Here is a 121,896-nt window from a genome sequence, read left to right on the forward strand (position 1 = left end):
TTTTCTTAAAAAACAACACCTCCCGACAAGGTTTCTCTGTCCTTGCTTGTGTAAAAAAGCCTGACATTTCTATATCTGTCTCTAGTCTTGTATCTGATTTCCCTAATAATAAATATTCCAGAATAGCCTTTGGCGAAATTCTCATGTTTGATGTGCAGTGCTGCATGCTGCCGTGGTGGGGAAATTCCCCAATGGTGCCTGCACGAACTAACGCTTCCAGTAGGTTCAGCGCTGTTGTTTTTTCAGCCAGTTACCTAACCTAGGTTGTTCATTATTGAAAGTTAGGCTATCATTTAGCCCTAGGCAGTGAGTACTGGAGAGAGTTGAACAGTGCAGGGTACAGAACACAGTCTCGCAGCAGGCTGCACTGACAACAGTTGCTAGAAAATGCTGTTCTGTGGAGGGACTCCTGCCTATCTGCCTTCCCTCTCGCCCTTGAGCATCCTTTGCCAAGTGCTGAATGCCTTGTGCCAAGATTGGATTGGAGGAGGCTGGCCACTTCTGCATCACCAAAAAAAAAAAGAAAAAAAAAAAAGAGGAAGTGTGTTACATCCCTGCAAAGGACAAAAGAGCTGTGTTAATTTATAGGTGCCTATGCAAACTTATAGGAAGGGACGCGGGTGGCACTGTGGGTTAAACCACAGAGCCTAGGACTTGCCATTCAGAAGGTCAGTGGTTCGAATCCCCGCAACGGGGTGAGCGCCCATTGCTCGGTCCCTGCTCCTGCCAACCAAGCAGTTCGAAAGCACGTCAAAGTGCAAGTAGATAAATAGGTACCACTCTGGCGGGAAGGTAAACGGCATTTCCGTGAGCTGCCCTGGTTCTCCAGAAGTGGCTTAGTCATGCTGGCCACATGACTCGGAGGTATACGCCGGCTTCCTCGGCCAATAAAGCGAGATGAGCGCTGCAACCCCAGAGTCGGTCACGACTGGACCTTCATGCAAACTTATAAATAAATAAATAAATAGAGTAACTGAACCAGATGTATATTGTGCATCTCAGCTTTGTGGGCAGCGTGTTTCAATGAGGTTACCTGTCTACCTCCTCAGTCTGATCTCTAGGTGCTGATTGTTAGTAGGCCATTTCAAAGGCCCTGCTCTCATTTCACCTTTCAGTTCAGCTTCTAAAACTTTCTTAAAATGAATCATTTCTTAATTCCCCAAGCACTTGGGGAGCATCTGGGGCTGTCAGGAAGATTTTCCCTTATTACCCAGTGAGAGTCTCTGTGGTGCAGTAGATTGTTGGTAAAGGTAAAGGGACCCCTGACCGTTAGGTCCAGTCATGGACGACTCTGGGGTTGTGGCGCTCATCTCACTTTACTGGCCCAGCAGGCCGGCGTACAGCTTCCGGGTCATGTGGCCAGCATGACTAAGCCGCTTCTGGCGAACCAGAGCAGTGCATGGAAACGCCGTTTACCTTCCCACCAGAGCAGTACCTATTTACCTACTTGCACTTTGACGTGCTTTCGAACTGCAGGACCTCAAAGACCAGGATTCAAATCCTCACTCGGCCATGAAGCTCACTGAGCGACCTTGGGCCAGTCGCTGCCTAGCCTACTGCACAGGGTTGTTGTGGGGATTAAATGAGGGAGAGAACCATCTACGCCACCTTGAGCTCTTAGGAGAAAAAGGTGGGATATAAATGCAAAACAAACAAACAAACAAACAAACAAACAAACAAACAGATAAACTGGAGTCACCCTTGGGCCTCTCAGAAGCAGGAAGAGTTAAATCAGAAGTGAGGAAAATACTCTGAATGCCTTAGGTATGTACATTAGCGCTGTCACTTTCCTGGCTCTGTGGATTTTCTCTTTGTAGGCTTGTAAATGCTATGAGATGGGACCTGAAGCAATAAATCAGGTTCATGAACTAAATGGATCTGTCCTGTAGCAGGTGGAGTCATTGAGGTGAGATTCAGAAGGTCAGAGAGGAAGTCATCTTGTTCTGCTTGGGCAGTTGGGGGCTGAATAATATTTCTGGGTGCTTAACACTTTGAATAAGTTAAATTGAAATTATGCATATAGATGGTTAATTAGCAAGGGGACTGGGGAACTAATTTATCTACATCTGGTATTATTTGCTATCATTCCATTGTGAGTGCAAGGCAAATTATCAGTTTGGCTTTTTCTGTGGTTGTGCTGTGGCACTAAAACTGCAAGCATATGAGTGACCTAGCACCTTGGTGGGTTATAGGAAAGTTCATACTGGCTGAAATACAAACTTGACAAGCAAGAATTGTCTACATTTTCTCTTTGGATTCAGCATTCCATTTTTCACACACTAAACTAATTTTCTATGCACTTACCTGTTTGTGGGCAAGTGCTCTATTCTGTATATGCACCCACAAGGAGAGCGCATGGGTGCACTGCCACAGTGGGGTCTCATCATAAGAAGAGCCTGACAGATCAGGTCAGTGGCCCATCTAGTCCAGCATCTTGTTCTCACAGTAGCCAACTAGATGCCTGTGAAAAACCCACAAGCAGGATGTGAGCCCAGGGCACTCTCCCCTCCTGTGGTTTCCAGCAACTGGTGTTCAGAAACATTGGCGCCTCCAGAGAGCCAATGTGGTGTAGTGGTTAAGAGTGCTAGACTCGTAATCTGGTGAACCGGGTTCGCTTCTCCACTCCTCCACATGCAGCTGCTGGGTGACCTTGGGCCAGTCACACTTCTTTGAAGTCTCTCAGCCCCACTCACCTCACAGAGTGTTGATTGTGAGGGAGGAAGGGAAAGGAGAATGTTAGCCGCTTTGAGGCTCCTTCGGGTAGTGATAAAGTGGGATATCAAATCCAAACTCCTCCTCCTCCTCCTCTTCTTCTTCTTCCAGCTGTGGAGGCAGAGCATAATGAAGTTCTAAATCTTTGTTAGGATAGCCCCTATCAAACTCCTAACCCTTACCAACTAGCTAGCACCAGAATATTCCCTGATGCAGAAGGCATGTGAATCTTTGGAGGTTTTTGGAGCTGGGAGGAAATATATTTCAGACCGCCTCCCTATCTTCCTGCAAGGATAGGGGGCTCTGTTGAGGTGAGAGAATGGTGTCTAGGGACAGGGTCTTTTTGGACATGTCCACCCCATCTTAAATTATCTCCCCAGGTTAGGTTGCCTAGCACTAAGTCTTAAAAGTCTTTATGGCATCAGACAAAGACCTTTTCATTTGTCCAAACCTATGGAATTTGCTTTTAATGTGATTTGGTTACTTCACTGTTTCAGTATTATTACATTGCCTTTGCTGCTTTTGTATTTGATTTCATTTGTTTTCTTGTTAAGTCCCCCCAGAGTTCTTAAGAACTGAAGGCCAGGTTATGAAATTTGCTAAATAAATGCAAGTACAGCAAGGACTAGGCTATATGAGGATAGCTTAAAACAGATTAACATTGGACACCCAGCAAAATGTCACAAGCCATTTTTCAAGTACCTCTTGTGCAATAAGCCGTAACGTGTTTCTAATATATTTACAGAGGATTTTCCTGTGAAATAGGCAGATAACGTTTGAACAATGTTTTCAGTCATTGAAAGCAAGTGTCAGCAAAACACCTTAAACCAGGAAGATTATGAAAGTGAGTGATTTGTTCCTGTTCTTGCAGCTAATATCTCTGGCTATAACTGGTGTGGTGGATTTTAAAGAGGCATGACAATAGAAGGTACACCTTCTTTGAGAGTTGAAAATCAACATTTAAGATGCTTGTATGGAGTTCTGTCCACAGTTCACACAGCCTTTTTAAAATTTTGGGGTCTCTTGTTTATGATGATCAGACCAGACCTTTTGGGGTCATTCTCCTTTTTGGATTTTTCCTGGTTCTCTTCTACCATCGGCTTATCACACTTGGCATCAAAGGGGGGGGTCAATGGTACTCTATTTTCAAAGAATCTTATATATTGCTATCCTTTCCTTTAAGAATAGATGTCTTGATCTGTGGATAAAAAGGTAAAGGGTAAAGGGACCCCTGATCATTAGGTCCAGTCGTGACAGACTCTGGGGTTGTGGTGCTTATCTTGCTTTACTGGCCAAGGGAGCCGGTGTACAGCTTCCAGGTCATGTGGCCAGCATGACTAAGCCGCTTCTGGCGAACCAGAGCAGTGCACGGAAACACCGTTTACCTTCCCGCCAGAGTGGTACCTATTTATCTACTTGCACTTTGACGTGCTTTCGAACTGCTAGGTTGGCAGGAGCAGGAACCGAGCAATGGGAGCTCACCCTGTCGCGGGGATTCGAACCACTGACCTTCTGAATGGCAAGGCCTAGGCTCTGTGGTTTAACCCACAGCGCCACCCGCGTCCCTTTGATCTGTGGATAAGTTTGGCCAAATTTTGATCTTGAAAGGTGATCATTGCTCGTACCGAGTAACCATCATAATGTAAGTACTCTATAGAAACAATATCGTTTGGCTTTACTACTCCTGGCAACATATCATTCAGGTTGTTCAGGAAATGCATTAAGCGATCTATCCATGAGAGGAAGCCCTTTATTGTAAACAGTAATCAGCGACTAGGACAAGCTCTTGTTTGTCTCAGTCAGAATTCTTCCTGTGCACTTCACTTGGAGTTGAATTGTAGAGTCAGGCATGAATTGTCTGACACGTTCCATTGCCCATCCCTTTCCTTATCAAAACCCCCTGAAGTTTTAGGGCAGTGCCTTGGTTGTACAGGACCTCCAAATCAGCTTTAACCGGGCAACATGAATCCCACCTGAAAACAGCAACAGTCTTGAAGCACCCAAGGTCTCTGGACTTCACCTTGAGAATACCACTCCCATGGAGCACAGATTTAACTGGTGGCAAATAAATAAGTAATTCTGAATGCTCTGCTGGTGTCTGTATGCCAAGTACCACCTGACCTCTATTTAGGGATTCGCTGGAAATCACCTCTGAGCGGAAGAGCTAAAAAGCCAGCTGTATGCAGTGAATTATGCCTGAAACCTGACAGCATTTCAGGGACTTGGAGCATTTCTTGACAGGTTAGCAAAGTTCATTTCTGAGACATGGCTGTCAAGAACCTCTGGCTGCCCGTTTCCCCCCTGACACCCGCACTGAAAGAGGTGCAGGGATTCAGGGCAGGGAAGGGGAGGGGAATGGAGAAGTAGGCTCTTTTATAAATAGCTCTGTTCCTGTTGTATGTGTAAATTCTGTGCTTTTCCTGCGAATGACATCATCCTCTTCCCCATGGCAACTTCCTACGAGGTCAAAATTACCAGGCAACATTTAGGAAATGCAGTGCTCTCAAGCGAACGAGTTGATTCATGATTTAATTGAGAAATAAAACTGCGGGGGCTTGGGGTGTGGGAGGAGCCCTGGCAAAATGGGCTGCTGTCAGCTCTGGAAAGGTTGCTTCTATTATTGCAGCTTTTTAAAATTCATCTTTCCCCGATCTCTCAAACCCTCTTCGTTTCTCTCCCCCCTTTTTAATAACTAACCTTGTCAAAACGAAGAAGTGGGTGGGCATTGGCAGGGCATCTGCGCTCACTCTGGTGAGCTGGAGAGAAGATGTACAGGTGACTAAGCAGAAGACTCAAGGATGAGTCACTCAGGAGTTATTTCTTTCGCTCCGCTTCCTGTACTTCTTCATCTCTTAAGTTTTGGACTGGCCGTTCATCCCCCCTTCAGACCCGGATGAGTGTGCTGTACTGTTCCACTCAGAGAAATGTAAGACATGCTTGCTAGCCCAGGTAAAAGTATTTCATGAGCAACATTGCTTATGTCTGGCAGTGTCCCTCTCTTAGAATTTGCACTTAGTTCTTCATTACTTGAACTTATTATGAAGTGCTGATGTTTACAGAATTGTTATCTAAGTTTTGTCTAACTGCATGCTTAGCAGCAGACATTACAGTGGTACCTCTGGTTACGTACTGAATTTGTTCCAGAGGTCCGTTCTTAACCTGAAACTGTTCTTAACCTGAAGCACCACTTTAGCTAATGGGGCCTCCCACTGCCGCTGCGCCACCGCCACACGATTTCTGTTCTCATCCTGAAGCAAAGTTCTTAACCCTAGGTACTATTTCTGGGTTAGCGGAGTCTGTAACCTGAAGCGTATGTAACCTGAAGCGCATGTAACCCAAGGTACCACTGTACAATGTGAATAGGGCCTTATTAATAGTTTCTTACTGCTCATGAGAATATGTACTTGCGGGCACACAGGTGAGGTTGTCAAATGGAAAACCCAGTTTTCCCTTCTGAATTTATTCCAGAAAAGTACAAGGTGTCTGACAGATTGCTAAACTGCCTTTGTTGTAAATATACCTAGGGAGGAGGCCAGGAAAAGAGGAAATACTTCTTTGGCAGTTCTATTGGTTTTAACTTGAATGGGAGAGGAAATTATTCTGATGCAAGGCTTTTATTTTATTTTTTAGTTTCCTGTTTTACCTGGGGCCTTGCTGAGAACTTGGATCTTGTCGGAAGGCAATACCATGACAGAAATATTCTTAATTGAAATGTATCGCAGCATCAGCTGTGACTGTGTGAGATGTGGCTGGCTTCTCAGACTCCAAATAAGAAGCGCTATCTTTTGAAACTCTTCTTTCTCCTTTAGATTTGTTATCTGAGTTTGAATTAGCTGTGTAAACACTATACATTTAAAGCACAATTGAAGCACATCCCCCCAAAAAAACAATTTTGCTAAGAGATGCTGAGGACTGTAACTCTGTGAAGGGTGAAGTACAGGGCCCAGAATTCCTTGAGGGAAAGAATGTGCTTCAAATGTACCTTAAAGGTACACAGCCTCAGAGGTGCGGACTCCTCCTCGAGGTCATCTGCCAATCTAAAAATTGCAGGGCAGGCTTTGCCATGAAACAAGTTGAAGGAGTTGCTTCAGGCAGGAGATTCCAAAGAGGGGTGTGATTTTTTTCCTGTCTCTAATCTCAAAATCTGCGTATGCCAGTCAAAGGAGCAGGGGAGGATTTCCACCAGACGCTTTCCTTCAGATATGGAAATGCTGAAGACAGCCTTGCTGAGGAGAACTGGTGTGAAAGAGCTACGTGACAGTTGACTGCTATCATCATCACCATATTTATTTAGTGACAATACAGATGTGACACAGGTCCCTGCCCAGGAGGATTTTGTCCCTTGCTAGATGGAAAAGTGCACAGGAGCATTTCGGGGTGATAAGGCTTCCTCTTATCTTGGGTCACAAGCCACACGGGTTGTTTGCTCATGGCAGCAATCCCTTTGCAATGTTGTTGACGTTTGAAATTTGTTTGGCAGATGACCCTCTTGTTTCCAATTTTGGAGACCTGGAGGAATTGTACTTATTGTTTCAACTCAGGGTGGTCTGCAAACCACCAACGTTGCCCTGTCAAGATTCACTTGTAAAAGTAGTAGTGGGTGCACAACACAAACTGTCCCTTTCATCTTGCTTCCAGAATACCTGTTCAGGGCGAGAGGCTGGGAGGAGAAAGCAAAGATCCCAGGTGAGAAATGAGAGGGATTACTACCTTCTGTGGGTGGTAAGGGCTAAGAACTACCTTTAAGAGAGGACTCTGTATTCTAGTTGAACTTTCTGAAGCTTAAAAAAAATTATTTACATCAGTTTTATATACAGTGGTACCTCGGGTTACATACGCTTCAGGTTACAGACTCCGCTAACCCAGAAATAATACCTTGGGTTAAGAATTTTGCTTCAGGATGAGAACAGAAATCGTGTGGCGGCGGCGCGGCGGCAGTGGGAGGCCCCATTAGCTAAAGTGGTGCTTCAGGTTAAGAACAGTTTCAGGTTAAGAATGGACCTCCGGAACGAATTAAGTACGTAACCAGAGGTCCCACTGTATCTTATTGTATCAAGAAAAGCTTTAATAAAAATCTTAACCTGGAATACAAGTTCTCTTTCAGGATCTAATCCAATCTTCTCTCTGCTGAGATTACAGGATTGGCTCAAAACTGGAATTGGGGGCGTGAACTTGCCTTCATTGGGGGTTTTTAAACAGAGGTTGGGTAGCAAGCTGCCAGGGATTCTTCATTTGTGATCCTGCACAGCGGAGGCTTGGACTAGATGACCCTTTGAGTCCCTTCCAACTCTTCAGTTCTCTGATTTGCCACAATATCATGCCTAAGTGAGATTTTAAAAAATTGCTTGTGAGGTGTGTCGGGTATGAGCCGCTCATCGCAGCAAACTCTGGCCTGATTCTTTCCAAAAGCGTATAAGGAAGAGGCTTCCTTGTGAGTCCCGCTTTTTCAACACCTGCCTGGGCAAAGGGGGGCGTTTGGCATTTTCATATCTGCTCCTTCACAGCAGCTGGCAAGCTGGCACAAGGAGAGTGTCGGTGAGGAAGCAGCTGCGAGGAGGATGTATTTCTGTGCATGTGTAATGTTGAACCAGAATCTTTCTGAAGCTCAAGAGATGGAATTGTGGGGAATTTTTGCCTGAAGCGAGGGATGTTTCCCTCCTCCTGAGACAAGCAGCAGCCTGCAGTCAGAGATGGGCAGGGACTAAGCTGAATCTTCTGAAGAGCAGAAGCACACAGGGCAGGAGCCGATCTTCAAGGTAAGACCCCGGTTCCACTTCTAGTAAAGGACCAGGGTCCGGGTGAACTTCCCCTTCATGTAACAAGAGTATTTATGTAGAAGTGTGTGTGTGGGGGGGGGGGTTGGTGGTGGTGGGGTGTGCCTGGGAAAAGTGGAAGCTGTCATGTTCCAGACCTGTCTGCGCTATTAGCTGCCGCTCCCTTCTCAGACTTAACAATTTAAATCAGCCAATGGGAGCCATCTTTTCAAACCTAAAACCACCAACAAGTGGAGGGAAGACTTTTAACCCTAGAAAGGCTGCCTTTAGCTATAGCCAAACCACAGCAGACAGGATCTGGTTGGTTTACATCCCTTATCCAAAGGGTCGGGGACTTTATTGAAGAATACTAAAAGCAGATAAGAATGGTTGAGCCTGAAATTCTGTAAGCTGAACACACCACCATAGGAGATCGAAGTGTTTGTGTGTGTTGGGGGAGGGAGCGGGGCTCTGCTTTTATTTATTTCTTTTTTAAAAAAGCTAATAATTTTAAGCTGCTAATGGGTCCCTTTTATGTACTTAAGATGTGGGCTTAAGATGGTCGTCCTTGAGAACTGGATAGCTCCTGTTCTTTTGCAGTTTGATCCCATATAATAGGAACAAGATTGGGACGCAGGTGGCGCTGTGGGTTAAAGCCTCAGTGCCTAGGGCTTGCCGATCGAAAGGTCGGCGGTTCGAATCCCTGCGGCGGGGTGCGCTCCCGCTGCTCGGTCCCAGCGCCTGCCAACCTAGCAGTTCGAAAGCACCTCCGGGTGCAAGTAGATAAATAGGGACCGCTTACCAGCGGGAAGGTAAACGGCGTTTCCGTGTGCGGCTCTGGCTCTGGCCAGAGCAGCGATGTCACGCTGGCCACGTGACCCGGAAGTGTCTCCGGACAGCGCTGGCCCCTGGCCTCTTAAGTGAGATGGGCGCACAACCCCAGAGTCTGTCAAGACTGGCCCGTACGGGCAGGGGTACCTTTACCTTTTACCTTTAATAGGAACAAGAGATTAGGAACCTCCAACAGAGCCAAACCAGTAGCCTAAACAAGCAGCTCTCTCTAGATTATTCAAGGTTACTGACAGCCATTATTTTGAGTTTAAGGGGTATAAATAATGTTGGTTTTTAATAATGGGTTTTTTGAATGCTCTGCATATACTTGTCTGAGCAGAGGGGAGGGGAGGTGTTTTTTCTTTCTAAAAAGAAATTAGTCAGAACATCTTCAAATGATTTTTTAAAAGAGTAAAATACTGGGAATGGTTTCCAGAGCAATAGCCATGGTAGATTGGTGCAGCGAAGATAACAACGAACCCTGTGGCACCTTAAAAGATAACAAATGTTCTTATAGTGTATGCTTTTGTGGACAAACTCTAGTCCATGAACGCTTATGCTGTAATAACATTTGTTAATCTTTGAGATGCCACAAGACTCTTGCTGATTTTTAAAAAATAACTGGGAATATGTTCCAGATTAATTCTTATTTCTGTATCGTTCTTCCATTAAACATATACTAATACAGTATATTCACTGGCTGTTAGAACAGACATGCTCACTGGTCTGGGCAGAACAGATTATAGATATGTTCCATGCTGTTTCCCTCCCTCACTTTCATTTGCTTGATCCCTGCACATACTTTTGAGATGCTGGTGCTTAGAAATGTTTTCCATTTCTCTCTCTGACTAGTCTGTAAACTGTGTGTGCTCTCGTAAGTGAAATCTACTTAGATGTAGGGAAACTGGTCTGCTCAGTGCAGGTGCAGAGACACACAGTGGAAGTGTCCGGAATAATTTATATCCTGCCAGCGAGAGATCCTTCACCCATCAATTTAGGTTCTGTTCTCTGTGAATCTTTGGCTATGGTGACAGGCCACAGTACGTACTTGGTGGGCACAATACTTACCTCTCTGTTTTGGGATTGCCCTGCTTTGTAGGTTCATATGCAATATCTGAAAAGTCTGACAGTTTTAGTATTGAGAAGCCTTCCTCAACCTGGGGCCTTTTTATTGTGCATTCATGATGATGTAGGGTCAGGTCATGCACCTTTTTCCCTGCAAAGGTTTCAGGACGGACTGTGTGGTGTAGTGGTTAAGAGCGGTGGACTCGTAATCTGGTGAACCGGGTTTGATTCCCCGCTCCTCCACATGCAGCTGCTGGGTGACCTTGGGCTAGTCACACTTCTCTGAAGTCTCTCAGCCCCACTCACCTCACAGAGTGTTTGTTGTGGGGAAGGAAGGGAAAGGAGAATGTTAGCTGCTTTGAGACTCCTTCAGGTAGTGATAAAGCGGGCTATCAAATCCACTGAACCTTCCCACTGAAAGCCTGTAACTTTTTATATCGCAGTGTTCCAGGTTTCTTCTGTTTTGCTTTATAACTCAAGAGTGCTGCTTCAGATGGCAATAATGCAGTCACACTGGCAGAGACCGACTTAGGGGAATGAGACCAGTTTGGGTGCACTGGGTGCAGAGCCTAAGGGGTGCTGGAGGGGGCACCACAACTATGATGTGGAATGGAAGGCAAGAGGCGGAGAGGGGGGCACTGAATTTCAGCGTTGCACAGGGCACCACTGAAATTTGAGACCCCAGGGTCCTCCACTGGGGAAGCATCTGTTGACATCCCTCTGTCTTGGGAGACAATGGGGAGATTATTGGGTTGTCTTTGTTTTTATTTTATTTTATTTTATTGATTGAATTTATATACCGCCCAGTGCTGGATTTATGTATAAGCTAAAAAATTTAAAGGAAGAAAACAACCCTGGATGTACATTTTCAAACTATAAGATAAAAACAACAACAACAAATAAAATAAAACCTACATACAGCAACAGTGGCAAATGGCTTTAGATACCTATAAGGTCCTTACATTACCATATATTCAACATAAAAAACAGCGACAATTTGTTGTTGACAAAGGACAGCTGAATATATAAAGGGCCCCATTACCTTCAGTAACTTACGGCCTCATCAAACCTAAATCCGCCCCTGATCCGCCCTGTACCTGCAGGTCTCAGGGCAGTTCACAGAAAAGATCATAATATACAATATCAAAATAAGAACAATAACCCAATAACACCCCCTCCCCCAAAAGCCACATTTTAAAAAGGCATAGGATGTCAATCAGATCAACCAAAGGCCTGGTTAAAAAGGAGAGCATTCCACAGACGGGGAGCCACTGCAGAGAAGGCCAGTTCTCATATTTCCACCCTCCGGACCTCTTGAGGAGGGGGCACACGAAGGAGGGCTTCAGAAGATGATCTCAGGGTCCGGGTAGGTTCATATGGAAAGAGGCGGTCCTTGAGGTATTGTGGTCCTGATCCATATGTATTTTGTATTGTGATTTTATGTTGTGAACTGCCCTGTGATCTATGGGTATAGGGCAGTATCCAAATTTAGGAAGGGGAAGGGGAAGGGGAAGGGAAAGGGAAAGGAAGATGTGGAGCACCTCTGGGCCTTCAGATGCTGTTGGACTCAGTAACACCTGGAGTGTGAACAGTGCAAAGGAGAAGAGGGCTGTGTAGAAGAGGGGATGTTGAAAGCTGGAGCTTTTCATGCATGGAAGAAAAATTAGCATCTGTTGAAATTTCTATTTTGGTTATAAACATTTGAGGTAGAGCAGCCCTCTGCGTCTTTCTCTGCAACTTGGCTGCCTCACTACAAAGGTCACAATTCTTTATTCCAGCCATTTCCATGCTTTCTCCTTTGGTTCACTTTGTGGACCTAGATTTTTGCTATCTAGGGAGAGCGGGATAATTAAGAGGAACAGTGTTAATGTTCCTTTGGGATGCAACAGCTTGGAAGGCCAGGACCACGTGCTCTTAATTAATATTGATTGCTGCTCTCTGCTAAAGATACTGGTGAAATCCAGGGAATTAGAGTGCAGGTTATTAAAGGCCATTTGTATCTGTGAGTAATTGTTAGCAACACCTCTTGAACCAGCCACGAATAAGACCTCTCAAGGGGATGTGTGAGAGACGGTTGCATAGATGTCACAAACAGCATGAGAGGTGGATAGGGTGTGTGTGTGGATTACGTGGTGGAAAAATCAGAGAGTGAACTCTCATGGCGCAAAGTTCAAATACAGTTCAAAGTGGAAGTGGCTGAATTTTGCGAAGACATTTCAGCTGGTCTCTGCTGATCTCCTTTCATTTCCTACTGAACCATTCAGTTTGCAGGCAGGGCTGTCACTGATGCTGCAGTGCTGTCATTATCAAACTGAAGAATCAGGATATTAACCAGGTGTCCAGGTAGATATTAAAGTAATTCCAAAGGTCTTTCTAGGACAATCTGCTGATTCCCAGTGTTGTGTTCTATCTCGGTTGGATTGGAAAGTCTGAGAATGGAGATGGGTTTATGGCGTGCTCCCTAACTCTGACTCTCTTGCTAAGGTAAAGGGACCCCTGACCAGTGGCGTAGCGTGGGGGGTGCAGGGGGGGCCGGCCGCACCGGGCGCAACATCTGGGGGTTAGGGTTAGGGATAGGGTTAGGGGGCGCAAATCCACGGGTTAGGGGGCGCAAATTACTTGCCTTGCCCCGGGTGCTGACAACCCACGCTACGCCACTGCCCCTGACCATTAGGTCCAGTCATGACCGACTCTGGGGTTGCGGCGCTCATCTCACTTTATTGGCTGAGGGAGCCGGCATACAGCTTCCAGGTCATGTGGCCAGCATGACTAAGCCACTTCTGGCAAACCAGAGCAGCGCATGGAAACGCCGTTTACCTTCCTGCCGGAGCAGTACCTATTTATCTACTTGTACTTTGACCTGCTTTCGAACTGCTAGCAACAGGAGCTCATACCGTCGCGGGGATTTGAACCGCCGAGCTTCTGATTGGCAAGTCCTAGGCTCTGTGGTTTAACCCACAGCGCCACCCGCATCTTACTCTCTTGCTAGGATAGAACTAATTTTAATGCAGCAACAAAGAAATGGTGGTCCTTCTGATGTTGCTGAGCTACATCCTGCAACGTTCCTCCTGGCTCTTGGCTGTACTGGCTGGGGCTAATGTGAATTGGAGAGGTCCAACAACATTTGGATGGTTCCCTGTCTCTATTTTAAACAATATTCAGTCATGCAGTAAGACCAAGTAGGATTTCCTGTTGAAGTTGCTCCCTGAGAATAGTGCCAATCTCCTCCCTCTGCCACTATCATTTAAATGTAGCAGTCTTGATTTTGAAATTATTATTATTATTATTATTATTATTATTATTATTATTATTATTATTTTCATCCTCATCATCAATATACTGCCCGTCATCTGAAGACCACAGGGCAGTTTACAACATAAAAATACAAAATGAAAACACAAAATACATAATTTTAAAAACCACCAATAAAACCCCACAATTATATGTTTGGTTCATTTTATAGCTTTTTATCCCTTGGTCTATTTCAGTAAAATCAAAAGCACCAAGAGAGGATGTTAATACTGTACTCCCTCCCCTGTTCCTCTGCCAGCCTCTTTGCTTACATTCCCCTTGTAGTAACCAGCAGGTTTCTAGGTTGCTGTTGTTGTTTACACATGGCAGATGTGAGAGGAACGTAGGTGGGGCAGAATAATCTCCGTAGTCTATCTGGAGGACATGCTCTGGGAAGTCTCACCTGTAGCCTTCCAGATGTCGTTGGACTCTTAACTTCCATCATTCCTCACTACTGGCTATGTTGGCTGGAGCTGATGGGCACTGGAGTCCAGAGTATTTAGAGGTTCACAGGTCCGCCACCCCTGGTTTAAAATGCCAGGGATAAACTCTGTGGATGAAGATTTGGCAACCTTAAATCAAAGCAGGCATCTTCTAAGGATGTAGATCTAGAACAAAGCATCCTAAAAGAAAGTCTTGTTTTGCTGAGAACCAGTTCAGACATTAGGTAAATTAGGTAAAGTGGGTGTCTTGTAGTTCTGCGGCAATTTGTGGAGAGATCAGGATCTCTCCCTTGGTGAGATCTGTGAGCTCTGGAGCTCTGCTTTGTTGCTTTTCTTATATCTAAACTGGCTATTAAGAAGGTGGTTGTTTTTCAGCACAGAATGCCAATAGCATGGCACAACTGATGGCAGCAGGCTTGGTTTAGCTGTCTGCTTCCTTCCTTGTGCCACCCAAGTGCCCACCGACTGTTACTAAACTTGATGGTGTTTGCTAAGAGGCAGCCAACAACCAGAGGATTCCATTGATTTCATGGGACTAAGAAGGTACAGAGCTTGAAACTGTCCCTTTAGCATAGTTTCGAAGATTACTTGCAGATTCCCTGTTCCACTTCTTATATCTGCTAGAAGCTAGTAGTTGTACCACCTGCCCACTCCCTGCACATCTCACATTTACATACCCTCCAACATTTCTCTGATGAAAATAGGGACATTAATAATAATAATAATAATAATAATAATAATAATAATTTTACTATTTATACCCTGCCCATCTAACTAGTTTGCCCCAGCCACCTTGATCAACATTTGATGAGCGCCGCAACCCCAGAGTCAGTCACGACTGGACCTAATGGTCAGGGGTCCCTTCACCTTTACCTTTTTATCTCCATTTAAGTATCAGTTTTTGAACCGACATGAAGGGATGATAAAATTGTCCGTAGTGAATCGTTCTTCCAGATGTCAACCAATGTTGGAAATGCATGTCCCAAGTCTTAAGCTTTGTTCGGAACCCTGGGAGACTCTGTTCATTAAGACTGGCTTTTGAAGCCAGAGAGTCTGAACCAACATATTGGGGAGAGAAGAGCTCACATTTTCTGAGATTTTAAATTTGCAGCTTAATTGCAATTTTAATGGGATAGTTTTATGTTTGTTTTTTAATTTCATTTTATTTTTACTCACCCCGAGCCTTTGGGAATTAGTGATCTATATTATCAACTAAATATTTTGAGCAATTTTATTCCTCGAGGCTTCTATGGTGATTTTATTAAGGTTGAATTAGAGGCAGAGGCCTCTGTGTTCTTATAAGTTAATAATGGCAGCTTGATTACTGTAGGCTCAGTAAGATTCCCCCAGAGATTCTGCCTCATTAAGTAGCATCTGTGTTGTCTTATTGACAGTCTTCTAGTATTCATTATGTCCCGTGAATGCTTTAAAAGAGACAGGTTCTTGCTTTGATTGCTCTCTTTTCAATTCAGAAAGTACAAATTCCATGTAATTTAATCTGTGCCCCACACTAAATTACAGCGTATAGTGTTATGAATTAAGCTTGCTATTCAGTGATAGTCATACTTAGGGCAGGCTTAAGTGCATTGATTTCAGTAGGTCTACTCTAAATATGGCTTAGGTACATAGTACCTTAACAGATTCAATATTACTACAATCTCTAATCACAGTCTTCCTTAACAATTCTAGATACATAGGGGGGGAAAGCTCAAATGGGGAAATATGCCCCTTTGTAGCAGATGTAATATTCTAAGGCAAAACGAAGTAAGTTCTTCACCCATGATGCGAACACATTCTAAGTTTTTATTCCCAGAGAGTGGTAGGGGACGTTTTATCCCATGTTGATGGCCTTTCAGCTGATTCCCTGGTGGCCCGCTGGAATGTGGAGTTAACCAGGGCTATCAACTGTCTGGCTCCGAAGTGCCCTCTCCGATTGCATGGAGCCTGGACAGCCCCGTGGTTTTCCCTAGAGCTGAGGGCGATGAAACAATTGCTGAGACGGCTAGAGCGCCGGTGGAGGAAAACTCATTCTAAATCGGACCGGACACAGGTTAGAGCTCAGCGTCGAGCCTACCAAGTGGTGATAGCGATGGTGAAGAGGACCTTCTTCACCGCCTCTATTGCATCTGCAGAAAACAGCAGCAGGAGACTCTTTCAGACTGTTCGCAATTTAATGGAACCACCTGCACCATCGGGGCCTGGTAAGGACCCCAAAATCTCCTGCACTGATTTTGCAAGATGGGCAGGGTATAAATAATAAATTATTGTTACTATATTATTATTATTATTATTATTATTATTATTATTATTATTAATGGCATTTTTGGTCCTATTTCCATTAAAATAAATCTTAGACAGGGGAACAACACCAAAGCGCAAATACATCATCATCACCATCCAGTCTTAAAACAAACAAAAACAATAAATATAAATCAAGTCACAATCCAGTTCAACGAAGGTGAAACCGCTTCCCAATAAATCATCCAAATGCCCGAGTAAATAGAAATGTCTTCAAAAGAAGCATAAAACCTATTACGGTCAGCAGCGGCTGCACCTGTTGAGGGTTGGCATTGCGTAACTGGGATACCCTATTGTCAGGGAACTGCCATCGGAGAGTCAGGTGGTGGAAGGGCTCCAGGAGGCTAGGAGACCCTCGGATGCTGAGGAAGGAACCAGCAGGGGGAGAGAGAGAGTTCCCGCAGAAACTCAGTCGGAGGGAGGGCTCCAAGATACTTCCAGTGAGAACAGCGGAGAGGTTTCAGAACCTCCGCTGGGGACGCCTACTCCGCGCAGGAAACTGTCACGCAGAGAATCCAGAAGGAGAGTTTCCGTTAAGGAACTCTTATGTTGGCGTAAATTCCAGAAGCGCCCACTGACGGATTCTGCCAGCGATTGAGGTAGCCATGCATCCATGGCTCCGCGGACTGGGAGAGTTTAGAAACTGATTGCATGAGTTGAGAACTCAACCATTTACGCACAAGCAGCCCCTTAACCCATTACACCTATGGAGAATGTCCTCACACAAATAGCACTCTCAGTAAACGTGGTGCAGTTTAAAGGGTGTTGCCACCTGATCTTAATGTATATAGGCTGCTATATCTGGAGCAAGCAAGCTAGTAAGTATCAAGGTATTAAGCTGCGTAGGACTTTATATGTCAATACAAGCACTTTGAACTTTATAACTTGTAATGAGACATCACCATGTGAAATACTAGATCAGGGAGCTGTTTTCCATGCCAAGGATGCATGTTTGCTCTCAAACCTGCTTCACCTGCCTGCATTTTAAAGTTCAACACATATCCGAATTCATGGGATTTTGTATGAAATTAAAATGCTGAAACCCACTCCTAAACATGTTGCTCGGAAATTTAGAGCACTGAGATCAATAGGACTTGCTTCCACATCGTGTGTTGTGAAGATTAGGGTAGTCTAAAATGCAATGGTAATAAAGATAACTCATTCCTGACAACTAATGTGTCATCCAAAAATGATCTGCTATGCTAAGTTGGCAACTACTGGCGTCTGGAAACACTTCCTTTATTTTTTAAATTTTTCTCCTTTTGGAACACCACAGAGCCCCACGTCATCATGGCTTCTTGGGGGGGCTTAGTGAGCATCTCAATGCTACGATTGTCTAATGGTCAGCTTGACTGGCAACTTAGGGTACCAATATGGACTTGGGTATATGAGCCACCCGGACATAGGTACCAACTCCCTGGGGCCCTGGGTGCCCAAGCACCCACAAAACTCCCCATGAAGGGGCCAGGGCCATGCACGCCGCATGGCACCCACGGTACCAGGCACCCGCAGTAGCGGGGCCAACCTGGCACTCCTGCACCCAGATATATTCTTCAGGCACCCCTGACATTGTTGACTTTCAAAGTGAAATCTCAAGCCAATAATAACTGGAAGGAAATTGTTGATACCGGATTCAGTGGGAAATGGGATTACACAAATTGGAATGCTTCTGTGATGGGAGTTGCTCTCTGCTTATTCAACAACCTGCATGGCTTATTTATTTTAGCAACATGTTGAAAGAGAGTATAGAATTGGCCTTTGACCAAACTTGGACAATATTATCTACAGAAAACATTGCTCAAATGTTTGGATAGTTACTACTGTAATAGCTTCTGTCTCAACGCCTTGCCAAAAACAGGACACTAAATGCTTTATGTGCAGTCATTTTCTTGCAAGGTTTTCTAGTGTGGTTGGGTCCTTAAGCAATTTTGTCTTAAGTATTTTGCTCTTCTGTATATTGTCACATTCCTTCAGTGACAATCCTGAACGCTAACATCTCTCACTGGCACCCACGTAAATGAAAATCAGGTTTCCCCATGTCAAAGATGTGGAATGAGGATGCCTTTTGTTACCCCCCCAACCCCCCCCACAGTCAAGCTTTTAGAGTGATGACAGAACATGTAGCCATTATTTTGATAGTGATCTCTGTGACTATTGCAGTACAGACAATAGATAATAATATGGAAGGCTGCTCTGTAAAGACTATACTGTAATACCAAAGATGGCACAGCCATTCTCTCTACTGTAAATTGACTTCTTGCAGCAATTTTGTGCTTACGTGTGCTCCTGGAAGCCTAATTTTTGAGGGTTACTTTAACTTACAGTGGCCTAACAAATCCAGGCCAGCTTGCTGAGTCCTTTCCATGGCCCAGTTTTATGTGCATAACTACTACAAAGCACCAATTAAAAATTATACTTGCAGAACTGAATTAGTATTGGAAATCAGTATTTTTAATAAATGCATAAATAAAATGCAGTGCAACTTGAGCCTCATCCCTGGGTGCCTCTAGATAACCTGTTTATTTAAGCATTCATCCTGATTGGCTTGCAGAAAGCTTACATGGAGGTTATGAGGCATCTAATCATAGCCTGCATTTTTATTAAGGCTTGATCAGGGCCTGTATTTTATAATAATAATAATAATAATAATAATAATAATAATAATAATAATTTATTATTTATACCCCGCCCATCTGGCTGGGCCTCCCCAGCCACTCTGGGCGGCTTCCAAAAGAATATTAAAATACTATGATACATCAAACATTAAAAGCATCCCTGAACAGGGCTGCCTTCAGATGTCTTCTAAAAGTCTGGTAGTTGTTGTTCTCTTTGACATCTGGTGGGAGGGCATTCCACAAGGAGGGCGCCACTACCGAAAAGGCCCTCTGCCTGGTTCCCTGTAACTTGGCTTCTCGCAGTGAGGGAACCGCCAGAAGGCCCTTGGTGCTGGACCTCAGTGTCCGGGTAGAACGATGGGGGTGGAGACGCTCCTTCAGGTATACTGGACCGAGGCCGTTTAGGGCTTTAAAGGTCAGCACCAACACTTTGAATTGTGCTCGGAAACGTACTGGGAGCCAATGTAGGTCTTTCAAGACCGGTGTTATATGGTCTCGGTGGCCGCTCCCTGTCACCAGTCTGGCTGCTGCGTTCTGGATTAGTTGTAGTTTCCGGGTCACCTTCAAAGGTAGCCCCACGTAGAGTGCATTGCAGTAATCCAAGCGGGAGATAACCAGAGCATGCACCACTCTGGCGAGGCAGTCCACAGGCAGATAGGGTCTCAGCCTGCGTACCAGATGGAGCTGGTACACAGCTGCCCTGGACACGGATTTAACCTGTGCCTCCATGGACAGCTGTGAGTCCAAAATGACTCCCAGGCTGCGCACCTGGTCCTTCAGGGGCACAGTTACCCCATTCAGGACCAGGGAGTCCTCCACACCTGCCCGCCTCCTGTCCCCCAGAAACAGTACTTCTGTCTTGTCAGGATTCAATCTCAATCTGTTAGCCACCATCCATCCTCCAACCGCCTCCAGACACTCACACAGGACCTTCACCGCCTTCACTGGTTCTGATTTGAAAGAGAGGTAGAGCTGGGTATCATCCGCATACTGATGAACACCCAGCCCAAACCCCCTGATGATCTCTCCCAGCGGCTGCATGTAAATGTTGAAAAGCATGGGGGAGAGGACAGAACCCTGAGGCACCCCACAAGTGAGAGCCCAGGGGTCTGAACACTCATCCCCCACCACCACTTTCTGAACACGGCCCAGGAGGAAGGAGCGGAACCACTGTAGGACAGTGCCCCCAGCTCCCAGCCCCTCAAGACGGTCCAGAAGGATGTTATGGTCGATGGTATCAAACGCCGCTGAGAGATCCAGCAGAACTAGGAAACAGCTCTCACCTTTGTCCCTAGCCCGCCGGAGATCATCAACCAGTGCGACCAAGGCAGTTTCAGTCCCATGATGAGGCCTGAATCCCGACTGGAAGGGATCCAAATGGACCGCTTCTTCCAGGCGTGCCTGGAGTTGTTCAGCAACCACTCGCTCAATCACCTTGCCCAAGAATGGAAGATTTGAGACTGGGTGATAGCTGGCCATCGTGGCCGCATCTAAAGATGGTTTTTTAAGAAGTGGTTTGATAACCGCCTCTTTCAGCGGGTCTGGGAAGGCTCCCTCACGGAGGGAAGCATTCACCACCCCACGAAGCCCATCGCCCAGTCCTTCCCGGCTAGCTTTTATAAGCCAGGATGGGCAAGGATCAAGGAGACAGGTGGTTGGTTTCACTCGTCCAAGCAGCCTGTCCACATCCTCGGAGGTAACAGATTGGAATTGATCCCATGCAATTTGACTAGACAGGACTCTAGCACTCTCCCGCCCCGGCCCTGCTCCCACGGTGGCGTCTACCTCTTCCCGAATCTGAGCGACTTTATCTGCAAAAAACTTTGCAAAATCATTGCAGGAGATCATGTGGCCCGTACTGGGCCCTGATGTAGCAGGTGGTTCCGCTAAATTGCGGACCACCTGAAAAAGTCTCCTGCTGCTGTTTTCTGCAGATGCAATAGAGGCGGTGAAGAAAGTCTTCTTCGCCGTCGCTACCGCCACTTGGTAGGCTCGACATTGAGCTCTAACCTGTGTCCGGTCAGCTTCAGAATGAGTTATCCGCCACCGGCGCTCTAGCCGTCTCAACGATTGTTTCATTGCCCTCAGATCCGTGGAAAACCACGGGGCTCTCCGGGCTCCATGCAACCGGAGAGGGCGCTTCGGAGCCAAACAGTCAATAGCCCTGGTTAACTCCACATTCCAGCGGGCCACCAGGGAATCAGCTGAAAGGCCATCAACATGGGATAAAGCATCCCCTACCACTCTCTGGAAACCATTTGGATCCATTAAGTGGCGGGGGCGGACCATCCGAATCGGTCCCACCTCCCTGCAGAGGGGAAGGGTCGCGGAGAAGTCCAGTTGCACCAGGAAGTGATCTGACCATGGCACTTCTTTTGTTTCACTTTTAGTTAGTGTCAGGTCACCAACATCCATAGAGGTAAACACCAGGTCCAAGGCATGTCCGCGGCTATGGGTTGGGCCAAACTTATTCAGGGACAGCCCCATGGAGGCCATGCTTTCCATGAAGTCCCGAGCGGCCCCTTGTAAGGTCGTGTCGGCATGGATATTAAAATCCCCTAGGACAACCAAACTAGGTGTCTCCAGGAGAACATCCGCCACGACCTGAAGCAGCTCGGGCAGGGAATCCTTGGTGCAGCGGGGAGGTCGGTACACCAAAAGGAATCCTGTACTGCCCCTATTGCCCAACTTCCAGAACATGCACTCAGAGAACTGGGTCTTCCCAATAGGACGCCTGGTGCAAACTAATGACTTCCTAAAAATCACTGCAACCCCCCCTCCCCGCCCACAAGGCCTGGGTTAAAATGAGCTTAAAGATTTTCAAATGTTCATGCCAGGCAGAAGACCAGCTGCCTAAGAACCTTGGCAAGATGTTTATTCTCCTGGACAAGGGGGCCCCCTAATTTATAGCAGAAAACAATTCTCAAAGTCAAAGGGAATTACAGGCTGACAGCCAAGGTTACACTGACCCTACATATTACAGAAGATAAAAAAGAGATAAACATAATTAAGAGTTGATAAATAGTAAAATAAAACCATGTGCCTCCCATTAAACTTGAGCCATATTTTCCTAAGGTTGAAAGGTCAAGAGCAGTGAAAAAGGCAACTGGCTGGCAGAAAGGAAGAGAGTATTTTGGGAAGTCTTTTTCTAAAGTTGTTTCTTTCTTAAACTGAGATCCTTTTAAGATTTATTTTCCTTTTAAAAGGTTATTTATGTTATGTATTAAATATATTGGCTTAAATGTAATTATGCAAAGGAATTAGAAACTAAGAAATGTTAAATCCTTATGCTAGATTCTTATTTCATATAGTTGGAAGAGATCACAGGGGCCATCAGCCACCAGCCAAGCCCCCCTTGCCAAGCAGGAAACATCATTAGAGCACACATATGGTTGTCAGGCCTTTGTTTAAAGACCTTCAAGAGAAGGAGATCTTTCAATAATGATGTGAACTCAAGATCCTTGACATCTGTTTAAGATAAAAATTTAAGATTAAACCATTTGTTTTGGAGGGCAATAGGGCGAGGTGAGCTGGTAATTAAGGTTCCTTGTTGAGACACATGTAAGATATATTACTACTTATTTGTCATTTATAGATAGAAGAATATATAGCTTTTTGTTTCCCATATAAGGGCAAGAGGAAATGGGTGTATCTTTTGTGATTGGTTCTAGCAAACAGCCAATAGGAATTTCAACCAGGCTGATTGGACAGAGGCAGCCACAGGAGGAGCAAGGGGGCTGGATTAAGGAAATATAAGTGCTGGCCATAACGGCAGGAGGCCAGGCCAGAGCTTGGTAACCATATACCACTGTGCCTCATATTTATTTGTCTGACAAATAAATTATTATTTTAATTTCTCTATTGCTGCGTTGAATATTTCATTCCAGCTAAGCGTTAACCACAAGCAGGGTGCTACAGTTAGATTAACACTGGTCTTTTTAAAGCATCAATATCACCAGTATCATCAGCATCTTCCCAGCTCCATATGGCTCATGCTTCATGTTAGTGTACTAAGAGCCTGAATATTTGTGCACTGAATAGTTTGTACAGAGGCAGATGGGCTCAAGTGACTTTCCCAAGGACACTTGGTAAAGAGCAGTGTCTGGAAAGAAGCCAAGCCCTGTACTTTCCTAAAAACAAGGCCGAAAAGCATGACTCTCCGTTTTCTTAAAAAGCTGGATGGAGTTAACTGAGCAGAGTGAATGTGCTGTTCTTGTGAGACCTTAGATCAATAGACAAGATACTATGTGTAACTTGAGGCGTTCTATCTGAGGTCTTTGGACCTAAGTGCTTTTGTGTGCAGTGTCCATTGTTTGCATTAGATCCTTGCAAATAAACCAAGCCTCTCTTATTTGCCGATGGCTTTGGATGACGTGAACTCTGAACTTTTATCTACTTCAGGCGCATTTCCAGTATCTTCTGTGTACTTGGTTTGCTGGGGCTGGGTGCATTTCTAGGAGCCTACACAGACTCTCAAGAGACTCTCAGAGCATTTAAACCAGATCGTGTGTTGTGTGGATTTGCAAGGCATTAATTATTATTCCTCCTCCTAATATATATTTATATCAACAAGCAAGACTGCTTCTGCTTGGCAATAGCTAGGAAATTCAGGGCTGGTCTTGAAATTTGCAAGCCGGGTGACATGGTGAAGAAATGTCAAGATTCATTAGGGATAGCGAAGGCTCGAAGGCCCTGAGGCTCTGGGGATTGGGAGAGAGAAGAGCTAATGATCTCAGCAAAGTTTTAGTAGGTCAGTCAGCTAAGAAGGTCTGTGCACAGCAGTGCAGGGATTTTGGATCCTGAACTTACCTGCCATGCAGCGGGTGATGGGTGGGGAAAGAGTCTCTCTTTAGACGGCAATGTGAATGTACAAAGTACAATAAGCCAGCCCTGTTGCCCTAGGGAGCCCTCCTGCTTATTCTGCTCTGTAGCGGGTTCCCAGACATCTGCCCCCCAGCTCTCCCCAATGGCACCACCGGGTGTGCAACCACATCAGAGTACCCACTCACAAATCTCAGACACTCCAAGTCTCCCTTTTTTCCAGGGACAGTCTTGGATTTACAGAAACATTCCTGGTTTCTGATTTGATCCCGGAATGCCCTGCTTTTCTTTAGGACATCCCTATTTTCGTCGGAGAAATGTTGGAGGCATTATCCAACCCCCGAGCCATCTGAAGACAGTCCTGTATAGGAAAGGTGTGGTTTTTTTATTATAAAATGCTTAATGTTTTATTATGTTTTTATATATGTTGGAAGCCGCCCAGGGTGGATGGGGCAACCTAGTCAGATGGGCAGGGTATAAATAGTAATTATTATTACAGTGGTAACTCAGGTTACAGACGCTTCAGGTTACAGACTCCGCTAACCCAGAAATAGTACCTCGGGTTAAGAACTTTGCTTCAGGATGAGAGCAGAAATTGCGCGGCGGCTGCAGGAAGCCCCATTAGCTAAAGTGGTGCTTCAGGTTAAGAACAGTTTCAGGTTAAGAACAGACCTCCAGAACGAATTAAGTTCTTAATCAGAGGTACCACTGTATTATTATTATTATTATTATTATTATTATTATTATTATTATTGAATAGGCTGTCCCTATTTTCATCAGAGTAATGTTGGAGGGTATGAAATCTCAGCACCTTAGCCAGGGATTCTCAACCTGTCACTTTGGCTGCAAACCCTGATGTGGACACTGGAGTGGAAAACCCAGGCCCTGCAAACCCCAATGTCAGCATTATCCGGTTCGTTAAAATTCAAATCCGTGCCTTTGCAACGCGCTCCTGTGTGCTTGCAGGGCCACGCCCCGAAGTCAAACTCCTCGCTAGGTGAACAGGAACCCTGCACAAACACGCCAGGCAGGCCTCCGCCCCCTTCTCCTCCACTCTTCTGCTCCCCTTCTGTCATTCTCTCCTAAGTTTTCTTTTGGAGCGTCAGCAAGGAACTCTGTGTGAACTTGAGTTCCTACTTTGCTCTCAGGTGGCAGCGGCAGCCCTGGAGTAAAGGAGCCTTCCTCCTGCTGGGGAGCAGCACAGCCAGGTTTGCTTATTTATGAGACTGACTTCTGATTGCTGCTCTCACATCCTATTTGCTGGCTGCTTACGGAGGACTGGATTTGTCAGTTTCAACTAACATCTTCGCTTTCCAGTTGCTTTGCTGCTGAGGATTAACTCTTCGTACGCAGAGCTGCATTAAAAAAAAAGAGAGATAAAAGAAAAAAACAACAGAGTGCCAAGGAGGAATATGCTGAGCATTGATGTGCTTGCACGGTGAGGGCGGGGAGCAGTTTGCAAGGCTTCTGCAGCTTCTCCCCCTTCAGAGATTATTCTTGGGTGGGTGGGGGGAAGAAAACTGAAAGCTGAACTCCTTTGGGAAGGCCTTTACTCCATCTTCACTCCTGTAACCCGGCAACAACCATCCACCAATCAGCTTTGCTCAATGGCAGAAGTAGAGTTTGCTAGCAGTCTTTTATTCCTTCTCCCTTGGAACAGTCCTCACCAGCATCATTCCTGATGCACCCTGATCTCCTTTCGCACCCTGTCATTTCCAGGACCTGTGGGAGGTGGACCTGCAAGTATATCTGTTAACGCCGTTTACGGGGGTGGGGTGGGGATGTGGTGTCCGTCTGGTGGGTGGGGTAGGATTGGGGGTGGGGGCCGACTCTGTAAACTGTCAGAATACGTGGAAGGAAAATTGCATGGATGAAACTGACAAGGAGAGGAGAAGGGGTTAAAAGATGCCCCAACTGATGCTTCTGAAATCAGTCAGTATGCAAGAAACGTGTCTGCCTGCTGCCTCTATGTATGCAAGACATAATCATCTGTCTTCCGAGGACTTTCTGCCTGGGGGGAGACCCCACACCCACCTATTTCAAATTTACTAAGAAAGCCCCTGCCTATATGCCTGGCATACACTTGTCGTATCTCCTGGAATCGTGCACAATCCAGATTTAATTTTAAACTATCAAGGAAAATTGACAAAACGTGGTTGAAACTCTTTTGTATGATTTTAGAGGAGATGCCAACACACATCTCCCGTGATCCAAAGGTAATTGCCACATGTTGTGGTGTCTGTGTGTATATAAATACTTGTCCCACATGAGAATTGTTTGGTAACATTTGCTGACTGCTGTGTATTCTTCTTTGCCAGGGTATTAAGGATTTAGTCTGATCTGAGGCCGAACAGAGAAGAGACAGCGGACTGTTCACCTGGTGAGTGAAAACTTCTAAATGTCATGGAGCTGGGAAAGTTGAGCAGGATAAGGATAAGGAGACAGGCGTTTAAAACGTAGGACCTATTTTGTGTGTGCTGTGTACCTCTCGCTGCCATACACATAAGATAAGGTCTGATACAAAGGATCAGAGAGGTGTGTGTGTGTTTTGGGGGGAAAGGTTGTCCATAGGAGTTGGCCCAAGACATTTTGCTGAATACCAATTGCTGGAAATCGCATGTAGGCAGAGCACTGTTATGCTCATGCCCGGTGTGCAGGTCTCACACAGGCATCTGGTTGGCCACTGTGAGAACAGGATGCTGGCCTAGATTGGCCATTGGCCTGATCCAGCAGCTTCTCCTTATGTTCTTATGATAGCATCCTCCACTGTACATTGCAGGCTAGCATGAGTGGTGAGATCTTTCCTTCAGCACCTTGCTGCCGCTCTCCACCTCCTAATGGAAAGGCCAGCGCTGTGTAAAGCTAGCGAAACAAAAGCTCAACTGTTCTGCAAACACATCAATGGACCTTGGAGGGCAGTTGAACTACCAAGAGGGCTGATCTTAACACCTAAGAGGGTCTGTTGGGAAGGAAGCGGTCTTTCAGATATTTGGGGCCTAGGTCATTTAGGGCTTCATAAATCTATGTGAACACTTTGAATTGGGCCTGGAAATGAAGTGCTGACCAACGCAGGTGTGTTAACACAGGGGTTATACATGTTCAAAATGGAACCCCCAACCAGTAATCTGGCTGCTGCATTTTGGAACAGCTGAGGCTGTCTTCCAGGGCAGCCCCATGTATAGCACATTGCAATAATCCAATCTGGAAGCTATCCAAGCATGGAGTACAGTGGGCAAGTCATCTCTATTCAAAAAGGAGGCCATAGTTGGAAAACCAGGTATAGCTGGAGATAGGCACTCCAAGCCCACCAGAGTCTCCTGTGACAATGTTGGACCCAGGGGTAACCCCCCCCCCAAGCATTTAGTGAGAGGCATTGGTACAATGTATGTGTAGGAGATTGGCAATCATTAGCAATGGCTGGTTGTAAAATATAGTGTCAGACATATTGGCAAACAGTTTGCTGGGTTACAACATCTGCACCAGTTCAAGGCTTCTCTGCATTCTGCTTCTGTGTGTTGCCCATTCTAACTACATGCAACATGTGAGATCTGTAATTTGTTCTGCCAATATTTAAGAGCATCCATGGGACTCTCCAAAACTGATCGGAGCAGTTATACTTGCCATCAGCCCTGTGGAATTGAGGGAAACTGTGGGGCTAAAGCTTTGGGGGAAAGAGCCACGGCTCAGGGGTACAGCACATGGTGTTGTATGCAAAAAGTCGCAGGCTCAAACCCAGGAACGTCCCCTGCTTAAGGGTCTTAGTTGACCATAGGCTTAGCATGATTAACAGTGTGATGCAGCAGAAAGAAAGCTAATGCTATTTTAGGCTGCGTAAACATAAGTATTGTGTCCAGATCAATGGAAGTAGTAGTACCACTCTATTCTGCCTTGGTCAGACCACACCTGGAGTACCGAGTCCAGTTCTGGGCATCACAATTTAAGAAGGATGTTAGAAGAGGGAGAGAACAGGAGACTGAGAGGTGATATGGTAGCCATCTTCAAAATCTGAAGAGCTGTCACATGGAAGATGGAGCAAGCTTGCTTTCTACTGTTCTAGAGGGTAGGACCTGAACCAATGGATTCAAAGAAAGCAGATTCTGACTAAACTTTAGCAAGAACTTTCTGATGGTAAAAGCTGCTGGACAGTTGGACTGCTAGACTCCTTCACTGGAAGATTTAGCAGTGATTTCTGCATTTCAAGGAGCAGAACTGGATGAACCATGGGTTCCATTCCAACTCTGCAATTCTATGGTTCTTCCACCACCACCTTTCCAAAGCAAACAGTTATTCCTTAAAGTTCCAACTCGGCTCTATTCCAAGGCAAACTGAGGTGAACTTGGGAGAGGTTGCCCATCCCTAGATCACAGCAAGGCCACATTCAAAAAGGTCACTTTCAGAATATTCCAGTCATTTCATTTGTGCACACCCTAAGATTTTATCTACAGAAACGCACAGGCTCACTAAATGGAATTTGCCATTCATATTATTAAGAGCCAATATACCCCCTAGCCATTCATTTAAAAATGAGAAAAGAACAAAACAACAACAATGCAGTTTAGGCTTTCATTTATATATATTTTTTTACCCTTTCAGCCCTCTTGGTATAATTTTTCACAAGACACTGCACTCTTGCAGTTTCTTTCTCATCTGTCCCCAAATACACCCAGCAATATAGCAAATAGTTTTTCTTTCTCACTCACTCTCTGTCTCCCTCTTAAGCTTGTTTCTAATGGAATGGTAATCTGTGTCCACAAAAGGATTTAGAGCATTCCATCATCAGTTTGCAGTGCCATTGGCATCTTTAAAATGCCAGGAGCAGAGTGTCGTTATTGGGGAGAAAGCAATAAAATGCAACATACGAACAAAAAGTGACTGTACATTGTGACGGAGGTGGGTGAAGGATTTTCCCCCCAGTAAGGAGGCAAACAAAATGTACAACATCCTGGCTCTTCAATGGAGTAAGGCAGAGATGGAGTACCTGCAGTCCTGTGGATCATAATATCCAGCCATTGGTTGGGGCGATAGGAACTGTAGTTCAGGAACATCTCTGGAGGGCTACAAGGTCCCCCAGCTCTGGACTAAGGAATTCAGTCATCCGAGCTGCCTCCACATGTACTGTAGGAACCTCCCCTCGAATGCCAAACCATGGCTTCCATCTTCCCTGCCTCCCCACCTCCCAATTTTAGATTGCAAGGTAAAATCTGATTTACATTATTACACCCCTTTGGGAAAGGGCCCATCATTTTTGCTTGTCTGCCAGGTGCTACAAATATCTGTGTTTAGGTATAAATAATGATAATACCGAATGATTTCTGTGAGTCTGCAAGGCTGGGTATAGTGTAATATACAGTGGTACCTCGGGTTAAGAACTTAATTCGTTCTGGAGGTCCGTTCTTAACCTGAAACTGTTCTTAACCTGAGGTACCACTTTAGCTAATGGGACCTCCTGTTGCTGCCGCCGGGGCACGATTTCTGTTCTCATCCTGAAGCAAAGTTCTTAACCCAAGGTACTATTTCTGGGTTAGCGGAGTCTGTAACCTGAAGCATCTGTAACCCGAGGTACCAATGTATTGGGTATACAAATACAGGTGTACAGGAGAATTTCCTGCTTTCTGTTTAGCAGCTCTGGCCTGCATAGTAATACAATAACATTCATCAGCCTTCTAATGAGATGTTGGTCTTAATAGCTGGAAATCTGGAGCATCTCTATAGCTATGAGGATCAAGGGAAATATCTGAAATCATTTCTGCTGAATAATTAGCAACCAGAGGAAAGTAATCTCTCCAGTAATGAGCAGAAGGGTCCTTTTTTCATTTGGCACAAGTCTTTAGTTTTCTTCTGTTCCCCCTCAATATATACCCCACTAAGGAACAAAAGTACACATGACTTAAATTTGACTTTGCATCTAACATGTGAAGTTCTGTTGTTGTTGTTTTTTTTAAAGCAAACTGTATTCATTGGGGAGAGCTGGAAATTAATGAGAGCAAGGCTGGCACAGAGAGGAAATGTAACCCTTTCTTCCTCTGCAGCAGTCGAGGAAAATCCCACGTATGATGCTTGTATTTGCTTTGAGGGCAAACACTCCATTGGTGGCAGTGTGGGATTTCCTCCCAACACAAATACTAGTTTGAGAGGATAGTTCATCCTCCAGGAATACAAAAGGGGAAGAAGGGTTAAATTCCCTCTCCACAGCTGCTAGGATCTTATTAGTTATCAGCTCCCCTCTCTCAGCTGATGCAATTTGGATGCTGACCTGCCCCACCCCACACTGGCGGGGTGGGAGATGCATTTAACCTCACCTCATATCTAGCTTGTTCCTAATACTTCACACCTGCTGCCTTCAGATTGGTGATATTACTATGCTTGTTCTTCGGCCTGTAACAAAGAAATTAGAACAAATAATTAAAAGTATTGTCAAAAGAAGAAATGATAAACAACAACAACAACAACAACAGTTACCTCCAGTTCCTTTTTGTTATAGTAGTAAAAAAAAAGGAAGAAATGCCAGTACTCATATCTTGGTCAAAAAATCTGTAGGTGCCAGCACGAAATGGCTGCCATGGGCAGTTGTAGGGCAAGAGGTGAAAGCAGAGAGGTCACAAAAAAGCCACTGGTTACTGCACCTATGGCTTTAGAGATCAACATAGGCAAAGAAAGGGGGAGATCCCTGCCCCATAGAACTTACAAACAAAATTTCAGTAGCAGGAAAGACAGCAGAAGGAGGGGAGGGAGAAAAAAAGAGAGAGGAAAAGTTAATAAGCCTGGGGAGGGGAGAAACTAGGACTCTGATGCACGTTCAGTCTGTGCAAGCATTTCAGTTTGCCAGATGGAACAATCCGCCCCTCTCTTCTGGCATCCAGCTCTGGGGTTTTCCTGACACCCCGCCCCCCCAGCCAATTTTTTTGGGGGGTGCGGCGGCGGGGGAGGCAGAGAATGACCCCTTACGTAAGCAGAATCCCTAATGAAGCTGATGGGCTCCATTAGGTGAACCCCACTCAGGGGCGTTATCCGATGATCGCCCTGCTCAGAGTAGACCCATTGAAATGAACGAAGCTGTTAGTCACGCCCATTCTTTTCCACGGGTCTGCTTTCACACAGCTCACAAATGCACCATGCGGCCAGGGGGCTATCGCAAACGTGACGCTAGATCCCCGCTATTAACATGCACAGCGAGCCCGTGCCAAGAGCGAATAGTTGGACATCTTTTCTGGCAGGCTGGCCATTTCCCGGGCCCCACACTCCCAGCCCCCGACCCTTTCCTTCTCCCTCTCCCCACTCCCCTCTCCCTGACGGTTCCTGACCCCCTTTTTTCCTCCCCTCTTGCCTCGCCCCTCCTTCCCAGCTGGTCCCTCCTCCCTCTTGCTCTGAATCTGCCGGCTGTGCTTTTCCTCGCAGTCACTGGGAGATGTGACAGCCTTTGGGATTGTATTATCTATGAAAAAGCTATATCCGGAGTTGAAAAAATCTTGACGTGGCTCCCGGGCAGCAGGGATGGATCGTGGAGAGAATCTCAGTCTCGAGCGCCTTTTCCTTTATGGCAGGGACTGATTATTTCCGCTGGTGGCTGTTCTCTCAGTACAGATGTGAGCACTAAACGGGGGGGGGGGGGCGGGAATAGGTCGGGGTGGGGGGCAGCAGAGACTAAAGACTAGCATGTTACTGAAATGTCAGTGTCTTGGAGGTACAGGCTGTATGTCAAAAAGGGACCTTCTCTAATTGCTTAAGCCTCAGGTATGCATTTTACATTTACTTACCAGGTCCAAATCCAGTTGTGAATTAAAATTGCTCTTGTGTGTTCTTTCTCTACCAGCTCAAAAAGTGTTTGATTTAGGCTTTTTGTATAATTTTTTTTTTATATTAAATGGGTGGGGGTGGGGGTGAGAAATGCAAATACGCTCCATTAGTGCTGGAAGCAGAACTGTAATGCACGAGAACAGTGTGGCTTCAGCAAAATGCAAAATGTAAGCAGGTTATTAAAACTGAAACAGGAGGATTTCTCTCTCTCTTTAAAATCAGTTTTTGTGCATGGTGGGTCTCTCCCCCTCCCAGCAATCTTGCTAGTCTGACCTTTTAAACCATGTCCACCTCTCTGGTATGAGGCTGTGGTCTAAGATAGCTGAGATAGCTGGTGGAAATAAAACACAAATGCTGCTAGGAAACCCGAGGTGTTATGAATGCAAAATTGGATGCAGTTTTCAACATCCTCACTACTTGTGAGCAAATATGTGTCTGCTATTGAAGGTGCCCATGTGTCTCTCTGAGCCAGGTAACTGTTGCATCTGCAGGTGTAACTGCCTTCCTTGGGTGTTTTTTTGGGGGAAATTGTGGTTGGATTCTGGCAGTCTTTGTGGGTGTGTGCTTGAGAGCTGGCCAAGAGTTCCAGACCACAACTGCAGTGTAAAAGTGTTTAGACCATAACTCAAGAAGACTTTGAGTCATAGAAGAACACAGTTGTTAATAGCTGCTCACCACAGCCATGGTTCCTTCGTTCTTTTCTTTTCAAAGCATCTGAAATTACTGAAGTATTGTTTTGGGGGTGTCGGGAAGGAAGGAAGAAATGGTCCAGGATCCAAAGAACCTTAAAATTAGTTGGAGCCGAAGGGAACCTGGAGGAATATTAGCATGTTGGTCACTGGTTGATCTTTTGTCTTGAGAATGAAGGAAGTTTCAAATGCATATTTTGAATGAGGCATGGCAGCAAGTTGGAGGAAAAGTTATTGAAATTCACTAGGTTGGTGCAGGTGGATGAGCCAAATGTAAGATAGGAACATCAGAATAGTCTTGCTGGATCAGACCAGTGGCCCATCTGGGCCAGCATTCTGCTCTCACAGTGGCCAAGCAGATGCCTATGGAGAGCTGCTGCCAACCCGTGTTGAAAATACTGAGCTAAATGGGTCAATGGTCTAGGCTCAGTATAAGGCAACTTCCTGTGTTCTGGCCATAGTGACCATTAGATTCTAGCAATGGTTGCTATTGCTGGAATCCAGAGCCATTGAGATTGCAATGTTATACCCACTTACCAGGGAGTAAGGCTCTTTCGACTCATTGGACTTCTGAGTAAATATGCATAGGGGTAGTACTGTTAGTCTCATGTCTGTGGGCTGCCTTGAATGTGTCACGCAAGAGACATTTGCAAGCTGTTGGGAAATCATAACGTGGCAAAAAGGCTGACTGTGACTTGACTACATGTCACACAATTTCCCACGCTAAGGTGGCATTAGTGTGGTTCATTTCACCTTCTGTGCACAGGCCCTTGGTATGGGAGTGGCTCCATGGGAATAACCAGTGAGGAGAAAAAGGAAGAGCAAAGTCTAAAGTAGCAAGATCACAAAATTACTGAGTCTGTTAATTATGTTGTTTGTTGTTGTTCTTTTGTGCTGAGGTGGGGCTTTCTGTTGGATGTTGAAGGGCACATTTGGTTGGCTTGCCACTCTGCTTTCAATGCCCAAGGTAATAGGAGGTGGTGGTTTTGTGTGTGTGTGGTTTTTTTTTACAATTATGGCTATATTGAAAATAGCTTGGGGGACCACAGCTGACTGGACTTTGGGGACAATAGTGTAGATGACAATGTTTTAGATGACATTACTTCCTACATCAGACTATTTGTCAAGATAATGATAGGTATTACTCATACTCTCTTGACAGCTGAGACATTTGTTTAATATCAAGGGCACAACTTCCTGAACTCTTCTTATGACTCCTGGCTAACTCACTTTCATTTAGTAGCTCATTTATATTGATGGAAGCTTCATGATGCCTTGGCATCTTTCTGTTGCTACCAGCAACATTGCTAGGCATAAATCATTCTTAGACATAGGAGTGGGCACTCATTTTTTTGTTTAGAGGGTCGACACTATAAGCTTAGCCTTCAATCTTTCCTGCCCACAGTGAACCAATTGCCAGCTTTAGTTCAGTAGAAGCTGTTGACAGTAGTCAAAAGTACTCTTTTGAAACAATCTCTACCTCATGGATTGCCTCACTAACTGGGAGTATATCTGAGGGAACTACAGTGACACCCCTGCTGATGGGAGTAATAAGTAATCAGTGAGCATATCCAAAATGCATATTGCTATTTATACCAAATTCGTCCTCTGTTTGTTGTCATGAAGCACCAAATTCAGGCAGTTATTTGAAAGGAGAAGTGTTAACAGAAGAATGAGTGACAGCAGGTGTGTTTGTGTGTGATGGAATGGCGAGTGGAGTCAGAGTGAGTGACAGATACTCTCCATCTCTCGAGAAGGGCAGTTAGGAGACAGTTGGGCAGAGAGAAAGAAAGAGAGAGAGAGAGAGAGAGAGAGAGAGAGAGAGAGAGAGAGAGAGGAGCTGTTGAGTGGGAACAGAAAAAGAGAGAGAGGACTGCTTCAAAGGCTGGTAGTCGGAATAGTTTTTCCAGGGGGGAGTCAGCGTTTTAGGCTAAACAGAACCATTGTTCCTTGTTTTGTATTTGTTCTTCTGGGTGTTGTTTTCTATAAATAAATATGTTTAATCGCTTTACATTTCTGAATGTCTTTTGGTTTGGGGGAATATAGGGTAGCATATCTCACCCCATGCAATGGCTTTGGCTTATATAGTGAATTGTATAAAAGAATAATCTCCCTGCGGTGTATCTGAAGAAGTGTGCATCCACACAAAAGCTCATACCAACTTAGTTGGTCTCTAAGGTGCTACTGGAAGGATTTGTTTTATTTTGTTGCGGTGTAACAGTTAGAGTACTGGACCCAGGAGGCCAGAGTTAAAATCCTGACTCATGCATGAAGCCCATAGGATAACTTTGGGTCTGTCACTATCTCTCGGCCTAACCTGCCTCAGAGGGTGATTGTGCAGATAAAATAAAGAGAAAGAGAAGTATTTATGTCACTTTGAGTCACTTTCCTGGGAGAAAAAGTGAGGTATGAATGTAATCCTGAATAAAAGTAGAGCTTAACTCAATAGGTGGAGGCCGCTGTGTATTTGTGGGGGGCAGGACTTAAGGGGAAGTCTGGACTTGGTGGACAGGTAGGAGCCAGGGCCTTTTAGGGAACCCCTGGGACATCACACCATTTTTGTTTGTATTTTGCAGAGAGCTAAAGAATAGACAGGAATCTCTGGGGAACTTTGGAGAAGTGGAAGCATGAGTGACCTATAGCAAAAAGGAAGAAGCCAAAAGTGTTATGAACTGCTCTCTGCTTGACCATTCCAACTGGTCATTAGAAGAATTAATAACTAAGAATTGGTACCTACCTTTTCTTATATCCTCCTCCCTCCATCTTCCTTTTATGTTGTATCTTTTAGATTGCAAACCTGAGGACAGGGACTGTCTTATTACTGATCTTTGTAAATGTTGTTGTTGTTATTTTATTTTATTGACTTATATATCGCCTTATACCCGGAGGTCTCAGGGCAGTTAACTACTCTGGGAGCCGTTTTTCAACAGAAGAACAGGGCATATGTTCTTGTGTGTATATCTATGTGTACAGTATGTGTGCAGTATGGTACTACAATGTACTGCTTTACAGGGGGACAGTGTAAAGTAGGATAACCCAGTAGTGCCAGCACTGTGTCTGGACACTCTGAAATCTAGATGAATGCAAACCTGTGCAGGTGTGTGTCATTGTGTAAGTTTGATATACATTGGACAGGTACATAGATGAGCTAGAATTTATCAACCAGTTTGCTGATCAGAGTGGCCAGCTCATCTCACACAGTTTGCTAGTTCAGCAGTTTTCCTTTTAAGGTAATCTGGTAAAGGCTCGGTTTGCATGTGACTGAGTGGTTATATGGTTTGACTAAGTGTAAATGTGTGGATTTCTAGAGAGATTGTGGCTCCTGTGCTTCTCCCCCTGTAAAGCACCGTGGTACAGCTTGTGGACTACCTTGGTTACAGCTGGCAGAAGCAGATTTAGGTTAGCGTGGTTGGTTCGGTCGCACTGGGAGAATGGAGCATGGGAGGCAGGTGTGTGTATCTGAATGTTGGTGTCACACAGGGGGCTGCTGAAATTTTAGACCCCACAGTCTGCCACTGCAGCTGGAGCAAGAGAAAGCCAGAAACCCAGGTTTGGATGTCACACTAAGCCAAACCATGGATTACCTTGGGCAGCATGGCAGCTGCAGATCTGGGGGAGGAACTCAGCTGCTGTGATCTCCTCTGCAGGAACCTGTGTGTTCACACTAAACCATGGTTTAGTGCAAGATGGAGCTGTTCCGCCAGGTCTTTGGCCAGGGTTCAGTCTGACTCCCTCTCCCCTTTCATAAGAACTTGAATGAAAGTGGCCTCCCAGTTTTTCTCACAGGTGCATATAAGTTCAGCACAAACAGTTGGGCCTGGTGAGCATTTAAGGTTCCCAGCCCTAATCTGCAGGTTGCCATCTGATTGGGTTTTATTCTGATCCTGATCTGATTATAGGATGTATTTTAATTGATTGCCTGATTTTATGTTAATGTGTTATACATTTGATGTTAGCCGCTCTGAGCCCGGTTTTGGCCGGGGAGGGCAGGGTATAAATAATAATAATAATAATAATAAGTGTTATGTGAAAATCAGGTTACCTTTAATCATCAACCCCTTTGTCTTTACCATTTAGATGCTCGTGTTTTGGGTTCCCAACTGTCTTCAGAGAAGGAATGACTGCTCTACATATTTCATGAGCAACATTTGAATCTTGTCCATTTTAAAACCTGTTCATTAAATCTAGGCTCTTTTGTGGGCACCGTGATGTAGTTTGCAGACAAAATGAACTTCCCTCTGAAGTCAGCATGTCACAGTAGTGCAGTATTATAATCATCCAGCTATTACGGACTGCGCTGACCCCAGAAAATAGGGCAGGATGGCAAAGAATACATTCAGAATATGTGGTACATATTTTTGCTTGGAGCTATGGTATTAGCTGTGACGACTGCGATGAACAATATGGAATGTGATCACGTTAGTAAGCGTGACACTGAAGTGTGATGCATAATGCAAATATTGCCAGAAAAGTCTGTGGCTGCTACAGTAGACATTATTCCTACTGAATTCATGCTCTGCCTCTGACCCAAATTCAGAGCAAAAATATCCCAACTGTGGTAGTGAGCAGGCTCAGGAGAGCTCCTTGTGAAGTTGAAGAGCTGTGCAGGCAACTGAAATCTGAAAAGAGAGAAAGCTCTGCATGGGGAATGTGGGTCTCCAGCTGAGCCTTACAGTTGGAACGTGCGACCAGCTTCTTGTATTGTGGTCCAAAAATAAATAAATCAGCTTATTTTATCTTTCTCATCCAGGCACGATGTTCCGCAAGAAAAAGAAGAAACGCCCCGAGATCTCTGCTCCACAGAACTTTGAGCACCGTGTGCACACCTCGTTTGATCCAAAGGAGGGGAAATTTATTGGCCTGCCTCTGCAATGGCAGAATATCCTGGACACTCTGAGGCGGCCCAAACCTGTCGTAGACCCTTCAAGGATCACCCGGGTGCAGCTTCAGCCTATGAAGGTGAGGGTGAAATATCTGAACTCTCCCCAGTCATCTGGAATCTGAATTAAATAGTCCCTCCTTTACATTTCAGCTTGTCAGATATGGAGGGGATGCAGCAACTCCCTTATAAAGAATGGTTGCAAGGTGTTGGGATTTTGTAGTTCAGAGACAAGGCAAATAAGAGGTGACATGATAGAAGTTTATAAAATTATGCATGGCATGGAGTAAGTGACTAGAAAAGTCCTTCCTTTTTCTCTTATACAAAACTTGTAGACCCCAAATGAAGCTGAGTGTTAGAAGATTCAGGACAAATTCTTTTATTTTTCATGCAATGCATAGTTGAACTATGGAACCGGCTCCCACAAGAGGAGGTGATGGCCACCAACTTGGAGGGCTTTTTAAAAGAATGAGACAAATTCATGGAGGAGAGGGCTACCAGTGACTCCTACCCATGATGGCTTTGCTCTGCCTTCACAGTTGGAGGCAGCAATGCTTCTGAATGCCAGTTGCTGGACACTACAGTAGGGGAGAGGGCTCTTGCTGGTCAGATCCTGCTTGCTGGTTTCCCACAGGCAACTGTTCAGCTACTGTGAGAACGGGGAGCTGGACTCAATGGCCTATTTAGCGACTGTCCCTTGTCTGTGGAACACGCTTCCTGTTGAGATAGAACAGGCACCCACTATCCACACTTTCCGGAAACAATTGAAGACGTCTTTGCTCCAGCAGGCTTTCCCAGCTGGATGTTTGCCATGGGTGTCTATTTTATATGGTTTTAGATGTTGGCTTTTTAAAACAGGTTTTTTGTAATTAATACATTAGCAACAACTTTCAATGGTATAGGAGTTCTTTTCTCTTTCCCGTCTGGGCGCTCTTCATCTCACTTTGGAATTGATGTTGTCCTTTATTTGTCTTTAACTGCCTAGATATAATCTCATTCCATCTTGGGAAAGCTGTGTGAAGCAAACTGTCTCGAAGCCCATTCTGTTGCCGTAACCCAGAAATTATGAGTATGGGAGATACTCTCAAACAATAGAGAGAGACTGAAGAGGCCAAGCAGTCCCTGTTAAGTGGGCTCCTTGACCTGAGCATTTGTTTCAGCCATTTCCTCCCCACCCACCCCGCAACTCTTTTTTTATTAAATTATCATCACATACAGAGCAAAAAGCCCAACCCATCTGCCAGGGCCCGTCTCCTGAGCCAGCTGGGTGGCTGACAGAGCAAGTCAGACTGTTGACAAAAAGCAAAAGAGCACATATGCGTGTCTGCACAAGTAGATGGATGCATTTCCATGGCAGAAGTGGAGAGAAGGAACATCCCAGTCCTAGTGCAGATCCCCATGTTCCTGATAGGGCAGCATATTTGTTCGAGCTTTTCTCTGCCTATTTTAGAATCACTACCACCGGCCAGAATAGGTAGAGAGAGAGGAAAGAGGTAGTTATGGTTGGGTCATAGGATTGGCTTAAACCCGGGTGGATGGATCAGGCCTTCCTGACCGATTACGGAGTAGCACATACGCTTATGTGAATGCTCTCTGGTAGTCCTCTACCATATTTATATCTTACAGTGAACTGCATCCTTGCATGAGTAAGGGAGTCAGTAGTCAGAAGAAGCTACTGTTTTGACTGCTGCAGTTAATTCAGCCTGTGTTTTATGAAGGCACTGCAGAGATGTTAGCAAAGGGAAGAAATTCTCTTCTCACTCCAGGGGAAGTTTCCCCCCCATACGGATTGGGAATGGTGCCAGGAGAAGGCATGGGTATTGTATCGTGCCTCCCTGTAGTGAAATAGATGGTGTTAGTTAATAGATTCTTAAGCTTCTTACTTCCTAAGTAAATGAGTTGGCTAAGCTGCAAGGTAGATAAGGTGTGGGAGGGGCAGGCGTCTGGGATGGAGATACGTGTGTGCTATACAGTGGTACCTTGGGTTACATACGCTTCAGGTTACAGATTCCGCTAACCCAGAAATATTACCTCGGGTTAAGAACTTTGCTTCAGGATGAGAACAGAAATCATGCTCCGGCGGCGTGGCAGCAGCAGGAGGCCCCATTAGCTAAAGTGGTGCTTCAAGTTAAGAACAGTTTCAGGTTAAGAACGGACCTCCCGAATGAATTAAGTACTTAACCCGAGGTACCACTGTATTACGTTCCAGAATCAACATTATTTGCACATGGTCACAATATGATTTGTCTCAGAATGGAGCCAGTTTCTTACTGTGGGCGAGTTGGTCGGTGAGAACATAAAGCTATCATTATTATAGATTTAGTATTGCAGATGATTTCCCCCACAGCATTTTGATACATCACTCAGTAAGGGGTAGCAGACAGCTAGAACAAGACTGTGGATTGTATCCAAATAGCTGGTTCATCATGTGTGCATTTACCGTGGCTTAACTCCAAACTCTTCCCTTCTCATATTGTCTGCACAGATTGAAACAAGCCCCGCTCCCTCAGCCCTATGAATCCTTGAACTGAGCCTCAGATATTACCCCTATTCCATTGTTGTTAAAAATGTGAGTTAGTGGCCAGAGTGGGGAAGGCTGCATTCACCTTGCGCCTATTCCAAAATCTCCTAAAGGCTCTCCATGGCTCAAAGGAGACCTGCAGGATGCACTGCTAGAGATATGTCTTTAATGCATGAGCAAGACTTTGGTTGGAGCTGCTGCAGGGTGCAATGGTAGGAGCATCTCCTCCCCCCTTCCATTAATGCAACTATTGTTGTGTGTTTGTCAATGACTGAACATGGCTCCAGTTTTTAAAACAAATAGCAAATAAAAACAAATAGCAGGAGGCACAAATGTACTGTCTATCTGAGGCGTGGGGGGGCGGTGGCTTTGCATGAGGTATATTTCTCAGCACCTTGCCATGTTAAGTATTTTTATAGGTAGCGCTAAGCCTTTTTCCAATTCAAGTTCAGCATCACACAGTAGATGACCATCTCGGCTATGAGTCCTGGAAGACCTGCTCCCAGTATTGCAGGCGCTTTCCACCTACCTGGGAGGGCAGGGCCCTGACGGACTCCAGCTACAAAAACTAGGGTGCTGAACAGAGACTTGGGCTGGGGTGTTGTTTGGAGTTTTTGTTGTGGGGGGGGGGAGTTGTTGCTCTCAAATTTTTATATCTTTATTTTAGATCTTGTGATTTATGTGGCAGTTGTTCAGTTTGCTTGTGTATTTTAAATGTTTTATTTATTTATGACTACTTTTGTCATGTTGTAGTTATGGGTATTTCTATGTTGTAAACTGCCTTGAGCATGGTTTGAACTGTGGAAAAGTGGCATACAAATAAAATTTTGTATGTAATCTTTATTAAATTTGTATACCACCCTTCATCTGGAGATCTCAAGGCGCTTCACAGCATATGTACCGTATGTATGCATGTAAAGCAGAATGTGCTTCACCCCATAAATCTCTAATTCCAGTGAGACGTAGGTTCAAGTTACACACTCAAAATGCCTGAGAATCTTCTGAGAATGCCTGAACAGGTGACCACAGAACGTTAACATAGCTTTTGTTTGTTTTGTGGTAGACGGTTGTGAGAGCCAGTACATTTGAAGTGGAAGGATATATCTCTGGGATACTCAATGACATCCAGAAGCTTTCCCTCATCAGTTCAAATACCCTGAGGGGGAAAAGTCCCACGAGCAGGAGAAGAGCGCAGTCGCTGGGGCTTCTGGGAGAAGATGGACCCACTGACATGTACCTACAGTGTGCGGAACCAGACTGGGCAGACAAATATGGAAACTACCTCAACTGCAATGGCGGGAGCAAGTCCTCGAGACGGCAGACTTTATGGCCAGATTATAAACCTGCATTGGACGGACAGGCTCACTCCAATGGCCTCGTGATGAAAGCGCAGTCTCTTGGCCCTTCAGAATTCCAGGGCGCAAACAGCCGCTTTATCCCACTCTCCTCAGGTTTTCAGTGCCAGCAATACATCCCGGTTCCTGAGGCAAACAGTGAAGATGCTGGAAGGGGATGGAGCTCCGAAGAGCACTACGCTCAGCCTAGCCAGGGGAGCCAAGCTAATTCGAGGCCGCCCGGGGAAGGCAGTCCTGGCTCCAAATCGAGAGACAACAGCTTGAAGAGGAGGCTCTTGAGAAGCGTGTTCCCCTCGTCCAGCGCCTCAAACAAGATCGGAAACAGCCAAACACAGATAAAGGTATGTTTATTTTGTGCCTGAGAGGTTGGTGCCTTTCAAGTACAGTTCTGAAGGTCAATATGGCTTCTAATAGTTTAAAGTTAATGTCAGGCCAGGGCTTATGCTTGCATTATGGAGCAGCTATTGGCCTAAATTTGCACTGATGTTACACCATTGACACAATCCACAGAGCATGCTGGTATATTCTTTGGCAAACTGTATTTCCCCTTGCTGCCCACAGTACAGCTGTCAAGGGAGCCAAGACAAACAAGCAAATCTATGTCTGCAATCATCATAATCTGCTTGTCAATGTCATTGTCCTTGGCAGTAGTGTAGTGGCGAATTCATGGTGGTCACACCCTTTCGCCGTTCTAAGATCATACAGCTTTCTTGGATTATACAACAATCTTATAATTATATCATAGCTATAATTAGGGATGCATTGCCCCAATCAGTGCAGATCTCCATGTGTTGCCTTTTAGCCAGATCTACTATTTTCTGTGCACATACGTGGGCAAATGATTTGGAGCTCCAACATCCTCTTTGAGAGGGACTTAAGTTGTGTTTTCTGTGAAGTTCTATTGTATGGAGCAGAACTTGCACACCATTCTTTTGAAACTGGAGCGTTGTATGTTTCCAGTGTTCCTAGATGCTTAGCTTTGGAGCATGAAGTGACTAAAAAGCTCCCCTTTCATGCTCATTGGGTGGCTGTAGGACTCTGGAGACAGGGACCCTGCTGCAGAATAGTATCAGGTCTTGGACTCTCCATTACTCTGGATCACTACGCAACTAGTCCTTGGACCCTCTACTTTTCTTCAAAACATATGTTTCTAGGCCTCATGACGATACGGAAATCCAATGAAATTTGATCTTTGTGTACTAAAGACCCAGATGTTCCTGAATCTGTGACTACCTATTCTTCTTATGGGGAGAAAATTATAACGGGGGCTGAATTTTGAGTGAGAAAATACCCATTGGAAATATGGTGAATGCAGCTGCTTTATCACACCCCTGCCCTCAAATGGCCATTCATTCACGTAAGCTCTCAAGGTTGCATTTGTTTAAGAAAATAAAATGGTAGATCAGTGGTTCTTAAGCAGTGGGCTGGGACCTACCAGCGGGCTTCAGTGTCCTTGTCTGCCTCCTTCCTGGCCTGCTCTGCCCCAAGCAACCCAGTCATATATTTTGTTATTATATTTATTTATTTATATAGCAAACAAGCTGGGAATACAAAGGAAGGGAACAAGAGAGGAAAGTTGTTACAGGAGGAAGAAATGAATGTAGAAGGACTGGAGGGAGGGATGAAAAAAACTGGCTGGCTGGGGTGCATGTGCTGAAAGTAAGGCACAAGTTGAGTGTGAAAGGAGAATGAGATAAGAAGCTACAAGAGATGGGTAAAAATACTTAGAGAGGCAAGTAGGAGTGGGAAGGGAAAAATATAAAAGAAAATGCCTTCTCCATGTAGAGACACTGGATCAGCAAATTCTGTCTAAATTGAAGAGGCTGAGTCACAATACCTCCAGAGCCAACATCTGTAGTAGCTTGAGGAAAGTTGAGCTATGGAACTCCTCGCAGCAAGGAAAATGCTGTGGTAAAGAATTTATCAAAGACTGATTTGATATTCATGGAAAATTATGCTAGTCATTGATAGGTGGATATGCCAAATGCTGTCTCCATCTGCCACTTTCTGATGGGCTTTGCTCCTGTGGCTGGTGGGCCTCAGTCATTTTCCACGGTCTCACCTGAAGGTAGAAAGCTTGAGAACCCCTGTGCTGGAGGCAGGATTCCTGTGACTGCATGAACATCTCCTTTGGCCCCATACAGATCCTTGGCCTTCCTGATGTCTCCCACCTCACACAAACACTGTGCCAATGCCTTTCTTTTACTTTTACCAAAACGGCTTTTATGAAATTAAATGCCTTAGTTACAATTCTAGTTCCATCTCTTCTCTGTATTAAATCAACCTGAGTATAGCTCATGATTTACAGGATTTCTTCAGTAATCACTTTCAGTTTACGCCAGATGCCAGAACAAAATCCAGAACAGAGTTCCCTGTGTTATTGAACATCAGCTGTTAGTCGGGGAGGCTGAGCAGCCTAAACAAAGCCCCTTCACCTCTAGCCTCTTTGGGGCTTCCTCTGCCCTCACTAATGTCTTTTTCGAACTCCATGAGGGTCTCCTCACTAGCCACAAGGACTCTTCAGTCTCGCATCACTTCCTGATCTGATTCTATTTATTTCATTATTTTCTGGCACTTCACATATACACAGTTGTGCGTGAGTAGAACTTGTGTATATGGGGGTGTGTGAAATGTCTGTAATTTTAAAAATGCCCCTCCTGGCTTTCCCTTCCTCAATCTGATTCTGAATGGTGCTTTCAGACATCCAGGATTAAAAACCAATTCAGCCTTCAATGCTGTGAGTTCTTTGGAAGCTGGTTGTGCACGACTCCTGGTTGCTGCTATTGACTAACCACGTTTGTTCTGGGCCAGCCAAGAGGAGGAAGCTCAGCTGAAAGTGTGTTGAGTTCTGGCTGACTCAGAACATCTTCATAAATGCAAGAGGATGACACACACTGTGGTTGCTCAGTGAGAGCAGATTGCAAGTAGTGAGCGAGTCAGGCTGCGGCCCATGTTAACTTGACCTAGATTGCAACATCACCACTCTTTCCCCTAAAGGGTGTTTGCAGAGCACCTTGAGGTCTCTGCTGGTTTCTCATTCTGTGTCTTTCCTTTCAGTGAAAGGGGAAAAAGCAAAACGGTATGGATCACACCAGTAGGAATTGGTGACTCTGTCAGTTTCAGTTTCTCTCAGTTTCTCATTTTTGCACTTTCAGCTTTCCACAGCAGTTTGTGTGTTACAGTAAAGTCCTTATGAAAATTAATCATCAGTTAATTTTTGCTGATAGTCAAACCTCGGTTGTTGAATGTAATCCATTCCAGAAGACCGTTCGACTTCCAAAACGTTCAACAATCGAGGCGCGGCTTCCGATTGGTTGCAAGAGCTTCTTGCACTCAAGTGGAAGCTGTGTTGGACATTCAGATTCTGAAAAATGTTTAAAAAACTGGAGTGTTTACTTCCGGGTTTTCAGCGTTCAGGAGCTGAAACTTTAGAAAATGGAGCCGTTCGAGAACTGAGGTTTGACTGTACAGTGGTACCTCGGGTTACATACGCTTCAGGTTACAGACTCTGCTAACCCAGAAATAGTGCTTCAGGTTAAGAACTTTGCTTCAGGATAAGAACAGAAACCGTGCTCCAGCGGTGCGGTGGCAGCAGGAGGCCCCATTAGCTAAAGTGGTGCTTCAGGTTAAGAACAGTTTCAGGATAAGTACGGACCTCCGGAACGAATTAAGTACTTAACCTGAGGTACCACTGTATAGACATATTTGTATGTAATTTTGCCTGATATGCATGTTTCTGCAAAGCGGTTTTACCTAATATAACTTGTTTTTATATAGGATGATATTATTTTCACTAATATGTAGATTTATATGCCCCCTGGTATGTATATTTTTGTTCACATGACATGCCTGGAGAACTGCATTGCAAAATTTGGAGAAGCATAGATTTTGAAAGGTATTTCAGTTCGCATATTGTTTCAGAAAGTAAGAATTAGGTGGATTCATCTTTCAGTGTGAACTGAATCTATTTTCTCCTCCATCCCTAGACAGTAAGGAGGTCAAGTCACTGAGGGAGGGGGAACCACAGAGGTGTCTTGCCTGAGGACCCTCCAGATTGTAGAACCAACACTTGTTAGACTGATAGCAGAAGGGACAGGTCATAGAATCATAGAATCATAGAGTTGGAAGAGACCACAAGGGCCATTGAGTCCAACCCCCTGCCAAGCAGAAAACACCATCAGAGCACTCCTGACATATGGCTGTCAAGCCTCTGCTTAAAGACCTCCAAAGAAGGAGACTCCACCACACTCCTTGGCAGCAAATTCCACTGTCGAACAGCTCTTACTGTCATTTCAGTGGTGGGCTGTATTCTGTGGAACTCCCTTCCAAGCAATGCATGGTTGGCCCCTTCAAACGTGGCATTCAGAAATGCTTAAAAATGCTTTGACAACATTTCTTGGAACTTTATGAAGAAAAATCTTAAGGGAATGGGAGTGGGATGGGGGTTTGAAAATGGGATAGAAGCAATCTATTCAGAACAAAAGGCAAAATTGATAGTTAATAATGTGGTGTCAGAAGAGTTTAGGATTGAAAAAGGAACACGACAGGGCTGCCCTATCTCTCCATTGTTATTTATATCGGTCCTGGAGGTTCTTTTGAACATGGTCAGAAGGGACCGGTCGATCCAGGGAATTAGGGTCGGAGCTAAACAATATAAACTTAAGGCCTTCGCAGATGACTTGGTTCTTACATTACAGGAGCCAGAATCTAGTACGAAAAGGGTGTTAGAATTGATTCAAGAATTTGGTCATGTGGCAGGATTTAAATTGAACAAACAAAAAACTAAGGTTTTAGAGAAGAATCTGACAACAATGGAAAAAGAAAGGTTTCAGAAGGAGACAGACTTAACTGTGGTTAAGAAAGTGAAATACCTAGGGATCAATATGATGGCTAAAAACTTGAATTTATTTAAAGATAATTATGAGAAATGTTGGTCAGAAGTTAAAAAAGATCTAGAAATTTGGTCAAAATTGAAGCTTTCCTTGTTGGGTCGGATTGCTGCTATAAAGATGAATGTATTGCCAAAAATGTTGTTTTTGTTTCAAACTTTACAGATTGTGGACAAGATGGATTGTTTCAAGAGGTGGCAAAGAGATATTTCTAAATTTGTCTGGCAGGGCAAAAAGCCCAGAATAAAATTTAAAATATTGACAGATGTTAAAGAAAGAGGGGGGTTTGCCCTGCCAGACATGAAGCTTTATTATGAATCAGCAGCATTCTGCTGGTTGAAAGACTGGCTACTTCTTGAGAACACTGACATTTTGGATTTGGAAGGGTACAATAATGCTTTTGGGTGGCATGCATATTTGTGGTACGACAAGGTAAAAGTTAACAGAGCATTTAAAAACCATATTGTCAGAAAAACCTTGTTTAATGTCTCGACAAGATATAAAGATCTATTGGAAAACAAGACTCCAAGGTGGCTATCACCCATGGAGGCCAAGGCTTTGAAAAAACTCAATATGGAGGCCAAATGGCCAAAATATTGGGAGATACTAGAACAAGACCGAGATACATTGAAATTGCAGAGTTTTGAGAAACTAAAAGATAAATTGCGAGACTGGCTACATTATCATCAAATAAGAGAAGCCTTCAATTTGGATAAAAAAATAGGCTTCCAGGTGGAAAAATCAAAATTAGAAACAGAACTGTTAGAACCTAAAACCAAGATACTTTCGAGAATGTATAACTTGCTGTTAAAATGGAATACTCAGGATGAAACAGTTAAATCAGCCATTATTAAATGGGCACAGGACATTGGTCATAACATTATGTTCGCTGACTGGGAGAGGTTGTGGACCACTGATATGAAATTTACGGCATGTAATGCCTTAAGAGAAAATATTATGAAAATGATCTATGGGTGGTACATGACCCCAGTCAAGCTTGCAAAAATTTATCACCTGCCTGACAATAAATGTTGGAAATGCAAAGAAGCTGAGGGAACATTCTTTCACCTTTGGTGGACATGCCCAAAGATTAAGGCTTTCTGGGAAATGATCTATAATGAACTGAAAAAGGTATTTAAATATACCTTCCTTAAGAAACCAGAGGCCTTTCTCTTGGGCATGGTCGGCCAATTGGTGCTAAAGAAAGATAGAACATTCTTTATGTATGCAACGACCGCAGCAAGGATACTCATCGCAAAGTACTGGAAGACACAAGATTTGCCCACCTTGGAAGAATGGCAGATGCAAGTCATTGACTACATGGAATTAGCAGAAATGACTGGCAGAATCCGAGACCGGGGAGAAGAATCGGTGGAAGAGGACTGGAAGAAATTTAAATAATATCTTCAAAAACATTGTAAAATGTTTGAATGTTAAAATGATGTGAGATACAAAAATAATAGGGCATTAGGGGTTTGGTAAAAAGAAATATGCAAAGAAATATGAAAAGAAGGGGTAAGACCAGAGCACTATTATGTTGTGTTTAAACAAATGATATAAAGGACTAAGTTAAATTACAAAGAACATGTGATAAAATTTTCTTTTCTTTTTTTCTTAAAAAAGAAGGAAAATAAATGCATAATAGGTTGAAATGTACAATACTGAATAAGATTGGAAAGAGGGTAAGAAATTGCTAAAATTGATTTGTGTAAAGGGGAACGCAGAAAAAGGAGATGTGAGGAAGTCAGGAAAGAGGGTTAAAAAATTAGTAAGTAAGCAATAATTTTTTATTTTTTGTTTCTGTTGTTTTGTTCTGTTGTGCTGTTTTTGATTGTTAATTTTGATGTATTGTTTTGATTTGGATTTGTTCTGAAAAACCTTAATAAATATTTCTTTAAAAAAAAACAGAAATGCTTAAAAAAACCTTTCTCTTTCGAGCACCTTTTAACTGATGTACTTTTATTGGACCCACCCAGCTATACAATTCTGTGATTCTATGATGCTAGCAAAGTGTTTCTACTGCCTGGATTATATTTCAAAGTATGTCTGCTTACTTTTTGTATTTTATTTTTTAAATTAGAAAGTTTATACAGTGGTACCTTGGGTTAAGAACTGAATTCGTTCTGGAGGTCCGTTCTTAACCTGAAACTGTTCTTAACCTGAGGTACCACTTTAGCTAATGGGGCCTCCTGCTGCTGCCGCGCAGCTGGAGCATGATTTCTGTTCTCATCCTGAAGCAAAGTTCTTAACCCGAGGTACTATTTCTGGGTTAGCGGAGTCTGTAACCTGAAGCATATGTAACCCGAGGTACCACTGTAATATGATAATGAGTATTTATGTTTATACTGCTGCTCACTGCCTTCAGAGAACTTTGTGCATCCTATAAACATTTAAAATAAACAAAAAGAACAAATTTCTGTTTTTCTAGGCACATGGCTACTTGTGCGTGTGTGTTTTTAGAAAGCTTGACATGGAGAATGGATATTTGGTCTAATCATTAGGAAGGAAGGCCTCTGTGAGCAAGGGCACCTCTTTTTTTGGGTGCTCTAGGTTACATAAAACACGTCTGTAAAACAAAGCTGGAGGTTTGAAAACACCTTTCCTCCAGGAACGTGTCTCAGCTGGAATGGAAGGGTGGTGCAGGTAGAAGACGGGGAAGTAATTTTCAACAGGCAGTTACTTGTAACTGTGTGTGTGTGTGTGTGTGTGTGTCCCCAACCCACAATGTGTTACTAAGCAAAATAAATTTGCATTTCCCTGTGTGTGTGTGTACCCACAGAGGTCAATAGGTTAAAAAATAAAAGCTTATCTTAGATAGTTCACTATGTACAGTCAAGGTGGAGTATAGGTGCTGGGAAAACAGGAAAACTTCCTCTCCTCTCTATTATATTATGTATTAGTTTGTCAAAGCCACACCTCCTTAAGGTTAAGGCCACTGACTTTCAGCTACTTAATAAGGACAGCATTTGAACCTAGAAAAAGAAACTTGCGACTCAGTCTGGGCCCACAGTGGATGTACTTCTTTAATTCCCCACAGACACTGCTTTCTCCAGCCCAGCTAACCAAAGGGCTGCTTTCCGATGCATCTGTGTCTTGGCTGCCACTTTACCTGTCCATATCCTGAGAGGTTTCAACTGATTCAAATCTCTTCCCTCACCAAGCCATGAAACACATATTTTCTCAGTTGGGCCTACTTCACAGGGTGGTTGTGATTATAAAACGAAGTAATCCCCCAACTACACCACCCTGAACTACTTGGAGAAGAAGTGGGATGGGATAGAAATGTAAATGATAGCAACAACGTTCATCTCATGCGGCTCTCTATTAATTTAGGTGTATCAAGCCAAGCTGTAGCAAACTGCTGATCTTCTAGAACTCTTTTCCTCTTAGGTCGGGCTTATGTTGTGTTCTGTCATAAAGTAAGGCTGCTTCTCTTCAGTAGTGGCCTGGGGGATTCTTGTATTCTTCAGGAAAGAAATCTAATTCTTTTGAAATAACCCAAAACCAATGCAATAAAAGCATTAATGCTGTACTACTGCAAGTCGCTGTGCCAGTGACGCGAGGATCACTTACATTTATTGAAACTCTCTGGGCATTTTCCCCAAGAGAACGCTGGTATTATGGCCAATGTTCCAATTTGGGTAATTACGTTTTCTTTTATTTGACTCTCTCACTGCATCTTCACTTGGGTTCTTAACAGAGCACTTTTCATCCATCAATCTTAGATCCGTTTACAAAGTGGCCAAAAGTATTTATTCACTTTTTATGGATGGGGGGTGGGGATAGATACTCTGGCTAGCATTGGCTCTTGCAGATCTCAGGCAAAGAGAGGTCTATCACTTAATTTTTAAGAGTATGCTTAGAGCTGTGTTTTTGTTTTGTTTTTTGGTTGGTTGCTGCCTTGAAGAACAGATAATGTTGGGGTTTTTTTTAGGAAGAGCTAATGACTGATTGATTTGTTGTCATACAGATACTAGAAGTGTGAAATGTTTTGTTGTATGGAATCAAATTGTTTAAGTTTCCAGTGTGCATGTTTTGAAAAGTCAACTAGCTTTAACAAATAAAACTGAGCAACTATGTATTTTTAATGCATTGTGAGTGTTCTTGCATATAACACAGAAAACTTGTTTTCAAGGGGGTGGGGGCATATTCTTATCCTTCTCTGGATGTCTACAACAAGCATTTCCCCTTGTTGTAGTTCTGTCATCACCAAACCAGTTTTTCAAGAGGTTTGCAGCATGTTAGAAGGTGCCTCGGAAAACACAAATCTCCCCTTTCCAAGCATAACCAGCACTTTGCTAATAGAGATGTGTACATTTGGTGTGGTGTGTCACTGTAAATCAGTGACCTCATTCACATGTCATGGTAAACCATACTTAACCATTTCCTGTGAATTCACCTGTCTGAGCCTTTTCACTCATCCCTGCTAGCGTGGAAAGGAAACAAACTGCTGACTTAGTGTTACATCTAAACAAGAGATTGCAATTTGTATCACACCAAAGAAATCACAACCAGTAAGCTAAGAACCATTTGGGCTTGTTGGTTGCTATTACAAACTTCATGTAGTTCATCCTGAAACAGCCTTGGGTATAGTTTTTCATTTTTCAAATTGCAGAGGAGCAGGAGAATCCGGCTCCCCTGTGGACATCACACAAGGTCACAGATCTCCCCTGGTCTTGCTGTGCATGCCAGCCACAGCGGGAAGGGAGAGATAAGCAAAGTGCTGTGACTGGGCCTGATGCATTGGGCGCGAGGGCTTGCCTGGGATCAGCCCCACCTCGCCCTCAGAACACACCACTTGTGGCTTTTTGCTGGCTACCAACCATGGGGTTCATGCCAGTGATACTCCTGCTTGCCTGCCCATTCAGCAGGTGGGATGAAGAGCCTTGCATCACTCCACAGGTAGGAGCCAGTGGAACCCAGCAGGGCTGGACCAGGGGACCCTTCCATCCAATTCATGCCCTCCATCCCAGGGCAAAGCAGGTTCAGATTTCACCCTTAAGCAATTAACGATTTAACAGAAATTCATTTGAGAAATGGACTGAGATTTTGTAAAACTGACTTGATAGCCCTCCTAATAATGCCATTTTCTCTTGCTCTCCTCCAGCCCAGTCCTTTCTACCGACCGCCACAGCACTGGGGTTCACCGCACAGCCCTGCTGCCAAGTCCCAGTCCCTTCCCTCGGACCAGCCAGCGCCAGAGTACGCTCGGATTTCAGAAGCTGGGACCCCTCAGAAATCCCCGACCACAGAGACTGCAGCGGCTCTGCCTCCAGGCCGGCCGTCGCCCGCGGGGTCCCCCCGGAACAGACACACCCAAACCAGCTCCAGCAACCTCCACCTTCCCTTGGACTCGAAAGCCCAGCCATCCAGTGAGGATCCGGTTGTCGTCACTCACGAGCAGTTCAAAGCTGCTTTGAGGATGGTGGTGGACCAAGGCGACCCCAGGACAATGCTGGAAAACTATGTTAAGATTGGGGAGGGGTCTACAGGTATCGTCTGCATTGCACGTGAGAAGCATTCTGGACGGCAGGTGGCAGTGAAGATGATGGACTTGCGGAAGCAGCAGCGACGAGAGCTTCTTTTCAATGAGGTGACTAGATGAGGGAAGAGATGAATGAGATGGCAAGGAATACTGAATGGGATGGATCCAGATTTAAGTTAGCTGAGCTGTAGTCCACTGAAATCAAAGGGATTTGAGTTAGACATGACTAAATTGCCCTAGTGATTTCAATGGGACTAAAACATGCCTAACTGGAACCAGTCCTGTATTTCTAAAGGCAGTCGACAAAGCGAATATGGGCCAGATTACAAAAGAGGGCGATATTAGCTAGTATAGAGTAGGGAGATGAATGAAGAAAGTGAATATTCCAGGCAGGCCATTGATCTGCGGCGTTTGGGATGTAAATGTTTGGGGTTTATTTTTGATGTTGTGTGGCTGCATTGTTTGGTGATCCAGTTTGCTTTGTGCAAACTGTATCCGATGGAAAGTCCCATTGTGCACACAGAAATCCTTGCAATGATAGTTACTTTGCACTGCACTGGATCTTTCTCAGGTGGTGATAATGAGAGACTACCAACATGACAATGTGGTGGAGATGTACAAAAGCTATCTGGTTGGTGATGAACTCTGGGTGCTGATGGAATTTCTCCAGGGAGGAGCCCTCACGGATATTCTGTCCCAAATCAGGTAGGTTAAAAAAAAACCTCATTTCTTCCCACCTTTCCTGCCTAAAATATCATAGAACTATAGAATTGGAAGAGTCCCCGAGGGTCATCTACTCTAACCCCCTGCAATGCAGGAATCTCAACGAAAGCATCCATGACAGATGGCCATCCAACCTCTGTTTAACAACCTCCTGAGGGAGACTGTTCCACTGTTGAACGGCTCTTACCAACAGAAAGTTCTTCCTCAATTTTTGTTGGAAACTCCCTTCTTGTTACCTGAAGTCATTAGTTTGGGTTCACCACCCTGCCCTCTGGAGCCGGATAAAACACGCTTGTTCCCTCTGCCAACCTGGCAGTTCGAAAGCACGTCAAAGTGCAAGTAGATAAATAGGTACCACTCCGGCGGGAAGGTAAACGGCAGGAGCAGGGACCGAGCAATGGGAGCTCACCCTGTCACGGGGATTTGAACCGCCAGCCTTCTGATTGGCAAGTCCTAGGCTCTGTGGTTTAACCCACAGCGCCACCCGTGTCCCAGTCTCCTCTTAGTCAGGCTAAACATACCCAACCTTGGGCCAGTAACTGTCTCTCAGCCTGATCAATCTCAATGGGTTGTTGTAAGAATAGAATGACAAGGAACCATGTAAATTGGCTCGAGATACTTGAGGAAAGGCAGGATACAGATGTAATAAATAAATGATAGCTTCCGTCAGAGCATAAGACAAATTCATGGAGCATGGGGCTATCAAGAAGTACTGGCCCTGGTATCTGTGTCTTTTCTCCACTGTTAGAGGCAGCATATCCCTCTGAATGCCACTTTCAGGAGAGCACAAATAAGGTGTGTGCTGTTGCTTCTCATAGGCATCCGATTGGCCACTGTGAGAATAAATAAGAACGCAGTCCAATAAACACAAGGTCCCATCAGCCACACCCAGCTAGCAGCCACTGGGAATGAATAGGCCTAGCAAGATCAGTAATGTAAATAAAAACACAAAGAGGGACAATTACTTTCTGTCGCAAGCTGCCCACTCCCAGGATTTGTTGAGCTCAAGTTCTACAGTGTTAGATTTGCTAATAAATTCTACATTGGCAGTTTCCCACTGGTGCAATGTATAAAGGTGATATTGTGTGACTCCAGCATGCTGCCCCAACCTGGTTTGCTTGCACAAAACTTACATGGGGGTTAGACCATGTCTTGCCTTCATTGAGCATTTGTTCCCGTTCGTTCGAGGAGAGTTTATACGACAATGAGCATTCATTCTGATTTCCTTGTGGGGTGTTTACAGTATACAGTATGTCTGTCATTAATCATCTGTTTATCCCACACTTTTCAGTGCATTTCTCTACTTTCCTACCCCTCCTCCCCAAAAAATCTATTTCTTTTTTACAGTGCATTTGTTGTGCTAGGGCCACAGAGCACTTTAATTCGCTTTAATTATGGATAGCTCTGTTGGTTAGAGCGTGGTGCTGATAATGCCAAGGTTGCAGGTTTGATTCCTCTATGGAACAGCTGCATATTCCTGCACATTAGGGGGTTGCACGAGATCAGATGAAGGCAACCTAAGGCTCGGGGGGCGGATTTGGCCCAATCGCCTTCTCAATCCAGCCTGCGGACGGTCCAGGAATTAGTGTGTTTTTACATGAGTAGAACGTATGCTTTTATTTAAAATGCACCTCTGGGTTATTTGTGGGGCATAGGAATTCGTTCATTTTTTCCCTTCAAAATATAGTCCGGCCCACCACATGGTCTGAGGGACAATGGACCGGCCCACGGCTGAAAAAGGTTGCTGACCCCTGGACTAGATGATCCTCAGGGTCCCTTCCAACTCTTCAATTCTATGATTCTATGAATCCTTCCCACAAAATTCTGGAATTCTGCAAGCGTCTTTTGTATATGAAACTTCCACACAGCTATTCCAGTCACTGCAGGCCCCGTACTTCATGGATTTGTCTAATCCTTTTCTAAATCAGTGGTTGTGGCTACCACCATTCCATTACAAGCTCCGATACTCTGGACAGAGCAGGAAGTTCACTTAAACCTCATGCCATCAGACATAATTGGATATTTAATTGCTTCTGCTCTATGAAAGAAAATTACTTCCGATTTTTTTATTTTTGCTTCTTGTTTCAGGCTGAATGAAGAGCAAATTGCTACAGTGTGTGAGTCAGTTCTGCAGGCACTGGCTTACCTGCATTCCGAAGGTGTGATTCACAGAGACATTAAGAGTGACTCCATTCTCCTGACCCTTGATGGAAGGGTAAGAATTCTTTCGCAGTTTGGGCTCTTCTCTCTCTTCCCTGACAACGCTTTGCAAAGCCCTCTCTCCAGCTCCCCTGTGCCATAGCAGGTTTTGTGCACTGAAAGTCACAAATTCATTCTGTAGTTTAAGATAGATTTCAGGCCCACAGTGGACATCCATTCCACATGAATTAGCAATTGCAAATGGCTTTAAAAAGTAAATTGCAAGCATCTTTGGGGGGCATCCAGATCAAGAACCCAATGTATGTGGTGGGATTAGGAGGCTTTAACTCTTTGCCTCCCTGTGTTCCCAGTCCAGATTGGGCCTTCTGTACCTGCATGTCGTGGGGCGCACACCTCCCATTGGAGCAAGTGGGGGCTCCCCCCCATGCCAAGAAAATAGCAGGCAGCAGAGGGCCCAGTCCAGATTTGAACCCCAGCAGGAGGGGTCAGGCCAAAGGTTGAAGCCCCATTCCCTCTGCGGCAGGGTCCCAGTCGGATCAGGCCTCTCATGCCCACACTTGACCTTTAGCAATTGCCTGGGCGTCTTGTTAATCTCATAGTCTACTATGGTCCTCAGGCAGCAGTTTGAGCAAGAGTTTTGCCCAGTGGCAGCCAATGTGATGAAGCTCCAGACATCTTGGGCTACAACTCTCATGATTCCTGGCAGCCCGGTTTAGGGAAGTTTTTAATGTTTGAAGTTTTATTCTGTTTTTAATGTTCTGTTGAAAGCTGCCCAGGGTGGCTGGGGAAACCCAGCCAGATGGGTGGAGTAGAAATAAATTATTATTATTATTATTATTATTATTATTATTATTATTATTATTACCATGCTGCTTGGAGATGATGGGGTTTTTAGTCCACAACATCTGGAGAGCACCAAGTTGGCTACCCCTGCTTTTGTCCAAGGACTTGGATATTCTCCTGCTGCTCAGCATAGACAGCACTAGGCTAGCCAAGGGCTTGTCAAACCTTGGTTCCCAAATGGCTCCGTTTCAGTTCCCGAACGCTCAAAAACTCAGAAGTAAATGCTCCAGTTTTCAAACGTTTTTTGGAAGTTGAACGTCTGATACGGCTTCCACTTGAGTACAATAAGCTCTTGCAACCAATCAGAAGCCGCGCCTCGGTTGTCAAACATTTCGGAAGCTGAACAGGCTTCCGGAATGGATTACGTTTGACAACCGAGGTTTGACTGTAGTTTCATATGTTCACTTTTTGCCCCCTTTACACCTCCTACTCCTGCAACCCAGGCATAGGAACCAACTCCTAGGGCAGGCACCCCCAACCTGTGGCCCTCCAGATGTTTTGGACTACAATTCCCATCATCCCTGACCATTGGTCTTGCTAGCTAGGGATCATGGGAGTTGTAGGCCAAAACATCTGGAGGGCCACAGGTTGGGGGTGCCTGTCCTAGGGACTGAGGTCCTTTTGGCCCTCCCAATAAAATATTTTAGGGAGTTGCCCCCCCCCCCGAGTTGATGGGCATTGCTATTCAAATGGTGTGCATGTGCTGTGCCTTGTGATTATGTGGCGTGTGGCTTACCTGTCCCCACCCCACCCCAACATTCAAGTTGGCATCCCTGGACCCAGGCTGCCTCCAGGTTTTCCTACAACCTGCTTTATTTGCCCCTTTGCCCCATTTTATTTTCCTGGTAACTTTAGGGTAACGTTTTGCTTCTTTGGGATAGGTGAAACTCTCCGACTTTGGCTTCTGTGCTCAAATCAGTAAGGACGTCCCCAAAAGGAAGTCCTTAGTGGGGACACCGTACTGGATGGCTCCGGAAGTTATTTCAAGGTCTCCATACACCACAGAGGTAACTATCATTCCTGGACTGCAAGAGAGGCAGCAAATGAGCAGGACATATCCATTTAAACCTGGTTTACGATGCTTTCTGAAACCAATTCCTTGACATACATAGGTGTATCTGACCTAGCATGCCTCACTGTTTCCTGCTCTCTGCTACGTTACTTGTGAAGTGTGTGGCCCACCACGATGGGAACCATGCTTGATGGTAGGATGCAAGAATCTGGATTGTGTTGCTTTTGCGTTAATTCCAGCAGCACTTACATCTCCACCCCAGTGAAAGGTTAGCATGAATATAAAACTGCTCTCACAGCTTTGGAAGTCTAAAAGGAGCAAAGTCAAGCCCACAAAACCAGAATAAAACATGGAAGTAGGCAACTTTCCTATTTAACAAAATATGATTACTTATTATTATTATTCTTTAGCAGAACTTGGAAGTTTTGGATGAGTGTGTATTTGTGTGTAAAAGCAAAGAGGAAAGGTAATGACAGTCCTAAGAGGAACATTGTGAAGCAATGCTTTTGTGCTATAATTTGGAGGTTGGATGAGTCCTTTAAGATATTACAGGGGGGAACCAGTTGTTTTTGGACTCCAACTCCCATCAGCTCCAGCCAGTCTACCCAGTAGTCAAGTATGATGGGTGTTGGAGTCCAACAACATCTGGGCAGCCACAGTTTTCCCACTCCTGATTCAGCCTTTCAGGTTCTTTGCTGATATAAGGCCCCCAGTACCTCTTTGCTAGTCTGCTTCACAGGTAAGAAGTTCTGTAAACGCCAGAGGACCATGGGGTATCTTTCTACAGGCCATCTGTACTGATGCAATATTTTGCTTCTGCAGGTAGACATCTGGTCTTTGGGAATCATGGTGATCGAGATGGTGGATGGAGAACCCCCTTATTTCAGTGATTCTCCAGTCCAAGCAATGAAGAGGCTCCGTGACAGCCCTCCTCCCAAAATAAAGAATTCTCATAAGGTCAGTCAGTTTGTAAGAAATGTCACAGCCAGGTACTTCATAGAATCTGGTTGTACGCGGAAAGGCATGAAAAAACCAGTACAGGTGGTTGCTTATGATAATCTCACATACGTCTTATGTAGCAGATCTGCACAGTGAAACAAAGGCACGTGTTATTGGCATGCAAGGTAATATACGTGGATTTGCCCTATTTTCCCCCTGTGTGGAAGTTCTTTCCATGTTGAAGGATCCTGTGATATTTGAAACTGCCACGGAGAAGTGCAGCTCCTGCTCCCTGAAAATTGGGCCATAGAACCCAAGTACAATTGAGCTGTTGCTTTATGATAGTTGCATCCTTTGGGTCTATGTATCCCACCTTTTATACTGACTACAGTGGTACCTCAGGTTATATACGCTTCAGGTTACATATGCTTCAGGTTACAGACTCTGCTAACCCAGAAATAGTACCTCGGGTTAAGAACTTTGCTTCAGGATGAGAACAGAAATCGTGCAGCGGCGGCGCAGCGGCAGCGGGAGGCCTCATTAGCTAAAGTGGTCCTTCATGTTAAGAACAGTTTCAGGTTAAGAACAGACCTCCGGAGCGAATTAAGTATGTAACCAGAGGTACCACTGTACTTGAGATTTGTTCAGACTCAGAATCAAGAAGTTAGTATTGATTTCAGCTTTTGGTTCTATAGGCTGGTGCTGGCATCTAGTGGCTGGTACAAGAAATGCCTCTCACAATAAAAGGTTTGTGAACACCGCTGCATCTTAAATCAAATGCTGGACCTGATCAAGGCTGCTAGTTAGTAAAATGCTTCCTGAGCCCATTGGTTCCACTTTTTGCTTAGATCATGTTATCAATCACATTTTAGTCAAGTAGCACGATCACCTGAAACAACATAGGGGAGGACATTTTCCACACAAGCATCATTTGCAGAGTCTGTATATTTAAATATGTCCTTAAGTACTACTACTGGTTGTTATTTATTAACTGTGTGTACTGCCCTTCATCCACCCTCCTGCCCTGAAATGGCTTATCTGAATTGTTCTGTTTTCACAGACGTCTCCAGTTTTAAGAGACTTCTTGGAACGGATGTTAACACGAGACCCGTTAGAGCGAGCAACAGCCCAAGAACTCCTTGATCACCCCTTTTTGCTTCAGACAGGACTTCCAGAGTGCCTGGTGCCCCTTATTCAGCGGTATAGGAAACGGACCTCCACCTGCTGACCCCAAACTTAAGAAGCACCTAGTATATCATAGCATTCGAATGCAGTCTTTCTCTCGGAGTTACCAGATCAAGGGCAGCCTGGCCCCGCAAACATGGCTTGGAACTTGTCAGCGTCCTTTCCGAGAATGCGAGAGGGAATTTTCATCATCTTGAGCTGCTTTTTAATGTTTACCTTTTTCTCTTTTTCATTGCTGAAGACAATCAAAAGCTGGACTCCTACAAGTCTTAATATATATATTGTGAAGCTTCTGGGATAGTTCCTATTTCAGGAGTATGTTTGGTGTTTGTAAGAAGATTCTCGCCACTTGATTTGTACATACCTGCAGACCTCCAGAGACTTCATCTACTGACTGCGCTGGAACAACATTCCTCTCGCAGGATGGTATTTGTTCTTTAAAACACATTTGAAGGTAGACATCCTTACTTTAACCTGAAAACAGGCTTCTCCAACTTGGTGCCCTTTAGATGATTTGGATTGTGATGGCTGGAGCTGATGAGAGATGGAGTCCAAATCATCTGGATGGCATAAGCTTGGCAATGGGCTTCCCTAAAACAATCATCTCATCTCATGTATGGGCTACTTGATCCTGTTACAAAAGACTCGTCTACCTTGTTTCCTTTCAAATCATTTTTCCAGGACTTACTTTCTTTCTACAGTTGGGACTAATATGGGGCCTGTGGCTTTTTAAACCTTAAGAATGGTCTGTCATTTCACAATCTTACACCAGCTGGCAAGCAGCGCTTCATGGCAGACATTTCTCCAGAGATGCTGGAACCTGATGCTTGAAACTCCACGGCATGTAAACGCAGTGCCTTCTCCAGCGAAGACTGGAAGTAGAAGGCAGCACAAGGGTTGTCCCGATAAGAACTTCAGTTTGCTCATATCAAGGCCCCTCTAAGTACACTGGACTTGACCAAGGATACGGCCTTGAGGCAGCTGCTGGGTTGTGTTTTTCACTAGCTCTGAATTCTGCTGCAAGGTCAATAAAATGCTGAAGCTCTCCCATTCCACTGAACAATGTTTGTTTTGCCAGTGAGAATGTTAAGACTCTACCTACCTCCTATGTTGTTGAGAATAGGGGAAATGCATGGAACAGAGTTTAAATGTGTGCTCATGGTTCTATAATCTCCTGGATGTAGGTGGACCACTTCTAATATTCTTATCTAAGGTTGATGCAGAAATTTTATATGGTTAAGTCTTATCTGTGTAATGTCCAGATCAGTTGGCACCGATTAGTTTAGGTTGTATTATGTGTGTTACTGTGTGGAGCATAGTTGTAACATAACTGGAATTCAGTTTTGTGATACATTTGGGCAGGAGTTATGGAAAGTGGGGAGGGGTAGGTTGGAGGGGGGTCAAGTGTCACTTCTACTGCCTCAGAATCTGCCCTTACACAATCCACCAAGTGGTAAACATATGAAAACGTGTAAAAACAGCAACAACAAAAAACTTGAAATATTGTGGGGAGAGCTTGTTGTAAAATATGTCTGTATGTTCCAGGAATCCTGTGCAAAAAACTCCCAGGTTTCTTTCTTCCTTCTTTTTAACTTAATTATCTGAAACAAATATTTCTCCTTTCCGTGAGTTGTTTGCATTTGTTGTTTTAAATTAAAACACAATTTTGATTATTCATAAACCCATTGCAATGTTGAAATGTTTTTATAAAATGTGTTTATCCTTATTCCAAAGTGCTCCACAGAGTTCCTAACTCAAGAGTTTAAAAACTTGCCACAGAAAGTTTCAGGCCTATAAACTTGACAGACAAATCAGTGGCCCAAATGAGTTCCATGTAGTTGCAGTCAAGAATGGCCAACAAGACAGTGAGGGGTGTGTGAAGTCCATTTGGCCAATAGTGCTTTATTATGGAAGTGGATGGCAGTAATGAGGCACAGGTGCAGCCCTGCCATTTGAAAGGACAGGGATCTTCAAAAAAGGGCCCTCTGGACCGAGGTATGATCCTATTGTTTTACTCTGGAGGCAAGGGAATATAGGTTCCACAGATGCCTCACTCCATTATAGATCCTGAAAATCTATTTGTTTGTTTTTAATTGGAACAATTCATAGAAGCAGCACTACTTTAAAAAGAGCATGCAGCTTTTTTTACGGAAAATCCCCACCCCACCCGCCAGCAGTTAACAACCACAAAATACAAGTTTCTGTAACTCAATGTTCTCTTATTCTTCTGAAGATGTGTCAGATGCCAAGAAGCTTCTCTGGCTGCACAAACACAGAGCACAACCTAGCAAAAGCATTTCATGGCAAACACCATGTAAATCAGTCGAACTCCTTTGTTTTCAGTGGCCTTTGTCACACAACTACCTTACTAGAATGTGCCTATAAATCATTTGTACAGAAACATAAGTTTGAATTTAAACTACAAAATCCAACCCAAGTAGCAGACAATGGGCACCATCTTCTGAAAATAAAAAAAGCTTGTGACTAGGGGTGGGGGAGACATTCAATTCACCTAGCTTTTAGAGCCAAATTTGCACTTTCTGAAACGGTATGAAGACCAGAACACAGCCATCCTTTGAAATTTGCATCTATCCAAATTTTGCAATACAGTTCTCCAATTAATCTGTACAAAAGTGCATAAAAATGAGTGTGCTGAAAAATAACATAAATGCGTCTTACAAGAAATCGCTTGCAGAAATGTGCTCCCTAGTCAAAAGTGCAGACCAAAATTTGTCTATTAGGAGAAATTTGCACTAAAATGCTGAAGGGAAAAAAATCACAAATTGCTGCAGAAATGTGGATAACCTGAATTTAAGATTGGAAAAGTATGGAACAGAGAGAAGTGAAATGGACAGATCCTTCCATTCATACTTGTGACTGATGAAAACAAAAAGTAATCCCAAAATGAATATGGAGGTTATTCTGCCACTGAATTCCTAAAAGGGAGGGGGTGTCATTTCTGAGGACACATAATCTGATTGTATTATTTATTTTATTTATTAAATGTATATATTTCCCTTTATCTGAAGATCTCGGGGCAGTTCACAAGATAAACATACAGGATAAAAGCACAAAATAAATAGTTATAACCAAAACAAAACAATAACCTCCTCTTCCTACAACACATTTAAAGGCTGTGGAATATTAATCCGCCAAAGTAGACAGGGGGAAATGTTTACTCAGCAATGGATTCCTTAGAAAGAAAGAGCCATACAATTAGCAAGAAACTAGTTTTATTGCATTCTGTAGGAGGTCAGCTTGATAAGCTACATAACCCTTTACCAGAACAAACCAACATTTGGAAGAAGAAAATTCTGAGTCCATCCTGCTGTAAACACAATGTGCTTTTAAAAAAGAGAAACAAAAGGAACAAGTCACAGTCTTCATAGAAGTTCAACACTGAATGCATACAAGTGAGAGCATCTGCCAGTAAATAAAGCCAGTATGTTGGAACAGTGGGTATGGAACTGACATTGTGTTATTGCTACACGCTGCATTTTGCAGTCAGTGTCCCTTTTAATGGCCTGGATCAAAGCTTGACAATGTGTTTCTGAAATGTGCAGTCAATGCTACTAAAATGCAACTCCTAGAATCCTGGCTCTAAGAAATTCATAGATGGGGATCAGCTGCAGACTCATCAGATGGACACCAATGCAGCTTCAACTCTCTTTCTGAAGTGGAAAACCGTACTACTATAATTTACAGAGATGTTATGAAAGGAAAATGAAAGAAAATGATTATCTAAACTGCTAATAATTTTCCAAGTTAGTATGTGCTTTTCAAGTGCACTGCCCTCCTTCTTCAAAAACTTAACCACCATGTGTGTTTTTTTAAAGTTTTGACAATAAAAAATCAATCCCAGTTTAAATCTGACATCTCAAAACAAACAAACAAACAAAAAAACAGGTAGCAAGTGATGTAGCAGACAGACCCACCTGCCTGAGAGTCCAGGAGAACTGCTGCCAGACAGTAAGGCTGCAATGCTAAACCATGTCTAACCAGAAATGAGTACTGTTGAATCCAGTGGGCCTGAGAAATCCAGGATTGGATTCCCCAATGTAATTTTCTTTTGTTAAAAGCTGTTCGAAGAAACAGAATTTGGATTGGGGTTGTTATACCAGGGAAGGTGGGTTAACCTTCCACAACAACAACAATAAATAAATATCTGAATACATTAACAATCACCTAATAAATAATATACTATTAACTAACAAAAAAATAAATATGTAAATAAAGCAATAACACCAACAACGTGTTCCAATAACTCATCCAGTTGAAACGGGGATGCGGGTGGCGATGTGGTCTAAATCACTGAGCCTCTTTGGGCTTGCCAATTAGAAGGTTGGTGGTTCAAATCCCCGCAATGGGGTGAGCTCCTGTTGCTCTGTCTCTGCTTCTGCCAACTTCGCAGTTCAAAAGCACGCCAGTGCAAGTAGATAAATAGGTACCACTGCAGCAGGAAGGTAAACGGCATTTCCATGCACTCTGACTTCCGTCACGGTGTCCTGTTGCACCAGAAGCGGTTTAGTCATGCTGGTCGCATGACCAGAAAGCTGTCTGGTCAAAGCTGTGGACAAATGCCGGCTCCCTCGGCCTGAAAGTGAGATAAGCGCCGCAACCCCATAGTCGCCGTTAACTGGACTTAACTGTCCAGGGGTCCTTTACCTTCCCTTTACCTTAGTCACAGAAGGGGGCTGGGGAGACAGGGACAATATGAGCCCTTATCATTTCCCCCCACTGTAGCTAAATAACAGCTGCTCTGATCACACAACTCCCACTTCACACCTTGTTTGTCCTTCCCTTACTTTCAGAGTTCATGCAGTGTCACTAAATAAATAAAACTTGAACAAAAAATGCCACAAAAAGTGAAAGGCCACAAACATCCCAACGCACTCCACTGAAATCATTTCAGGCAAATGCGGCATCCAGTTACAAATAAATTTCTATCTTATTAAGGCTTGCTGGATTCAAAGACAATGTACACGAGTGCAATTCCATTTAGATAAAGAAATCCACACAGATATAAGTGGACACAAAAGCATCTCCTAAGAATCAGACATGGTGCAAAATCTTCTTCAGAAGCCCTTACAGAAACTGCCATGAAAATGTAGCAATCTGGACATCATATTGACACTTTTGTTCTTTACCAAAATGACCACTGATCCATTTCACCCATTACAGAAAGAAGCATACTCAGAAAATGCAAAATTTTTATTTTGCTGTCATGCCCTGAACTGACCTTTTAGCACTTTTAGCCAGGTTCACCATTAGTTTTACTTGACTGTTCTCTGTATACTATACAGCGATAGGTTACCAATATTTTTTTTCATAGCTGGAAGATATTAGGGTGGATTAGGCTCCTGAGATTTTCCACCCGCACATTTTGCAAGATTTGCTCCAAAACGGTACATAAATTCTTGAGATGGGCAAAGATAGCTCTGGCAACAACACTCCAGTCGGGCAACGGAAACTGATGAATGTTGTAGGTGACAATGACATTTTGTGCTTTTAGGTTGATTTTAAAGGAAGTACACTTCGACCCTCTTGCTGAAACCGACGAGACCCTTACGCCCAATCATTCTAGAACATTCTTGACAAGAGAAAGCAGTAAATAACCATTCATCGCACCTTATTACATTGCTACTTGTTTCAACTAAATAAATGCCAACACCTGCGCTTCCCGGGTGCTGTTCAACGAAATCGGGAGAGCCTCGGGATGTGCGGAGGCGCTCCGAATCCGCCCGCGGGCAACGATGCAATGGTTCAAATGGTCGCTGACAAAGCGGCCGACAAGTCGGAACCCGACGACGAAGGCTGGGTCCGCGGGCAGAAGCAACGCCTACGAGGCGAAGTGGGAGCTGGCCGCGCCGAGGGGACGCGCAGCCGGAGCCGAGGGCAGCGCGCGCTTCCCGCCCTCGCCGCCTAGTAGCCGAGCAGGCTCTGGCAGTCGGGCGCCGTGGCCCTGCGGATCAGCGGGCGGCCTCGCAGCGAGGCGCCCCCTCTCCCCGCCTCCGAGCCGGGCTGCGCTGCGGCGGCGGCGGCGTCTGGGCCGTCGTCGTCGTCCTGCTCCCGCCTGTGGGCGCCGCCGTCCCCGCGAGGCGACCGAGGGGGCGCCGCCGCCGCCGCCGCCGCCGGCTCGGGCAGCTCGAGGATCAAGGCTCCGGAGGCCCGCAGCGCCCGCACGCAGCGCCCGTGGCCCTCGCTGGCGGCCAGCTGCAGCGCGGTGCGGCCGGCGCGGTCGGCGCGCTCGAGGCAGAGGCCGAGGCGGCGGAAGGAGCGCAGCAGCCACTCGACGACGGGCGCGCGGCCCTGCCAGGCGGCGTACATGAGCGGGTTCCAGCCTCGCGAGTCGGCCGCGTCCGGGTCGGCGCCGTACTGGACCAGCAGCTTGGTGACGTCCAGGTAGCCCCGCTCGCAGGCCAGGCTCAGCGCGCTCCGCCCGGCGTCGTCGCGCAGGTCGACGGCGGCGCGGCGCTCCAGCAGCAGCCGGGCGAAGGCCACTCGCCACGCCGGGTCCTTGAGCGCCACGGCGTGCATGAGCGGCGTGCGCCCGCGGTCGGCTCGGCAGTCCACGATGGTGCCGTCCACGGCGTCCAGCACGAAGCGCGCCAGGTGCAGGCGGCCCGCGCTCATGGCCTCCAGGAAAGTGCGCGTCGACGCCCCCGGGCCCAGGTCCCGCGGCCGCAGCATGGCTTGCTGCTCGTACCCCGCGCGGCTCATGGCCCGACGGCGACTCGAGGCGCCGACTCCCCGGAGCCGCTTTATAACCTCGCCTCAAGTCGCCATGGCGATCCACCGAAGCACCTCCGCGCTCTGCTTTGCGCGCTGGGGCGGCGGGCGGCGGGGCTGGGTCGTCGACGGTTCCCGGAGCCCTTCCAGCGCCTCCCCGCCCACCTCCAATAAGGCAGGGCAAGGTCGTGCGCTAGATGCGCTGCCCTAGTTATTAGTGTGCTTTCAATGGTGTGACGCGTGACTTGTTCAAGGTGGCACGTCCACGTGTGACAACAGTCTAAAAACCGAAGAACACTGGAACGGTATTTGTCCTATAGATCTGCGGGGAATTACGGTATTTTTTTTGAAACAAGACACGCATGGTGTTCTCCGAGTTGTGAAATCCTCCAGGGAGGGAGGAAGACGTGAAAATAAAATAAAATAATTTTAGTTGGAAGGTACCCAAAGGGTAATCAAGTCCAGCCCCCTGGAAGATGACTTGGGGGATCCTTATGCCTGAACTTTTTCAGGGCTCAAGGTGATATCATTGATAGTGTGTGGTTCCATGGACAGAATCTATCTGCACAACACTTGATAGTTCTTATCACGGGGTGAAGAAGGTCTGAACTGTGACTTTTGACCACTATTTTGTTAAGGTGATGTGAAGACGCTCCGGGTGGCTGTAAAGTTACAGCCATCAACTGTGCATGTGTGAATTCACCCTTTGTTCCTGCATGAGCTTGTCAGAGGATCAGATGTGTGTATATGCAGTACATTCAGTCCCTGTAGCCCACGCACCTCCTGCGGGTCTTTTGCTCTCGACTTTCCTGCAGGGCAGATGGTTAGTAACAATACTGGGATCAGTGCAAGAAGGGGTGTATCCACAATCCAAAGTGGTCCACGACTGCCCTGACTGCCTTGTACTCACCTCCTCCTGCAGGTGCTCCTGGGCAGCAAATGCACCATCCTAGGTGAAATTTTCATATCCTTTCATATGACCTCAAAGTCAGTGGTTTACAGGGGAGGCTGTACACACCTTCTGCTGTGTGTTGTGAAATGCAGCAAATATAGAGGAACCAGCCCAGAGTTGCATTCATTTCATCTCTATGCTGCCCTCTCAGAAATTCTGCTTTTGCAGCATTCAGGTTTTGCAGCCTGATTATTTATTTATTTCCATCCATTTATGAATGGCTTTATATGAAAGTAATTGAAGCAATTTAACAATTAAAACAATTTCATACATAAAAAGAATTAAGGCATAAATCTCTCTATAAGAGACTGGGTGAACCACTCTCCTGGCCCACCCATGAAGAGGAGCCCATTTCTGATGATGGCTCCCAAGTTTTGTAACCAGCTTCCCACTGTTGTGAGGCAGATCCATGAGCTTCTGGAGTTTCTGGACTACAACTCCCATCAGCCCCAGCCAGCATGGCCATGTTAGAATTCCTGCTCCGTGACTGCAGTCATGGGATTGTTGTCTTTCATATGACAATGTATGTTTTGACTCCACAGAGTGGGAAGTGATGGAGACAGGATGTTTGTGTTACTGTCTTCCATGAAGTGGGACTATTTCCTTTGTTCATTCCCTTTGCTGACTGATGCTAGAGAGAGAGGGAGCCATGTTGCAGTTCTCCATGTATGTTTATATGTAAATAAAGTAGATTAGCCAAAATGCTGAGTTGCTGAGGTCGGTTACACAAACTGTGAACACTGCGGATCCCTAAGTGTGCCGGTGTCTGTTGGCATTGGTCGCTGTGATGTTCGGGCTGAAGAAATCTTTTGAAGCTCCCGAACGAAAGACCAGGAGGGAGAGAACATTCGAGTCGGGCATGTGTCTCTGCCAGGGTCCTACTCAAGTGTAGGATGAGCTCCTGACAGGCCAATGGTCAGGGATGACAGGAGTCGTAGTCCACCAACACTGAAGGGTACCACATTGGCTACCCCTGCCTTAGGTTAAGGCAGAAATTCAGGCTGGTTTGCAAGTAGTAGTGTAGTTTTATTTTAGTGATGAATCCAGCATAAATTGAATCTATCTGTCAATTATCTGGCTTACAGAAAGTACACAAAACTCATGACATGTCAGGAAGCGAGATGTCATGGGTGTTGGGAAGCATGGCTAGGCAACACCAGCTGCTGGCATGAGTTTGCAGCTTGAGTCAGGCGGTGCATAGAGGACCCACCTCTGAACATCAGAGCCCTGTGCTCTTACTGCCAGCCAAGTTGCCAATGGCAAACTTACCCACGAGGTCTAGAAACTGTTTTTTAATTTTAAAGGAGAACTGAGGTTTTCCCTTGTTCTCTGTCCCCTGCTAGATTCAGCAGGAACCTCCACATGCATGGTAATCTACCAACTCAGTGGGAGCCCCTGTATGTCAGGTGCTGCATTTTCCTCGTTAATCATTGTTTCTAAGGGCCAAGCAACATCATCCCACCAGCAAGCAGCTGTTGTGCTGCTGCTGCCAGACAGCTTTTCCCTGTGTCAAGAACCAGCTCCAGCAGCCGGATACTCATGACAGGTGTGCAGTGCCTGTTGGTGAATTCTTAGCTCTGCGCCCACCAGCTTTCAGCACATGACTGCAGTCAGATGCAAAGGGATGCTTGTGGTAGGATGCTAAAGGCCAGAGGTCACCACTAGCATCAGATGCAGGACCTTTTAGGGTGAATTGGTGGAGCCCACATGCTGAGCAGCACCTGGCAGGGTCCTGTGACTTGGACCAACATACCAGGGATGAAAACATTTTAAAAATAGTGTTCTAGCCATTCTTATTAAGGCTATGCTTTGGAGACTTTCAGGCTTCAGTTCTATACACTGGGAGTAAACTACACTGAACTCAGCAGGCATGTAAAGGATTGTACTGTGAGTGCCTGGAGCATGAGAACAGTGTCAGCATCACATCAATTCTGGTGGGTCAGCATTCAAAATTGGCCAGGTATCAGGTGCCTATAAGCCACATGGGACCAAGTGAGGCTGCCTGGGCACCAAGGATGGCGCCTGACGTCTCCACCATCTGGAGGTGCATGCCTGGGGATCCTTGGATCTTGTTTTCACACACTAGTAACACATCCTGTAGAATTCTATCCATTATATTTTATCCGCACAATCGGAACAAATTTCAGGAACCTAAAGGTTGTATTGAAAAATACGACTTTTGAGCTGACTGGCCCCCAAATGACAACTAGACATTCTGTTTTGGCAACTGTAACCCTGGTTTAAGGAGCCATTTGGTGCCTAGCTTATATATATATATATGAGTTTCTAACGCTGCAGTGGGTATTTTTCTGGGCATCTGCTTTTGGCGTTTTGGTTGCCTGACTCTCCGCACTGCTTGAAAAGTCTCCTCGCAGCAATAGCTTCTGCTTAAGGCATCTGCTCCTGGCTCCTTACTGGTGTTTGTAAAGCTCTTGGAGAAAGTGTCATGGAAATAATTACAAGGAAGTTAATAAGCCAGCAATCAGGTGAGGTGCCTTCTGCTCCTTTCCAGCCTGCTACAAAACAATCTATAGCAACCTTTCTGTCTATGAAGGTGGGGGGAGAAAAGAGGATAAATTGCTGTTTGCATATTTCTCCTGCCTATAGATTGGCCTATTAGGGAACAATCTTGTGCTCACTGGGAGGATGGAAGAGGACGATATAGGGTGCTGTGGATCCCTCACTTAGCCAGCCACCACTGGGACCCTTCCTGCTGCTGCAGCAGAAAGTTGTGCTTGTGGTGGAGTCCAGAACAAAACATGTTGGGGGAGGTGGTTGATCTGAAGAACAGCCACTCCCCCCCCCCCGCAAAAAAACCCATTGACCAGCCTTGAAGCTGGTATAATTAAGAATGAACTAGTTGCCATCCACCCTATGGGGGAGCAGGGCGATGGATCCAGTGGTTGCTGCACCATGTATCCTCTCCAATCCAGGCAGGTGAGATTGCTCTGTGCATTTGCAAATTAAGATACAATATGAATACACCGAGCATATGCACTTGCACACACAAAATATTGGGTGTCGTAGAATCATAGGATTGTATGTAGCGTTGGAAGGATCCACGAGAGTAATCTAGTCCAACCCCTGCAATACATTCAAGTAAGATTTACTCAAGGGTAGACCCCCTGAAATGAATGAATGAGTGTAGTAGTTAGAAAGTCAGACCCTAGGACCTGAGAGACCAGGGTTCAAACCCTCACTTAGCTATGAAGGCCACTGAGTGACCTGGGGCCAGTCGCTGCCTCTCATCCTAACCTACCTCACAGGGTTGTTGTGGAGATTAATTTGGAGGGGGGGAATCATGTACGCCCCCTTGAGCTTCTTGAAGAATATAAAGTGGTCAATCAGTAAGTCAGGTCTATTATTTCCAATGGATCTACTCTAAATAAATGCCACCTATAGTGTCTTGTGATTAGTTCTTGCATCTAAATTAATCTGGGCTAAATACTATTCCAGTAGCAGCACTCATTCAGCTGTATACAATGCAGAGAATGTTGACAAGTGCTTTGATATTGATCAGAACTTGGTCATAAAGAATGCAATGCCAGCGATGAGCCCAGCAGCGAAGCAGAACCCAAAGCCACTCCCTGAAGTTGTGATTATTATTCTTCCAGTTGCAATTGTTATTGTAGGTCCCTTTGGGTGAAACTGGTCTCCCTCTGGTGACTTTGCATGAGGTCTAAGCATCCCTAGATTAATTAACATGGTATTTAATTTCATAGCACTGTAATGCCCTATGGAGGTACGGATTATTTGTCAAGTGAAAACAGTGCACTGTTTTCTGGAAGCTGTTAACAGCCCTTTGAACAACAGATTTTAGGAATTACACAGGAGGTGGTACCAACAAAGGAAAGGGATTGGCTAGTGAGCTAATATTAATGTATCTCATTTGTCGAACAAAAAATAAACTGCTAGAAATTGCTGACCGACCGCTTGGTGCAGTGTGAAGGAAAGACAAGGCAGTAATGCATAGCTCGTAAGATGTTCAGTATTAAGTAGTGGGTGGACATAGCAGACGACACATAGATTTCTCCAAGTAGTTCTTTATAAGTAAGCTGGAACTGAACTGAACAGCAAACGGCTCAGCCGGCCTGCTTTTATTGGCTGTCAACATTGTAACAACAACAGCCGAGGGTTTCCCACCTAAATTAACTTAGTGGTCCTGAGTGCAAACTATATACACAATACGCCCTGGTGGCCAGGGTGAGAACTTCAATATATAACAGTTTATTTCTATCCTGTATTGTCACTACAGATCCTGAAAGACTCCAGTGTAGATGCAAACTAACCTGGGTTACCAGATCACAATAATCAAAGATTCAATGAGCTGATGGAAGTGCGACAAGAGACAGCCCATTAAGTTCTATGGAACTGTAACGTCTGGAACAAAATGAGTCATTAAAAAAATCTGTGCCTTAAGATCAGGGTCAGGTGAGAGACTCACAGCCTGCTCACCAGTATATCGCTAGATTCCTCATCCTCTGTTGTATTCTCAGCCGTCTGAGTTTCACATCTTTCAGCAACAGGTATCAGGTTGTTTTCTTGCAGCTGTTGTTTCAGCCCCTGGCCTCCCTCACTGGCAGCATATAGGTTCTCTTTCTTTGCTGCATCAGCTTTCACACAGTTCTTCACTAAAACTTGCACTTCTGTGCCAAGAGCTTTCATTTTGCCTTCGTACTCTGTGTATGCCTCCTGCTGCAGCTGTACCGAGAGAGAGGTCAGTACATGAGACACACATGTTGCTCAAAAGCTCAGAAGAAGCCCAGTAGTTGCTTGTTTGTGGAATTTTAAATGGTGCTGCTGGGGGGGGGGAGCCTTTGTTTTACAAAGCCTCAGTTGTTAAGGGCCAAATTAGGCATGCTCACTTTTGTGATGGGCAGCTATTAGGATCATTTTTTTATGAAAAGTAGCTGACCATATTTGGATTGGGAGGGATTACTTTGTACACCCCCCACCTTATGCCAGTTCTCTCGTGCAAGGCACCTCGGCAGCCAATAGCTTTGGGGAAGGGGGTAGGAACCGGGATTTTGGAATCACGTGGGCTCACTTTACCCTACACAAGAGGTCAGCAGCCGTTTTGAACCAATGAGCACATATGGAATACTGGGAAAGTATTGTGGGTGACCGTTACATAATGGCTGCTGTCATTGTGGTGTGGAAAAGCACAAAATGGCTGCCATGGGGTTGTGGTATAACATCCGCCACTAGTGAACTCACAAAGAGAAGCTCTGCACAGGAGGGTGGGCATCGAATCCTGGCATCCACTGAAATGCAAGGATGTTGGATGGGGTAGGTTCAAGGTAGGAGAGGCTTAACCATTGCAAACAGGAGCTAGGCAGGGACAACAAACAGTCCTTTGTGCATTTTGCTGAGCTATTTGCTGAGACCTTCAGCACATACCACAGCAAGTACAATCAAGCACACTGGTGTATGTGAGTGCTGTGCTGTTGACCCCTGCCCAACACCACATTCCCAGTCCAAATGGTCCCCTTGGTACTCCCAACTCTGGGTAATTTGTTTGCTGTTTCCTTTCTGCATGCTTATGTGCTCTAGTCAGTGCCCAGCTGGCTTCAGAGTGAGGTTTGCACCACTTGCCCTCTAGTCTTTGTCAGACTTGCTTCATTGCCTGAAGCTCCCCAGAATGCCAAGCAGCCACTTGGGTGCCACAAAGCTGGAGAGGATGCTCAGGAGCGATAGTGTCAACCACCCATTTCACCTCAACCATTCCATAGCAAAACTTGGGCTTCAAAAGGATTGTTGGCTTTCTCTGCTGGACACTTCTGAGAGCAGGGGGTTGGAGTAAATGATCTCTGGGGTCTATTCTAGATCTTTGATTCTCCCATCCTCTTACCTGGTTTTCCTTTTTCTTGATTGCTTCTAGGCAGGCTGCCTGCTTTTTCTCCAGTATTTCTTGGTCCCTAGCCTGTTTTTCATTCATCTTGAAGCAGGGAAAGAAAGTATTTTAAAAGCCACCATCTTCAAAGCAACAGTATAAAAGCGAAATAAAAAGAATAGTCCAGTAGCACCTTAGAGACCAACTAAGTTTGTTCTAGGTATAAGCTTTCGTGTGCATGTACACTTCTTCAGATAGTATAAAAGCGGCAAATGTTATTGCTAGGTACTTGGGGCATAGGCTCATGGCACAAGTTTGCATAATGGTATAGACTGCCTCTGGGCAAACTGAGTTAGTGGGTGGGTGGGATTTCACACTAGCTCTGCATTTTGCAGTGTGCTCAGTAAAAAGTGATTCTGCGGCAGGAATTCTGGGACCCAGCAAAGAAGACGACGACGAGCTCAGGCCCCTAGAAACACCCCTGATGAATCCCTGTGGTCCATCAGCAATGTGTTAAGCTGACAAAGCAGGAGTGCACACTCAGGATTTCTTAGCAGCTAAGGCATAGCTATTTATTTTTTTAAAATGTTTAAATATTAAAGGCCACTTTTCTGGGCAAATGGCAATCCAAAGCAGCTTGCAACCAAGGACTATAAAAGAAAAAAGAACTAGTTAATACTGTCATTGTGAGAAGGACCTCTCTCCTTTGTGGCCACCCACCTTCCTGACCTAGGGGGCAGGCACAGCAGGAGATTTCAAGTTCCAGTGGGGTGGTAAAGGCGCAGGTCCTCCAATAAACGGTTCGGGCCTAAGCTAAGCTGAGTGAAATGATCCCAAGAGTGTACTTTTGCGTTGTACAATTGGACTAAGATTTGCCAGAGGCCTTATCCAACTAGTTTTCGTGACAGCCTTACCTGTTTGACCATCTGTACCACTTCCTGAATGTGTGCATTGTTTATTTCTCTCTTCAGTCTGTAGAGAAAAAACCACCCTATCAACACACTTTGATAATGATAACCTTCAGCAGGGAAACGCTTCAGTTAGTCATGACTGAGAGGTTTATCACAGATGCCCAGTTAAGAATTAAAATGACAGGGTGTTAAAGGTACATGATTTGCCAGCAAAAGGCATTGTGTTGTAAAGAATTGTACTAAAGTGATAGATTTACAGGATTTCCCTGTAGTGGTGATGATAGCAATGTGTATCAGTTAAGGAAACCTGCACAAATGAATTGGGTTGTGTTAACCTGAGAATGTGCTGTGCAGTACTTACGCATGTCTGACAAGGACCAGGGAGGGTTAGGTTCAAATTCTCACTCAGCCATGAAACTCACTTGGGACCTTAGGCCAATCACTGTCTTTCAGGATTGCTGAGAGGGTATGTGAAGTGTGTGTGATAAGCACAGATCAGCTGAGGATGTGTGGGAGAGTGTGTGGGTCACACTCATGCCTGATATGTGGCCCCTAGAGGGTTGCTCAAGGATGAATGTGGCCCTTGGGTCAAAAAAGGTTAGCCATCATTGGTTTAGCAGGATACCAGAATTCTCACACTGTTTTTAAGTTTTAGGCTCTTTGCAAGTAAAAATTGTTTCTAGCTAGGCATGGAGGAGAAATTCTGTTTTGTTTCCATTTTAACTACCTCATTCACACTTCTTGAACCAATATGCAAACTGAAATATGGCCATCCTTCAAAATGTGCACTTTTCCAAATTTTGTAATAGCAGTTCTCTGTCCAAACCATATACAAAAATATTAGGGGGAAAGGTGCATTAAAATGCACATATTAGTGAAAATAATATTAAAATGCATTACATTACTGGGATTTGCTTGCAAAAATGCATGCATGAGTCAAAATGTGTTTATTAGGATAAATTTGCACTAAAATACTGGTGAATTTTCAAGAGGATTAAAAAAATAAATTGCAATTTGCTGCAATGTGGAGAAATCCATAGAAATGTGGAGATCTAAAATTAAGACTGGAAAAAGGAAAATTAGGGGTAGGCAACCTAAGGCCCGGGGGCCGGATGCGGCCCAATCACCTTCTCAATCCGGCCCGCGGACAGCCCGGGAATCAGCATGTTTTTACATGGATGGAATGTGTCCTTTTATTTAAAATGCATGTCTGAGTTATTTGTGGGGCATAGGGATTTGTTCACCCCCCCCCCCCAAAAAAAATAGTCTGGCCCACCACATGGTCTGAGGGATGGTGGACGGGCCCACGGCTGAAAAAGGTTGCTGACCCATGACTTAGAGGGTCAAAATTGACAGATTTGTCCATCTCTATTTCTAGCTAATGCCCAGCCCTGTGAAAGAGTTCAGCAGATACAAACTCCAAAGAGGCCAATCAGTCTGCCACAGTACCTTTCCTGGGCATTCTTGTCGGTTGTGTTCTTAGCCATGGTCTGAATTTTTTCCAATCTTTTCACCTCTAGTTTCTTTTTCATTTCTTTAGTGTCACTGTAGAGGAAGATATCACCTAGAGTTGATCGATTTCAGCAATAACACATTTTTATCTCTGTAAATTGCTGTCTTCTTGTCTACCTAATGTCTTCAATCATTTCAGTCATAGAGCACAGGTTAGTAAAGGAAGCACCACATAATGCTCTTTGTTTACAGGCCTGAAAATGTTCCTTGCCGGAGGTAAATGATCCCAGTGGAATGAGAGAAAATGCATAGGTATTGTGTGCAGGTTACATCATGCAAATCCCTTCTGACCACCCCTTCTATTTCTTGCCCAGCCAAACGACAGATGAACTAGACTAGGCACCAACCAGGACTGCATGCACTGAGCCGTTTCAAAATAATTGCACCCTTCCTATCAGCTGCAATCCAGTCTGAGCAGGGAAAACACAAGCGAAAATTAAGCCATGCAAAATTAGTAGATGAAAACGCTGGGAAAAACTTACATTATTTTGTTACCTACCTTTCCCAGGATTCCTTTAGTGCCTTTAGCTCAGATGCTTGCTTTTCTCTTGCAAGCTCAATTATTTTAGAAATTTGCTGTCCAAAGATTAAAACACAGGGTAGAATGTCAGAATTTAATTTTACTCTTTTTCTTTTCTTTCTAAAACTGCAAGTTGCTCCTCCATTTGTGGGAGGGCCTTTTATCCAGTGGAAGCTCTTGCTGGAGGAAGGGAGAAAGAGGCAATTTTTGCAAGTTCCTACTTCTGTTTGCAGCCCATTGTGCCACCTTTTTCATTGTCCTGGAAGAGCCCTGGACAAGCTGGAACAGACCTTAAGGGTGCTGCAGGGAGAAGGAGGAATCGGCAAAATTGTAGCCTTCCCTTCCTGCAGCAGGAACAGCCCATGAGCAGAGTTCCTACGATAAATCTGGCTCCAACCTGTATTCAGCCATAAAACAGGGACCCCCCATGAGGTCTATAACAGCTAGTTTGGGGTATATTTGACACTGTCTGTGACACATAGACTTGAACATCAGACAACCATAGCAGTGAGGATGAGATGCTGCTGCTCTCTTATATTAAAATCTACAGAACAAGCAAGTGGAGAACATGGTTTTCCCTCACCCTTACCTGCCATTCCTGCACTGAACGTTTTCTTGTGAACAGATTTATTTGTCTGACACTACTCAGTTGCAACCAAATGATCTGAGTTGTGTTCAGGCAGTAGCACTTGGGATCACTGACTTCATGCCTTGAGATCCTCAAAGATCTTCCTCTGAGTGCCCCTAACCAAATGATGTGCACTAGGTCCTTTTCAGTGGTGGCATTGCCACTATGGGATGCCCTCCTCAAAAAAGGCACACATGGGGCATATTTTGGTGCCATTTCAGTGTGAGGTAAAGATCTTTTTATTTTCCCAGGCCTTTTAATCTGTCTTTAATCTGTGCTTACTCTATGTGACTTATGTTTTTATGCTGTATTATATTTATATTGCCGCTTTTATTGCCATTAGATTTTAAATGGTTTCATCTTCTGTTGTGGGCTGCGCTGAGAACTCTGTTGTAGGATGACCTGTAACTACTGCAAGCAAATGTTAAATAAGGAAAGGGTAATAAACCTTCTATCTGTACCTCTGTGGCATGGAGCTCTTTCTTCTTCCGAATTGCATCATACTGCTCTTCTCCTAGCTGCATTAGCTCTTTCTCCAGCTTCTCCTTCAGCTCCAAGATGCTGTTGTCAGGAGGACTCTCTGCCATCTCACCGGAGTTCCTTCCTGAGCTGCTGTCATCCACAGTCCACTTCCTGCAACTTCAGACGAAGAGGAACAATTCTCACAATTTGTCTAATATTGTGACCAATTCACTGCTGTACCACCAAGGAGCCATTTTTCATGAGATCTCTGCATGGCATCATATTGCCATTATGTTCTATAACAGCTATAGATTATGGGCCTTATTCTGCCATGTGAGAAAGAAGAGAGGCAGGCAGGGAAACCATTAGGCCTTTGCCAGTCAGACTGTCCACTTTCAGGACCAATGAACATCACCTGCCCCATGAAAAGGAAGATTAAAGGCTGGGAGAGGAGAGGGAATTGTTTGTGTGTTATTTTTATGAGCATGAGACTCTTAATCTCAGGATCATGGGTTTGAGCCCCCACAATGGGGTAGAAGATTCCTGCATCGCAGGGGATTGGACTAGATCAGGCATAGGCAAACTCCGGCCCTCCAGATGTTTGGGACTATAATTCCCATCATCCCTGACTAGCTAGGGATGATGGGAATTGTAGTCCCAAACATCTGGAGGGCCAGAGTCTGTCTATGCGTGGACTAGATTATCCTTGTGGCCACTTCCAACTCTGTAGTGATTATGGAATTGTAGAACTGATTATAGAAATCTATAATTATAGGATTGTAGAGTTGGAATGGTCCCTGAGGATCTTCTAATCCAACCCCCTGCAGTGCAGGAAATATTCTATGCTTCTCTGTGATGGTGAGTGGGTGGGACAGCAGCAGAACTGTAAACTGCCATGGGTGCTGAAATAACAGGTGCCTTCACAAAAAGGCAGTATATAAATCCTATAAATAAATAATATAAATAACTTGCTCTTTAAGCAGGAAGGTGAACGGTGGAGCCATCATTAATCCTTGATTTTGCTTCCTTTATACCCTGCAGCTGTCATATTTAGAAAGTGGCTACATAGCAAAACTGTGGTATTGTAGTTCTCTGTTTATGTAACAGCTGTTTATTGCAGCTGTTGTGTAAGAAATGCCCTTTTATTTTGTTTCACTTTGTGAAGAGGCATTTCCTTAAAATACTTTGGGATCTCTGAGCTTTGTGATTAAATAATTACATGAGACACATCTGTGATTGGATTTTCTTCAGTGCTTTGAATTGCACCTTTGCTTCCTTCCTTGTCATTGTGGCATTCCCCTTCTGTTTCGTTGTGTATTTGTGTGGCAGGTATCTATACCACTGAGAATAGTAGTACACTGTTCCTGCCACCTGCCAGGGGCTTCTCCTCACACTCTTTTCTAGTACTGAGATTAACACAGTATCAACACACAAATCAGTAACGCACACCTAAATCTCTCTAATGCACATACCTAAATCTCTCTCCTCTGGAAAAGCCCTATAATGTCTCAGTAGTGGAACAAATTCCTTTTATGCCATGATATATACATTATGAAAGAAATGTATTAAATAAAGTTACAGTTAAAAGCGAGTCTTCTGATGGCCAATAAGGTTCCCACAGCCTTTTCTGCTCATGATCCAATTTCTACCTTTTCTTTTTCTGGGCTTTAGGTGGGCATGGCATTTTCTTTTTGCCAGCTTGCGTGCCCAGCTCCATGAAAAGGACAGCATATTTCTGCAACAGCTCTTCCTTGCGCTTGACTGTCTTCCGTTCCACCTCCTTCAGGTCTTTCTCTTGCTTCTTCAACAGTTTCCCAAAATTCTTCATCTGCTGCAGCTCCTCAAAGCTCGCCGTTTGCAGCTCTGAAACATAGCATGAAAAAGAGATGCATCTGCTTAAGCGAGATGCTAAATTGCCACTTACTTTCACCATCCACTTGAAGGACCTTTCTTTGCTATACTCCAGGCACGTCCAACTCCGAAAAGACTACTCCCAGTATTAAAAAACTGGCAGTGATCTACCCATTGTCATTGGAGGGAGGAGGAGCATGCGTGGGGTGGGTGGATTGGGGTGAGTTGTTGAGCCCAGAGTTGTTGAGCTTTTTAAGGGTAGGATTGCCCAGAGTTCTTCAGCTTTTATTTGTTAACTTTCAGTAAACTTTTATTTAATCCCACGATTGATAAGGGTCCCGCGCTCTACCAGGATCAGCTGGGGATCTACCGGTAGATTGCGATCTACTGGTTGGACATGCCTGCATATACTCCATCTCCTCTCAAGGTGATCCTACGATTGCACATATATCACAGCATCTCAGCACACAAACCACAATATTTTATCCCTGGGATAAAATTCCACGAAAGAGTTCTGTGCAGATGCGACTCTGCAAATGTCAGAGGCCAATGTGACACTGGAATCCACATTGTCATCTGCATGTACAGGGCTTACCTGGTCTGTCATGCCCTCTGGAAAGCCATTCCTAAGACACAGGACCCTCTAGATATGCAATGCAATGCAGAGTAGAGGATTAATGCTTTCCCCCACCCTTGCAAAGATTGCAACCCACAACATTTTTTGAACTTTTAAAATGTGTGTCTCTGTGTGAAGTTCAATTTATTTATTTTTTGGAAAGTGTAAATATTGCTGTACTGTAGAATCTTATGGATACTGTAAGCTCTCCTATTTTTTGTCTTCAGTGCAGGAGCACTCATTTAGCCACACCTTTTAAAAAGGTGGCTAGCCATAACAAAGTCAACACCTACCTTTGCAGCATTGTTCCATAATTTTATGAACCTTCTGCTTAGCCTTAGAAAACCTTCTGTTTATTCTTATATTTTAGAGGCCCTCCAGCACACATCTAACTACTTAAAATGTGTGTGTGCGTGTGTGTTCTTCCACCCCTTAAAAATATGCAGATGAAAAAGTGATGGACAATTCTATTGTTTTATTTTTGTAAACCACTTTGAGGTATTTTACAATTAAATGGTGTATACATTTTATGAAATAAAGATTACATGATTCCTGTGAAGAAAACTGGCTGGATTGTTAAAGTGTGTCAGTTAAATCATTCCAACACCATATTTTTAAGGTCCAGGTAATCCCAGAAAATGAAAATATGCTGTTGGGATGTGCTTTTCAGGATTCTGTGGCTATGTCCAGAAGCTGCTATCAATTCTGTACAGGATATAAAAAGAATATGGGGAAAGGTGAATCGGGGCCTGTGATTGACTTACCTCACATTTTGTAATTAGTTCACTTCCAGCACAGTTACAGTAGCACAAGGCTAGCCAACATGTTGCCTTCTAGGTGCTGCAGGACTACAACTCCCATCATACCTTGCTATCGGCTATGCTGGCTAGGGCTGATGGAAGTTGGAGTCCAACAACATATGGAGGGTGCCATATTGGCTGAAATATACTTGGAGTTGAGTGTGGATTTCATGCTCTTTATTCAGCTAATAGTAGCGAGGAATGAAAGTTCCACCAAAATATCTGTTTTATATACATTATTTACACAATGGGCGCACATGATTGGCTAATTCTGGGATTCTCCTGTAGGCCAATCAGGTTGCGGATTCACTTCCACCTGGAGCTGGATTGGGTGGCTCCTGCAGACCAATCATACTGCTGCATTGTTCTAGGACCAATCAGACTGCTGCATTCTGAATCCTATTGTTCTAGGACAAACCAGACTGCTGCATTTTGGATCCTATTGTTCTAGAACCAATCAGACTGCTGCATTTTAGATCCTATTCAACTCAGTACATAACACTGGCTGTCCCTGCAAAATCAGGACAGAAAGTAATTTGAGCTTGAATGTTGTCAGGTCTCTAAAATGAACAGGATTAGAAATACCTATAGTTCCTTTTGCAGGTTCTTTTGTGGTTTCTTCTTTTCCTATCGAGGTTCCTTTTCCATTCAATGTTCCTGAGGGGCGAAAACACACGACAGATGAGTGAGCTTATTCTGTCTCATGAAAGATAACAGCCACTGAAATTGATCACAACCAGCATGTTAAGTGAGTCCCAATGAAATGAGAAATGTCAACCCTGCTTCTTGTCTCCTGGAACAATATCATTTCCTTTCAGAATCTGAACAGTGTATATTTAAGCTGCCGTGCTCAGCCCCAACCATATCCATAGCATTACCTCCAGGCCCATTTGAAGGAGGAGTACTAAAGGTCCCTGTGGCATTATGTATCCCGTTGGTATTGAGTTGAACAGATGAAAGACTTTTTTGCAAGTCAGGCCCCTAAAACAAAAATTAATTGTGCATCAGTTATAGCAAAATGGATCACTAGAAACAACTGGACACTTTCCCCTCAGTTTTGCTTCATGGCATTGTGTATTTTGCCACACTGAAACTATAGGAGGCATAAGAGAGAGCTATAAGGTGCATCTCTAATCTTCTTGCAAACTTGCATCACTGTGGACTTTGGGTTTTAGTCTGCTTGGTGGTGGCACCCTCTTGTCCCTGCTGGAAGCTGAGGAGACACTGGCTTGTGTCTATGTGGCTGAACAGGCAAGCAGAACAGGAGATTCAGGAACAAGCAATAAATACACTAGAATTGAGGAGGGGGTTGTCTTGCAGCTTGTGGCAGGGAAAGGTGATGCTTGTGGTTACTAGTACAGTAGTGCACTAATGTGCCAGGCACAGGAGCCTTCTATGGAAGTGTGTGTTACTGCAGTATTTAATCCATTAACTTGGTCAATCAGTCAAAGCCATCCATTGATTTAAAACCTTAACTACCTGCAGTGGCATAAATAATTTCAAACACAATGCTGAGAATGCATTCCCATCTCTAACTCTTTCAAAGAATCCTGTAGATACAATTAATGTGGTATGCAATGCTTGAAGCAACTGCTTTTGATGTGAAAAATAGTCCCCAGTTACATCCTATTTGAATTTTTAAAAAAGATCTAGTGGGTGTAGGTTTTCCTATCCCAATGAATGAATGTTCATTTTTTAAATTGCCAATAGCTAGCTTCTCCTTAGAGAAAACTAGCATTAGGGGCTGCCTCTCCTTTTATGGAAAATGGATATTCTAATATGGAAATATTCTAATATGGAAATGCACACATTTAAAGATGCACAGTATAGGATGCTGTGATGTCATTGTACACATGCAGGAAACTAATAAAAATGTAAGTCCAAGTGTGTTCACTCATTCCTTTCAGTTAGTGTCCCCCTTGTAAAATTAATTGCCAACTCTGCAATACCCAAAATGGGTAAAATTCTGGACCATCATTTTAAGATTATTCTTGGGAACTGAACTTTATTCAGGATCCAAATTCTGCTGCCAGCTTCTGCCTGTAGGCCCCTCCTAGGGCGAAAAAGTCTCCTTTTAAGAAGTGGTTCCCCTCCCACATTCCTGCTCTTGATAAACCTAAGCAAATAAAACCCAGATGGAACCTCCATGTCTTTACTTACCATTTCAGGCATTTTTTATACACGCCATTTGCAGTAACTTCAGCTTTTATTGCATGAATTCTGCTGTTAGTCACCTTGAACCGTACAAGTGAAAGTGGAATGCAATTATTCTGAGTAGGTAAATAAATAAAAGTATCTGTGGAACTCACCTCAGGAGTATCCTCTTGGCTCTTCTCTGATTTTTTGTCATGTGCGTTGAAAAACTTTATTGGGTTGGAGAGTGCCATGGTGAGATCTAGGAAAATAATCCAGGATTTTCAACAATATCATATCATCCCTCTCCTACTTATTCCTTACTGCTATGTTTCTAGGAATATGTTAGAGATCATATATCCTGAGCTTTGAGTCTCTCAATTCTCCAGATTCATGCATAATAGTATAGGTTCATTAAGGAAGCAACCCTATTGCAAGTTCTGCCAGGATTCAGCATATATCTGGATAAGCCAGGGGTTTTCAGCACAGTTGGGCTACACCAGCTTAACTCTCTCATCCTCATTTCAGCATCCCCTACATCCCAGCTGGCTATGCTGAGCCCAGTGGAACCTAAGATGCTGTAAACCCTGAAAAAGGGGTGTATCTCTTTAAACAATGGTGTTCTTGGGACACATGCCTCATGGATAGGAGATGGCTACCCACATGAGACAAACTTCAGGACACATTTCCACTTCACCCCTCCCAGAAATTTATGAAAATCACTGGATTTATGAATACCTCAGCCAGCCCTTAAGAAACAACTATTACAAATAATGACGACTTGACCATCATGCCTCAAGTTGTCAAAGGGCCTACAGAGTTGGCAAGCCACATTCTGGATCTGGGGCTTGTAATGGGTTGGTGAAAGCAGGCCAATAGTGAAGGGTTTGTTGTGATCCAGTTGTCATGGTCAGACCATTTTCTAGTAAGGTCTACACTGCTAACTTGTTTTTCTTCATGGTGGTGGTTTAACCTTTGAAATTCTTCATGGCACAGAATCCAGATACTGTAAGGATCACCTTCCATATTAACATGCCCAAATATTAAGAACTTTTACTGAGCCCCCTCCCAGAGTGTCACCTCCATCACAGATCAAGAAGGCAGATCTGTGGCACCCCCAATATGGAATTCCTTCCCAGGTACCTGCTGGATTATCTTTTCGGTGAAATGTCATAGGAATACATTGTTATTTCTTCAGGCATTTGAATGATGCACATTTTTAATATTATAAGGGTGATGCAATTTAAACTCTGCTAATATCTGCAGGTTTCATTCTGCTGTTTTAATTAATACGTCATTTGCTATTTTATATCAATTTTAACTGAGCCATTGTACATTTTATCATTGTAGTTTTTCTTTTCACTGTAAACTGCTCTAGGGTAGATATTATGAAGTTGCCACTAAACAAAAGGTAACTACATCCCTCTTTCAGGTTTTTGGAATACGGTACCTGCCCACGAATCCGGAACATAGTCTTTCATCTCCACATACACAAAGAGAGAAGGCATTGTAAGTGGCATGTTGCTCTCACTACGAAGGCAAACATGGTGATAGCCTAAAACAGAAAGCACATATCCCAATAGAAACAGGTGGCAAACAGAATGCTACTGAGGGGCTGTTTTGGAAAATGCTGGAGGCGATCAGAAATCAGCTTCAGATGATGCAAGGTGTAGCAAGTCACCTGCAATGGCAGGTTCTGCATACCAGTAAGCAGGGCTGGCCCAAGGCATTTTGGCACCTGAGGTGAACCACAAAATGGTGCCCCCACCGGGGGAGAAGGGGTGAGTGAAGATCCACATCAGGAACAAGGGGCAAGAGTGATCTACATCAGGAACTAAGTGTGTGGGGAGGCCAGTAGCACCTCCAATTTGCCAAGAGGCTGCTGTGGAGGTGGCATGGTGGGGGGTAGGCACTGAGGAGATGACGGATCCAACCTACAAGGTGCACACTGCAACCATTGCTGCCACAGTGCCTTCCTTGGAGTCTGGCTCTTCTGCCCCTCTGGATCCTGCTGCCTGAGGTGGTTGCCTCACCTTATCTCATGGATGGGCCGGCCCTGCCAGTAAGGATAGTGGGCATGGGAGCTGGCTCATGGAGCACAGGCCCTCAGGAAGTTATCCTGTATAAGTCCTATTGAAATGGCCAGGAGTTATGAATCACAGATAATAGAATTGTAGAGTTAGAAGCAACCACAAGGATCATCTGGTTCAATCTCCTGCAATGCAGGAATCTTTTGCCCGGCATGGGGCTCAAACCCATGACCCTGATATTAAGAGTCTCATGCTCTACCAACTGAGCTATAGTTGTGGAAGCTCCGTTCATTTCAATTAATTGTGGCAATGTCTCAGTCTGGTGAGGAAAACAATAATTTCCTTATACAAATCATGACACATCCTCACTATGAATATTTATGGCTCTGGAAATGATAGGGTAGAAGTTAGTGAAAGGACTCTAGAAAAGCACAGGCAAAATGACCAAGCAGCTTTTATATACAAATAGACTAAATTGCTAGATTTTTCAGTTAACAGAGGATGCAGCTATGTTTGAGTTATATAGAAAGGGAAGAAGTAGAGGGCATTTGGTGAAATTCATAAGCATCAAGTTTAATACCAACAGAGAGTACACACACACACACACACACACACACAGATATGAAACAAATACAAAGGTCACTGCCACTAGCAGTTTCTACATATATCCTATAACACATGAAGGGCATATGGATTCATGCAGATAAATTACTAGTCAACCAAATGATCTAGTGAAGAAAGTAAGTCCATTTTCAGAAATCTCAAAAATAGTCCATTCTCACCTGAACGCACAGCAGTGATGGGAATGACACGTTGCCCTATGAACTTTCCTCCTTCTTCCCAAACCACAATTCTGAGAGAAGCTAGCTCTGGCATCAAAATCTGTCAAGAAAGAATCAAATGATGCTTATCTTCAATTGACTTAAAATATTTTAGAAAATGGAGTTCTCAAGAATCATGAATTCCTGGATTGTCCAAGTATTGGACTTCTGGCTCACTCAGTTTGAGGGCAATTTTTCTTTTATACTTCCAGTTCATTTGTTTTTGCTAGCTCTCTGTTCCCTATAATAACAGGCTATATGTTTTCTCCACTAGTGTCCTGTAGATTATAGCTGGCTGAGAAAACATAGCGCTTGTGCAGTTGCACAACACTGATTTGTATGTAGCATTGTATCAACCTAATTGATTCTAAGTAAATTCCAGAGCATACAAAACAGCTTAGTGTTCCCTATTTTGTTTTGGTTTTTTTAGCACACAATTCCGCCCCCCCCCCATCATAACCAGAGGTAGTGTGTGTGATAAGGCATGTGTGTTTTGGGAAAGAAGGAAGGACTGTATGAGATACGGTTCATAATGTTGAAACAGGAGTATGGCTGATTTAAACTTGATAACCCTAAATAAACAGCTCACAATGGGCTAAGTTTATGTCCTGAACAACAGACAACTAAATTTCCTCACCATTCACTATAAAAACTTTACTCCTTTGTACAGGAAGATGTTATCTTAGGAGGTGATCTAAAGTGAAACATTAGGGAATCTCACTACAAAATGTACATGTCAGGCAGCATCTCTCCTCCAATGATCGCAGGGAACTTAAAACTATTGCACCTCCTTGAGAGGTGGGGACTGCGAGATACACAGAGTGAATTTGACTTGACAGACGTGAGCTTTTCATTTCATACCAATTTAAAACAAATACCTGAATCAATTTTGTTACAGCTTCCAGCTCACTACCTGCTATGGTAACATCCACAAACATTGGCTCTATAAAAATTACAGATCACACATCTGGCTCAACTTCTTTTACATTGTGCTCATGGTTAGAAATGAGTCATTCCTGGTCTCTTAAACCAGCTTTGCTTGCTAATAAGGACATTAGAGAATGAATTGAGACAGCTCTTAAGAATTACTTTGATGAGAATAAGCAGGAGGGGACTTCTATTATGGGAGGTTCAGGGGAATTTGTATAAAAGGGTTGTTTTTTTTTAAGAAGAGAAGAAGAAGAGTTTGGATTTGATATCCCGCCTTTCACTCCCTTTAAGGAGTCTCAAAGCGGCTAACATTCTCCTTTCCCTTCCTCCCCCACAACAAACACTCTGTGAGGTGAGTGGGGCTGAGAGACTTCACAGAAATGTGACTGGCCCAAGGTCACCCAGCAGCTGCATGTGGAGGAGTGGAGACTCGAACCCGGTTCCCCAGATTACGAGACTACCGCTCTTAACCACTACACCACACTGGCTCTCTCTTAATAGAAAAAAGAACCTTCTCTGAGATAAAGAACTAAGAACTAGAAATGTCCTTACTATTACAGGAATACAAGAAGACCGGGTCAACTAAAACATCCAAAATAATAAATGCTGTCCAATCTATACATGAGGGTTAAATAAAATTAAGATGCCTTCTAGTTCAACAAAGCAAGTGTATACTTCCATAGTCCATTTGATTTGCAAGTTCCACTTTAAAAGCACAGAACAAAATATTTTGTGGGTTCATAAAATAAGAACAGTGGTCTTGGATCTGGAATATTTTAATTTTAAAAAGCTTGTTCAGACAAGAGCTCAGTGGGTAATTTTTGGATAAGCCTCAGTCTCTCAGCTTCAGTTCTCCATCTGTGAAATAGAAATGTCAATTACCGGTATTTGCCTCACAAGGTTGCTAGGAAGAAGGAAATCAGTATTGTAAAAAACCCTGTGCATGAAAGTTGTCAAAGAAAATGAAAAATATAAGCAAGTGGCTCCTAGATCACTCAACCCCACACACCCTATTTACACTGTAGTTTGAAAGTTGACCTCAGTCCATGGAAGTCTAGAACTGTCAAAGAAGCTTGTTCTTAGAAGAGACACCTGTTGCATGAGGCACTGTTACCTTTTCAAAGACAAAAGCATCCTCTTTCCATACAGGGTTGATTGAGTTGGCATTTGGTGACATCTTGGTTCTGTATCTGCGTTTTGGATCACCCGGCAGTCCATATAACTCCACTTCTACATATGACCTCACACTACGTTCTGAGAGGAACTGACCAGAAAGTATCTACGAATACATGGAAACAAAATCAATGGAGCATTTACTTAAACCCAGTGCACATCATCCATCGTTATATCATTAGAGACTGTCACTATATTGCAGATGGAATTCAATTACATACTGGCAAAATTCATGTTGCACAATTAAAGTGAAATTGCCACTCTGGTACAACAATCCCCCCTCATCTCACAACTTGAACTTTTTGAAGGAAGGAAAGTGATGGGACTGAAAAGCTGCCAAATGTGAGCTAACGACTGCTCAGTACAATGTTGTATAACCTCCATGCAAACTTTGTGAAAACAAATCAGGAAGATTACACAATAATTAGTTCATTGGGAAAAGTCCTTAGTTTGTGGTTCTTCTCTACTTTAATCCTTCAGATGCATTTTCTTGCTTTAGTGCTACTTGTGTCATCTTTCTATTGCTCATTCTCCATTTTCATTTGACTCACTACATTTAAACACTGAAGGAAACTAGCCTTTTTCAAAATACCACTCTGCAGGTTACTGCAGGTGCATTTTTCCACAAAGAGCCTTGAAGGGTGATAAATGTCTCGGGGCCTTGGGACTATACCCCTCTTTAAAGGGCTCTAAATCCAGAAGCAACCTAGCGCTTGTTACTTACTGTTATTGAGAGTGTGCTCGCCACCACCACATCAATGCGATCCACAGAGAAAGGGTCAAATTGCTTATCTGGGCGACGCATGAAGTCATGCTTGAGAATATAGCCGCTCTGCCCATTGAATTCAAAGAGAGCCAGGTTCTGCTGCATGGGAATATCTGTTAAGGGAGCAGGTCAACAGGAATAAACAAAGGCAGGAGTGTCTGTTAGCACGTATATACAGTGTGAATGAAAAGCAGATGAAATTGTGCTTCAGCAGCATAAAGTCCTTAGTGTGCTTTACATAAAGGGGATTAGCCACCTATGGGCTTACTCAATTTTCAACCATAGGGCCACGTTCCAGCACAGATTTTGAAAGTGCCCATTTGTTTTTAACTGCTCTGGCACCTTTATATGAGTGCACTCCTACACACATCTACTCAGGAGTAAACCCCATGGCATTCTAATTGGTTTATTGCAGAGTTAACTCCACGCAGCAGCCTACTTCATGAGATGTATAGATGTAGGGATAACTCACTAATAATTATGTTCCAACACTGATGTCACCTATGTGTAGAAAAAAAATATATATACGCACCATCATGTATGAAAGCTGTATGTCTGTATGTATGTTTGTGCACATGCTGGGAAACTGCAAATTGACCATACACATGTGGTGAAAGAAGCACATCTGTACTTGTCACATGTGATGATATAAAACTTTCTCCTAAATGGAAATGATACTTATGTAGGAAAACATTCATGAGTAAAGTGCTGGTGAATGATTGCACACAGGCACTGAGAAACATAGGACAATAAATCAAACTAATGAGGAAGAACGGAAGATAATGAGGAAACTGCATCTTCCTACCACTTCTATTGGGTATCCAATATCTTATGTTGGGTATCCAGTTTTAAAATGAATGAACACCTCAGTCCACTTTCTCATTACATTCCTTGTCCCATTCCTTTTACAATTCCATCAACACCTTCATCCTCGTGTGTACTTTTTTTGATTCATCCTGCCTCCCTTTCTCCCAAATTTATTACACTGCCTCCCCACAAGTTCCCATCTGTTCACTTTATCCTTTCCTTTTCCTCCCACTCTTCTCCTCATCACACAACTCTGCTCTTCTATGCATGAGTGTAAGGAAGAAAGGAAAATTACTGAAGAGATGGAACAGAAGTCATACTGGCCATTGTGTTCCAAGGGAGACTGAACCCCTTCCCTTCCTCACAGTGAAATGAGAGTAGATCAAACTATGCAAGGCTGCAGCTATGAGGGAGGTCACAGATGCTGCACTGCATTACACATCCACTGCAGGTCAGGCATCCCTTATGTGCTCTGGCTTGCTATATTAGCACTGCAACAAGCATCTGGTAATGTCATCTGCACCAGCAACATACAGTAACTGCTGTAGGCAAGATGAAGTGCTGCACTCGTACTGTCAATATACACAATATATACTCCATTTCCCCCATTACAACAACAACAAAAACCCCCACATCTGAATAGAATCTGAATTCTGCTTCAGTTGTACCTGGCCATTCAATATCCAAAGAGGTTAGTGCCCTCCTGCCTGAATTACATTATGAGCTCCACTTACTGTTCTATGTATGCTGATTTAGCTTCCTGCCTTTAAGCTGCTCACCCTGAAGTCATGCCTTTCCGCCTTTCCATGAAGAAGTATTGATATTGCCACTATTTTCCAATGTCCCTCCCTGCCTGCATCCTATATATTCCCAGTCTTAAGAAGTTCTAAGCCCCAGGGTGAGTCTATATAGTCATTTCTATCAGGGACAAAAATCACCCTGTGGCAATTTGTCCATATCAATCTCAGATTTTAGGTAATAGGAATACTTGTGGCCTCTTTCTTGTTTAACTTTTAGTAGGGTGGGCTGTGTTCTGTGTTAGACCTGCCTTTTTATATATATTGTGGGGTTGTTTTTTAGCTTTTAGTTTTGTTCTGGTTTTTTATACTTGGCTTTAATGTTTGTATCATTTTGTAAGTCACTGTGGGTGACTTTTATATCTATATCTCTGTATGTAAAAAATGCCTGTTGAAACTTCATTTCTGGGTTGCCATATTCTATCAGATGGCTCTGGACTGGCCCTTGAGGCAAAAGGAAACAGATTCATTTGTGTTACAGGCAGTCCTTTGACCCCACCTGCTTCCTTTGAAAGGACACCTGGATTATATCCAAAGGTAGCTTTAATTTAGCAAAAAGCCATTCCATGAGCAAGTTGGGGGCACCTAATTTTCAACACTTTCCCCCCAATACTGCAGCCCCACCCTATTCTATTCCAGAGGGTCTCCCAACTCTCAGGAGCAGCGTTTTGGAAAGGAAGCAGGGCTTCGGCAGGTTGGAGGGGATGGCAAAAATCAGGTGTGCCAAACTGCCCTTTCTCTTGAAAACATCTGTCTTCAGCACATGTGGAGACTTTGCACTGGAAAGATCTCCAGTTAAATGCAGCAAGCTTTGATGTTGACCCCTTGCATTTTTGGGTGATATGGGGAAATATCCAATATAGGGGACGACGACACCCAGTAATAACAATAAACATAAATGAAGGAACACAAATGAAGAAAAGCAAAGAGAAAAGGCAAAGAAAGAAATAGACATAGCAGGGTAGTGAAGCAGCTCTGGGAAATTTATGGGTAGTGGTGAAATTAAAAGAGAAAATTATTGATTGCCTATGAACAGGAAGGGGATGTAGGAGGTGCACCACTTACCAGTTGTCTGGAAGTTTAATGCCACCATTTGACAGCCAACATTCCAGAACATCTGAGGCATGTAGTTAGAAGAATCCATCCGGGTACCCTTGGGATAAATTCGGCTCATCTGCCTCTTGTTGTAGCTGAATTTTCCTAATAGGAGTTCCATCTCCGAAGTTTATTGCAGTATATATACCTTTAGCAGTTTTGCTCTTACAGTTTTGCTCCCAGTATGAGCTTTTCATGGAGCTGTCCAGGGTGCTGCCTATAGTCTGACTCTTCCCGTGCTTCACCAGTCTGGAGTTTTTATTTACCTTGACTTGCCTGGCTCTCATTTGGTGGAACATGAAACTTTGCTGTGAACCCTGCACTCCCCCCCCCCACATTGGAAGAGAACACTACACAGCTAAAGTGTTTTTAAAGGTTTACTAAAGTTTAATATGACAGTGCTGCAAAGCTAACAACAACTTCTGTGGGAATCCTATAGAAATCAATAGGTACACCTTATATATAATAGTTCTAAGGAATACCCATTGAATCATGGAAGGTTGCAGTAGTTCACATCATTGGATTTTATCCACTGAAGTTTTCCTGTTCATGCAAGGACTTCCACTTGTGTGAACAGAGCATCCCCTTTTCCTCTCCAGTGCATTCTCAGATCTGTTCTGGGATTTCCCTAAATCCTGCAGAGTAAATCGTGTGTGTGTGTGTGTGTGTGTGTGTGTGTGTGTGTGTGTGTGTGTAGGACCACACAGGGAGAGGAGATAGATATGTTCAGTTTCATAGTAAGTCCTTGTGCAAACAAGACAACTTCATTGGATACAACCTCTTGTTTCCAGACAGTAACATTATGATTGGCTGCATGTGACATGACCTAGAATGAACTTTTAAATATGTGAATAGGTGCACTTGCAGGTGCGCCAAAGAAAAAAGAAAAAGGATACTCCACAAACTGGATGGGCGATTTGGTCAGCAGGTCATAAGCTTTCATCTCAGTGAAGGAGGAAACGACATAACTCCGGTTCTTCTCTGGAAAAACAAGCAAGATAAACATAAATCATGCCCAATGCGCCAGATCCTCCTATTCTACCATATTTTCTTCACTATCAGCCCCTTGCTATTCACAAATAAAGACACTGTTTATGCATGATCCTCTGACGCAGAGTAGTAAGAAATATCAAGTTTGATTTGGGTTTTGATGGAGGTTGATTTGAGGACCTTTCTCTGCATGGTAGTTTCCCAAGGGAGTTGCTTAAGCAACACTGAAGCCCTCAGACAGTATCACCTGAGCAAGTGTTTTGGTTGTGGAAGTAATCAGTAATCAACTGCTAATCAAATCTGTGGGTAAACAGCATTTCTTGCAAGGACTATTGACACATTTTTGAAACCTAGAGGGATGGTGCCCATAACTTCACTGCAAAGTGTTCCACGGTGTCCCTTCTGCACCTGTCCATGACATTTATTTATTTTTACTTTCTCTTTTTCTTCTTCATGCATTTAACCTGTCCACCTATCTGCCCTAGTTCAGGAGGCCTTGCCACATGTGTGGCTTCTGCAATAGCGTGACAGTAGTTCTCTGCTAATGTTAAGGTGAGACCACCTGCATTGCTTTGCTATGTTTGAAGATGGGAATGGCTACTCTAGATTCAGGAAAGGGGCAGAAGGCTTAGAAGTAATTGGTATAAAGGATCTGGAGCTGCTGGTCCTTTTTTGGAGTAGAATCAGGTATTGTTGCCTAATATTTTTAGAAGAAGCAGCTTATTTTATAGTAAGTGCATAATCTTAATTAGTCCTTTGTTCCATTTCCAGACTTCTTTTCCAGGAGTTTTATGTAGCATAGAGCAGTCCGCAATTTTATTTAGTAAAAATATGAGGATTCAGAAGCCCCCAGCTTTTTGTCTGACACTAAATCAGTTGGGAATCAAAACTTGGAGGGGGGGAAGCTCTGCATTTCATCAGGCTTCCCATCAGTTCCATAAATCATTTCAAGGACACTCAATACTTCGCCCAAGCTCATGAATCTTTTGATATGCTTTGGCAGATGTAATGAAAACATGGCTCATGATATATGATTTCAAGTACGCAATCTTCTCCCTTTCAGTTCTCAATTAGACTGGGAAAGATACCAGAGTAACTCCAGGTGCAGGGAAAATTTTCTGGGTTTACACAGCCATACTGAAGAAAAGCATCTGATTCAGGGGCTGCAAGCCAGGAACACTTATCTACAGGTCAGCGTAGCTTTGGGATGTAAGGTCACCTCCTTCTGCAACTCTAGCCTCCTAATAACCTCTATAAAAGGGAAGTAGGAATAATCTGTTAGGAGGCTGGTTAGTAGCTTTGGTTAGTGCTGCATGACTGTGCTACAAACCTGATGCATTTTCTACTGCACCTTGCCTTGCTCTGCCCTAAATCTATGCCTGTTCTGGATTTCACCTGGCCTATTTGCCCTTCCCCCTCCAGATACACCACCTTTGTCCAGTCTTAAGAAAATGGCATTTTCTTAAAATAAAACCCTTAACAACTAGTTTGTTTTGTTTCAAGGAAATACAGTTTTGTGAAGTAGGTGATCTGGAGCACAGAATCAGCAAGAGGGAGGTATTTAACACCTTTCTTGGGCTGCCACCTTCTCTGCTCCACACCATCTTAGGAAGACTTCTTTTCCCTACACAGGATTCCAAAAGCATGTAATTTGTTGTTCAACCTTTACAGTGGAGCCAACAGATGACAACTAAATGCATGCAGATAGAGTATATAGCTCTAAATACCTGAAAACATGACATTCAATAGGACAGAGACAATAAATCTTTGCTTACGTGCTGAGTTTTCAAAGCATTCGAATTTGATGGGCTGGATGTAATTAACCAGGCTGGACATTTCTTCATATGCTGTCACTTCTAGACCTGCTGTACCCTAAGCAAAATTGGGACAGTTAGAGGAAAAGGCATATCATACAGACTGACAAAATGGTTTTTATTGATAAAGCCCAGTGGCAGACACAGCCCTGAACAGAATCAGAAAGTAGTGGGTAGAACTCAGAAAAACAGTCAATGAGAACCACGCATCTTTTTCCTTGAGTATAGTTTGCTCTGATCCAGCTGGAGAAGCACAGATATGAAGAAGCAAGCTATCTCCTTTGTGTGTGTCTCTAGTTGGATGAGGACCGGAGTGCACAAATGAGTGGGGGGGGGGTGCAGCTGCTCCCCTGCCTCAGCAATATTGCTAGGACAGGGACTTTCTAATTGGCCCATAGAGAACAGGGGGTGGGGAATGTGTAGACTTCCAGGCAGCACGATGTCTTGGACCAGTCCTGGACAGGTGGAAAGCACAATTCCACCAAACAGCTGGAAAGTAGGAAGATTTTTTAAAAAACAAAAACATGTTACTTTTAAAGTGTTCTTTAAACTAAGAGCAGTAATTGTACCTCATCAGACTGCATCTTTTTCATCTCCTCTTCATCCAGGTTTCCCATGTCTTCCTCTACTTCAGATACTTCTTCAGTCACCTCATCTGACTTCACTGATAAATCAAAACAGAAATTAGTTCTTTTGTGATGATTGCAACCAGGAGTACCAACTTGGCCCCGTGATGGTGGGTGCCCGGGGCCTTGTGTGTGATGCAGCGTGCATGGCCCTGGCACTGAAATTTGTAGGTGTCTAGTCCCTTTATGGGGAATTTTATGGGTGCTCAGGCACCCAGTGCCCCATGGAGTTGCCACCTATGACTGCAACCAAGATCTGCCAGCTATTTGTCTAAAATCTTCTTTAGGATCTGAAATTCCTTCAGACTGCAATTTCTATCCTTCCCAATCCATCTACCAAATCTGGAGGTCTACAGGCTCACCTTTAAGTGAGAACTGAATCAGACTTCCTCTTCCTCATACCTACTTTGGAGACGCTTTTGAAGTCACTGATAAAGCCACTCATTCTTATAAGTGAAATTCTGCCCTAAAATGGCAGTGTTGCCCTCTGTTTCCACATCAAATCATTGTGCTTATGTCAGAGCCTTAAAAACTGATTCCAGGCTTATCTGAATTCCCACCCCCCCCTCCCCAAGTAAGGCCCATCCCTTGTCATAATGTACCCTGTATATGATGAAGTGGACTCTAGTCCATGAAAGCTTATGCAGTAATAACATTTGTTAGCCTGTAAGGTGTCACAAGACTGTTGCTCTTGCTGCGAAAGATTAACAGGGCTATCCCTATGGAATATACTACCTATGCTACCCTTGTCTACTGGTGTGGGCTGATCAGTCATGACATCCTCCAGACTTCTTGCTTTCTTCAGAGTCTCTTGGTTCTCCCCAGGTATGAACTGATTCTTCTTGTTCTTAATCAAGATTTTCCCCATGAGATCCTGTGGGCTTGGCAGTGGGACTCCTGGTTTTAACTGCCCAGAAGAAAAGAAAAAGGTTAGCATTCATGCAAAGTTTAGGTTTTTGCATCACTCCTCTAGTGAAGATGTAGCACAAACTGCCAGGGCAACTTCAGACCAAGCTAACACCTGCTTGCACAATAACTTCATCCCATGTAGCAATTTGGCATCCCTATTCACTTACTGGAAATTTTTCAAGTGGCTCTGTCAGCAGCATGTCCCCAAATATTGTTCTACAGTACTCAGCCATCTTAGCCTGCTGCTTCGGCCTGTAAAAAAATATAGGTATAAAACACACACATGTCAAGCCTGAAGACTGGCATGATCCCTGCTCCATACCCCAAAATCCCCATCTGTCTCTTAGCATATGCATGGTTTGCCCAAGCTTACTGTCCCATGCAAATTAAAATGTTGCCACTCTCTGCCATGCTTGTGCCATTGTATCCTAATAACTTCTGAGAAGTAAGTTTGATTAAGTTGAAAGGAGCTGACTCCCAGGTTAGTGGGTTCTAATAGTGCAGCAATTTTTTTTTTAGCTTGTTCTGACTAGACACATTTCTTACCCACCCCTCTACCCTTTGTCCAGAGTGCAATCTCAGCTTTTTCTCTAATCAGCAGACACTTAATACTCACGAGTCCACATGGTTCTCAAAGGACAAGATCACTGGATAAGGGGAGGTTTTGAAAGCGCTTTCTGCAATAGCCTCAATTGCATCCTGTATAAGGCATGAGGCAAATGAGAAAGAGAAAGAGAGATATTGGTACTTTGCAAACCAAGGAACTCCTTGTTCTTGGTAGTTATCCAGCTTTCAGAATGGCATCAGTCATTCCTGTATGAACCTTATGATATATCCAAAGCTTTTAAAAGGGCCTCCCATTTCTATAACCATATACAGTGAACAGAGGTGCTGGAACTCACCATGAACACCTCCCTCCATGGTCCATATGGAGATATCATAGCAAATTCATAGAGAAGAAGAAGAAGAAGAAGAAGAAGAAGAAGAAGAAGAAGAAGAAGAAGAAGAAGAAGAAGAGGAGTAGTAGTAGTTTGGATTTGATATCCCGCTTTATCACTACCCGAAGGAGTCTCAAAGCGGCTAACATTCTCCTTTCCCTTCCTCCCCCACAACAAACACTCTGTGAGGTGAGTGGGGCTGAGAGACTTCAAAGAAGTGTGACTGGCCCAAGGTCACCCAGCAGCTGCATGTGGAGGAGCGGAGACGCGAACCCGGTTCCCCAGATTACGAATCTACCGCTCTTAACCACTACACCACACTGGCTCTCAGCCAGAGGAGACAGAGGGATTATGCATTCATTGGATAGCTGCATAGGGCCTCTGCATATACAACAGCATTCCCATAGAGCTCCCTCTATACCACTGGAACCCTTGAAAACATGTGGCTTGTGATCTCAGAAAGAGAGCCTTTTGTGTGTATTGCTACTTGCATGTGCAATTGTATGCATCCTGCTGAACACATGATGGTCAGGAGCAGAGCCAGCATCCCACTGAGAGTTTGCCACACGTGTTCATTGTGATATCATATGTGGCTTCTGTCTTACAGTGTCAATGTAACTCTGGATCATTTTACAGGTTTGTTAACTGATATTAACCCAGAGTTCCTCAGTTCAGAAATAACAGGGAATTCTGGTTTAATACGTGCCAGAATTGTCACACTGAACTAAGTGTGCAACAGGAGAAGGAGGAGCGAGTGAGCGAGGAGCACTCAGACCCAGCACTTGTTCCTGGCTTCTGCTTTATGAAGCCTCAAACTATCATCTGTTGAGGCCTATAGGAAAAGATTGCATTTATTCATTTTATCATCTTAGGCTGTAGATTGTACAGTGGTACCTTTGGTTACGAACTTAATTCTTAACCTGAAACTGTTCTTAACCTGAGGTACCACTTTAGCTAATGGGGCCTCCCGCTGCTACTGTGCGATTTCTGTCCTCATCCTGAGGTAAAGTTCTTAACCCGAGGTACTACTTCCGAGTTAGCGGAGCCTGTAACCCGCAGTGTTTGTAACTCAAGGTACCACTGTAATTTGTAAGTCCCTTGGGGACAGAGTCCATATCTGTGTTCTGTACAGTGCAAAACCCACTGTTGGTACTAAAAATTGTTGACAAGTAATTGAAATACTTTTGCTGTCATCTGTTGAGTTTAAATTCAACCCGATTTGAATGGCTGTCTTAGAGAGCAGTAATTTGTTTTTATAGAGCATAGTAAAGTTTTAAATTACACTAGACGGCAGTTCATTACTTACATTTCCTTTATATTTGGATGATGAGACTATTTCAATTTTTATTCATTCTTTTAAGTCCAGGTGCAGCAGCATTCTTGTCACATTTTGGTTTGATGGTTCTATCCCTCATGATCTCCTGGTATTAAGGGGCTAACTACATGTTACACTGCAGCTGCATGCAGTAAAGCCATAACGGCCTGCAGCAAAGTGTCCTCAGAAGTGGGAGCTGGCTCTGGAGAAGTGATGGACGGAAACTTTCCATCACCTTCCTCATTTAAAGAAATTACAACAACTGAGGGCACATGCAAAGGAGACAGGGCCTTTCAGGTCTTCATTATATGGAGCTGCAGAGTAACATGTAGTTTGTATGTAGTTTGTGTCTATCATCTCTCTCTCTCTCTCTCTCTCTCATCTATCTATCAATCAATAACTTTGTTAGCCAAGTCCTAATCTTCTTTCCTCACATAATTTCTTGTTTATGACAGAGAGAGAGATGGGGGAAGTGAACCCCTGCTCGTTCTCCTTGGTCTTCTGTTATTTTAAATCATGAACAGCACCCCCCCCCAAAAAAAACCCCACCACCCCTCATACCTATCTGCCTTCTTGTTCTCCTGTTGCATTACTTCTGTGACATCATGCAACTGTTATTTTACCATGTATTTAATTCTGGGGTGAATTGGAGAAAATCAGTAGGCCAAGGTTAAGCACCTCCTCCTCTTGCCCATCAGTTCTACCCTTCAAATTCCTTCCTAGCCCTTGCATTAGCATTAGAAAAGTCAGGAAGGAACACCATGTTCTCCTGTAGCCAATCACAGCTGCATGATGAGCCATGCACACCTGTAAGCACGTATTTGTTGAGCTTGCACTTTAAACTTTTTAAATACATGCACTTCAAATCCCTTGGATATGAAACACTTCTCAGAGAGCAACAATTTGGGAAATGCACAAATGGAAGGCACGATAAGATTTCCAAACAAATCCCACAGACACTTTCTCAGCTTTTTGTTTTTATTTTGTAATCATACTCTGTGCATTTGTCATTAACTTTTCTTTATTCCCCTCCCGACGCTAGTAATTGGTAGCTTACGGTAACACTGCTTTTATCTCTAATTATCTGCCTTCTTTCTTCTGCTCCGTTCTGCGACATCGTGCAATTGTATACTGTGCTATTTTATGACTTCTTTGTGGAAGCTGAGCCTTGATATGCAGCATTAGTACTAAGGTTCAACATGGCCTAGAACTTGATATTACCTCTTGCTAAGCAACTGTTCCTGATTGAACAAGCAGCAGAGAACTAGGAGGAGGCTGCATTTCAAAGGAATGTGCTGCAGGTTGAAAGCAGGAGAGTGTCACCTCCCCCACCTACAGCTATTTTGGAGAGGAAGGCAGCCATAGGAAGAGGGGAGGAAACATACATTACTTAAGCTATAATGAAAGGTGCATGCTGCGTTAATGGCCTGTAATTCCTTTGCAAGGTTCATTGTTGTGGTGCAGAGCAATCCTTCCATGTAATTATAGCTCCAGTGAAGCACAATAGCAATAGGTTGGGTGGTGCAGTGTAAAGGGGACCGTGATGTCATAAGATCTGGAATGTGAAATTATGAACACCAAAACCACAAGCATAATAGAGAAGCTAATCATTAAAGTAGGAGAAGGGAAAACGGCCTTTCATCTTTGCTCATTCCCTGCTGATGCAATTACTGTTGGAGGTACTAGTCCACTATAATCTAGCTGGATATGCCTGCCAGAACTTTGCACATTTTTGCATCCAGAAAAAAGGCTTTGCAAGGTCTTCAAATAGCTTGGGAGAGAAAAAATGCAGGTAGACATCAGGACTCTGGGTCACAGACATTGAGCAGATAGTTGGGTCGCTAATGATGTATATGTTCTAAGTACTTAACTTGCATATGTAAGACCAGGCATAGGCAAACTCAGCCCTCCAGATGTCTTGGGACTACAACTCCCATCATCCCTGACCACTGGTCCTGTTAGCTAGGGATGATGGGAGTTGTAGTCCCAAAACATCTGGAGGGCCGAGTTTGCATAAGACCCAGGTTTTCAGTTTGCTGTATTGGTTATCTTTGGTGTTAAATTAAAACTATTCCGCTTTGTAAGACATGGTAGTAGATTCATAACAGTAAGCCACAAAGAAAATACATTTTACTGTATTTTATTGGATGTCAGATGGCATAGAAGCTGACTAAGCCAGAAAGAATAGCTCTTACGCTGATAAATGAAAATGGGGGCTGGGGGTGTGTGAACAAACCAATAAAGCAATATGAAAATATGGACACTTTACATTGTGAAGAGCCCTAATGTCTGGCTAAGGTTGTTTTCTGTGTCTCAGCACATTCTTTGTACTCAGTCTAGGCCTCAGTCTAGAGCAGGGGTAGGCAACCTAAGGCCCGTGAGCCAGATGCGGCCCAATCGCCTTCTCAATCTGGCCCACGGATTGTCCGGGAATCAGCTTGTTTTTACATGAGTAGAATGTGTCCTTTTATTTAAAATGCATCTCTGTGTTATTTGTGGGCCCTGCCTGGTGTTTTTACATGAGTAGAATGTGCACTTTTATTTAAAATGCATCTCTGGGTTATTGATGGAGCATAGGAATTCGTTTGTTTCCCCCCCAAAAAAAATATAGTCCAGCCCACCACATGGTCTGAGGGATGGTGGACCAGCCCACAGCTGAAAAAGGTTGCTGACCCCTGATCTAGAGTGAATGTCATGCAATGGCTAGTATTGGGCTGGGGAGGGGAGAAATAGTTGCTTCAGTTTTCCATATCTACCTCAAGGGGACATTACTTTGAGTTCTTTGGAGGAAAGATAGTATCCCAGGCTTTTTAAAATGCCAGCTGAGTTTGATTTTATTCTGTGAGGATGCTGATATTCCCCCCCCCCCGTTGCTTCAGTGCCTCTTAAATCTTTTGTTCTATCATTTCAACTGTGTTAGTGTGTTAACGGCCCTGTTAATGGCCACGCTAAAAATACATATGTAAAACAATGTAGTGAACAACTTATATTTTTGACATTTAAAGCCCTTCGAGTCAAGAACACCTGAAGGATTCCCTGTCTCCTAGTGTCTCTGCCTCAACTAAAATAGTCATCAGAGTCCCTGTTCTGGGTTCCCCCACTGCCTGAGGTAGATACACTGAGTGGCTATCAGAAAAAGGCTTCTCAGTGGTGGTGGACTGATTTTTTTAATGTCCTTGCCAGGTACACTCACCCAGGGGCGTATGAAGGGGGGAGGCGGAGAGGGCGGGCCGACCCGGGCACCACTTTGGGGGGTAACAAGATGGCCTGCTGCCCCTCAGCTGTAGAGCGGCCAAGGGCACGCGTGCAGTTAGTATGGGCACCACTCGCATGGCGTCCGTATGGGCTGCCTCTCACATGGCAACTGTATGGGCTGCCGCACATGCGCAGATGATACGGACGTCGTGCGTGCGCCGCTGGGTTCCACCCCAGGTGTTGGAGAGGGTTTCTCTGCCACTACACTCACCTGGAATCAAATCTGATGTCATTTTGGCACCAGGCAAAGATGATTTATTTTCACAAATTTTATCTGCTTTATCTGACTAGGTTTGTTATGTATTTCTGTTTCTTCTATGAATGTTGATGTTTTCAGTATTTTTTTAAATCTGCGTTTTGAAATTGTGAAATCTCTAAAAACAAAAGGTAAAAAAAAAAAACCATCTAAAGATATCTGTACCTTGAATAATATTTCAGTTGTCATGGTGAATCCATGTGTGATAATAGGCTCCTCATCTGGAGGACGCCCCTTCCAGCAATCAAGTTCCACACAGCGGCAGCCAGCCAATAGGGTCTGCCGATACATTTCAGGAGAGGAGATTCCAGAAAATTGTCCAGCTGCAAAAAAAAAAAAAAAAAAAAGGAGGGGGAGAAGGAAATATGAGCCTGTCATCATTGTCTATGCAGCCATATCTTTTGAATGAAGAGAAGAGAAATTCATTTCTGTTACACAAACATTTAAAACTTTTATTTCTTTTAAAAAAATGACTTGTGACTTTTACGTTTCCAAAAATTCAGAAAACTTTAATTCACCCATGACACAATTGAAATTATAAATATTGCTTACATGCACACACACACACACACAATGCTATATAATTGTGGGTCGTATTGAAAATTGTTATATATTTAAAACCCTTTCTTAAAAAAAAATTGTTATATAACTTATTTCAGAATAGGTAGACAGAAGTAAACATGTGGACTGTAGCAAAACAAAAATAACAATAAGTAGAGCATATACGTAAAAGGAACATGAAACAATATCTACAGCACAATCAAGCCAGTGTTATACATATAAAGATAGTTATGGACAATTCTACTATAAATTTTGGATAATAGTTTGTCCATCTGTTCTCTATTTGTTTGGACACCTTTCAAAATATCAGCACCAATCTTGGCACAAGGGTTGCCGAGGTGGGGGCAATGGTCTTCATCTACATCTGGATGCCAGATGCCATTTTGAATCAAGATGGCAGACCAAAATGTGATTTTGACATGACTTTACCTGGTTTTTGGCACAGGTTCTGCCACTTCATTAACAAACTTGACATGAGGGATCCTAAGGTAGGGGCAGCCATCTTCCTCAATGTTTGGATGCTGAGTGCCATTTTTATTCAAGATGGCAGACCAAAACATGACTTTGCCTGATTTCTGGTGTGACAGGTCCATTCACAAATTTTAAAAGTGTTTAAAAATGTTAATATTTTTTGGTTTCTACAAATTCCCAGGCATTGCCAGGCATTGCCTGCTAGGGATAAATAAGTCATGGCCTGATGAACAGTTTTCATAATGAAAGTAAGCTACAAAGCTAAGTCAAGGGTCAGTAACTACCCTCTTGCAATACAACAGCTAGTAGAAATTGACATTTCCCTCATGGTTGCATACCTGTTAGGTAGGTGTTGTGGGACGAGTTGATGAAGTAGTGAGAGAGTGGCTGGCTCATATCTTGGTGCAGCAAGAGTTTGTCCTGTGATACTATACTGTTTTCAGGACCACATAGGAACCAAACCATTCCTTCTGGAGACAGCTGCCCTGCAAGATAATTTTTTAAATGTTACTATTGCTGGTAACAAAATACAAAGGCCTTGAGGAACTGAGAGCCAGTGTGGTGTAGTGGTTGAGAGCGGTAGTCTCCTAATCTGGGGAACCGGGTTCGCGTCTATGCTCCTCCACATGCAGCTGCTGGGTGACCTTGGGCCAGTCACACTTCCTTGAAGTCTCTCAGCCCCACTCACCTCACAGAGTGTTTGTTGTGGGGGAGGAAGGGAAAGGAGAATGTTAGCCGCTTTGAGACTCCTTAAAGGGAGTGAAAGGCGGGATATCAAATCCAAACTCTTCTTCTTCTTCTGAGTTTGCATATTCCTGCCCATCTAAGCAGTGATTGATTTCAGTGGGGCCACTCTGAGTATTATTTAGTCAGATACACCCAATGGTTTTAAGCTGCCCTAGGCCCAGGCTACTGAAAGATTTCCATGTAATAAACAGATTCCTCCTCTTCCCCCGATGGCTTTGCACCACCCACAACTCCTCATCCTCTGCTACCACCTCCTGTCACCATCGCCAATAAAAAGGAGGTCAAAATGGAGGCCAGTAGTGAGTGGGATAAGGTGAGGCGGAGGGACCCAGATCTTCTGTCCCTCCCAGCTGTCCCGAGACTGCTGCCCTGAAGCAACTGCCTCACTGAGCCTTGAGGGCAGGCCATCCCTGGCTGCCTTAAAAATGGACCTCTACGACCATCTCTATCTGGTTTTCATTTGCAAGGTTTTCATTTGATCTTTTGTAATGTTACATTTGATGTTTTAAGAATAGTTGTAATCCATTTAGGGTTTTCCCCCCTGGAACTGCAGTGATATAGAAATAATAATAATAACAACAATATTACGATACATACTTCTGCTGATGGAAAAAATAAACTCACCTCTTTGAATATTCATCCCACTGGGCTCATACTTGTCTATGAGACCCTGTACCTGTTGTGGCTTGGCAGGGGGGTAAAGCATGTCATTGAGGTGAGAATCTCGCTGCTTCTTGTTAATGAATTTTGTCAAGTGGTCTTTGGTCATGTACGGCTTGGCTTTCGAATGGCTAAGCAGAGATAATGGAAAAAGGACAAAGAGAGAGTGGTGTCTTTAGATGTTCTGGAAAATCCCTCTTAGCAGCAAGACAACTTTTCCTACACTCATTTGTGGTTTTGGCATGACTAGTTCCTTCTTACCCTTGCCCTGTCCGATACTTTACATTTGGTATCAGCAGTACTACAAGATGTGGGGGGACTGGGGATTTATCATGCTAAAACGGTCAGCATGAAGTGGGTGCTGGAAAAACATGCACTGCAATGTTGGTGTAAGTAGAAGTTATGGGGATAACTAGGCATTATAGATAGAGATAGCAACAGCATGCTCACATTTAGTCTGACCGTAAGCACACTTAATTCTGTACTGGATAGCGACCGCTGTTAACAAAATGGTGGGAGGAATAGGGATAATCTTGCTACCCTTCACCACTTTTTCATTTAAAAAGTAACAGTGCTGTCAATCTAGCAGTCTGCAAAATTCCAGCTGGTTCTCACAGCCTCCCTTTGCCTGTGCAGTATCCCTTCTCTCCCACACATGCTGGCTGCTACATAATGGAGGCTTACTGTGAGGTAAATATCTCGTCGATCTCTGGGCGAGGACATAGATTCATCAGGAACGTTTTGTACACAGCTTCAGGGAAGTCCTCTGGATTGATGCCATCATTCTGGAAGCAGAACAGCAATACTTGATGACTGTTATCAACCCTTTTGTGGACTTCATTTCCAAAATTGAAGGGGCTCAAAGCCTACCCTGGAAGTTGGGCCCTCTGTCTTGGATGCCCTTCCCTGCCCAGGCCCAGATATGCATACTTCAAATGTATTTCTACCTCCACCATCACTTGGTTTCAGTGTATCTATGTGGGGTTTTGTTGTTGTTCATTTGGTTGTTTGTGAGTCGTTTCGGTTTGTCTTGGCAAGATAAAGCAACTAACAAATTTAATAAATAATAATAAAAGTGTGCCAGGTGCACATCACTCAGTAGTGAAGAATAAATACACTGTACTCAGCTCTACACGCATTCATACACATTCTTGTTTTCATTTGTGTGTGTGTGTACTCTAGAACTGAGACCTCTCACTGAACACAAATACTTTCTGAGGCTGAGCTAAGAGATTCCAAGGCTGAGACAAACCAAGAGGGATCTATTGAGTTGGTCAATAGTACATTCTCTCTTCACAGTTCCTGTGATCTAAATAATCATCAGACACACACACCCTCCCCCACACACAGCTAGTTAAATACAAAGATACATTTAAAACTATGTGCATTTCAGCTCTAAATAGGCAGTGTTGTACTGTGGTACACTGCATACTGTACAGTAATGCAGGAGGTTCTCTGGAAAACTGACTTTTTTTACAGCTGTTTTACTGTTGTGTTAGCAATGGGCATCTATACTTCATAGAATTAAACTGGTTTAACTGCCATTCAGTTTCCTCAAGGAACCTGGGAAGTTAGGCACCTGTAACAGAACTTTCCAACCTACAATTCCCAAAAGTCTTTGAAAGAAGACATAAACTGGTATAAAATTAATATAAATTTGTTGGGCAGACATGTTTGTTGACTATGAGCCCTAGGCTATGGAGAATATACTTCTTACCTTGCCCTTTGGAAGATGGCAAGCACTTAATGCTGCTTCTACCCTTTTTCTGTCTGCAGGAAATGCTTGAAAAATACTGAAAGAGATGGAAAAGGGTGAGTGAGAGCGAAAGTTATTGGGGAAGAGCTATTTGGCAAAACTTCCAGTGGGAAAGTATAGAGAAAATGGCAAATTGCCCAACATGTAGGCTATTTGTTGTCTCCATGAACTAGTTCAGCATAGGCTCCAACTATACAACCAGAACTATAAGCAATAGTTATCTGATACTTCCTTCCCCTTTTCTTTTAGGAGTAACTGTGACTGAGAAAAGACAAGCAGTTCATGTTATCCTTTTTTTAATTTTCTGGCAGAGTAGAGTAGATGACTTGTCTCACTAAGAGACAAAGTGTCACACCCCTCAGCAGTTCTTTGTTTCTGGCAATCTGGCATCTGTCAATGAAAGTGTTTTTGAGGACTCCATAAATTCAGGAGCCTACTCTTCTTTTCTGTGTTTGCTTTTTCTTGCCAATCTGATGTTGAATGGTGCCAAGTTATGTTCCTCTGCAGATAAATGAAATGGCAACCTGTCTTCTGCTATCCTTATTGTTGTTGTTGGATGATGATGATTTAATATTTTAAAATTGTTATTATTATAAATTTTCCACAAGTGAGGAAGCCAGAGAGAGTGAGTCTTCCTAGGATTGGAAGGCAGGGGGATGAAGTTGTTCAAGGTTGGACTGTTTCAAATTTTCATTCAGCTATGAAATTCAGTGGGTGACCTTAAGCTAGTCTCTCAGCCTAATGTGCACCACACCATGCATTTAAAACACACAGCTTCCCTCAAAGAATCCTGGGAACTATAGTTTTTTTAAAGGGTGCTGTAGCTCTGCTAGGGGTAAACTACAGTTCCTGGGATTCTTTGGGGCTTTAAATGAGCTTTAAATGTGCTTTAAAAGTATGGTATGGATGTGACCTCACAGGCTCGCTGTGAGAATATACTTGGGGTAGGGGAAACTGTTATGCCCCCTTAAGGTCATTGGAGGAAAGGCAGAGTAAAAATGTAATAAACAGATAAATAAACAATTAAGTTGAGGCAAACCTGGTTTCATAACATATAGTGAATGCTGTAGAACAGCTTGATTTGTCCTGGATTTGAAACCTGGTAAATTTTACCTCAGCCCTCTGAACTGTATATCAGACTGGACGTCTCTAAGCATTCCCTCCCAAAAGAACCCCTGGGCAGCCATTTGTCCAAGAAGATCCCTCGATAGTGCAGTCATTCAAGTTTGTCACACACCATCAGTAGTCAAAAGAAGCACAATGCATATGCCGTACTCACTTCCTAACAGGAATTTTCCCCTCACTATTCAGTTGCAGTTTCAGCTTCACCAGTCTGTGGAAACATTCAAAATAGACAATCCTTGGCTAAGAGAAAAAAAATGGAACAGGGGAAGTATGGTAGCTATAACAATAGAGAAAAGTAAGATAACCGTAAGAAAAGCCTGTGGTGAATTATTGTTAAAGCTGAAATTTGATTCCACGTTGATTGGAAAAGTTATTAAATTCTATAGACTCGTCGCATTTGCAGTCACAGGGAACCGTGAAGTGAATTGAAACTGAGATTTGGGCATCTTGTTTACTGACATCCCAAGCTAAACTCAAAGGCAACAACATTTCATATTGAGATGATTAATACAAGTCAGTGGAACTTGCCAGAGAATTAGCATCATGATGCTAAAAAGAATCTTCTGTTGATATCATACTTAAGCTTTCTGGATTGAATTGTTTATAGTACATTCCTCTCATCTCAGCACATGACTAGTTTCATGTCATCAAAATACAAAAGAAGTGTAACAGTTGGAATGATACATGCCTGCAGTGTATCATCACCTGATCAGGTCCTAGCTAGCCACGTCCTGTTTTGGGACACTATATGACATAAGGGACCGAAACAGGACATTCAACTCTCTCTCCCAGTTTTCCTTTTTCCAGCTGACATCCAGTATTCCATAGCTCTGTCCTCACTGGACTGGCTTTTGGGGGGAGGCACTGACACCTTACTTTTAAACCGTTGTTTTGTAATTTGCAAACTTTAGGGTTTCCATAAGCACCCCAAGTCTTATCCCTTCTTTCTCAGTGGCCGCCCTTTCTGTTGGCACTCAACACTTTAGCATGCTATTTGAAGGAATAACAGAAAACACTTGGTAGTATGAAGTTATTTGATAACTACTTACATTCTCTCCAGGAAGGAATAGCGGGAAGCATTATATACAAAGGGGTTCCTAGAAATGACCATGATATCATCTGCCCAAGCCTGAAAAACAAGGAAAGACTGGAAAATGAACTGTGTAACACCCTCACTCCCAGTGCCGCTGAACAAGTGTGTTATGGCCAAGTTCCACATGGAACTTGTTCATTTTCTGCCCTTGTTATCCATTCTAAAGTGATGCCCTCCAGCTAGACAGCCATTGAAATAAATGATATTTAGTTTCTGGTATATAAGCTTTAAATCAGGATTTTAGTGGAACAAATTATTCTTTTCCCTGTTTAAAGAGGGCACTTCAGTACATCTTACAGGTACCTGTCTATAATAAATAAAGAGCATCAAGGTAAAAAACCCACAAAAGTTTATTTATTAATTAACTAACTTATATTCTGTCTTTCCTCCAAAGAGCTGAAGGTAAATAAGCAGACATCATTTTCTCAATTCCTGTTTTCTCAAGTTGAAAACAGGTATGTCTTGCAAAGTATCCAGCAAACTTCATGGCCAGGCAGGGATTAAAACATTAATCTCTCATAGCCAAACCCAGCACTTCAAATATTTTACTGGCTTTCTCAGTGACTCAGCATGGAAGCTCCATTTATCTTTTTGCTTGAGCAAACCTCCAGGATAATTGAGGAGCAGGGCAGCATAAACTGCTCTTTTTGTGAATAACATGTGCTCACTCTTTGAAAAATCAGTCACTAGTGGACAGTTTGCCCATCTTCCCATCACTCCTTTCAGAACTCTTCATGATGCCCCAACCCAACCCCTTTTATAGTTTTTCAATACCTTTCCAACATTTTCTTTATAGGAAACAAAATTGTGAAAAGTGAGATCCACCAAATCAGGACCAGAAACCACAGTCAATGTCTTCAGAAAGAAATTGTTGTCTGGGAAATCCAGGTTGAAAACGTCTCGGAGCTTCTGGCTCTGCAAAGGATAAACAAACATGAACATTCCAAGTAGGAATGCAGAGGGGAGGACAAGTTGCCTGTCTGAAACAACAAGAACTGGGTCAACCTTTTGCTTGAAATTCAAAGTGGAATGATTCAGCTTGAAGATCAGAAAACATTAACCAATATAGCATTTTTTAAAAATTATAATTCCCTTTACTCATTGAATAGTGTAGTACTTTATAGTAGCACTGTTTATAGAAGGGATGGGGAACCGGTGGCCTTCCAGATGTTGTTGGATTACTCTTATCTTCCCAGTGCTGGCTGACACAGATGTGATTTAGGAGCATCTGGAGTCACTAGTTCCCCATCCCTAGTTTACAAAAAAGTTTAACATGCTCCCACCCCAACATACACTATTGAACTTCTTACAGAAATACTATAACAGAGTCAGATGCTACAATAAACTCAGAGCTGTCAGAAAATAATGGCAGCTTTGTGTTGAGATTGTCTTCTCCATTGTTTCTGGCCATGCCCACGATCAATGGTGGTTGTTCTCCGCAGCCCTCCAGGGGCTGCAGGGAAATTCAGGCAGGAGGAAGAGAGGAAATGAGGCATAAATCCTCTTGATGCTCTTCAGTGGGGAGTTCACTGCATCCCACAGTGTGGTGCAATCCTGTGTCTGCCAACTTGAAAGGCAGAACAGGAGCGATCTGGAGTGTGCCGCTGCCATGGACAAGCCTCCATTACCGGCATGATTTGTGGAAGGTTCCTCTTCAATTTGGATAACTGGCATTCATAGAATCATAGAATCATAGTTGGAAGAGACCACAAGGGCCATCGAGTCCAACCCCCTGCCAAGCAGGAAACACCATCAGAGCACTCCTGACATATGGTTGTCAAGCCTCTGCTTAAAGACCTCCAAAGAAGGAGACTCCATTCATCAAGAGGCACTCTCTAAGCATCATATGCTAAGAGGCTGCAATCAATCAGCTGCCGAAATATCCGGGACCGGTTTTCTGAAGGTATTTGAATGTTTTCTGAAGCTTGAGAATCCTTACAACAGCCTCAAAGGAAAGAGGGAGGACAAGGAGCTTTGTGCTTTCTTATGGTTTTCCAATGGTCTTTCTATTTCTTGTCCTCCCCTATGATGAAGAAAAATGTGTAGTTGCTACTTTATTTGACACTTCAAAAACGGGGAGGGGCAGTGGCGGAGGAAGCCTCTCCATCACCTGGGGCGCGGCGCTGAGGGGCGTGGTGAGCTGCCCGGTAGCGCACATGCGGCAGCCTGTATGGACTACTAATCGAGTGCCGTCTGTACGGGCTGCCGCGTGTATGGACCTGTACCCTCGGCCACTTTACAGCTTGGGGGGAGGCAGTGGACCATCTTGTCACCCCCCCCAGGGTGGCACCCGGGGTGGACTGCTCCCTGCCCCCCTTCATATGCCCCCGGGGAGGGGGGCTTTTCAATTATGCTTTACAAGAAATTTAATAAAGTTTTGCTATGCCCCCCCTTGACTGAGGCTGAATGGATTTTATTCATCACCACTGCCAGACCAGGGTGTTGTTGGAGAAATCCAGCAGGGAAAAAGAAAAATGACCCGCAACTGGATAGCTGCTGAAGAGAGGTTGATTCTTAGGAAAGTGTGTGCTGTGTATTGTGTGCCGAGAAAGAACTCCAGAGGGGAATTTAATGGCAGATGTCTGGAAAGTTCACTCTGTGAGATATTTATGGCTGTGGCTCACATGTCAGCCTGATAACAGTGGAACTGAATGGAATGTGACCTTGTACCACTCAGATAAACACTGCAAAGAATTGAACAACGAGAGAAAGAACTGAACTTTTTTAACATTCCAAGTCTGGAACAAAAATGTACATGAAGGGCTACAAGTGAAATGGATTATATATTTACAAGAGGGAAATGAGGTGTTGATTGTAAGGTGACAAAGGGGACAGCTGGAAGAATGGTTTAATGGCAAGTGAAGGATGTCAACTGGAGACTAAATAAGAACTGAGCAGCTATGGGGGAATATAATGGACATATGATTGCAACAAGAGCAGGAAACCTGGTTTTAAGAAATTGTATTAAATTAAGTAATTTGGTTTGATTTTTAATAATTTGGAAAATCAATAAAAATAATATTTTTAAAAAAGAGAGATTGTCTCCTCCATAAGTTATACTGAAACTTACAGTACCATACTTGTCAGGAAATGTGCATGTTTCACACCTTTAGTTCTTGATGCCAGATCATAGGTAGTTTCACTACACATTATGGAAAGGAAGGGAACAAACTTCTCATGGGGCTAATATTTTTGCAGCAATCCTGTGTTTTTCACCATGTATAAGTCTGTCCTAAAAACAAGGACTATGAGAAGTTGTCTTGTTAATGTGGGACTTTGCTGATTTTGACAAAAACACCCCATGCACACTGGATATTGCTTGCACCAACTTTAGTTTCTTGGGAATGTTTTCTCTCTCTTTTAAATGTGGGCCTATGCATGCCCATTTATTCACCAGACTTAAACTCCCCCCCCCCCATTTGATTTTACCTATTGTGTAACCTCTTACATAAGCACTGTTTAGCAGTTTCTCCTGAACATTTTCAGATTTTGCACCCACCGTCCACTCCCAAATTTAGCAGTGCAAAAAAAGATACATGTTTCACAGGTCACACATTTCATACAGTCCAGTGTTACAAAACACACAATTTGCTACCACAAATGAAAAGAACAGCTCAGCCAATATGAGAGAAAGAAGTCAATTACTGTAACAAGTTACAATGGCATCTCCCATTGAATATTGCATGGATAACAATTACTAATCCTATACACTATGCCACAAACTCACCTTGGGAATCTTTGCAAATTTCCCTATTCTAGTATCTCGAATGCTTGTAATTTCCAAAAATTCCATTTCCTGCAAAAAAATAACATTCAAGTCCTGAGCAATTGTAAAGGAAAGGAAAGCACTTGCATTCACAAACCCATTACTCAGCAGCCTAATCACATCTTCTAATGTACAAAACAGCATGCATTAAACATTACCCATTTTTCAACAGATTCCATTAGGGGCAGGCCCAGAGAATGTTACCACTACTAAGCAGTAATTGGTAATGTCCAAAACATAACAGCTAGCCCAGTATCACTTTGATGTTTGGAATCTGTATTATATAAAATGCAAGGTATCTTCTCAGAAAATTAGAATTCTTCTTAGCTTTAACTACTACAGCGACTCTCACGTGAGTATTATGTGGAAATATTGGGGAAATAAATGCAAGGTTCTGAAACGTTTGTGTATTATACTCAAATGGCAACTGGATCTTTCACTAGCTGTCTTCTTTTGAGTATCACATACTAATGTTTGGGAATTGGGACTAGAAACAAACTGACAACCAATACAGGTGCTTTAAAACATGAGAGATCTAAACGGAACCCAAGCCAGTAATCTGACCACTGCATTTTTCAACCTTCATTGCATTTTCCATGCAGTGTTATGAGCCACTGTGTTAGGTTATCTGAAAGATGAGCTTGCTGGGAGAATTTGCCTCTGCAGAGGTCTTTAGCCTGCCGAGGGCGCATTCTGATGACATCATTGGTTTACGGTATGCTGCATATACGCTGGTTAGGGCAACTCACACAATACGGTAGCTTTGCACATCTTCTTCTCCTTCTTGTACTTGCACTTTCTAACCTTCAAAGTCTGCTGGCTCTCAGCGGCATTAGCACCCATCAGCATGGGCAAGACCCCCTTCCCTGGTTACTGCTTAGCAACAGCAGTCAAATGATAGAAGCTTTAATATAACACACCACTGATCTGCATCAATGCAGATCTTTTTTGTTTGGTTTTTACTTTCATAATGGGGTATAACAGCAGGGAGCTCAAGAAGCCTAAATCTCCCTTGTTTGTATTTTCAAATGCTGACAAGCAAATTTCCAAGAACATCACAATTCTCGTTTGCTGATTCAGGCCAAATGGCATATCACATGCCTCAGCTCTGATTATTATTATTTAACTTAAAAGCCGCTTCAATTTGTGAGCAGAGGAGGGGTGGGTGGGTGTACCCTTTCCCTGCTGGCCATTTCCACACTCCAGATTGCTCACTTCATTCATTCTGGGAAAAAAACCTTAGAAGGGGGAAGCAGCAGGAGGTGTGTAATTTGGAGAGAAAATAATGGGGAGGGGAAAGTTAATCATCCCACTTCCCAGTAACTCAAAAACTGGCATCTCACACGATGCAAGATCCCATGGAATCTGATGGCAAACACGTGTAAATGTTACATTTTTGTGTACCCTTTCTGGCAACACCTTAAAATGGATAGGAATAGAATTCTTATCCCCAAGAGAACTACATGGATAAACCCTTCTGATGGAACTTTTTGTACACTGCTATACATTTGTACAAAAAGTCACCCCCTTGTACAAAAACTGGCTTCGGAACTGGACTGTTTGTTAGCTTGCCCAACAGCATTTGAGCTCACCTTTGTTTACAAGCTCTTTTTGCAAGTGGGAAACCAGCCTGCCACTGGCCTCTCCCAGTATGGAATTAAACAAACCACCATCCTACTCCCATATTTGTTTATTTTGCTTAGTATTCTAATCATAAGACTACTGAATTTTCCAGGCAAATGAGACACCTGAGTTATCACTACCCTCAGACAAGCCCATCTCTTCCGTTGACAAATTAGTGAGCTATCTGCCAGGAACTACAAGCAGCAGAGTGAAAGAGGCCCCACTTCACTCTTTAGAAAACTCATCCCTAACTCAAAGGGTCCCTATACTGCAGCAAACTAGTACCTGGCAGAGCCGTGAGTAAGCAGCAACCAGGTGTCAGGAGGTCAGAGCTTTGTGTGTAACGTGGTCTGCCTGCACCCCTAAGCTAGCCAGCTCCCCTCGGGTGTGGTGGAGAACACTGGGCAGATTCACATCACACATTCAAAGCGCTATGATACCACTCATGGCTCCCCCCAAAGAATTCTGGGTGCTGTAGTTTGTTAAGCGTATGACTGTAGTTTGTTAAGCATTTTAAGGGTGTGACTTGACATGATTACAAGGCAAATGTCTCAATTTAGTGTGACATGTTATTCTAGACAAACGTTTGAAGGCACAACTATCAGTGATCATTGGCCATGATAAGTGAATGGAGTTTCCAGGTCCAAATGCAATTATATCTCTGAATATCACTTGCTTGGGAGCAACAGCTGTTGCATTCATGCCTTGCTTGTGGGTTCCCTAGAAACATCTGGTTGGCCACTGTGGAAACGAGGGTGCTGGGCTAGATGTGTGTGTCGTTTGATCCACCTGGGATCTTCTTATTGTCAGCGAAGTCACTTAAATACAGTGGTACCTCAGGTTACATACGCATCAGGTTACATACTCCGCTAACCCAGAAATAGTGCTTCAGGTTAAGAACTTTGCTTCAGGTTGAGAACAGAAATCGTGCTCCAGCAGCGCGGTGGCAGCAGGAGGCCCCATTAGCTAAAGTGGTGCTTCAGGTTAAGAATAGTTTCAGGTTAAGTACGGACCTCCGGAACGAATTAAGTACTTAACCCGAGGTACCACTCTAATGCAGACAGATTTCAGAGAGAAATGTCCTGATAACACATTGCAGAGCAAAATTGAATGAAAGCAGTGTATACCGGTAGTTTGAGGAGAAAGAAACAGAGAAGCTTTGCCTTTCTTAGTTAAGGTCTTGTACATAGCTCCCTCAGAGCTACATAGCCAATCAGGGCATGAGGTGACTCAGCAAACATCATGCCACTCTGCCTTGTTGCCAAACGAAACCTCCGCCACCCTATCTGGTTAGCAGACTTATTGATAGCAGAGTTAGCTACAAACTGAATGATCCCTGCTGTTGGACTTCTACCACTTCTAGTCTTCCAAGAGGAAGTGAAACCTGACAAATTGTCAACCTCCTGACATAGTTCTACTGTGCATAGTTACTGCTATTGTCTTATTCTCAAGCTTCAGTTACTCCTGTGATTAAGAGAAGGAAGCAGCCCCAAACCACAGTATCATACTTAACTAGAAAGCAGAACTAAACGATCAGAGGCTCTCAGTGCCCACTGGCCTGCTCTATCTCACTGCGTTTTCAGTTTTCATGGAGGAGAAGGAGACAGATGGCCTTCCTTTTCATGTGGATTATTGCTCCACTTACCAAACATCCTTACACTGGGCTGGTTCATGCATATCACTTGGAGCCACAGTTAAGCCTAACTGGTTTGGGAATAAATGTGGAGTGTGCTGGTGTATGGAGCTAGAATTACAGCTGATTGTTCCTCTTCATGCTGCTTCTGTGCTCACAGGATCTAAGCCATAGTTTTGGCTAGTATTGTGTCCAAAGAGAAGTAGTACCACACTATTCTACCTCAGTCAGACTACAACTAGAGTACTGTGTCTAGTTCTGGGTGCCACAATTTAAGGATATTGTCAAGCTGGGATTGGTGCACAGAAGGGTGACCAAGATGATCAAGGGTCTGGAAACCAAGCTTTATGAGGAGCAGTTGAGGGAGTTTGGAATGGATGAGACTGAGAGGAGATATGAAAGCCATCTTCAAATATCTAAAGGGGTGTCACATGGAAGATGGAGCAAGCTTGTTTTCTCCTGCTCTAGAGGGTAGGTCTTAAAGCTACAGGACCAGTGGCTTCAAGTTAAAAGAAAGGAGATTCTGCCTAAACATTCAGAAGAACTTTCTGACAGTAAGAGCTATTTGACAGTAGAATGGTCTCTCTTAGAAGGTGGATGTTTTGAAGCAGAGGTTGAATGGTCGCCGGTCATGTGTGATCTCGTTGAGATTTCTGCATTGCAGGGGATTGGACTAGGCACTCAAGATCCTTTCCAACTCAACAATTCTATGATCCATTTGGTATCCACATACCAAAAATCCAGAAACCCATGGCAAGTTTTCAAGCTCCCCATAGGCATTTGGTTGGCAACTGTGAGAACAGCACACTAGATGCCATGAGACATTGGCCTAACCCAGCAGGCCCTTGTTATGTTCTGATGTTCCTTCTTTTCTCTGTTTTGACAAATCTGCAGGACAAATCTACCCCAGTCTCAAATCTTCAAGGCATCTCTCCATGTAAGGCAACCTAGTGCTTCCATAAGTCCCAACTTTTATACAAGCAATGAACAACAAGTACATGCTTTGGCCAGGTGACAGTGGGAAGTGGCTCTTTGGAAGAGCTAAATTGGATGTGTCAAAGAGAAACTGAGACTAAGAGGATGCCTAAAGAACACGTAGCACCTCCAGCCGTTACAGAGATACTGGAGAACAGGATGCACAAGTACTTTGTGTTTTCTACCCCCTGCATGTTCAATTCCATGCAAACCAGGAGCAAAAGATTAAGAGCATCAGAAAGGTTACATGCAGAATTAATGTCTGGGATGTCCCTTCCAAGTGAGGAAGTGTGGCTCAATGAAAGAGCACATGGTTTGTGCTCAGAAAGTCCCAAGTTCCATCCTTGGCACCTCCAGTTAGAAAAGATCAGATAGCAGCTGATAGGAAAGTTTTCTGCCAGTCAGGGTAGACAAAGCTTCCTCTGAGGCTTAGAGGCACATCATAGATGATGTATAAGGTTGAGAGAAAAAGTGAGTTTGGAGGTTGCCTGCTGTAGAAGGAAGTGGTCAACAGGCATGGGGTATTCAATGCTCCCTTATTATTACATTTCTATTCTGCCCTTCCACCCAAGAGAGTCCAGGACAGCTAACACCAACGTGGTGAAACAACACACCATTACAAATAAACTTTGCATTTAATATAGGCTTTTAAAAAATGACCTGTGTCTAATATTTTAGAACATTACTGCATGAGAAAAGAATGTTCTCACACAATTAAGAATAAAATCATCATCATCACTTCCCATGAAGCATCTCCATACATAAAATAGTTAGCTTTCTAGTTTCCGCTCTCCATTGACTCACTGCTTTTCTCTAGAATTCCCCAGATGCACATGCTGGTCAGTCAGCAAATATAATTAATGCCCTTCTAGCTTGGAAGGGGCCAGAGCTCAGCAGCAGAACACCCTCCTTACATGCAGAAGTTGGGTGCCTGGTATCTCCAGATAAAAGGATGTCAAAGAGCAGAGCTGGGTCAGGGACCTCCATCATAAGTTCAAAACTTTGCATGATACAAAGATAGGTGTAATGCTATGGCTGCTTTTTCTGAAGCTTCCAAGAAGAGCCCATCTGGAGTTAGAATAAAGGGGATCATTCCCATTTTTTCTTCTGCCATCAAGCTGTCCCCCCCCAACCATATGTGCAAACATTTGCTTAGAACCCCACATGAATGGACCTGGAGTTGAAAACCACAGCTGCGTAGGAAGCAGCTGCCTCACAAAGAGTCAGATTGTTGGTCCAGCTACCCCAGGGTCACCTACACTGACTCGCAGTGACTCTCTAGGGTTCCAGACAGGGGTCTCTCCCTGTCCTATCTTGAGATGCCAGGGATTGAACTTGAGACCTTGTCTATGCAAAGCAGATGCTTTACTACCAAGATACAGCCAGCAGAGAAAAAAGTAAGTGCACCTTCACCCTCTCCCCACTTCTTGCTTCATCACTCACAATGGGTTCCTCTCAAAGCCGCTCTCCTTCAGAAAAAGGTGAGGCATGAGGGCTGTGTGCTTCACACATTTGCATTTAAGACATAATTTGCTCCCTAAATCAGAGAAGATGTCTGGGACTGGGTTAGATAGCTTGACGGAATGGTCTTATTTAGGAGATGGGAGCTTCATAGATGGGACCTATGTGCTTTGCCCTTCAAAGACTCAAACCCAACAATAACTGGTAATGGTTCCTCATCATCCTGGGGGGGGAGGGGGAGTGACAAGTGGGGTCCCACAGGGTTCAGCCCTGGGCCTGTTGTTGTTCAACAGCTTTATAAACTACATGGATAAAGGATTTCAGGGGACGCTCATCAAATTTTCAGATGACATCAAACTAAGAGGGTAGCTAATGCTGCAGAAGACAGAGTCGGGATCCAAGATTACCTTTACAGATTGGAGAACCAGGCCAAAACTAACAAAATGAATTTCAATAGTGACAAATGAAAGGTTCTACACTTAGGCAGGAATAACCACCTGCACAAATGTAAGATGGGGGACACCTGGTTTGCCAGTAGTACATGTGAAAAGGATCTAGGTAGACCACAAGCTTAACATGAGTTAACAGTGTGATGTGGCGGGGGTGGGGGAGCTAATGGTATTCTAGGCTGCATCAACAGAAGTATAGTGTAGAGGTCAAGGGAAGTAATAGTACCACTCTATTCTGCCTTGGTCAGACCACACCTGGAGTACTATGTCCAATTCTGGGCACCACAATTTAAGAAGGATGCTGACTAGTTGGAACGTATGCAGAGGAGGACAAGCAAGATGATCAAGAGTCTGGAAACTAAGTCTTATGAGGAATGGTTGAGGGAGCTGGGTATATTTAGCCTGGATAAGAGGAGACTGACAGGAGATATGGGGGCCATCAAATATCTAAAGGGCTATAGGAACAAGCTTGTTTTCTCTGGCTCCAGAGGACCGAAATCAATGGATTCAAGTTACAAGAAAGGAGATTCCAATTAAACTTAAGGAAGAACTTTCTGACAGTAAGAGTTGTTTGACAGTGGAACAGTCTCCCTCGGAAGATAGTGGACTCTTCTGCCTTAGAGATTTCTAAGCTGAGGTTGGATGGTCATGTGTCATGAATGCTTTAGTTGAGATTCCTGCACTGAAGGGGGTTGGACTAGATGACACTCTATAATTCTATGATTCTATGACTCTGGTATCTTTTGACATCAACATCTCCAATTAAAGACTGAGGATCAGGACTTACCTTACTCTGCAAAGTCCAATAGAGATAAAAGCCCTTTGGGTCTACCCGCAGAATCACAGGAGAGGCAGTTGCTGTATCCTGACAAAACCAGAAAAACAGGTTTGTTTGGTTTTGTTTGTTTGTTATTTGTATTTATTAGTCACCTTTTTGCACTCGAGTGCATCAAAGCAAGTTATACAATAAAAGAAAACAACGAAGGCCGTATAGTAAATAGCTCAGAAACTGTCATTTATGTGTTCTAATATATCTGTGAGGGAGAGGAAATGTCACTTCAGCTGCGTGAGGTGGGCTGGATGACATATATTTAGGGTAGGGGATGCCAACATTTTACCTGTTGGCAGGGCCTTGCAGAGCCAGGCAGAGGCCTGGCCCAGGTAGATAATGTGCCCCCCCCGCGCCTCCATGTTCGCCCCAGTGCATCCCCTGCAATTGTGAATATGCTGACAGAGGCCCCCTTTGGAATCGAAGGACCGGGCCAAGTGGCCCATTTGGCTCCCCCTCTGTCTGGGCCTGCCTGTTGGACTCCAACTCCCATCAGCCCCAGACAGCATGGTCAATGGCAAGGGATGATGGGAGTTGGAGTTCATCAACATCTGGATGCCTCCATGTTAGCTGCTATTATTATGGTTATGATTAAGATTATGATTGATTTAAGGTTTCCCCCTATGCTATCATTTAAGTTGACTTCTATCCACATATACCGTATTTAGGAATTGCTGTATGGTAAATAGAGGAATGTATCCCACGTTAAATCAGTACAAACTTTTCTACAGCTGAGTGGATTCTTGTGCTGCCCTTATTCCTGCCCATTCTGCCACCCCACTTTCTTCATTAGCGAGATTTTCAGAGAGGAGAGAGAGAGAGAGAGAGAGAGAGAGAGAGAGAGAGATTGGGGGAGAGGGTTTTAAAGCATGGGGTAGAACTTCATAAAAAGTTTGTTCTGGATTCCAAAATTGAAGTGGCTATCTTTTATAGGAGTTTATTAGTTGCTAATTTCACTATGTAATAATGACTTCCACTTTCTTCTCCAGATCTGATGTGAATGAGCTGCTACCTTGGCTACAATTCCCTTTTATTCATCTCAGAGCATCTGGAGGAGAAAGTGGAAGTCAAACTGTCACACTTGTCTAAAAGAAGAGATCCTGAAGTCTTAATCCAATTCATGGGACTTTTAGTGGGGTAGATTTGCTGCAGCTTCTGTTTTCTGTGGTTTTACTGCTTTGTTTTTGCAGTTTTATTGTATTTGTTTAACTACTCAGTCAGCATTTGGATGTCTTTGACAGCAAACACCTTGATTTGGAAATGGGGAAGGAGTGGAAATTAATATGATAGAGGTGACAGCTGTGCCCGCCTTGTTTTGTGTGATCAGCCTTGTTCTGCATCATACAAGACTCTGAGCTGGTTTTAGTTCTTAAAATATCTATGACACTCAGATGTACTGAGCTGCACCGCACCACACAGAATGAAGACCATGATGAAGCCTGCCCTTAAGAGCTTTCTGTTTCACCATTAAAGCCATAGCTACATGGTCTGTCTCCAAGTGACATACAGTATCTCCACTTAAAGAAAACATGTGCCTGCTAAGTCAGTTGACAGTAACAACCGACACAGCTGTTACCTGAGGGGGCAGCCAGGTGATAGATTCCTTCATGACTGATTCAGCACTTTAGCATCCGAGCTGGAAAGGCTGCTGAAGGAAAAGCTATCAAATAGTGCAAGCATTGTGTACTATACTCTGCCTCTGGATTTTGCCACCCACAGTGGCTTGGGATATTACACTGTTAATAAGAAACTTCTGCTTGACAATTCAAGAGCAATGATAATATAAAATGTAAAGGGACCCCTGACAGTTAAGTCCAGTCGCGAACGACTCTGGGGTTGCAGCACTCATCTCGCCTTACAGGCCGAGGGAGCCGGCGTTTGTTCACTTCCGCAGACAATTTTTCCGGGTCATGTGGCCAGCATGCCTAAGCCACTTTTGGAGAAGCCAGAGCAGCACACAGAAACAGTGTTTACCTTCCCATCGGAGCGGTACCTATTTATCTACTTGTACTGCATGCTTTGGAACTGCTAGGTTGGCAGGAGCTGGGACCAAACAACGGGAGCTCACCCTGTCGCGGGGCCTCGAACCGCGACCTTCCGATCAGCAAGTCCAAGCAGCACAGTGGTTTAAACCACAGCGCCACCCACATCCCAAATGATAATATAAAGATCCTCAATAACATTTTTTAAAAACCCTCTACAATTAGTTAACGTCATCCAAAGGTATCTCCTTAATTAACATACATGAACCCATATAATCTACACCAGTTTTTTTTAAAAAAACAAACAAACAAACAAACAAACAAACACCAAAACAAAACAGGAAGGAGTGCATTTGGGCATCAAAGCACAATGGGGAAACATTTTTCTGGTTTGACCTGAATTCCAACACAGGAAATGAATATTGTCACCAATGCGGGACAATATTCTATACAGCTGAAGCCCTAAAAGCAGGGGCAGGGAAGCATTTTCAGCCCAAGGGCCACATTTCCTTCTTTTCTTCCTCCAGAGGGCCTTGTGATAATGGTGGGTGGGACCAGAGGCAAAAGGGAGTCGAGCGATGGATGTAAACTTTGCCGCTGTATATTTCTACACGTTCTCACACACCTCTCTGTATCTTCTATCCAGATAAGCAAGAGGCATTGTTAGAGTTTAAGGACACATTCCAGCCAGGCCAGAAACACTTAAGAGTGCGCAGTAGGTCCAGTGAAGTTTGTGGGGCTAGCTGGTGAGAGACCTAAGGGCCAAAAACAGATGGCTGCAGGGCTATATTTGGCCCCTGGACTGGAGGTTCACCAACCCTGCTCTAAAGGAAACACAGGTTAATGATGGAATCAGCCCGGTGCCAAACTGGAGGCCTCCAAAAGGACAGAAGATGAGCCTGCTGGAAGAAGCCAGTGGTCCGTCTAGTCCAGCATCCTGTTCTTACAGTGGCTGACCAGATGCCTGTTGGAAGCATGTAAGCTGAATGTGAGCACAAGATAACTCTCCCCACCAGTGATTCCAGCAACTGGTATTCAATGGTACCTCAGGTTAAGTACTTAATTCGTTCCGGAGGTCCGTTCTTAACCTGAAACTGTTCTTAACCTGAAGCACCACTTTAACTAATGGGGCCTCCTGCTGCCGCCATGCCGCCAAAGCACAATTTCTGTTCTCATCCTGAAGCAAAGTTCTTAACCTGAAGCACTATTTCTGGGTTAGCAGAGTCTGTAACCTGAAGCATATGTAACCCGAGATACCACTGTACTGCCTTTTGATAGTGGAAACCCATTGATGGCCTTCTCCTCCATGAATTTATCTAACCCTCTGTTAAAGACCTTTCATAGTTTGGGGACATCACCAAAGCATGCTAGGCTTACTGCACATAAAGTGGCACAATGACATCCCCACATCATGTTGCTTTCTGCACAAAGGTTATGAGATGCTGCAGAGCCTTAGAGTACATGGACCTGCGGAAGAACCACACTGGCCTCTGCATTTGCCAATATTCTTCATTTGAAACATGCAGTTGTTTCCTATTCACTCAAAGACCGATATTAATCATAGATCAACATGGTGAATTTGTCATTTGTGCCAGATAATGCAGCGTATACGAAGACTGTGGTTGACTTACTTTTGAAAGATCTCACAGATAATTGGATGAACTTGCAGAACCGCGGCTTCTTTAATGTGATTCTTCCCAGGGCAGATTCACGTTTATCACTTGTTATTTACAGAACTGTCAAAACTTACATTTGTTTTGACTGGCTGGTGATCAGCTCTTTCGTATGAACATGGCCTGTGGCTCTTTGTTCAATGCTGTTATATTTATAGTTATTTATTTGATATATGATTTACTTGGGGTATTCAACAGATTAAGCTTGAAGAATGAAGAAGATGATAGATATTAAATGAAGAAGATGATAGATAGATAGATGATAGATAGATAGATAGATAGATAGATAGATAGATAGATAGATGATAGATACTATTCCTCCACACTTCATAGCAGTGCCTTCCATAGAATGGCTGGAATATAATAATAATAATATCTCACATGCACAATAAAAATGCAGGAGTGGGCCCATCACAACTTTATAATTACTTTGCATTGTTTTCCTCTTTTTTACTCATCACTCATTGCTTCCCCCTAAATCTTACCACATGCAAACATTCATTTATTGCCCTCAACCACAGAAGGAGAGATTTACTCACTCACACAGTTGGGTAGTTATGTCTAGAACCCTTCCACTTCCTGCTTCTCAAGAGCCCCAAACCAGGGTGAATTAAAAACCACGGTACTCACATCATCCCACTTGATAAAGCGTTCACCTCTGGACATGTACTCCTTCACCTCAGGGGGGGTCAAAATAGGGGTAAGCACTGACATCTTGGCATTCAGGTCCTGACTTGTAGGACTCTTGTTCTCAGCTGCCGCCTCCTTCCTGTCTCTCTAGATCTCCTCACATAACGCTCTCCGTTGCTTCAGGAGCCAGAGATGCTTTATAGGCCAGAGAAAACACCAGGATGGCTCCACAAACTGAAAACAGAGACGCTGATCTGCATGGCAAATTATCAGCTTTCCAGAAGAAACAGGTGAGCTCTGGGAAGCCAACAGCCCAGAGAATGTGGGGTGGGCAGGCGGAGTTGATTAGCAGGCTGTTCCTTGCAGAAACCCACAAGCAAGGGCTTCCTGTTATGAACTTCCTCATAAGTGCTTCTGCTTCCCTCCTCTCAACTTTACAGTTGATTCATAAAGTATTTCAAAAGGGCTTGAAGGATTTCAGAGTTCCTTTTCAAAGCTGTTGTTTTGGTAACGTTTCCTCCCTAAAAAGCTAAGGGAATGGTATTATCTGCACAACACAAACACGCGCACAGCTATGCCTGGAAACTTAGGGGTGGGTGTGGGGTGGGGACTTGTTGGTACCAAAATATCTCACTAGCAGTGAGAACTATTTGGGGTAAAACAAAGTCTTTTCACAAATGACACTAAAGA

General features: G+C 43.9%; 3 protein-coding genes and 1 long non-coding RNA gene across 18 annotated transcripts; 1 reads left to right on the forward strand and 3 right to left on the reverse strand.

Annotated features, from left to right (window-relative positions):
* The first annotated feature begins 7,733 nt into the window (after positions 1-7,733).
* LOC307223269 (serine/threonine-protein kinase PAK 6-like) lies at positions 7,734-59,984 on the forward strand. 12 transcript variants are annotated; one of them, XM_079989186.1, is made up of 11 exons: positions 7,734-8,468; positions 26,148-26,209; positions 34,889-35,041; positions 37,063-37,271; positions 40,776-41,408; positions 51,064-51,549; positions 52,013-52,146; positions 54,253-54,379; positions 56,049-56,174; positions 57,002-57,136; positions 58,179-59,984. In XM_079989186.1, the coding sequence occupies exons 4-11, from the start codon at positions 37,068-37,070 to the stop codon at positions 58,344-58,346; spliced, it is 2,013 nt and encodes a 670-aa protein (XP_079845312.1). In that variant the 5' UTR covers positions 7,734-8,468; positions 26,148-26,209; positions 34,889-35,041; positions 37,063-37,067; the 3' UTR covers positions 58,347-59,984. The 12 variants fall into 12 exon arrangements, with proteins under 12 accessions (XP_079845312.1, XP_079845313.1, XP_079845311.1 ...); XM_079989188.1 differs by lacking the exon at positions 7,734-8,468 and adding an exon at positions 25,365-25,572; XM_079989187.1 differs by lacking the exon at positions 34,889-35,041 and having other exon boundaries at positions 7,888-8,468.
* On the reverse strand, positions 11,935-30,934 carry LOC307223368. Its single transcript, XR_013842082.1, has 4 exons — positions 30,289-30,934; positions 30,129-30,204; positions 13,329-14,202; positions 11,935-12,822 (listed from the first exon to the last, which is right to left on the reverse strand). It is a non-coding gene; the product is annotated as an uncharacterized lncRNA (long non-coding RNA).
* Positions 59,985-61,519: 1,535 nt separating the features above from the next.
* ANKRD63 (ankyrin repeat domain 63) lies at positions 61,520-65,090 on the reverse strand. Its single transcript, XM_079965168.1, has one exon. It carries the CDS (start codon positions 65,021-65,023, stop codon positions 64,226-64,228), a length of 798 nt encoding a protein of 265 aa, XP_079821294.1. The 5' UTR covers positions 65,024-65,090; the 3' UTR covers positions 61,520-64,225.
* A 4,921-nt stretch (positions 65,091-70,011) lies between these two features.
* Positions 70,012-121,582, reverse strand: PLCB2 (phospholipase C beta 2). Of its 4 annotated transcripts, XM_079964377.1 has the most exons (32): positions 121,207-121,582; positions 116,880-116,957; positions 109,913-109,981; positions 106,960-107,100; positions 106,142-106,221; positions 105,247-105,300; positions 103,929-104,004; positions 102,896-102,996; positions 102,176-102,342; positions 101,143-101,289; positions 99,938-100,095; positions 94,625-94,707; positions 94,176-94,260; positions 93,835-94,006; positions 93,043-93,137; positions 92,435-92,531; positions 90,566-90,650; positions 89,640-89,764; positions 86,929-87,083; positions 86,146-86,310; positions 84,063-84,162; positions 82,701-82,805; positions 81,427-81,512; positions 79,996-80,098; positions 79,703-79,774; positions 77,500-77,713; positions 75,850-76,027; positions 74,740-74,816; positions 74,178-74,273; positions 72,732-72,789; positions 71,836-71,922; positions 70,012-70,685 (listed from the first exon to the last, which is right to left on the reverse strand). In XM_079964377.1, exons 1-32 carry the CDS (start codon positions 121,288-121,290, stop codon positions 70,425-70,427), a joined length of 3,654 nt encoding a protein of 1,217 aa, XP_079820503.1. In that variant the 5' UTR covers positions 121,291-121,582; the 3' UTR covers positions 70,012-70,424. The 4 variants fall into 4 exon arrangements, with proteins under 4 accessions (XP_079820503.1, XP_079820505.1, XP_079820504.1 ...); XM_079964379.1 differs by lacking the exons at positions 116,880-116,957; positions 121,207-121,582 and adding an exon at positions 110,516-110,617; XM_079964378.1 differs by lacking the exons at positions 116,880-116,957; positions 121,207-121,582 and adding an exon at positions 110,532-110,605.
* Positions 121,583-121,896: the final 314 nt, after the last annotated feature.

This window comes from Podarcis cretensis, assembly GCF_951804945.1.
Source record: "Podarcis cretensis genome assembly, chromosome: 1".
Classification (NCBI taxonomy): domain Eukaryota; kingdom Metazoa; phylum Chordata; class Lepidosauria; order Squamata; family Lacertidae; genus Podarcis; species Podarcis cretensis.

What these genes read in the sequence shown, in the direction of transcription:
- LOC307223269 (XM_079989182.1), top strand. Translation starts at nt 31,364, where the DNA reads ATGGCAGGGACTGATTATTTCCGCTGGTGGCTGTTCTCTCAGTACAGA. An exon ending in GCTGTTCTCTCAGTACAGAT is followed by an intron (nt 31,413 to 37,062) that starts GTGAGCACTAAA and finishes TTTCTCATCCAG; the next exon opens with GCACGATGTTCCGCAAGAAA. An exon ending in GAGAGCTTCTTTTCAATGAG is followed by an intron (nt 51,550 to 52,012) that starts GTGACTAGATGA and finishes GATCTTTCTCAG; the next exon opens with GTGGTGATAATGAGAGACTA.
- PLCB2 (XM_079964377.1), bottom strand. Translation starts at nt 121,290, where the DNA reads ATGTCAGTGCTTACCCCTATTTTGACCCCCCCTGAGGTGAAGGAGTAC. An exon ending in CGAGCACACTCTCAATAACA is followed by an intron (nt 86,311 to 86,928) that starts GTAAGTAACAAG and finishes ATGTATTCGTAG; the next exon opens with ATACTTTCTGGTCAGTTCCT. An exon ending in GCCAAGAGGATACTCCTGAG is followed by an intron (nt 80,099 to 81,426) that starts GTGAGTTCCACA and finishes TTTTTGTTTTAG; the next exon opens with GGGCCTGACTTGCAAAAAAG.
- ANKRD63 (XM_079965168.1), bottom strand. Translation starts at nt 65,023, where the DNA reads ATGAGCCGCGCGGGGTACGAGCAGCAAGCCATGCTGCGGCCGCGGGAC.